Source organism: Hippopotamus amphibius, chromosome 13, assembly GCF_030028045.1.
Source record: "Hippopotamus amphibius kiboko isolate mHipAmp2 chromosome 13, mHipAmp2.hap2, whole genome shotgun sequence".
Lineage (NCBI taxonomy): Eukaryota > Metazoa > Chordata > Mammalia > Artiodactyla > Hippopotamidae > Hippopotamus > Hippopotamus amphibius.
The window spans coordinates 17,199,309-17,343,487 of record NC_080198.1 but is presented as its reverse complement, the minus strand read 5'-3'; the positions used below and the strand labels follow the sequence as shown (position 1 = coordinate 17,343,487).

Below are 144,179 nucleotides of genomic sequence, written 5' to 3'. Positions count from 1 at the left end.
TCCTAATTATTTTGCTGCATACTCAGCTGTGTGCCCGTGAACCCTTGACTCTGAGCCTTCCTGTTCTCATCTGTAATATAGGGATAATTGCACCCCCCTTAGAGAGATAGGGTGAGGATTACACGAGATGAGGCACTTAAAGCACTTGACCCAGGACTCCATCCCTCCTGGTGTCATCGACATTGTTCTCAGTGGGAGTCATGTAGCTTATTTTTATCTATGTATATATGTTTTTTGAACAACAAAGAATATATGCTCATCAAAATGAATTCCAACAAGGTAGATGTTATAAATTAGAAAGGTAGACGTGCTTGCTGCCCTTCTTTTCCTACACAAGAAACTATCAGTCAACACTTTTAAGTGATTCTTCCGTATTTTTTTCATATACAGCTGTGTGTTTATGTATCCGTGTGATTGAGTATGTATGTGTATATTTGTGTAAGTATAGATACATACTTGTGTAACACATGCACATGCATGTATTCTTTTATTACATTTTGATAAATATATATAATAAACTTATAAGAACATATTTCTTTTACAAAATTCAGATTATTCTCTATGTATCATTCTGGAACTTGCTTTTCCTCACTTAAAACCATATCATCAGGGACTTCCTAGGTAGCACAGTGGTTAAGAATCAGCCTGCCAATGCAGGGGTCGCGGGTTCAATCCCTGCCCCAGGCAGATCCCACATGCTATGGAGCAACTAAGCCTGTGCACCACAACTATTGAGCCCATGTGCCACAACTACTGAAGCCCACGCACCTAGAGCCCGTGCTCCGCAACAAGAGAGGCCACCACAATGAGGAGCCCACGCACCACAATGAAGAGTAGCTCCTGCTCGCTGCAACTATAGAAAGCCCGTGTGCAGCAACAAAGGCCCAACACAGCCAATAAAATAAATAAATAAATAAATTTATAAAAAACAAAACAAAAACACCATGTCATCAGCAAGATTTCAGGTCAGGACTCATATATAATAGAAAAATGTGTATAATAAATATACTTACTTATTACATATATTTATCAAAACATATTTATTTTACAAAATCCAGATTACTTTCTATGTACTATTCTGGAACTTGCTTTTCCTCACTTAAAGCCATATCATCAGCATCATTCCAGGTCAGGACTCATACATTCTGGCCCCATCCCTTTATGCTGACTGTGTAGTCTTTTATTGTGTGGCTGGGTCATCCTTTATTTGACTCTTCTGTACTGAGGAACAAGTAATGCTTTCCTCCCAGTACAGGAGAAGAGCTTTGGAAATGCCTTTTCTCCCCGGGTTTGGTACGTGTGTGACTGCAGACTGAGCTTTGTTTTCCTGGAGAGGTTTCTCTTGCAGTGAGTTCTTGAGCTCTGGCAGAGAGAGAAGCTCTTTTGTTTTGTATCTACTGACGTGTGTCACCAGGGCTGCATCCTGCCACTGGGGTAGCCACACTGATGAGAACGGCCAAAGCAGCATGTTGGGCAGAGAAAGACTAATAACAGAAAGCTAGATACTGTGTTATGTTTTCGCAAGAAAAAAATCACCAGGACATCCTCACCAAGAGAAGCCAGAGAAGAAACAGTCTTGGGTCTTTGAAATTGATTGGATGCCTTGAGGAAGGTCTGAGGCAGTGGGAGGGGCAAGGAAAAACATTGAAACACACATAGGTAGCTTCTCTGAAGCTGTGGCATAAGGGGAATTATAATTAATGATAATAATAATAGTAATAATTTAAAAAATTAAAGTAACCTTTATCAAGGGCTTATGACTGGTGATTTACTCCTCTTTAATCCTCACACCAATCCTTTGAAGAAGGTAATAACCATGTCTGTTTTACTAACTGAGATCATTGGGGCTTAGAGAGTCTTATTGATTAGCTCATCAGGTGTCATTTCAAGATTCCTGACCCAGACCTCCATGAACTTAACCACTACACCACACGACCTCCCAAACTAGTAGATGGAAGATTTGAATTCAAAATTCAGCTCCAGGCTTCACTTGCTGTGTGATGTTGGGCACATCTTGCGGGCTTTTGGGGCTTCAGTTTACCCCTCTGCAACTTGGGACCAGCAGAAGTGATCAAAGAGATGCGTATGTCTAATGTTGATAGGCTAGGTCAGGCTGCAGTGACAGCTTCCAGAACGCTCAAAGACTTTCCACACGCCTGCTGCACGTCCCATGCAGGCAGCAGGGTCCCTGTCCACACGGCCCTCTCAGCCTGGAGCCACCGTTGACAGAGACCATTTATGCACGTAGCTGCAGCTGCTAGAACATTTGGCCTCTGTAGTTCTTGAGATGCCACTACAGGAAAGATTGGGACTGTCACTCTATCACTGTGCCTTCCACTCTCTCAGCTTGACAGTGACATTTCTGTTCCTGTTTAACTGTCAAGAAGCAGCTGGTCACAAGATCCACCCAATTCCAAGGGGCCTGAGAAGTATCCTACCTGCAGGAAAGGAGATAAAGTTGCTATCGGCCAACACTAGTCAGGTCACGTGCAATATCTATCGAACAAGTATTTATTGAGTACCTACTGCATACTAGAAGTTGGGGCATGAGGATGGAGCAGAACAGAATACAGACTTGGACTTAAAAAAGACAAGAGAAGGAAGATGTGTATGTGTAACTATAGACGTGTAACAGATTGTGTTTTCCAAAGGGCTCCTGGTGGTTCCACCTCCTGCTATTCACACCTTTGTATATTTCCCTCCTGCACTGTCCCAGGGCTGGCCTGTGTGACCAGTGGCATAGGGAAGAAGTGATGCTATGTCACTCCTGAGATTAGGTTTAAAAAGGCACTGCACCTTCCATCTTGGTTACACTCTCTTTCTCTCTTGGAAGCTGGCTTTTATTGTCAGAGCAGCCCTTGCAGAGGCTCACCTGTTAAGGAACAAAGGCCTCTTACGGACACTCATGCGCGTGAGCTTGGAGACGGGTTCTCCAACCCCATCCAGCCCTCAGATGACTCACTCTCATGAGAGGTCCTGAGCCGGAGCAACCCAGCTCACAGATTCCTGATCCTAAGAAACTGTATGCGGTAATGAATGTTTGTGATTTTAGGCTACTAAGTTTTGGGGTCATTTGTTATAAGGCAAGAGCTAATACAGTTACGTCTACATACATAATATGTATGTGTATATAAAGTAGAGTATGTTAAATGTTCTGCTGGGTGACATCTGAGGCTAGGGGATAGAAAGGATACAGCTCTTGCCTGGCTCTCTCTTGGGATGTGTGGCCGTGGAACCTGGCCACCATGCAGTGAGGAAGTCCAGACTCGCCCATACGGAGAAGCCCACACAGAGAGGAGCTGAGGTCCCCAGCCGGTAACTAACCTCCACCACCAGTCGTGTGAGAACGAGCCTTCAGAGGATTCCAGCCCCCAGCCTCCAAGGCTTTTTTTAGCTGAGGCCCCAGACATCGTGGAGCAGAGTCAAGCCATCCCCTCTGTGCCTTGTCTGAACTCCCGATCCTTGGAATCTATGAGCATAATAAATGGTGGTTTTATACTACTGAGTTTGGGGGTAATTGGTTATAAGCCATAGTACCTGGGACATTATAAATTAGGAGCTAGAAGAATGGGGAAATGACTGTAGATACTTGTGAATTTGTGCCGTGTTATGTGTTGCCCTGATGTGTTTATCCCTCTGATGGCTCCTTTCCTCGGGTCTTTGTTAGACCAGTGAAGCTCCATTGGCAAAGGAAGTTACAATAGGGTGTTCACATCACAGCAGGGCATATGGTGTCATCCCGTTCTTTCCCATGCTGGGATTATGGTGCCAGTTTAGATGTAAAACACTGGCTCTTCTGTAAGTCACAGAACTTCTCTCAGTCCCGATTTCTTCATCTGTATCGAGCAAAAATCTGTAATAGATACACAAAAGAGACAAACGATGCTTGCTCTGCTTGTTGGAGAGTGTATTGAGAGGCTGAATCAGATCATCTGTTTATTCTCTCATTCCACGAAGATTCCTCGGAACATCTGCCTTGGGCACTGTGTTCTCCCTGAAGCAGTAGAACAGCAGCAGTTGGTTTCTGCTCAGCCACATGGGATGCTGGTATGGAGGGGCAGGTTGTACCGTCCGTCTCAAGGTTGTCAGTTTCAACACTGAGGCATTGTGGGAACATCCAGAGTGTCTTGTGATAACTTCCGGGGAAGCTCAGGGCCACATACCTCAGGGTCAGAACAAAATAAAAAATAAAGAAAATGCTAATTGCCATCCTGATCCCTCTGGAAACTGCATTGTGGGCGAGTTCTCTTATACTTAAGGATATATATATATATATATATATACATCTCTTTTTTTTTGGCTGCGTTGGGTCTTCATTGTTGCATAGGGCCTTTCTGTAGTTGTGGCGAGCTGCACATGAGCTCAGTTGCTCTGCAGCATCTGGGATCTTCCTGGACCAGGGATCAAACCTGTGTCCCCTGCATTGGCAGGCAGATTCTTAACCACTGCACCACCAGGGAAGTCCCCAGAATTTTTTTTAAAGCAGCTTAAGTACACTGTCTGGTGGCATTTACCATCTACACTGTTGATATTTAATATTTGAAAGTTTCATTTATTTTTGTCATCTTCCAATATAGAAGCTGAAAATGTCAGCTGGTTGATTTCTTAGCCTCTCCAGGCAGTTCAGGATCAAATATATGATTTAAGTTTGGTTAACCTGTGCTCCTGCCCCAGACTCAGAATCAAGAAACAGCGGGACACAGAAGTGGGGATGGCCCCCAATCCGTTCTGGTAATAGGTGGGGCCCATGGGGCACTGACATTGCATGTGTGTGTGTGTGTGTGTGTGTGTGTGTGTGTGTAGCTCTGACATAGGAAGAGGTGTCAGCTGGAACATTATACAACTGGAAATAAGCCATCACAGGGATAAACTGAAAGTTCCACTGGCTGGAGTCAGTATACTGTTCATATATAGACATAGGAACAAATATAAATGGACTGAATATTCCACTTAGACATGGATTGGCAAAGGCAGATAAACCCTTCTAGAAGATAGGATGCTAAAGATCAAAGAGTCAAGGAAATCAGTAGACCACAGGGCCTTCCGATTCTCCTCCCAGGGGTGATTTTGGACTGTTGTGCAGGGGCACAGTTTTCCTGGGTACTTGTGCCCCGTGTCTGTTCTGATTGGTTGGTACTGTTGCACTGAATGTTCATACCCAGTGTCAGTTCTGATGTGTCTGTGCACTTGTAACTGGGCGTTTGTGCCTGATGTGCGTTTCACTTGGTCGTTGCCCCCCTTAAACCAGTGGTCAAATACTTTGACTATCACTCCCACTCTTCTCATGCTGAGATTTCTCGCCCAAATATCCATCTCAAAATTGCAAATTTAAACTGTTCCCAGTGGTGTTTTTCTCCAAAACTTTTATGCGACTATATAAGCAATTGTGTACATTGTAAGAAAATAAAAAGGTTATAAAATCAGAAGTGAAAAAAATCAACCATCATGTTAACGCTGAGGAGAACAATTTGGTGGATTTATTTACATATCTTTTCTTCTCATCAACATCAGAAATGGAATCATATTCTATATTCTCTTTATCACTGATACTTATATTACTGAATTTCTTCTAAAAGGGGTTGACCAGCTTTTTCTGTTAAAGACCAGGTAGTAAGTATTTTAGGCTTTGCAGGCTGTATGGTCTCACAGCTACTCACCTCTACTCCTTCTTGTAAAAGCAGCCATAGATATACGTAAACAAATGGGTGTGGCTGTGTTCCAACAAAACTCGTGTTTATGGACCCTGAAATTCAAGTTTCACGTGATTTTCACATGTCACAAAGTGTTATTCTTGTTTTTCTTTTATTAAACTCCTTTAAAATGCTTCATCCATTCTTGGCTTGCGTGCTGTTTGTAGCAGGCTGGGTTTGGCCCTTCCCCTGCCATGTGCTGCTGACCTTTTTCTGTGACATCGTCACAAGTTGCTGCACAGTATTCTGTTGTGTAAACCCTACTCCTGAGTTTATTTCACCCCTTTCTTATTTACCTTGTTTCCTGTTTTTCACTGTTACAAGCAACACTACAGTAAACAACCTCCTGCTAAGTTTGTATGTACTTTTGGAATTTTTCCTTAGGGTAAATTCTTAGAAGTGGAGTTACTGTGGCACTGGGAAGGCATTAACTAAAAAAAAAATTAAGATACACAGATACATATGCCAAGAAGCACAAGAGAGGATGCTTAAGATCACATCATTAGGGAATTGCAAATTAAAACAATGAGATATAGCTACATGCCATTAGAATTGCTAAAATCCACAACACTGACAACGCTACATGCCGAGGGGGATGTGCAGCAAGAGGAACGCTCACTCATTGCTGGAGGGGATGTAAAATGGTACAGACACTTTGGAAGATGGTTTGGCAGTTTCTTCGAAAGTTAAATGTAGGCTGACCATACAGTCTGGCAGTCGCACTTCTTGGTATTTACCCAAATGAACTGAAAAATTGTCCACACAGAAACCTGCCCGTGAGTGTTTCGAGCACCTTTATTTATAATCACCCAAAACTGGAGGTATCCAAGGTGTTCCTCAATACGTAAATAGATAAGCAATTTGTGATGTTTCTATACAATGGAATATTGGTCAGTGATAAAAAATAAATAAGTTATGAAGCTACAAAAAGACATGGAAGAACTTTAAATGCATACTGCTAAGGAGAAAAGCCAGTCTGAAAAGACTATATGCTGTATGATTCCAACCATATGACATTCTGGAAAAGGCAAAACTGAGAGACAGTCAAAAGGTCTGTGGTTGCAGTGGTTCAGAGATGAAAAGGAGGGAGAGAAGAGGGATGAATAGATGTGACAGAGGGGCTTTTTAGGGCAGCGAAACTTCTGTATGATACTGTAATGGTAGATAGAGAACATCATGCATTTATCAAGATCCATAGAATTATACGACACAAAGAATGAACCCCTAATGTAAACTATGGGCTTTACTTAATAATGTATTGACATAGGTTCATCCGTTGTAGCAAACGTGCCACATTAACGCACGATGTTAATGTCGGGGAAACTGTGGAGGGGAGGGAAGGGGAGAGGTTACGTGGGAATCTCTGTACTTTCCTGCTCAATTTTTCTGTAAACATAAAACCTCTCTGAAAAGTAAAGCCTTTTAATTAAAATAATTTTCTTATAAAATTTATATATTCAGAGAAAGTTACTTATACTCTCCATAAAAGTGTAAAGAATACAGAAATATAAACAGAAAATGAAACCACCACCACCACTTCCACAGGTACCCACTTTTAACAATTCAGTGCATATCCGTTCAGATTTTTCTCTATGTGTAAAATATATGCATATGTTTTTCCCCGTAAGATAGAACCATATTATAAATTTCTTTTTGCACTTTGCTTTTTCTAAAATCTAACTGTATATCATAACCATTTTGTCGTGACAGCACACATAGATCTACTTTATTTTACCTCTATATCAGTCCAATATGTAGTTCTGTCATAATGTATTTTCCCAATTCCTTATTATTGAGTATTTAATTTGTTCCCAACATTTTGTTTTTGTTTTTTTTTACAAACTATGCTTTGGTGAAAATCCTTGTACCTCTTTCTTGCACCTTGTATGTCTTGCACCTTGTATGTCTTGTACCTTGTATGTCTTGTACCTTGTATGCTTTGGTGAAAGTCCTTGTACCTCTGTTACCACTTTATAAATTGCCCTCTTGGAAGTTTGTTTAAATTTACCCTTGCAGTGTTGAGGTGCCAGTTTCCCAACATCCTTGTCAACTCCAGATGTTATTTTTTAAAATCTTAGCAATAGTCTTTTATTCACTGAGCATTGATTGTAGTGATAAAATTAGACTTTCTTTGTATGCTACCTGAATAATTTCCATCTGGCCACCCAGAAGCTTTAGGTGGTTTTCCTATTTCTGGGGTCTAATCACCCTCCCTTTACCTTCCGTGTTTTTCAGCTACGACAGTGGCCTGACTCATATACAGAGAAGTTTGAGCACAGGATCTACCCCATCACGTTTTCGGTTGGAAACCCTCAGGAATGGAAGAAATTGTTCAAACCCTGTGCTGCCCAGAGACTCTTTCTCCCGGTAGGAACACCTGCTTTTAATAAGATGCTTCTTGGGAGAGAATCGCTCTAGGAAACATCATGGAATTAACAAGGGTGTGTTTAGAGACATTTTAATTACAGTGGAAAATATGTTCCTCTTGGATGCTGTAGTTGATGCTCTTAGCCTTCAGGGTGTAGAGAGAGGGTCCCTGTGGTTGAGAAACTATCTTTCCCAAAGAGTGAGGAACTGAGAGTATCCCAACCATGTCTTGGCTCATGGGTCTTTGTGACTATGGGTCCACCATTTACTAGCTGTGCGGACCTCACTAAATCTCTTCACTTCTCTAAGCCTCACTTTCCTCCATAAGCTTGGCATATAGTTGGTGCTCAATAACTGTTATTTTACATTATTATTATTTCTCCTGTAGCAATAACTACTTCTAGATGTAGCTATGCTAGGGGATAATTCACAGACGGTCCAGAGTTCCTGTTTACCTTTTCCATTTTGAATTTTCAAATTGAATGTTTTTGTTTCCTTTTTACAAATCCTAAATAGAAAAATCACTGAAGATATACCCAAACTGAGAATACTACTGAACAAATATGGCAGCTTTGAATTGTGAATTGCACCCTTGACGTGTGTGAAGGTCACGCCTTCAGTAAACATTTATTGAATGCCCATTGGGTGCGATGTCCTGACCTAGGGGCGGAGATATGGCAGTGAAAAAGACAGCTGTGGTATTTTTTTCTTTGATTTTTATTGGAGTATAGCTGATTTACAATGTTGTGCTACTTTCTGCTGTACAGCAAATTGAGTCAGTTATGCATATACATATAACCACTCTTTTTTAGATTCTTTTCCCATGTAAGTCATTACAGAGTACTAAGTAGAGTTCCCTGTGCTGTACAGTAGGTCCTCATTAGTTATCTATTGGTCTTGCCCCCTTGGAGTTTGAGTCTAGCAAGGCATTGAACAGGTAATCAGAAATTTGACCCATGCTGAGGCGGAGAACAGAGTCTCATGGATGTATGTGACATGGGGTTCCACTCTGGTCTGTGGGATGTCTAGAAGATTCTCTTGAGGAATGGCTTTTATGCTGAGACATCAGAGAAGGAGTAGTAGGGGGTCATTGAGTAACTAGGGCCTGGTAGGTAATGAGAGAGAAAAGGGTTCCAGGCAAATGGGTCCTACTACAAAAGTGGACAGGAGCATGTTTGCCAAGATAGAAGGTCCCAGGAACCAGAAAATAGAGTGCAGTGGGATAGAAGAGGTTGGCAGGGGCTGGAGCTTGCAGGCTCTGTAAGCCATGTTGGAGGGTCTGGTCTCTGCGTTAAGGGCAGTGAGACACCATTGAGCAATTCTTAGCACAGAAGTGCGTTGGTCTCACCTGGGTATGAAAGAGGACTCACGGGTTCATTGCAGTGTGGGCAGTGGAATTGCTGAGGCCAATTGATACTGACTTCAGCTATGGCGATTGCCTTAGAGATGGATGCAGACAGTGCCTGAGAAATAGAATTACCAGTCCCTGTGACTGTGAGAAGCGGAGGGGCATGGAGGTGGTGAAGATTCCACCCAGGTTTCTGACCTGAACAACTGTGAAGGTCGAGCTGTTTGAAATTGCCAATATTCAGCTATTTATGCCCTACACAAAAAGGCAATTTCATATAGTTCAGCCTGCAAAATGGATGGCAATGCTATTTAGAGATGGAAAAGGCTAAAGCAAGCCCATTATTTGTAAGGGAGAAAATGAGTTTAATTTGGGTCATAGTTTGATTCGAGGTGCCTGGGGAACACCCACCCACACAGGGAGGCCTTACCATCTGTTGGTCTAAAACCCCCCAACGGCAGATGGCATTCTTAACGTTTCCTACAGGCAACCTGTGAGAAAAACAAGGCCTGGCTGTACTGTTGGTGCTGATTTGCTGCACAAGCCCACTCACGACTGACTACATGACCTATTTTGCACATGCCGCAGCCTTTTATACAGGTTGTGAGATGGGTTTCATTGCTTAAAAATGGGAGTAAGCGCCACTGAATTAACTCAAGTTACTAGGTTTAAAAAAAAATTGGGAGTAAGCACAAAGTAACCCAAATCAGAACTAAAATCTCTAGGTTGGTGAAACGAAAACTAACTGCCATGTGAGCAGGCGAGAGAAAAATCTCAGGCTTCTGCTTTTTATCTCTGTTTTAGGCGGAAAGGTGTTAGAAATCTCAGGTTATTGTTGGAAAACTGTCTCCCCAACCTATCCAAAAAAATAGTAGGAACCCAGCAGAACACCTTTGAATTTTCCCTGACCTTGAATTGTGACTTTATTGGCACTACTAAAAGAACAAACCCACCACGTGATGGTTTTCATTCATCTCCAGCTCAACAAGTCTATTCCATTTTGAATGACAAATGGGTGCTCGCATTCCTTATCTGCTTTTGGTAATGGAAACTAGCCCTCCTTAAAAATAATAGAGATTGCAGTTGACAGGACATTTACCTTCCCTGAGTTGTATATCATAACAGCAGATTATAAGCATGGAGTTTCTGGACATCAGTGAGATATATTGATCCTCAGGGTAATTTGAAATAAAGTCTAGGGGATGTTTTCCTTGAAATTCATCTCTAAAAGACCAAATCAGATGTGCTGCTGAGGCAGTGCGGAGGAGAGGGAGATTCTAAAATGCAAACATTCTAGCCCTGGTCAGTTAACTGACTGAGAATCACAGTCTTCCCTCTTTTCTGAGGGTGTGTCATCTACCCCAAAGCTGTAGATGAAACCCTTTCTCAGGTAAGACTGTCATTAATCAGAGCACAAGCCTTTGCAACTCAAGCCTTAGATTCTCAAGTACAATTAGTGGAATTCAGATCCCACCAATTCAAGATTTATGAAGTCCTAAATCAGTGATAGTTTACTTTTCTATTTCTGTGGATAGTGGATCTAAGGACCATTATTAGTGCAAAGTAAACAGCAGATGACTTGATTAAGCTCCGTAGGCTGCATACTGCTTTCAGGTAACTCAGAAGTTCAAAGTATTTAAAACAATATGCCAATTACAAATAAATCAAATCTGTCCATTAAAATTGATCTTGGAGGACTCTTCCCTTTTTCCTTAGTAAAGGCCTAAAGGCTTTACTTCTGTAAGAATAATTGTTTCATGAATGCACATCACCTTTTCCTCATTTAATAGGAATTAGTGAGATTGTGTAATGGAGCTCTACATTTTGTTACACACTGTGCCTGTTTGATTATAAAGACCCATCTTCTCAATATAATATGCTCCTCTGGAGATCCTAGAGATATTTAAAATATGACAAGAGATCACTGGATTACAGAATCTGCAGAGACTTTATTGGCAAGTGGCACTGAATATGGTAATGTGAGGTAGGTTAAGGTGCTCTCCAGGCCTTATCCAGAGAAAGGCTTTTTTAACCAAGTTTTGTCAGTTCTAAGATTATAATGTGTGATGTCTTGCTCATAAAACTTGCCATAAGTATCCACATTCAAGGAAGGAGTTAGGCAAGAATATTATCAAGAGTGATTGGATAAAATTGCTTACAGTCTTGACCTATAATATATGTCCTGAGAATTTTCTAACTCTGTATTTCCAGCAAGCTTGTTCCATTCTTTAATATTTCAAAGTAGTACCATGCCAAATAAACACAAATCTTAATTACCTAAATTTTCTATATCATACCAAAGGCAATAACATAAATCTTCCCTTTTTCCACTTGTGATTTGTTAAAGAGGTCTTTATCTGGTTCCAGTACTAGGAAAATTTTATGCTTACCAGAAATGTTCTAATGAGCTTGCCATAAACTGATGGAAAAGAGAGGTCTACTTGACTTATTAAAACTTTTTATAATTAAGGTCAGACTTCTGTATTACTGTTAATATATCTCAGAATTAGCAATTAACATTGAGACTTCCTTGGAAACAACCCTTTGGATAGCAGCAAATATTGACCGGCAAACAGGAATATATTAAAAATCCTTATTAAGAGGAACATCAATTAGAATCACCATAAATGATGTCTGTATATTTCATCAGGCATTAAGAGGCCACAAACTATTGGGATGAGATTGACTGCCTAAAAGATCACATGAAAATAACCCTAGGACTTCCCTGCTGGCAGTGGTTAAGAATCCGCCTGCCAATGCAGGGGACATGGGTTAGATCCCTGCTCCAGGAAGATCCCACATGCTGCGGAGCAACTAAGCCCATGCGCCACAACTACTGAGACTGTGTGCCACAACTACTGAAGCCCACGAGCCTAGATCCCACGCTCTGCAACAAGGGAAGCCACTGCACTGAGAAGCCCATGCACCACAACGAAGAGTAGCCCCTGCTCGCCGCAACTAGTGGAAGCCCGCGCGCAGCAACAAAGATCCAATGCAGCCAATAAATAAATACATTCATAAAAAAAAAACACCCTAGATACCAGTTTTGTTGAACAAGCTTTCCACGGTACTTATCATTTACTCATACGTTATTAAAAGTTTGACATTCAGGATATTAGTTACAACTCTTGGTTACATGTGAGAGGAACTCAATTTCCACTAGCTAAGCAAAGAAGGCAATTTATTCACTTATCTGACTGTGGAGTCCAGATCAGAGGGCTAATCTCAAGCACAGCTATATCCAAAGGTTCCTATAATGTCCCCAGGGCTCTGTCTGTCTCTCTCCCAGCCCCTTGCAGGGCTCACTCTGTGAGAATGATGATTGCTTGAAGCAGCCTGAGAGCCAAATTCTAGAAGCTTAGCTACTGCAGCAGAGAAAGAGCCTGGCAGTGTGGGGACATCTGAAATGAGGACATCTGAAATGGTGGCATGAGAGCTCTGGAAATTGCTTCCCAGTGAAATAAGCATAACCGTGACCATTATTTTTAAAACAACTATCTAGAGTCTTTGGAAATTGTCCTAAGAGCCTAAATAATAATAAGCACATGAAAAAACAGATTTCTTACTCAAGAAAATCTACTAAAACTTAATAAGAAAGAGTGAGAATCTGTGACACTTAAACCATGATCCACTCCCTCTCTCTCCCTTTCTAGCTCAGCGTGGTAGAAACCCAACTCTAGACAATTCAGTCAAGAACTCAGGGATCCTCCCAGCTCCCAGTTGAGGGACATGGTATTTCCTTGAAAGGGGCAGGTCATCAGCATTTCTCACCTCTACCAGCTGTGTCTTACAGAGCTTAAGTTCCAGGCAAGTATGGTCGAGGGTTCAGAGACTACATTCATTAGGAGAAAGCTTCACGAGAGCCACAAGCTAAATGATAGGCCACTTAGTTTACAAGGGAGAACCAGGGAAAGAGACAAATAAAAAGTGCCCTCCTGGTGTCAGAACAAAGTTCAAAGACCAGCCTCAAAAGCTATCCCTGCAAATGGGCCGGAATTGAATGGATCATACTGCAGGACCAACTTGTGCTCAGGCCAGTGTCAAAAACAGTACGGCAATCAGCTGGCAATTAGTGAAGGCTAATAGCTGGGTGTAATACCAACAGCGGTGTACAGCTTAAGAGAATGATTAGAGGAATAGTCGATCAAAGAGAGCCCTGATAAAACCACTGTCGTCCTGGGTGACTGTGGGCAGGTAGAAGGCTGCACCCACTGAGGAAAAACATCATAGGTTTCACATAGTGGGTGACATGGACTTCAGTGAAATAGTCAAGATACTAAACAAATAAACAAGCAAACAATATCGACAAGCCCTCCACGTTGGGGTGGGGTGTGAGGTGGGTGGGGGAGAATTATCCAGAGTTGCTAAAATATCCTAAAATATATTATTGTGCTAAAATATATTAACATGCTAAAAATATTATTTAAATTTTTTTTTCAACAAAAAATGAGGCAGGCAAATAAACAGGAAAGTGTGACTCATTCACAGGGGAAAATGCAGGCAACAGAAACTGCCTGGTGAGAGGACCCAGCTGTCAGATTTAGTAGAAAAAGACTTCAAAATAGCCATTATAAATATATTCAAGCAACCAAAGGAACCTGTGCTTAAAGAAGTAAAATAAGGTATGATGACAATGTTTCATAAAATTGAGACTATCAATAAAGAAATTTAAATTATTTCTTTTAAAAAGAACCACATGGAAGTCCTAGAGTTGAAAGGTAAAATAACTGAAGTGAAAAAAATCATTAGGGACCTCCCTGGTGGCACAGTGGTTAAGAATCCACCTGCCAGTGCAGGGGACATGGGTTCAAGCTCTGGTCTGGGAAGATCCCACATGCCTCGGAGCAACTAAACCCATGCACCGCAACTACTGAGCCTGCACTCTAGAGCCCTGGAGCTACAATTACTGAGCCTGGGCGCCACAGCTACTGAAGCCGTGTGCCTAGATAGAGCCTGTGCTCCACAACCAGAGAAGCCACCGCACTGAGATGCCCACACACTGCAGCGAAGAGCAGCCCCCACTCACCGCAACTAGAGAAAGCCCGTGCTCACATAGCAGTGAAGACCCAACACAGCCAAAAATAAATCATTAAGATATGAACTTAAAGTAGAAAGAATCAGTAAACTTGAAGGATATCAATAAAGATTATACAATCTAAAGAACAGGGGAAAGTAACAAATAAAATCGAACGGAGACTCAGAGATGTGAGACGCCATCGGACACACCAGGACATGTATGATGGGAGTACCACAAGGAGAGAACAGAGGGAAAGGCACAGAAAAAAAAATTTCAAAGATATAATGGTTGAAAACTTGCAAATTTGATGAAAAACAATCTACACAATCAGAAATCAGCTAACTCCAAGTAAGATAAACTCAAAGAGATCCACACACAGATAAATCATAGTAAAAATCCTGAAAGACAAAGACAAAATCTTATAAGCAGCAAGAAGAAAATAACTTGTCACATGTAAGGGAACTCCGGTAAGATTATTTGCTGACTTCTCATTAGAAACTGTGGATGTCATAAGGCCATGAGATACCATTATTTGAAATACCAAAAGGTGGGGGGAACTGTCAACCAAAAATCTTATATCTAGCAAAATAATTTTTTAAATGAATGTGAAATAAAGTCACTCCCAGATTAAAAAAAAAATCTGAGATAATTCATTTACAGCAGAACCACAAGAATAAAGGAAGTTCTTCAGGCTGAAAGCAAGTGACTCCAGACAGTGATTCTAAAATCACACTAAAAAAAAAAACCAAAAAAACACCAATAAAGGCATTAATGCAAAAGACAGTATAAATGAGTATTTCTTACCCTTTATTCTCTTGATTGATTTTAAAAACAATTGTATAAAACATTATGCATATAATAATTATATGTTGGATCTGTACCATAGAAATGTAATATATTTAATAATAATAGCACAAGGGAGGTTGTAATGGAGAAAAATTGTATGGAATAAGAAAATGACACCAGATAGTAACTTGAATCCACAGGAACAAATGCAGAAAATTTAAAATGGCATATGAGAAAGTTAATATAACAAACTCCATAAATATATCCTTGCTCTTCTTCCTCTCTCTAAGACACATAAAATTGTAAGAGGTAGCAATTACACTGTTGGGTTTGTAACAGTATCGATGTAATATGTACAACAATGGTGTCATAAAATGAAGAGGGAATAGAATTACATATGACTAACATTTGTATATCTCACTGGAATGAAGTTAGTATAAATCTGAAGTGTATTCTGATAAGATATATATGTTAATCTCTAGAGCAACCACCAAGGAAATATCTCAAAAAAATATGGTGAAAAAATGTATTAGAATGCTACATTAGAAAATAGTGCAAAAGAAAGCAGTAAGAGAAGACTAGAGGAATAAAAAAGACATGAGACATATTGAAAACAAAAAGTAAAATAGCAGACATAAATTCAACCATATCTATAATAACATTAAATAAGAATGGGTAAAAATCCAATCAAAAGATAGAAATTGACAGAGATAAATGATAAAGAATGCAACCCAACTATGTGCTGTCTACAAGAGACACAACTTAGGTTCGAAATACAAATAGGTTGGAAAAAGATATGTCAATCAAACAGCAACCACAAGAAAGCTGGAGTGGCTATACTAGTATCAGATAAAATAGAAGGTAAAAAGCAACATTACTAGAGAAGAACAGGGACATTTTATACTGATAAATGTGTTAGTCCACAAAGAAGATGTAACAGTTGTAAACATTTATGCACCCAACAAAGGAGCCCCCAAAATACTTGAAGCAAAAACTGACAGACTTAGAGAGAGAAATAGGTAATCCACCAATAATAGTAGGAGATTTCAATGCCCCACGTTCAATAATGGATGAAGCAGTAGGCGGGACATCAACAAGGAAATTAGAAGACTTGAACAACACAATAAACCAGCTGGACCAACAGACACGTGTAGAACACTCCACCCAACACCAGCGGAACACACATCCTTCTAAGTATACATGGAGCATTCTGCAGGGTAGACTATATGTGAGGCCATGTAAAAGCCTCAGTAAACTTAAAGGGATTGAAGCCGTAGAAAATATGTTCTCCAAGCACAATGGAATAACATTAGGAGTCAATAACAGAAAGAAATTTGGGAAGAGCACAAATATGTGAAAATTAAACAAAACACCCCTCAAAAACCAAATGGTCAAAGAAAAAATTACAAGGAAAATTAGAAAATACTTTAAGATGAATGAAAATGAAGGCACAACATACCAAAACTTATGAGAGGCAGCTAAGGCAGTACTTAGATTGAAATTTATAGTTGTAAACTGCTACATGACCAGTGAAGACAGATTTCAAATTAATAACTTAACCTTCTATGTTAAGACACTTTAAAAAGAAGAAGAAACTAAATCCAAGCAATCAGAAGGAAGGAAATAATAAAAGTTAGAGTAAAAATTAATAAAATAGAGAGTAGAAAAACAATAGCAATAACAACAAAACTGGAAGTTGATTCTTTGAAAAGATCAACAAAATTGACAAACCTATAGCTAGACTGAGCAAGAGAAAAAGAAGACTCTTTAAAAAAAAATTCAGTAAGTTTACAAGATAGAAGATCAAGAAAAACAATTGTATTTCTAAACACTTACAATGAACAATCCAAAAATAAAATAGAGAAAACAATTCCATGTACAATAACATACAAATAATAAAATACTTAAAAATAAATTTAACAAAACAAATACAAAACATGTTCTCGTAAAATTACAAGAGATGTTGAAAGAAATTAAAGAAGAGCTCAGTAAATAGAAAGACATCTCACATTCATGGGTTGGAAGACTTAATATTGTTAAGATGGCAACAGTCCCCAAAATGATCTACACCTTCAGTGCAATCCCTATCACAATCCCAGCTGACTTTTTTGCAGAAATTGACAAGCTAATCCTAAAATTTATATGGAAATTCAAGTGCCTATAAAATCAATATGCCTCTAGCCAAGTTACAAATAAAAGAAATGACACAAATTACTAATATCAGAAATAAAGAGGCACTACTGCAGATTCTTTCTAATGGACATTAAAAGTACAATTAGAAAAATACTATGAACAACTCTTAGGACCACAAATTTGATAACCTAAATGAGATGGACTAATTTCTTGAAAGATGCAATCTGTCAAAACTCACCCAAGAAGAAACAGATGTTCTTAATAGTCCTATATCTTTCAAAGAAATTGGAACAATAATTAATAACCTTCCAAACAGAAAGCACCAGGCCCAAATGGGTTTGCTGGTGAATTCTACCAAACATTTAAGAAAGGTGTTGTACCAGTTTGTAGAAACAGAACTTTAAATAGATCAATGGAACAGGATAGAGAGTCCAGAAATAGACCCCCATAAATGTTGGGGGTCTATTGATCTTTGACAAAGGTGCAAAGGCAATACAATGGAGCAAAGATAGTTTCTTCAACAAATGGTGCTGTAACAATTGGGCATCCACATATAAAATAACGAATATAGACACACATCTTATGCACTTTACAAAAATTAACTCAAAATGGATCATGGACTGAAATGTAAAGTGCAAAGCTATAAAACTCTTACATGATAGCATAGGAGAAAACTTAAGTGACCTTGGGTATGGTGATGTCTTTTTATATACAACAACAAGGACAAAATCCATGAAAGGAATAATTGATAAGCTGGACCTCATTATAATTAAAAACTTCTGCTCTGTGAAACACAATAGCAAGAGAATGAGAAGACAAGCTACAGACTGGACAAAATATTTGCAAAAGACACATCTGATAAAGGACTGTTATCTAAAACACACAAAGAACTCTTAAAACTCAGCAATAAGAATACAAATAGCCTGATTTTAAAATGGGCAAAATACCTCAACAAATGCCTCATCAAAGAAGATCTACAGGTGGCACAGAAGCATATGAAAAGGTGCTCCATATCATATGTCATAGGGAGATACAAATTAAATACAAATTAAAACAACAGTGAGATACCTTACATACTTATCAGAATGTGCAAAATCTGGAATACTGACAACACCAGATACCATCAAGGATGTGGACCAGCAGGCATTGTGATATATTGCTGATGAGAATGCAAAAGGGTACATCCTCTTTGGAAGACAGTTTGGCAGTTTCTTACAAAACAGAATATATGCTTACCATATAACCCAGCAGTAGTGCTCATTGGTATTTACCCAAAGGAGCTGAAAACTTATGTCTACCTGCACTTGGATCTTCATAGCAGCTTTATTTACAACTGTAGAAACTTGGAAGCAACCAAGCTATCCCTCATCAGGTGAATGGATAAATAAACTGTAATGCATCCAGACAATGGAATATTATTCCATTCCAACATTATTCTCACAGCTAAAATGAAATGAGCTGTAAAACCATAAAAAGTCATGTAGGAACCTTAAATGCATGATACTAGGTGGAAGAAGCCAATTTGGAAAGGCTACATACTATATGATTCCAACTATATGACATTCTGGAAAAGACAAACCTATGAAGACAGTAAAAAGTGTTTGCCTGGGGTTTGCAGAGGGAGAATGGTTGAATATGTGGTGCTCAGAGGATTTTTAAGGCAGTGATAATATTCTGTATGATGTTATAAAGATGGATATATTTCATTATACATTTGTCCAAACACATACAATGTATAACACCAAGAGTGAACCCTAAAGTAAACTATGGACTTTTGGTGATTATGATGCTTCAGTGTTGGTTCATCCTTAGTGACAAATGTACCACTCTGGTGAGTGACATCGATAATAGGGGAGACTGTGCTTGTGTGGAGGCAGGGGGTGTATGTGAAATCTCTGTACCATCCTCTCAATTTTGTTGTGAACCTACAACTACTGAAAAATTATATAAAGTTGTTAAAAAAAAATTTCAAGACACCCAGGATATCCAAAACAATCTTGAAAAAGAACAAAGTTGGAAGACTCTCACTTCCTGATTTCAAAATATACAACGAAAGTACAGTAACTAAGCCAGTGTAGTACTGGCATAAGGATAGAGATATAGATCAGTGGAAGAGATTTGAGAGTCCAGAAATAAACCCTCATATTCACAGTCCATTTATTTTAGATGAAGTTTCCAAGACAATTCAATTGGGGAAAGAGTAATCTTTTCAACAGATGGTGTTGGAAGAACTGGATGTCCACATGCGAAACAATGAAGTTATATGCTGTACCTTATACTATATGTAAAATTTAATTCAAATGGATCAAAGACCTAATATAAGAGCTGAAAATATAGAAGTCTTAGAAGAACATATAGGAGTAAGTCTTCACGACCTTGGATTAGACAGTAGTTTCTTAGATGTGATACCAAAAGCACAAGCAACAAAAGAAAAACTAGGAAACTTGGACTACATCAAAACTGAAAACTTTTGTGCTTCAAACAACACCAACAAGAAAGCAAAAAGATATCTACAGACTGGGAGAAAATATTCTCATATATATCTGATAAAGTACTTTTTTCTAAAATATACAAAGAACTCTTACAACTCAGTAATCAGACAAATGACCTAACTAAAAATGGGCAAAGGATCTGAATAGACAAGTCTCCAAAGAAGATTAAAAAATGAGCAACATACATGTGAAAAGATGCTCTATATCATTAGTCATCAGGGAAATGCAATGAAAACCACATTGAGAGGCCACTTCACACCACTAGGATGGCTTTAAACAAAAAGACATAGTAACAAGTGTTAGCAAGGATGTGGAAAAGTGAGAACCCTCATGCACTACTGGTAGGAACGTAAACCGGTGTGGCTGCTTTGGAAGACAGTCTGCCATTGCCGCAAAAGGTTAAACATAGAGTTACCATATGACCCAGCAACTCTACTCCTAGATAATGGAGAGAAATGAAAACAAGTGTACACAAATATTCATAGCAACATGGTTCATAAGAGCCCAAAGATGGAAGCAACCCAAACATCCATCGATTGTTGCCTGGATAAATAAAATGGAGTATATTTATACCATGAAATAATATTTGGCTGTAAATAGGAATGAAATACTGATACATGCTACAACATTGGGTGCGCTTTGAAAACGTTATGCACAGTGAAAGGAGCCTTTCAAAAAAGAACACATATTCCATGATCCTGTTTATATGAAATCTCCTAAATAGGCAAATCTATTTATAGAGATAGAAAGTAGATTAGTATTTGCCTAAGGCTAACCAGGTTAGAGAAAATGGGGAGTGACTGCTAATGGGTACAGAATTTCTTTCTGAAGTGCTGAAGATGCCCTAAATTTAGATTCTGATGATGGTTACACAATTGTGAATATACTAAAAACCACTGAATTGTTTACTATGAATGGGTGAAATGTATGGTATGTAAATTAAATTTCAATAAAGCTATTAAGAAAGGATAGGACTTCCCTGGTGGTGCAGTGGTTAAGAATCTGCCTGCCAATGCAGGGGACACGGGTTTGAGCCCTGGTCCAGGAAGATCCCACATGCCACGGAGCAACTAAGCCCGTGCACCACAAGTACTGAGCCTGTGCTCTAGAGCCCGCCAGCCACAACTGCTGAGCCCACGTGCCACAGCTCCTGAAGCCTGCGTGTCTAGAGCCCATGCTCCGCAACAAGAGAAGCTACTGCAATGAGAAGCCCACGTACCGCAACAAAGAGTAGCCCCTGCTCGCCGCAACTAGAGAAAGCCTGCACGCAGCGTGGAAGACCCATCGCAGCCAAGAAATAAATTAAAAATTAATTAATTAATTTTTTAAAAAAAGAGAGAAGATAAAAGCATGGTCCCTAATAACTATATCATAGAAATTCTGGTGTATAATGTGATTGGCCCAGCATGATTCGTGTTCTTGTCCCTGAGCAATTGCGATGCCCAGGAGAACAGGATACTCTGATCAGCCCAACTAAAGTCACATTCTCTGCCCTGGACGACAGGGACCAACTGCCTCTGAAGCACGTGGATTCGGTTTTTCCATAGGAGAGATATAGATATAACTTTTTTATATCCATAGATATAACTTTTATATATAAAGAGAGAAGTAACTTTTCTTTGCTTCAATTTATTTATCTTTTAAATGGGAATAAGAATATTACCAACTCAGAGTGTGGTGAACATTTAAATTAGTTAATACATGTAACACCCTTAGGAACTATGCACAGTACATAATAAGTGTTAGCTGGTAGTAGTAGCAGTAGCAGTAGCAGTAGCAGTAGCAGTAGCAGTAGCAGTAGCAGTAGCAGTAGCAGTAGTACTACTGTTGTTATGAGTACTAATAAGTAGCAGGAAATTACTGAAATCATTAATTATTTTCCCCAAAGGACCTTTATCTTGGTTAACAGAAGCAAAATTTCTTTCAGTCTAGTTGGCCAAGCCACAACCAACACAACAGTTATAACATGCCATGGGACTTCTCTGATGGTGCCAATGCAGGGGACACGGGTTTGAGCCCTGGTCTGGGAAGATCCCACATGCTGTGGAGCAACTAAGCCGTGCGCCACAACTACTGAGCCTGTGCTCTGCAGCCCGAAAGTCACAGCTACTGAGCCCACGAGCCGCAACTACTGAAGCCTGCGTTTCTAGAGCCTGTGCTCCGCCACAAGAGAAGCCACCACAATGAGCAGCCCGTGCACCGCAACAAAGAGTAGCCCCTACTCGGTGCAACTAGAGAAAGCCCGCACACGGCAACAAAGACCCAATGCAGCCAAAAACAAACAAACAAACAAAGAAATAAATAGAAATTTTAAAAAATAAATAAATTTTAAAAAATCAAAAAGAGAGGAGACACAGGTTTGTTTAAAAAAATAATAGCATGCCTCAGCGGGGAACGCTTCTGTTATGATACCCAGACTCATTGTAGTCTTTTTGACCCTAACATAATTACCATCTTAGTAGTTCTGGAATTACCATGTTTGTTCGGAAGCATAGCACAAGAATCATGACTAATATTTGTTGATTACCTACTGTTACATAATTCTTTGATTGCAAGCTATCATAATTGACTTAGGCTGAGTTATTCAGAAGAGGACTAGATTGAAGGGAGACTAGGGACTCTCAGAACGGAAGAGAAGTTTAGTGCACTAGGCTTGCGTCTGATTAGAGATGGTAAGCAAAACATGTGCATTTATATTCCTTCTTTCCCAAAACTATGTTAAATAGATAATTAATTTTTTAAGGAGCATAAACCTTCTATCCTAGGATAAAAAGTACAGAGGAGGAGGCAATTAAAGCGTGAAATAGGTTCAGGAACAGGGAGGGTGACTTCCACTGAATAAATGTGTAAAGGAAACAGAGGGGGGAAGAGAAAAGAACTAAATCTGACAAAAAAAAAAGTGTGAAATAGATTTTGAGTGGTGGTAACCAGCATAGTCTGCTTGAGACATGTATATCATTAACCAGCAGTGGAGAAAGCCCAGGAGCAAACAACTAACGTGACACAGTCCCAAAAGGCCAGTGAACTGGTGTGACCAGCTGGAATTGGCAGTGGAAATGATCCTAAAATGGGAGGTTTCGTTGCAAGTCTCTTCGAGAAACACTTAGACCCCCGGATTGCCAGTTTTATATCATGTAACTGGGATGCAACCTCTCTCCTTCCCTGGGCAAAAGATTGGAGGTTTCATTTCTAGAGAAGATAAAATGGATTATTCCTGGACCATAGGAATCCAGGCACAGTTGCGGGCATCATGTTGAAACATGAGGTTCAATCTAAAACTTAACTATGAACGTTGAGACCGCAGACCTTTCCTCCCATATAGTTCTCAGAACCTTGCCAGGACAATTATGTCTTCCAAACAGGGATTTGGAAGAAATGTCTTTGGGGATTTAAGGACACCGACATCAGGAGTTTCCCCATTAAGGTGGCCCAGGTAGAGCTTCCTACACTGACATATGCAGCTGATGAGTTCCCTCCACATACTACCACACTGCTCTTAAATCTTACTGGAAATCCAGAAATCCCTAAACATTTGAAGAAACCCTCTGATAGGAAAGACAGAGGTCAAGACAAACAAAAAGAAAACATCAACTTGGAGAAGGTCATCTATGAAAGATGAATAAAACTTCTAAAAAATTACCATCAGTATTCTCAGAGAAATAAAAGAAGGTATTCCATGAAGAAGCAGAGGATTGTATTTAAAAAATGAATTAGAGGATTTTAAAAACCTCATAAATTCAAAATGTAGTAGCAGAAATGAGCAAATCAATAGAAGAATAGGGGGAAAAGGTTGAGGAAATCTTTCAGAAAGTGGAATAAAAAACAATAAAAACATATGATATGGAAGATAGCAATACAGTGATTAGAAAATTAGGGGATAGATCACACATCTAAAGAAGAGGAGCCCTGGAAAGAGAACATAGAACACAGAGGGTAGGAAATCAACAGTGAAATTAATTCAAGAGAATTTCGGGACCTCCCTGGTGGTTCAGTAAGGTAGAACGCTGTGCTCCCAGTGCAGAAGGTCTGGGTTCAATCCCTGGTCGGGGAACTAGATCCCGCACGCATGTCACAACTAAGAAGTCTGCATGCCACAACTAAGAGCCTGCGTGCTGCAACTAAAAGATGCCACATGCCACAGCAAAGATCTCTGAGTGCCGCAACTAAGACCCAGTGCAGCCTAAATAAATAAATAAGAAAATTTCCCATACCAAGAAGGCAGAAGTTCCCATATTGAGGGAATTTACCAAAAGACTGCCCCAGTAACTGAAAAAAGACATATCACCTCAGGCAGATTGGCTTGAACTTTCAGGAGTTCCAGTCCAGATGGCAACATTAGGAGCCTCCTTACGTCACCTCCTCCCGTGGACACACTGAATATACAGCTACACATGGAGCAGAAATCCAGAAATTCAGCTGAACGACTCCTACATATCAGCCGATGAGGAAATATACCACCCACTTGGAAGTGGGTCTTGGCACACCCTCAACAACTAGGAGCCACTAAGAACAAAGAAGGCGGTTTGGGTAATCACAGAGGTTTGAGAGACAATGTACAGATTGGGCCAGGCTCATCAAAAAGGTTCATCTCTGGACTTCCCTAGTGGCTCAGTGGTTACGAGTCTGCCTGCCAGTGCAGGGAGCACGCGTTTGATGCCTGGTCCGGGAGGATCCTACGTGCCGCGGAGCAACTAAGCCTGTGTGCCACAACGACTGAGCCTGCGCTCTAGAGCCCGTGAGCCACAACTAGTGAGCCTGCCTGCTGTAACTACTGAAGCCCACACTCCTAGAGCCCGTGCTCCACAACAAGAGAAACCACCGCAATGAGAAGCCTGCGCACTGCAACGAAGAGTAGCCCCCACTCCCCACAACTAGAGAAAGCCACACGCAGCAACAAAGACCCAATGCTGCCAAAAATAAATAAAAATAAATTAATTAATTAATTGAAAAAAAAGGTTCATTTCTTCCCACTGTGTCAAGAGTGGGAAAGGTGCTGTTTAATGCACAGAAACCGGCACGGAGAGTCAAAGAAAATGAAGAAATAGAGGAATATGTTCCAAACAAAAGAACGAGATAAAGCTCCAGAAACAGACCTTAATGACATGGAGATAAGTGATTTACCTGAAAATGAGTTTAAAGTAATGGTCATAAAGACTCTCGCCAAGGTCGGGAGAACAATGCATGAACAAAATGAGAATTTCAACAAAAAGATAAAAAATACAAGGAAGTACCAAATAGAAATCACAGAGCTGAATAATACAATCACTGAACTGAAAAATTCAGTGGAGGGGTTCAGCAGCAGACTAGATCAGGTGGAACAAAGAACTGGAACTTTCAGAACAATAGGGAGTTGGGTTTTTTTAAGAATTTTATTGAGATATAATTGACATACAATAAACTGTATATATTTAAAGTGTACGATTTGATATTTTGTTCCTTATTAGTAATGTATATATGGCAATCCCAATCTCCCAATCCATCCCCCCCCAAACCACCCCCGCCCTGCTTTCCCCCCTTGGTGTCCATATGTTTATCGCTACATCTGTGTCTCTATTTCTGCCTTGCAAACCGGTTGATCTGCACCATTTTTCTATATTGCGCATATATGTGTTAATATACGATATTTGTTTTTCTTTTTCTGACTTACTTCACTCTGTCTGACAGTCTCTAGGTCCTAGTAGGTGTCAGTAAGGCTGGTGGGGGTGAGGGGAGTTCCCATCCAAAGGATCAGGAGTCAGAAGGGCTTCAGACTTCTCAGCAGCAGTGGTGGAAGTGCTAAAATATTGGAGCGATGCCTTTAAAATTGAGAGGCGATGTTATTTCCAATCTAGATTCCTTACAAGCCAAACTACGAATCATGCATGTGGGTAGAATCAAGACATTTTCAGATGTGCAGTTTCAAAATATTTACCCCCATGTGTCTTCTCTCTGAATAGTGTGCTCCACCAAAATGAAGGAGTACATTCAGAAAGATACAGATGTGGGGTCCAGGAAGGAGAGAATCCCACGCGAAGGAGACATGACAGGAGTCTCAGGGAAAGGGAGATGACAGGAGTCTCAGGGAAAGGGAGATGACAGCTGCACAGCATCCTGGTAGGAGCGAATCAGGAAGCTGCAGAAGAAATTTTGGGTAAAGCTTAGAAAACTAAGCAAACTCACAACAGAAAAAAAAAAAAAAAAGAGTTATGAATTCCAAGTAACACAGAGTTGAACAGAAAGGGAAAGTAGCATGGTTCACTCCATGGCTTATTTGGAAGTAGTGTGTTAAATAATCATTATAAGATAATATTGTGTGGGACTTCCCTGGCGGTCCAGTGGTTAAGATTCCAAACCCCCTAATGCAGGGGACATGGGTTCGATCCCTGGTCGGGGAACTAAGATCCCATATGCTGCGGGGCATGGCCGAAAAAAGAGAAAAAAGGAGGATCAGATAACATTGTGTATGGATCTAAGTGATATTTTGATACTGCTGTTTTGGGAGATGAGGTGTGTGTGTGAGAAATGTGATGGGGTTGAGAGTTTGTGTGAAAAGAAACTAAATTCTTCCAGGGTAAGAAGTCAGTAGATGAGAGATATGTGACATAATGAGAAATGTATATTTGGTCTCTGCCCCTGGTTCGTGACACAGAGTTCCTAAAACCCTTGTAATTTCTTGAGTAATGGGTGTGGTGGGCGCATCTTACATAGAGCTCCTAAGTCCCTTGGGATTTCCTAGGTAATAGGCATGTCTTCTGTTCTAATGAAGTGACTCTTGGTGGGCTTCTGGATGGGGGCTGGTCACTAGAAAGACCAAGCCACGATTAGAAGCTTGGTGTGTTCAGCCCTACTCCCCATCCTCTAGCAAGGGAGAGGGAGAATGGAGATTGAGTTAATAATCGGTCATGCCTATGTGATGAAACCTCCATACAGATCTGTAAATGGTGAGGTTCAGAGAGGTTTTGGATTGGTGAACACATCCATGTGCTGGGAGGGTGGTGCAGACTTCACGGAGACAGAAGCTCCTGGGATCAGGACCCTTCTGGCCCTCACCCTCCGTGGTCAGTGTCATAATTGAATTGTAGGACACCCAGTTGCTGTCCGGAGCGTTGGGGAATTGGTTGGCGTGGGGAAAAGCCCCCCACACGTTTGGTGCCAGAAGTGCTATGAGTTCAAAGAATTAAGTTTTCTTTTAGTGTGTTATTTAGAGATGTGGAGGTACGTACCCAAAGAATCAGTTTAAAGAATTGGAATTGGTTGTTTGCAGTGAGAGAGGGAGATGTTGAGGACATTTTTTAATGTATTTGTTCATATGTCTGTTTGTCTGTCTATCTGTATTAAATTATTTACCAAGCCCTTGTTACCTGTTTGACCCTTGTGTTTCTCAAATAGTAGAAAATTACCCAGGAGTAACTCTTGAAGTCAATTTAGTGGATAGTGATCTGCTGTTTAAAAAATTAAATAAGTAGAGTAGACTCGAATAAGGGACATGCATTACTGTAGTAAGAACAGATAATGTTTTTGAAAATGTTCCCATTTTCTGTATCTCTGTGTGCAGTACTAGTATCATGATGTAAATGCATTTCTTACTGTGGGGTGCAGTTGAAAACAGTTTGAGAAACGAGGCTTTAAGACAGGTCTTCAGGACGCGGCGCTGAAAGGAGAGGACTCAGTGGTTGGTGGTCAAAGACCCGGCAGTGATTATCACACTAACACAGGCTGGGATTCTCAGGTTTATGCTTTCGTCAGCTCTTCACCACTCTTTGAGGGATGCAGTGATTGATACCATTTTTTTTCTAACAGGGAAACTGAAGTTGAGGGAAGTTAAATCATTTTCCTGGGATAAATCTTAGAGCCTGGGTTGGAACCCAAGTTTCTCATATGGCTTTCTGCACTACTTCTTGCTGTTTCTAAATGCCAGAGTTTTCTCCTATATTTGTAGATGAGATTCCCAAAATGTTCCAGAATACCTCCTTTGGAAGATTCTCCTGAACCTTCCATCCTTCATCTGTTAAATGGGTATAAAAATAGAACATATGTCTTTGTTCAGACTCACTTCTTCAGTGAGGCTATTGTTTTTAAAATTGTACCCTTCCTTCACTTTATTTTTTCCTCTATGCTACTATCTTCTAAGTTAGAATCCTACATAATTTACTTGTTTTATTTTTTGGTTTCTTTCTCTAGAGTGTAAGCCCTATCGGGAAAAATCTTTGATCTCCAACACGTAGAGCAGTGCACTGCACATGTTAACAGAAGGCACTCAGTAAAACTATTTGGATGGTTGGATGAGAAGTAAGGAAAGAAGAAAGGAAGGAAGGAAGGGGGGAAGGAGGGAGAGAGGGGAGAGAGAGGGAGGGAGGGAGGGAGGAAAGAAAGAAGAGAGGGAGGGTGGGATGGAGGGAAGAAGGATGGAAGGGAGGGGAGGGAGAGAGGGAAGAAGGGAGGAAGAAAGGGAGGGAGGAAGGGAGGGAGGGGAGAGAGGGAGGGAGGGTGGATGACTGGATGCGTGAATGAATGTACATATAACAAGGGCTTTACCAAGTTCATCAAAGTGTCGTAGAGAGGATTTGAAGATTTAACGCTTACGACGTGCCTGGACTTGAACCCAGTATATATTCAGTAAATGTTAGTTGGATTTGATTCTCAAATACAAGGAAAAGGAAAGCATTCTTTGAAAACCAGTCCAAATGATCCTGTTTCTAGCAAATCCCTAGCAGAAGAGCACATCCTCTCAGGAGGCACCATCTGACTAAGAAACTGGACTCTGCTTTAAATGGCAGTTGCCATGGCTAACAGGATGCCTACAGCCAGCAAGAGAAGATAGTGTGTGCTTGCTGGCTGGGATTGCAACACCTGATAAGAGGAGGAAGCAAGCCAAAGGGATGGAAGCAGATGGGAGATCTGAGAGAGCCATTATCTCAGAGCATGCCAGAGAAACCAGACACCTTCAGTAACGCAAGGCCTGTGGAAAACGTCCCGCATGCAGTTAGAGCAGTTGGCCCCACAGCTGAGATGATGAAATCCAAGACCAAACACAAGCTTGACAAGCCAGAATTTTAGGAGAGCTGTCCTGAACAAAGCCATCATTGATTTGCCCAACTCAGAGGCAGTCTGAATCTTGTTTGCATGAAGATCAAAGATTAAACTGATCAGAAGAGTCTACTTCATTTTTGGTGGGAACATATGTGAATGTAGCCAGGACATGGGTACAGTCTGCTCTTTGTTAAAACTTCACAAAAATGAATATGTAAGTTATATGTCATTCCACAAGAGGGCACAATAGAAGCAAAAATAAAAATTGATACACTTTAATTTTTCTCCTGGCCCACTGCATTTTAAGCTAACAATTCAGTGACCCTTAAAATCTCAAAACAGTGTAAGTGGTGGGTCATTATTTAATCAAGAGTGGATATTTATTTTTGTACAAGTTCCCAATGGAACAGGGAAAAAAGCACTATATAGGAGTGATACATTCCAAGTATTCATAATTCTCTCCCCTATCTTAAACTATTTTAACATTATAACGAATATATAGCATCAAACAGAAAGTTCTTTGTTCTCTGCATATTCAAAACAAAAGGGAAATATCTCAAAGTAGATAATTAGAAAGTATATATAGAGTGAATACATTGGTATTTTTAGAAATCCAAAAGTATGTGTTGGTGGGAATGTAAATTGGTGCAGCCACTATGAAAAGCAGTATGAAGATTCCTTAAGAAACTAAAAATAGAGTTACCATATGATCCAGCAATCACAGTCCTGGGCATATATCTGGAGAAAACTCAAATATAATTCAAAAAGATACAGGCACTCCATGTTAATATCAGTACTATTTACAATAGCCAAGATGTGGAAGCTACCTAAACGTCCATCGACAGATGAATGGAAAAAGATGTTGCACATATACACAGTGGAGTATTACTCAGCCATCAAAATGAAATAATGCCGTTTGCATCAATGTGGATGGACCTAGAGATTATCGTACTAAGTGAACTAAGACAGAGAAAGATAAATATTATATATCACATGTGGAATCTAAAAAATGATACAAATTAAGTTATTTACAAAACAGAAATATACCCACAGACATAGAAAACAAGCTTATGGTTACCAAAGGGAAAAGGGACGGGGAAGAATAAATTAGGAGTTTGGGATTAGCAGATACAAACTACCATACATAAAATAGATAGGGGCTTCCCTGGTGGCACAGTGGTTAAGAATCTGCCTGCTAATGCAAGGCACACAGGTTTCATCCCTGGTCTAAGAAGATCCCACATGCCACTGGGCAACTAAGCCCCTGTGCCACTACTACTGAGCCTGTGCTCTAGAGCCCGCAAGTCACAACTTTTGAGCCCACATGCCACAACTACTGAAGCCCGTGCGCCTAGAGCCTGTGCTCTGCAAGAAGAGAAGCCACCGCAACGAGAAGCCCACACATCACAACAAAGAGTAGCCGCTGCTCACTGGAACTAGGGAAAGCTCACATGCAGCAACGAAGACCCAATGCAGTCAATAAATAAATAAATATATATATATATATATATATATAAAAAATAAATAAAAATAACATAAAATAGATACTCTGTAGCACAGGGAACTATATTCAATATCTTGTAATAAACTATAATGGAAAAGAATCTGAAAAAGAAAAAAAAAGTATATATGTATGAATCACTGTGCTGGATACCAGAAAGTAACACAACATTGTAAATCAACTGTACTTGTTTTAAAAAATCCAAAAGTATGTGCATTTGTGTGTGTGTGTGTATATACACACACATTCATACACACAAACATTCATTCAACAGTCCTTATTGAGCCCCAACTGTGTGACTGGCCCTAGAAATATGACTGTGAACAAGTTATCCAGATTTCCTGCTTTCATGAAGCTCACATCCTAGTCAGCTAAAAATGACAAGAACAATTAAATTATAAGTTACTTTCAGGTGGTAATAAGAATACTGGGGGAAAAAAAGAATAAAAAAAAAAAAGAATACTGGGGAAAAATGAAAGTGTTTAGAGAGTGATGGGGAGTGGGGCTCTCTGAGGAGGTAGTAGTTGAGTTGAAATCTGAATTTCTGGCCTTGCAATGGGTTGTATATATAGATAAATGTGAGGAAGGTGTCTGGAGTGATATTCACTGAACTGTTATGGTTAGTTAATTCTAAAAAGAGGAGAGAAGGTTGCAGGGGTATGGAGTGATGGCGTGGTGGGGATAGGCAGAAAAAGAACAATTTGAATTTCTTATTCTGTGGATTGCTGAATTGTCCATACTTTTATAACACACAAGCATGGATTTGTGTATTGTGTAATTTAGACAATCTTTTTAATGGCAAACCAGTAAGAAAGAAAAAAGTAAGGGCATCAAGGCTTTTCATAATGTATGGAAACTTTTTATTCACATTTGCAAGGATATAGAGAGACGCCAGAGTTACAGAGAGTTACAGAAGGTACCGGCCTCTTTCAGACCAGGTGTGCTGGTTCTGGGTGTATTTACATTAATACAGACAGTAAATATGGCAATAATAATAGAGAAAATGATGATTGTACTGATCCATGTACTTGTCTCTCTGCCACCCTGAGTCCCTTCCCTCCTGCATGCCATTCCTGGGTTTTTTGGTTTTTGAATGATATTCTCGTGTAGATTCTCAGCCCAGAGCCTTCCCAGAGTCCCTGCTGCCTTGGAGGATCAAGTTGCAAACCCTCATCCTGGTGTTCAGGGCCCTTGGCATTCTGACCGAGTTCACCTGTTAACTTTTCCGCATTATTCCAAGTCATGAATTCCCATTCCAGCCCGGCTGGTCTGCCATTGTCTTTCCGAGGTGCTGTGTGTATTACCTCCCTTCATACTGTTGCTAGAGGACCACGCCTCTCCACTCTCCCACCTCCAGCCTCACTTATTAAAATCATGCCCAGCAATTCAAAACTCAATACCCTAATAATCTCAGCTCAAAATTGTCTGTTTCTTTAACAAATTGTTTCTCAAAGGTACATACAGGCTCGTGAGATCAAGTACTAATGTGAATTCATGGTTTTTTAAATAGATAGATACATAGATAGAGATATACGTGTATACCTTGGGTAGCATATGTACATATATTTCTTAGAGATCCACTAAGAGAGGCTAGAAGCAGTGACACCCCAGTAGCAATGAGAACACCTTGAACCCAAGTCTTGATTTCTTTATTCCATCCTCCAATAAAAGGAACCAGGGCTCCTTGGAGGACTTGTTGATTCTAGAATGGAGAGCAGGGAAAGTGCAAGGCGAGCCTGGAGTGTCTTGTGGTGCTAGAAAGTAAGGATGTGGGGAAAAAAAGGAAGGGCGTGCATATTGAAAGGGCACAGGAGCCAATCTGAAAGAGCTCCAAATGGCCAAAGTGGAAACAGCTTGAGCAACAAAATAAATAGTTACTTACTTAAAAAAAAATCAAATTATAGTCCCCAGATAAAATAATTTTCATAAGTCCATACTAGTATAAATAAATAACTGAACAAGTAAATGGATGGGGAGAAATGACAACTCTTTATTACAGAAGAATTCAATTAATACATGTAGAAAGAAATGAGGGAAGTAGAAAATCACCATTAGGACACTACAGTACTAATTACTGCAGGTGAGATCTGCCAGTGACTACTAACAGTAGGGGGTGTAAGCTTAACCAGAAACAGGATATTTTCATGGTTTCAGAGTGTCTCCTTTACAATATTTAGTAGTGACCAAGGAGAAATAGTGAGTTTACACTGGAAAATATTGATAGACAGCACCTTAGCCAAGTGATCAAGGGTCACATTGATATTTAATATCACGTGCACCCAGAGACGAGCACTCATGGAGGAAGGACGCTTGACCTCTGCAGTATTTTTCCTGGCAGTGCCTAACCTCAGTCTAATCAGGAGAAGACGCCCAAATTGGGAGACATTGTACAACATAGCTGACCAGTACTCTTCAAAGGTGTGAAGCTCGTGAATGGACAGAGAAAGACTGAGAAATTGTCACAGATTGGAGGAGAGGAAGGGCTCATGACAGCTCAATGCACTGTGAGATCCCAATTGGATTTTGGAACAGAAAGAGGACATTAGTGGAAAAACTGGTAAAGTCAGAATAATTCTGTAGTTAATAGTATTGTACCAAGGTTAATTTCTTAGTTTTAATAAATGTTGGGTGGTTATGTGAGATATTAACACAGGAGGGGCTCAGTGAAGAGTGCATGGGAGCCCTCTGGACTTTGGGCAACTCTTCCGTAAGTCTGCAATGATCTCAAAATAAAAAATTTAAAAACACACACATGCATACATACAGGCACATCCCAGGGACCCATGTCAGACCTAATAACTCAGAATCTGGAGGTAGGACCTAGGAATCTGTATTTTATTTTTTAATACTTTAATGTTTATTGGAGTATAGTTGCTTTGCAGTGTTCTGTTAGTTTGTGCTGTACAGCAAAGTGAATCAGCTATATGTATACATACATCCCCTCTTTTTTGGATTTCCTTCCCATTTAGGTCACCATGGAGCATTGAGTAGAGTTCCCTGTGCCATATAGTAGGTTCTCATTAGTTATCTATTTTATACATAGTAGTGTATATATGTCAGTCTCAATCTCCCAATTCATCCCACCCCCTCTTGGTATCCATATGTTTGTTCTCTACGTCTGTGTCTCTATTTCTACTTGCACATAAGTTCATCTGTATCATTTTTCTAGATTAGGAATCTACATTTTAAACAAACTTCTTAGGTGATTCTCATGTACACTGAGGTTTGAGAACAATTGCTCTAACACTAGTCACATCCATCATTTCCAGTGTGAACATGTACAGTTACTGCTTTGTGTCCGATGAAAAGCAACATGGTAGAGCCAAAGGAGCATGAGCTTTGGTGTTGGAGAGCCCTGGTTTCATCCAGGTGCCACCATTTACTAGTGCTAACCTTAGGTAAGCTATTGAAGCTCCTCTATTAAATGAGAGTAATAACCACCCTGGAGCGGGCGCTGAGGCACTGGCAACAATGTAGTATGTATAGGAAATGGCTGGAATGATGCTGAGCACATAACACATGCTAAAAACAAAGGGGCTTATTATTCCTTTATGTTTGTAAGTTACTTTGTTGACAACAATATCTGCTGATTGACTATTTACTATAGCTGTGTGACCTTGGGAAAGGAACTTAACCTCTCTGTGTCTCAGTTTCCTCATCTATAACATGGGGGTCATAATAGTACTGCCTCATTAGGTTGTCTTGAGGATTAGTTTACCATGGCTTTGCATCTTTCAGAGTTCCACCTCTGTTTACTGGAGGATCTCTCATAGGTTGCCCAGCCATCAGCGGACATGTTTGTCATTAGCTGGCTTTCTCCCTTTCCTCAGTAATTATTTTCTCTGTAATAGCCTCAAGATAGGTCCAGTGGGTGTTTGTCGAAAAGGAATGTGACAGAATGGTGGAGGATAAGGGAATTTATTTTGATCAAATTGCAAGTATGTATTGAAATGTAGAATTTCCTTTTTGTTCTGATTTTGATTTGGAGACTTGGGAATTTTGGTCCCAGAGGAGAAAGTCCAAATAGCTCAAGAAATTCTCTTCCATACAATTTATCTTTTTGTAGAATGAGAAGGGGCAGGGGGCCCCAGACATTTCCCCCAGAATCTGCTGCCTTAGGAGAGAGGTCTCTGTTAGAGACAGAAGGAGGCAGGTGGCAGAGGGGACATTGCCCAGGCTCCTTCCCTGGCAAAGGTAGGCTCTCGGTCGGCTTAGATGGACATCTCACCTGGAGAGGTATGTGCTCCGGGAACGAGTTACTCTTCAAAACAGGAAAAGGAAAAAAAAAAGGACAGGAACCTGATGGAATTGTGAAAATTAACGATTATCTTAGAATAACTCCAGCGAAAGAATGATATTCAGCGTGGTGGGTGTTATGTCGGTTTTCTCTTCAGGCACTGGGATCTTCTTTTCTTCAACTATTCACAGACCTTCTCATTTCTCAGGACCTGTCCTTTCTTCTGCAGTCAGCCTTGAAACATACTTAAAGTTACAGTGGTTCTGAGACAGCTCAGCGGTGGAATTCCTTACTTTGTGTAAATATTTATTGATGCCTAATATAGCTACTGGGCAATTGCACTAGGCACACAAACTTTAGAAGTTAACCAGACCCAGAAGTCCCTGCCCTCGTGGAGCTTCTATTCTAATTGGGGGAGGAAAGCAATGGACGATAAAATAACTTAACAAGAGGCCGCTGGTTGCAGAGAGAGGTACGTAGAGTGGTGAGATGGAGAGACGGCAGGGAGAGAGGAAGGAGGCTCTTGGGTAAGCCTTTCTGAGGAGGTCACACCTGCGCTCAGATCTACAGGATGAGTTAGAGCTGGGTGTTCAAGAATGGTAAGTGGAAAGCTCTGCCTCACATCTGGGAAGCTGTAGGTAGCACTTCACTCACAGGCCTGGGCATACGCTTATCCTAAATCACAGAAGCTCCCTAGAGCTTCATCTCCAGACCCAAGGAAAGGGGGAGAAACGTGAAGTTACTGCTAATTGATTTACATCGAGATACGATGTAAGGACATCATGAATTTTCACCCTAATCATAGTTTTGATACTTTAGGCAATTATCTAAAGTGAGAGTTCAGAAACCTTGAGACCAACTAAAGCATCAGGGCTGCACGTGTATTTCATAATTGATACTGTTTTTCAGCAAATTTGGACACTTTATCTTGTTTACCTTGGGTGCACTGAATTTAGGGAATCAAGTGAGAGAACATTCCAAAAGGTGATGCCTTTGTTAAATGACATAGCTTCTACTTTATGTTTTCTTTCTGAAAGGGGGGTACTTATGTGTTATTTCCATCTAAGCAAAGACTTAAGAGCGTCTCCAACACAGGAAACCCTGGCTGTAGGCAGGAAGAGAAATAGGTGTTTGTTAGCCTCTTATTAAGTCCATTTTGCTCCCCACCCGCTGTTGACTTTGACAGTAACTGAGCTGTAATGAAAAATTGAAGGACTTGAAGCCAGAAAAACCTTAGGTTGTGCTAGGAGGTGAAAGATCACCCCTGATAAGAACTCGGTGCCCCCTAGGGACAGTGCCCATCCTGCAGAGCCTCTTAGGGACCATGGTTCACGTGTAACAAAAGTACAATGAAAAGTCTTGAAGAGGTTTAAAAATGAAAGTTAAAAAAAAAAAAAGTAAGAAAAAACACCCTGTAATGTAAATTTTTTTAAAAAGCCCTCCAGATCTTTCATAATAATATAAGGCTTAGTCCATCAGGAAGATGTATCCACCCTAAATGGATAGACCATGGTAACAGAGCTTCCAAATCTACAAAGCAAAACCACACTTAGAGAAACAGAGAAATAGACGAATCCACAGTCAGAGTGAGAGACTTCAGCACTCCTCTTCTGGTGATTGTCTGTTAGTGTGAAAATTAATGATGGCTCCCAAATCATATCTGGGTTTTTTGTCTTTCTGTTTGTTTGTTTGTTTTTGGCTGTGCCGCGCAGCTTGTGGGATCTCAGTTCTCCTACCAGGGATTGAACCTGGGCCACGGCAGTGAAAGCCCGGAATCCTAATCACTAGACCACCAGGGACCTCCCCCAAATCATATCGGTTGGGGTAAATGAATTTTCAGTAACTTCCTATTTCTCCCCTCTTCCTTTGTGTCTGAAGATAAAACTCCATAGAGCTCCTGTGGTTATAATAAACAAACAGAAAACTAGTTAGGACCTAGAAATCCTTGACAACACTATCAACCGAGTGACCTAAGCGACAGCTATAGAATGTGTAGAATGCGCCACCCAACAACTGCAGGATGAACACTTAACATTCACCAAGATAGACCACATACTGAGCCAGAAAACAAGCCTCAGTGCATTTGAGAGGATGGACATCAGGCGTGTGCTCCCTGACGACAAGGAAATTAGATTAGAAATGTGTAATAAAAGGATATCTGGAAGATCCCAAATATTGGGAAATTAAGCAGCCACCCTTGTAAAGAACCCACGGGGCAAGGAAGAAATGACCTGGAGATTAAAACTCCCTCTGGCCGCTCTGTGAGGAATGGATTGGAGGGGGAAGTGTGTACACAGAGAGGCCAGTGAGTGGACCCTTCCAGAATTCTAAGGGAGCTGTAATGGTGCCTTGAACTCAGGGTAAGGCAGTGGAAAGGGAGAGAAATGGGCAGATTCAGTTGTGTTTTGAAGGAAGAGCATATGGGACTTGCTGAGGATTGGATGTGGCTGGTGGGGATCGGAGAGGAAGCATCAGACCTCAAGGTTTCCGGTTCACATCATTTCACATCTCCCCATTGCTCTTAGGATCACGTCCAAATTTTGCCAGCATAGCCCCTACCTAATCTCTCCCCACCCCTGGCTCCTGGCTCTCCCGCTGTAAGCTCCAACCCTACCAGCCAACTTGCCATCCTCCCCTGTGCATTGCTCTCTCCTGGTCACTGGGCCTTTGCACATGCTGTTCCGCTTCTCTTCAGCACTCTTTGCCCTGCTCTGCACTTACTTATCTTTCGGCTTAGATGTCTCATCTTCTGGGAAGCCTTCCTGTTTTCACTCTAGACTGGTTCATGGGCCCTGCAATGTGCTTCTGCGCTACCCCTACCATTAGCCACGTCTTACTTTGCTTTGGCTCTTGTCTCTCTCCCCCACTAAAGCTCCTGGAGAACAGAGCACATGCCTCATTTTTTTTACTACCACTACTGCAGCCAGTTACTGGGCTATGAGTCAAGGAATTAGCTCTCCTGAGAGTGAAACAATAAGAATGTCACATAGCATTTATTGAGTCCTTACTGTTTCACATGCATTATCTTATTTAATCATTCCGGCAGCATTTTTTTAATTATTTTTTTTATTGGCTGTGTTGGGTCTTCCTTGCTGTGCCCAGGCTTCCTCTAGTTGTGGCGAGCAGGGGTTACTGTTCTCTTCATTGCGGTGAGCGGGCTTCTCATTGCAGTGGCTTCTCTTGTTGGGGAGCACGGGCTCTAGGTACGTGGGCTTCAGTAGTTGTGACACTCAGTCTCAGTATTGTGGCTCGCAGGCTCTAGAGCACAGGCTCAGTAGTTGTGGTGCACGGGCTTAGTTGCTCCTTGGCATGTGGGATCTTCCCAGACCAGGGCTGGAACCCGTGTCGCCTGCACTGGCAGGCGGATTCTTAACCACTCCGCCACCAGGGAAGTGCTGGTGACCAGTTTTGAAATGAGTGACCAATCCCACCTGCAAGATGAGGAAACGAAGGCATAGAAGTCTTAAAGCAGCTTGCCCAAAACCACAGTTAGTCATCCCAAAAAAAAAAAATAAATTAATTAAAAAAAAAAAAAAAACACCACAGTTAGTCATGGAAACAGAATCCAAACACAGGTAGTTAGATTTCAGACCCAGAACTTTGAGCCACAGAGTTGTGCTGTCCAAGTCAGAACAAGGTTGGAGCAAAATGAACCCGAAGGAGAGCCGGTGGCCCCTGATAATCTTGCCGGCTGTGGCTGGCTTTTGGTCCTTACTTAGCACGGAGGCCAGCAGGGCTCCCGGGAGGCAGCTGCCCAGGTTGGGGTGGTGAGTGGAGACAGAGCAGCATTGTATACAAATAGCTATTGTCTGTGCCTCTTTCTGCCCTTTTCTAAGTGCACAGAGGCCTCATTTCTTGTGCCGGCTAATTTCCATAAGGGAATTAGAATGGCTAATTTTATGTCCTTTCGGTAAATATTCCTCTGCCCATTATAACGTGTTCACGATGATCCTTTTCAAATTAATACCACCAATAATTGCTGCAGAATTAGCCTCCAGAGATGCAGTGTTATAGGAAGAGTGGGGTTTTTTCATGGTCTTTTGTTTTTTCCAGATAAAAGAGTAAAAGGGCCTTGTAATACATGGTAATATGTGGATTATGATGTTAGAGAGGTTCAAAAACTTCAATTTTTCTCTGCTTGACTTGGTCTATATAGAACACGTTTTGTGGTCGACACATGCTTTGAAGTGCGGTGGGCGTTGATGCAAATGGCAGCAAGTTACATTGGACACTTTCAAAGGAAAAGCGCAGAGACTTCTCATAGCAACGACATAGCTATCTACTGAGTACTTAGTACGTACCAGCCACTGTACTGCGTTCCTTGTGTGTTTTATTTCACTGGATGATTGGGACAGCAGTGGTGATGGAGGTCTTGCTTTCCACTTTTCGCAGATGGGGAACTGGGGCCTGGAAAGACTGAGGAACTCATCCAGAGTCACAGGGTTCACTATGCCAGGATTTGAACTCAGGAATGCCAGACTCAAAATTCCTCAGGACTGTCCCTATCCTGTCTCTGAGATGTACCATTTGTGCTACTTTTGTATGTCTATTTTGAAATGTGATCTACATACCAGTAAAAACCCATCAAAACACTCTATACTTAGTTTAGCAAGCTCACACCTGTGTAACCACTATTGTGGTCAAGAACTAGACAAACAGCCGTCACCCCAGAAATCCACCATCAGTGCATCCCCTCCCAGGACCCCCCACAGGCTTCTTTATGTTTCAAGGAGGGCAGATGCAGAGGAGCAGGGAGGGAGCGAGGCTTCAGCCGCTGCAAACTGCAATACATGTGAGCCAGGGCCAGGCGGGTTACTCGGGAATGACACACATCAGGGGCAAGCTCAGATAAAGACGATTCCATCATACCTGTTGCTCAGGTTAAAATCCATGGAGTTGCCCTTGACTTTCTCCACTCCCACATTCCACATCCAATCTCTTGGAGAAATCCTGTTGGCTCCATTTCAACCATGTCTCACTCCCTGGGTTGTTACCACCTGGGCCACACCACCATCACATCTCATTTGAATTATTAAAATAGCATCCTAACTGGTCTCCCTGCTTCCCCTGTGCGCCCCGATTTTCTTTTCTCCACGCAGCATCCAAAGTGACCCTTTAATCTAAGTCGGACCATGCCACTCCTCTGTTAAAAGCCCTTCCGTGGCTTCTGTCTTACTCACAGTAAAAGAACAAGTCCTTTCAAGGGCAAACAAAGGCCTCAGTGAAGTGATGGGCCGCTCGCTGCTCCTCACCCCCAGCTCTTCTTCCGTTGCTCACTGTGGTCCAGCCACCCCGACCCCCTGCCCCTCTGAGAGGGGTCCAGCCATGGCCCCGCTGTTTAATCTCGCCCTCCTCCTTCTCAGTGAGGCCTTCCCAAAGACCCTGGTTAAAATAGCAAGCCCCTTCCTACCTGGGACCCCCGCCCATTTCCCTGCTTGATTTTTAACCTGCCTCTATACTGCATAATCAACATATTTATCTTCCTTATTATCGGACTCCCACATGAGGACAGAGATTGTCTGTCTTGGTCCCTGCTGGTCACACCTGGCACCTGGTAGACCTTCGATGATTGTTTATTGCATGAACGCACTGAGAGCATGGCAGGGGAGAGCTGTGGCCAAGCACCAGCAGATTTTTCCTAAACAGGAAGTAGGCTGCTCTTGCTTGAGCGGTAGATTTTTCAAAAGAGGACAGCAATGTGGATATTTTTGTGAAATCTCTACTTTTAAAAAAATGTGGCAACTAATTCAAAAGTTTTAAAGGACTGTGTATTTTAAAAATCCACCCATGGGCTGAATTGGACGCACAGGTTCGACTTTGCAATCTCTAGTTTAGGTTGAATTGGATTTGCCACCTTAACAAAAGACTCACAAGCTTACCAGAAGCAGTAGCTATAAATGTGTTGATGTTTTTCTTCCTTATCTTTCAATTGCCGTCCAGAAAGTGTGTCTCAGAATGAAACCTCATCAGAGGAGCGATTAGGTGTGGTTCTGGAGAAGGACTGTGCAGGGGGCCTCCCACCCCTGAGGGTTCTGATCTGGGAGCTTCGTGGTTGCCTCTGGTGGAACCAGCACGGTTACTTACATGTCCCTCAGTGCTTGTTGGTTGCCTTCCAGACACGCATCACCTCCTGCAAGATTCCAGGCCAGCCCGCAGGGCAAGACTGGCAGGAAATTCGGAACTAAAATGAGTTGTTAGACCAGGCCCCTGGGAGGTATGCCTCCTTGTATGCCAGGTCCCTAAAGTCTGAGCATTTGCTGTGCTTGTGGAGATGAGGGGAAAGAGGCACCCTTTTACCTTGCTGGTAGGAGCCTAAATGTATCCACGTCTACGAAGGTTGTTTGGGAATATCTATCAAATCACAAATGTGTGTATTCTTTGACTAAGAAATTCATATTAAAATGAATTTATCCTGCAGATACACTGTATATTTGAAATGAATTAAGATGAGGATTTTTTCATTGTGACCTTGTTTCTGATAACAAAAGCTTGAGAAGAACCTAAATGTTCTACAGTAGGTGACTAGATAAGTTATAGTAGATCCACACAATGGAATGCTGTACAGACATAAAAAATAAATAAAATCTCTATGTACTGATATGGAAAGCCTTCCTACATTTGTTGTTTTGGTTAATAAAAAAGCAAGCAGGCTGCTGACATCATTTGTGCTGTGCTACCGTTTGTCGTGTGAAAGAGAGAATGTGTATGACTATTTTTTTCCTTATGTGCGCAAAATACCTCTGGCACAATGCAGAGCAGTCCAATAACATGGGTACCCCTAAGGAGGGGACTTGGGGAAAGAAGCACAGGGAAGAATAACTTGTCAATAAATTTACTTTAGTATGTTTTAATTTTTGAATCATGTAAATGTTTACTAAGTTAAAAAGAAAAAGAAATGCCATATTACATGCTTAAAATTTTCTCTAAAAATATACCCAACTGTAGTGTTGCTTATGATAGTAAAAAACAAAACAAAACAAAACAAAATAAAAACCAAAACAACAACAACACAAACAAAAAAAGTGGGAGCAATCTAAATATCAAATAATAGGATACTGGTTAAATAAAATTTTTACCCAATATAAAATTGTTCTGATTTTATAAATTTCTGATATGGGCTTCCCTGGTGGTGTGGTGGTTAAGAATCTGCCTGCCAATGCAGGGGACACAGGTTTGAGCCCTGGTCCAGGAAGATCCCACCTGCCGTGGAGCAACTAAGCCTGTGCACCACAACTACTGAAGCTTGCGTGCCTAGAGCCCGTGCTCTGCAACAAGAGAAGCCACTGCAATGAGAAGCCTGCGCACGGAAACAAAGAGCAGCCCCTGCTCGCCACAACTAGAGAAAGCCTGCGTGCAGCAACGAGGACCAAACACAGGCAAAAATTAAAAAAATAAATAAATAAATAAATAGATTTATTTAAAAAAAATTCTGATACAATTTTTTTTTGTGCCTTTTTCTCTCCTGAGTAAAAATACTGCCTGTAGTTTCATGATGGAATGCCTCCATCCTTCATAGTTTTTTAGTTTTCCTTTTCTAAATCTGTCTTCAGGTCTTTTTGTTTTCTTTTTTGTTTTGATGAAAGATGGTAACACTTTTATTGAAGAAAGTGATGATAACTTCAACAACAGTATTGATTTAAGACCAAGAAAAAAATTAATCAAGTCAGTGAGCTTGAATTTGGGGACTCGATGTCTGCATAACCCTTAATTGATTAAAACATTACTATTATATGATTTTATTCAGGCCTTATTAGATGATCAGCCACAAAGAGAAATCTGCTCTCTTTCACATGGGTTGAAATAGCTTTTTCATCCTCCCTGAATCTGTAATTCTAAGTTAGCTTTTTAGTGAAACAGTATGGAGTCTCTCATTTCCTTAAACACATTCTAGAAAGTGACTTTACTGTGTTGCAACCTTATTAGCCCCAAATCCAGCAATTGTTAGCATTATTTGACACCCTAATTTGGACAGAACACTTTTCTGTGCGTTACTTTTCCTTTCCAGTAAAATAAGATTGGCAGAATGCTGAGTTCTGTGGATGGGTCTTGAGGATGCAAAACATCAAAATGGTATTTACATGTGACAAGTAACTTGTATCATGATTGTACAATTTACTAATACTTTCGTAGAGAGTTTGCCCTTCTTCCACAGTACTCTGGAGTTGTGATTTGAAAAAAACAAACAAAAAAAACCACTTAGCAGACTAGTGCTAATCCATGGCAAAGTTTTTTACCTCTCCATGGTTAAATAAGATAAAATAAGTATAATGCAGTAGATGTTTTGTTTGTGTATTTAATTTAAATTCCTCCTAATTCTGGAATTAGGATCTTTAAACTGTTAAGATGAATGTCAAGATAATCTTTTATGACATGGTAGATGATCACTGTTTTCTGATTTCATTTTATTGATTTGTAAATTCTATTCCTCTAGTAGATGAGGAAGGAAAGATAAATCCTGCAGCTAATCATGTACATTTTGAAATTATTCAAGACTGAAATCGCCATGACGCCTGTATCGTATAGTACCCTTGTTCATCAGTTTTAAATATTAGGATCTCAATGGAGTGTTGTCTTAGCTTGCCATAACAAAATACCATAACTGGATGGCTTAAAACACAGAAATTAATTTTCTTATAGTTCTGGAGGCTAGAAGTCTGCTGGCATGGTTGGGTTCTGGTGAGGACCCTCTCCCTGGCATGCAGACTGCTGCCTTCTCACCATGTTCTCCTGTGGCAGAAAGAGAGAGAGAATATGAGAGCAAGCCGTCTGGTGTCTCTTTTAATAAGGACATGAATCCCATCTCGCGGGTTCCACCCTCAGGAACTCCTCTAACCCTAATTACTTCCCAAAGACCCCATCTCCAAATACCATCACACCGGGGAGTTAGGGCTTCAACATGTGCATTTTGGAAAGACACATTCAGTCCATAACAAGAATTGTTATGGTTTTAGGATGATGGTCCTTCTTTGGTTAAGCTACCTCTCAGTTGGGGAAACAATGGCAAAACAAGGCAAATGACTCTATTACTAGCTATGGCTTTAAAGTCTCAAACCCCAGGACAAAATTCTGGTAAGCTAAGCATTTAGCATAGAACTTATTTACTTAAGGTGGCTGGCTTGAATGATCTACAACAGAGGTTGACAAGCCACAGCCTTTGAGTCAAGAATGGCTTTTATGTTTCAAATGGTTGAAAAAAAAATCAAAAGAAGAAGGCTTTGTGACGTCTGAAGATTATATGAAATGCAAATTTTAGTGTCCCTAAATAGTTTTATCAGCATGCAGCAGCCGTGTTCATTTGTTTATATGTTGTCCATGGCTGATTTATGCTAACGGCACAGTTGAGTCGTTGCAACAGAGCCTAAAATATTTACTCTCTGGCCTTTTAGAGAAAAACGTTTGCCAATCCCTGCAGACAAAGCTGTCCAGTGACTTGCTTTGCCTATTCCCAAGCCTAAATCTTAGCTGAAAATACTATTTGAAAAAGATGTGGGGACTTCCCTGGTGGCACAGTGGTTAAGAATCCACCTGCCGATGCAGGGGACAGAGTTTCGATCCCTCATCCTGGAAGATCCCACATGCACCGAGGAGCAACTAAGCCCGTGCGCCACAACTACTGAAACTGTGCTCTAGAGCCCCAGAGCCACAACTATTGGGCCCACGTGCCACAACTACTGAAGCCCGCACACCCAGAGCCTGTGGTTCGCAACAAAAGACCACCGCAGTGAGAAGCCTGAGCACAGCAATGAAGAGTAGCCCCCACTCGCCACAACAAGAAAGCCCACGTGCAGCAACGAAGACCCAACACAGCCAATAAATAAATAAATAAATTTATTTAAAAAAGAAAGGATAGCCATATCCACCAACACTAGAAGAAATGGATCCAGTATTTACCCTAAAGCTTGGCATGAGCTGGTCTAGAGATTGTCCACTTCAGGTGGTCTAATGCCCGCCATAGCTTTTCCAAGAAAAAACAGATGGCCTTATTGAAGGATGCAAGGAGAAGAAAGACACAATCGTTTGCTAATGTTTTCATTCCTTGGACTTTGGTTCAACCCTTACCAAATACAGTCAAGGGTTCTGGGATTGGACCAGTCTGGATCAAGATGGATCTTCCTTTGAGTCTCTACCCTTTGGTATACACTTATCCCTGAAGTCCAAGGAAGAAGGGAGGAGTGGGAGCTGAGAGTGGTACCCTTTCTAGAATTAACATTCACCAACAAAACCATTGGCAGTGTTGACTTCTCAGGCCGCTTCCTTTGTTTCTGACTTCTTGTTTTCTTCCTCCTTGCCCAACACACACAAAGGTGATTTTAAAGGATGTGGACTCCCTTCTCTACGTGGACACTGATGTTCTCTTTCTGAGACCCGTCGATGACATCTGGAAGCTTCTGAGGCAGTTTAATGCCACACAGCTTGCAGCCATGGCCCCCGAGCATGAAATCCCCAAGATCGGCTGGTACAGCCGCTTCGCTCGGCACCCTTTCTATGGCTCCGCGGGAGTTAACTCAGGAGTCATGCTGATGAACTTAACTCGGATAAGAAGCGCCCAGTTCAAGGTAAGGAAGTGTATTATGTTTCCTTGTTTAAACATCAGGATTTTGTCTTCTCAACAGTGACGTTTCAGGAGTGTCATTGTGTTGATTTTGGAAGTAGCTGGCTTGCGGGTGAGAATGGAAGAAGCCAGGGAAGAGAATAGTATTTGGAGAGTTATGGAATATTTGTTGGCCTAGGAAAATTCCAGGTGACTACGGGACTTAAACTCTTCAGCAGAGTTACTATTTGGGAATATTGTGTTGCAGTTCTGAATTCCATGTTTAAACCCTATGTGTATCCCAGGCTTCAAAAAACCCTGGAAAACTTCTTGGAATTACCCTAGGGATATAGTTACATAAATGTACAGAAATAAATGTACAGGGCTATTCATGGTCTTCTCCTTTATCCTAGTAAAGAACTGGAAAAACCTAACTGAACATCAGTAGAGAACAAGTCAAAGAAATTATCCTCCTGTTAAAAAGAATTAGATCAAATCTATAAGTGAGTTAAGTAAGAGCGCTAAAAAATATTAAGTGAAAAAATTAAAATGCAGCAAAGCATGATACCATAGAGTGCGATCCCTTTTATGCCTTAGAAACTGCCAGAAGAATACCCGAGACATTGGTCATTAATTGTGGATACGTCTAGGGAAAGTGCGAATGGGAGTTACAGGAGGCAGGAGGAAAACATTTTTGCTTTTTACATCGTTGTGTGATGTTTGAATATTTGGTCTGAATATGTTGCTTTTGTCTTAAAACTAAATAGTTTTTTAAAATTTTTATTGGCGTATAGTTGATTTATAATTCTGTGTTAGTTTCAGGTATACAGCAGAGTGCATCTGTTATGCATATATATACATCCACTTTTTTAGATTCTCTTCCCATATAGGTCGTTACAGAGTATTGAGCATAGTTCCCTGCTATACAGTAGGTCCTTGTTGGTTATCTGTCATATATCCTAGTGTGTGTATGTTCATCCCAAGATCCTGATTTATTCCTCCCCTCCAGGGGTCGTGGTTTTCTGAGTAGAAGCCAAAGGCCCAACTACTAGTTCCTGGTGCATCTACCATCCATGTGTACACCTGTGATCTCCAGCCCTAGTTTTGCTTTGTCTTGTGCCTTAAGGCCAGCAGGACCCCTCCTCTGTTGATTTTATTTTCAGTCTGGGAGCCGGGGGGTGAAGGGGAGAACCCATCCCTGTACATTGATTCTCGGCAGTCGAGATGTATTTGTCATGCCTTAGCCGCTCTGATGGTTTTCTCTTTTCCAGAACAGCATGATTCCAACAGGCTTGGCTTGGGAGGACATGCTGTACCCTCTGTACCAGAAGTACAAAGATGCCATCACGTGGGGAGACCAGGACTTATTAAATATTATTTTTTATTTCAACCCAGGTAGGTCCTCTTTCGAGAATGCGGTTCGCGGAGGAGTCCTTCCGCCTCACGCCACAGAGCGCATTCCAGTCTGGGCTGCTTTGGCGAAGGCTGAATTGTGCCCGTGTCCCCTGCAAAGGGTGCCTTTTCATTCGCCCCCGGAGTCTCACGTGGGCGGTCCCTTCGCTGCCGACACAAAAGGCCAGAGGTTGAAATCTCCGACGCTGGGCTCCATTTTTCAAGAATGTCTTTTAGGTTTTGCCACGCCTTTCTTGTAAGAAGCACAGGCAAAATCAATGGGCGGCACAGAACTAAGTGAAAACATTATAATCTAGGCACGAGGCCCTCCGTAGCCTCAACAATTGCTGGATTAAAGGGGATTGATTCTTGGGATCCTTACAAGGAAGTGACTTATTCAGGGTTTAAAGGGTCTAGAAGAAGGACTCAGATTCCCACACCCCTCTTCCTTTTCACCTGGGGCTAAAGAAATTCTTATTATATTGTTAAGTCCGTGACTTGGTGGAGTTAGGGAAGGAAGGGAGAATGTCAATTTCTGGCCTGAGTTTTTATATTGACACCTAAAGCTAAATGTTTTCCTTCTTTTCTTTCATCTTTGCTACAACCTTAGTTAATGCTATTAAAACAAATACCATGTTTTCTCTTTAAGAAACATCTCCAGGGAAAAAAAGCACTCCTCACCCCAACCTACTCAGGCCTCTCCTTTGTCTTAAAAAATCCTGAAATAGAGACTCCTGTTTGTGTAAATAAAGATTTCTGTCTGTGTATGTACCTTTGTTTTTTTAACAAAATTCTGAAATAAAACCTAATCTTATATGCCTTTGGATCAAAAGGAGCAAATGCTGGAAAAGAAAAAAAGCAGGTTGAAATGGAATGGAGTTCATTTCTGGGAAAGAGTCCCAGTAGTAATTCATTAGATGAAGAGGACGTGTTGGCTGTTTTAATCCGTTTCACTCTGATAGCAACAGGATTTTAAAGTCTGCCCCTCCTCCTTTTGCTTCTTAAGCAAATTTCATCTTCTTTTATAGGTGCAGTTATATTGGCTACAAACAAAAGACCCCTGGAGTTAGTCTAAGCCCAAAGGATACTTCTTTTCATAAGTAAACTGGTGTCCTGTAGAAACCGAAGTTACGCAGGCCAGCAGGCTGGGGCCCAGTACCTGAAGCAGGAAAGGGAAAAGGATGAGGAACCCAGGTTGGACTTTCCTGCTCCCACTGAGGCTGTATATTCTTCCCTTTGAAGATTCTCATGCTGTGCTCAAAGCAAAAGACCAAGGTTTCATACTCCAGGTCCAGCCGCACAGAAAGACTAACTTCATCCCAGTTCCAGATTCCCCGGGGGAGAGCTCCAATGTTGGCAGCGTGGGTCCACGAGACCAGGAGCATGGAGCTAAAGAGTCATGGCTGGCGTTGATTACTTACTGAGTGTCAGGTGCTGTTCTGAGCATTTTCTTATTTAATCTGCACAGCAGCCCTGAGAATAGAATCCCCATTTTACAGACAGAGGTACCAAGGGAAAGAGTTAAACAATTTGCAGCGTAGCTAATGAGTGCCAGAGCAGGGGCACAAACCCAGGCTACTCCAACTCCAGCCCCATGTATTTGGCGGGAGGGGAAGATCTCGTAGATGGGGGGCGGGGCAGTGCAGATTCTAGAGAGCTGCTCAGGTTTCCCCAAATGTGTCTTTCTCTCTCCTGCATTATTTCTGTCCTTTAAATATTGCATTTTTCCCTCTGTATTGTGTGCCTTAAACTCTCTTCCATAAACCTATCTGTCCATATTCCCAAACTGAGAAATTCAAAACATTTGCACGGTTGCCTCCCGAGAAATCCTCTTAGCCTATTGCAGATTATTTGGGGACACGATCAGTGAGTAAATGATACTTAAAGACGGTCGCGGGCAGCTCTGCCGTTAGACGCGAGCCCCTTGTCTTTAGTTAGGACTGAAAACCAGCTGAGTTCAATGGCATCACATTGCCCATCTTAGATCCGCTGAGTACAGGGATGTTATAAAATAATGATGAAGTTGTTTTGACTCCTTAGTCTGAGCAGTAGCAAATAAATAACCGAGTTTCCTAACTTTAGATCAGTGACTATTAGGTAAATCCTTGGTTGTTCTGTGTATGGCCTGCCTTTGATCTTTCATACTTTATCCAGGTACTTTATCAAACATGAGCTCTTTGACCTGAAATCCAGTGATATCCATCACATTGAAAGGTTTTTCTTTGTTTATATTGATGGGAACACTGTCTATAAACCAAAACAAACTATATTTGAAATGTGTCACCTTTATCCCTGGAAAGGAAAGAGAGAGAAAATTGGCCATGACTCAGGAAATAAACATGCTTATTGTTATGATTCTTTGGGTGAAGCAACACACACAAAACCTGAGCGCATATCTAGAATGTTTTTGTTATTATAGCCTCCTGAATAGTAGCCAATCACATCACTTTTAAAATGTGTTTAAAAGTCATTAGCTTAAAATTGTTGTAAAACTCTTGCTATAATTAGATAGTAAATGCCTGTGGGTGTGTAATTGCCGTGCTGGGTACCAGACTGACTCATGAGGAGACAGCTGAAGCCCATGGGGGGCACGCAGGTAACTCATCCCACAGGACATTTCCTGGCAGCTGAGCCAAGGCAGCTTCTTCAAGGGATGGAAGACTGAACTCACATCTTTACAGGTGGAGTTGAATCAAGAGCAGACTTCTGTAGAAAGGGTACGTTTGTCAAGAAGCCTATGTAGGAAGATATGCTCGCCTTCATGCACTTAGGTTGCAGGGAACAAAACTCCACTCAGACCAGCTCCGTAAGCGTCCAGGTGCCCATCCCATGAACACACGGGTCGGGTCATGCCAGGCCTCATGAGAACCATCTGTGGGCAGCTGCTCAGGATCAGAGCTGATTTCTGCACCCCTCAGAGGCCTCGTGGTGTCTGTCATGTTGCTTCTCTCCCTGCCAGTCTGATTCCTTTCCATCTTTCCAGCCATAATCTCTGCCTGTGCATAGCCCACCCCCAGGCCAAGACAACCTTACAGGCCCATACCAATGATGATGGGATTTCTATGTTTGTTAATTCAGATTCTTGAAGGGCGGGGAGAGAGAGAGAGAGAAGGAGAGAGAGATTGGCCTGGCCCAGCCTATGAACTGATTCCCAGCCCAGCTATGAACCAGTTGTCTTTGGATGGGGAGACCACCCTTGATCCGGTCATTAGGGGCCAAAGGAGCAAGATCATGTGGCATTCTCCTCTCTCAAACGTGACCACCTAGGTCTGTCCCATCCTCAAAAGCAATTTCTAGAAAAGTGGGCATGGGCAGGGAAGGAAATGAAACCAGGCAAGGGTAGATGACAGGGCAGGACATCCAGCCAGAGTAGAAGCACTAGGGTTCTGTCCATGGAGAGAAGACCTGAAATGCACATGGAATGTACATAGATCATCCAAGAGTTGAATGTGATGCTAGGGAGGTGGGAGGGTTTACTGGGGCCACAAAGAGCAGGACACACAGTCACACGGAACAAGCCTCTTCAGAGGCCCCGTCAAGCCGTGTTCTCTTCCGGCCTGGGTCACAGAAGCTCTGCACCTGGTGTGCAGCCATACTATATACTCACCCCACCAAAAACCACACTATACACTCACCCCACCAAAAGCCACACTATACACTCACCCCACCAAAAGCATCCAGCAACTGGCAGTTGTGAGCGTGTTTGGGGATAGACAGGCCCAAATATTTGGTTTTGGGACTGTCCTGGAAAACTGGTAACAAATGTTTGGGAATCTAGGAAGTTCATGAGCTCTGATATGAAGCTCAGGAATGAAGATTGTAGGGTCCTCATGAGAAGGGGTCGCGTCTACTCTGTCTCATTGAGTGATTGCAGTGTGAGGCTTAGTGCCTTAACTGCAGTTGATTTTCAGAGGTGTTGGCTGGTTGGAGGAATTGGATGAAGAGACTGAAGTAAAAGAGGGAAGGAAGGGAAGGAGAAAAAGCACGGCCAGGAAAGTGAAAGGAAGAGAGAGAGAGAAAGGAGAGGGAGAAAGCAGAGAAAGGGGAAATATACAGAGGGTAGAGGAAGGTATGCGCTTTCATTCTCCCGTTCATTCAGCGGATATCTTTTGAGCACCTACTAGGTGCCAGCCACAGGGCTAGGCAGTGGGGATAAGGCAGCAAACAGAGGAGACAGAGTTCCTACTTTCACGAACCCTACCTTTTATTGGAAGAGGTTGACCCCAAAGAGTAGCAACGAGTCATTCAAAGTCACAAACTGTGATCAGTGCTAGGAAGGAAACAGATGCGGGGTGGAGAGAGCCACTGTCAAGGCTGGGGAGAGAGAGGGTTCCTTCTTTAGACTGTGTGATCAGAGACATCATCTTGGAGGAACGCAGTGCCCTTTGCTGGAACAAGGTGCGTTCTGGAAGAAGGAGGAAGAAGAGGCTGGGAAAGCTCAGTTCCAGAATGAGAAAAAAAACAAAACAGAACAAAATGCTGTGAGTAGTGCCGACAGTCTCCATTCTGTTGATATAGTGTAGTAAGTAAGTAGCAAGCCTATCTCACCGGGAAGTCATCATCTTAGAGACCCCAAGAGCAGGAAGTGGTCAGAAATGCAAGGAGCGATCAATTTACACAGTACTTTGCAAGTAGTTAGGAGGCTCTGGAAATAAACATACACTCCTGAAAGGGATCACTAAGGGATTTCAGTCGCATAAATAATCAATTAATGAGCAGCTTTATCTACGTAAAAGGGAGAGGAAAAATAACAAAGACCCAGGGTTTGAAGAGAGGTTGGCTTGAAAAAATATTTTTTTAATAAATCACAGTGGTTTGAGGCTTTGGGGATTTGGAATTTCAAAACCATTCACTGTATTATTTCCTCAGCAGTGGAAAAAAATAACCTGCCCATTTCACCGTGCTGTCATTTTTAAACATTGGATTTTGACAGCCATGATCATCGTGCTTAAACTAGATTTGTTTCAGAATAGTTATTGGTCCTGTGCCAAATAACCGTCATTAATCTGCACTCCGTGTTCATCAGCTGCTCTACAGAGGTTTTCCATCTTCAGTCCAGCCCAGGATGCAGGTGTAGCCCCTCTCCTCCTCCTTCCCCCATGAACCACATGGAGATTTCACAGTGTAACCCACGCCAAATGTATTTGTGAATAAAAAGGCACATCTACTGGGCTTCCCTGGTGGTGCAGTGGTTAAGAATCTGCCTGCTAATGCAGGGCACATGGGTTCGATCCCTGGGCCCGGAAGATCTCACATGCCGCACAGCAACTAGCACGCCCGTGCACCACAACTACTGAGCCTGTGCTCTAGAGCCCTCGAGCCACAACTGTTGAGCCCGCATGCCACAACTGTTGAAGCCCACGCACCTAGAGCCCGTGCTCTGTAGCAAAAGAAGCCACCGCAATGAGAAGTCTGTGCACCACAATGAAGAGTAGCCCGCATGCAGCAACGAAGACCCAATGCAGCCAATAAATAAATAAATAATTTTTTTTTAAAAGGCACATCTGTTATTTTTACCTGTGCACTCTTGAGTGCCCTTCTTTTAGTATCAGCACCCAGTTTTGTCAGGGGAATTACTCTTCCCCTATGTCAGGCAGTCTTAGAACCCTGCCTGCACCTGACTCGCACTAAACCAGTCAGACCATCTCCTGGGAACCTGAGTCTGGGAATCCAGGAGCATAAGTAGGAAAGGCTGGTTTGTCCTGACAGCAATACTGAGAAGTTGACATTAATTAGTCCCCACACCCAGATCCCAGGAACTGCCTCACTTCCTGCCCCAGTTCAGCTTTCATCTGATTTTATGAGCTACCTCTCTTTCCAAAGAGAAAAAAGATTTTTTCACCTCACGTGCTAGAATCAAAGTTGGTTACTTGCAACCTAACATAGATTTATATTTCTTGAATATTTTAGGTCAAAGTAGCCTATTTATATGATAGCCTTCCTACCATTATCTTACTGCTTTGAAGAAATCAAGTTTGTCCCCCCCAAAATTAAATACCTTACCTTTTCAAAGTCACACTCTGATTTCCTAACTCTTCACCACGATCAGGCCATTTTCTCCTCCTCAAATGCTCTTTCAGTCTTCTATTTCTGTCAGAATCCTATCCTTACTATATAAGCCTAAGTTTAAATAAAGCTTTACCAAAATGCCTTCCTTTCTATGAAGTCTGATAAAACATCTTCATTTCTGTACTGTCTCCCTTACATGAGTATAAATTCCCCAAGGGCAGGAGCAATGCCTCATCACCCAGTGACACCAACGCCTTGCATTTTGGTGAACAAATACTTGTTATAATTCTACTCTCAATGTATTTTGCATTTCTTCCTCTGGAAAATTCAGGAGGGAAGGTCAACATGTGAACTGAATTCTGTCTGGGACCAACTTTCACATGCAGTAGTCAGTAGCTGGGGTTCTTAGCTGGTCTTGAGGAAATCTACAGACCCCTGAGCTCGTAAGCAAGTATTCTTCACATATTTTCCCAAAGACAGGGTCTAAAGCTTTCATTAGGCTCTCAGAGAGATCGGTGAGTCATAAAAGCTTAAGCAAGCCTGGCCATCTGCATATCTAGAGGAAATTGCCATAAAACCTTTACCGCCAATGTGCTACGTGTCAGGAATGATGCTAGGCTCATTCCATTTAAGTTCTCTTGTTTTACCCTTCTAGCAGCCTCATGCAGTAGTTCTTGTTGTGGCAATGACAATGATAAGAGTGATGATGACAGCTTACATTTTTGGTGTTCCCCTCATTTAATACTTCCCCAAATCCTATTGGACATGAGCTTTTTAAAAACAGAATTGTCAAAATAGCAGGGCAATCCTATGTCCATCTTGCGAATGAGGAAAGTGCAACACAAGGTGGCTAAGTCACTGGACCTAGGTTGCACTGTTTTTGAGTGACAGAGCTGGGATTCTGACCCAGACTGTCTGCTGCCCTTGTTTGCCTTCTTGTCCAAGATGCTATCTTGCCCTCCTCTTTGGGGTGAAACCTCCAGCATCGCTAATGCATGCGCCTTCAATCCCTGACCTCAGAATATCAACAGACATGGTGAAATTTGTGCTGTGAGTCACACTCTCACACACATACTCTGAAATCCTGTGTGATGTGCAGTTTATGGGAACGGTGGTTTCATCTCCGGCACTGACTGTGCACACCTGTCTTTCTCTTGCCACCACCAGAGTGTCTCTACGTGTTCCCCTGCCAGTGGAACTACCGTCCTGATCACTGCATGTACGGAAGCAACTGCAGAGAGGCCGAGCGGGAGGGCGTGTCTGTCCTGCACGGGAACCGAGGCGTCTACCATGACGAGAAGCAGCCGACTTTCAAAGCTCTCTATGAAGCGATCCGGGATGTAAGTGTGATCCTGCCCCTGTTCGGCAGACCCGTGCTTATCAGCGTGAAGCAGTGCAGGTGCTTTGGTCACCCGTCCCTTTGAAGGCCAAGTAATTCCCAGAAGCATTGAGTTCTACCAGTTTTCCCCAACCTCAGTCACGCTATGTCACACCATCCACTTGCCACCTGATACTATACTTTATCCACTCTTGACTTAATATTTCCAAGTAAGTCACTCATTTTTTTCTCTGAAATAAATTCTCTGAAGGCGGAAATGTCCTATCAGAAAGAGATACCCTGTGCCATTTGCCGTAATAGAGGGTCATAGGTTAGGGTATAGATAATACAACAAAAATAAAATGCTATTATTCAGCTTAAGCTAAGCGTGCTGCCTGGTTGCCAGCTCCACCCTGTTGAGCAAGCAGGAGTTGAGGCAGTCAGGACGAGGAGCCAAACCGGAGGAACAATCAAGTCTTTATTTGTGGACCGCTGCAGTGCAAACAAGAGGCCAAAAGAGCCGCCAGCTCCCAGTGGTCCATTTTTATGCACCAAAGGGTGCTGGATAAGGATGAAGTGGCTGCAGCACAGAGGCAGGAACATCTCCTGAACAAAAGGCTTTGGCATCTTTAAGGACCCATGAACCCTGGGGAAGAGGAAGAGGAAGGAAGAAGGGAGGAAGGGGAAGGTACACCCCCCACCACCTATCTCCCAAAGGAGGCCTCCACATGGAGGTGCTTGGGGCAGGGATGCAGATGTGCGTGTATGCACATCCTGGCTTACATGCACAGAGAAAACTGCAGCTCAGTGCCGTGCACCCGGTCTGGCTTGGGGAGGGCAGCTTCCCCGGAGGCCTGCCAGGCAGCCTTGTGATTGCCTCTGGTTGAAGATCACACTTACTATCCTGGCCTGGAGCTGAGCCCCCCTCTTACTACCTTGAAGAGGTTGATTAGCAGGTGTTAAGGAGCAGTTAAAGACCTAGGTGAACTATTTTCTTGTATTAACTGAGAAGGTTGAAAGGACCTTGTTTTGTGGTTCACCGCCGAATACCATGTCAAGTACTGCCTGCTGGTACCTGCATCCCGCACTTTGGGAAACACTGCTTTCCACATTGCCTTTCGCCTTGAAGTTGCTGGAGGAAAACCAGCAACAGCTACTTTCAGAGATTTCCCTTTGGGAACGGTCATTCCAAAACAGAGTGTAGGGGTCAGCCAGCTTGGCCAAATATTGGGCCAAATCTGGCCTGTTTTTGTAAGGTATGTGGGGTAAGAATGGTTTCTTAAAGTGGTTGAGAAAAAAATGAACAGAAGAATATTTCGTGACATGAGAAAGTTTTATGGAATTCAGATTTCTTCATTCATAAATACAGTCTTTTCGGGCCACAGCGACAGTCATTCACGTGTGTATTGTCTGTGGCCACTTTTATGCTGCAAAGGCAGAAATGAGTAGCTGTGATAGACTGCACAGCCCACAGAGTCGGAAATATTTACTCTCCAGCCCTTTACAGAAAAAATTTGCCAACCCCTGACATAGAGTATATAGATTTTATTAGAGAGTTTTTATTTGAGGATCTGGGAACCGTCATGATTCATGAACAGGCCTTGGCAAGAGCGCGGTGGGGGTGAATCCTGCAACATAGTAATGAATTTTTGCACATATGAAAATATGCATTTTGCTAAGGATAATCCCAGAGTATTCCAATTATGGAATTCCCAGATTTGTCTTCTGTACAGGGAAAGAGTTCCGTGTGCCTGTAAGCTAACACCTCTTTTTTTCCCCTGAGTTTCCTGCTGTTGATTCTCAAAGGCCAGGTGATTTAATTACATAGAAAATTTGTTCTGTACTTAGTGATATCACATTTCAGTATTCAGACACTGACTCCAGGGGCAAACCCATGAAGCAGTGCAAATGGAAGTTAAATAAGAATGCAGCAGACGTGGACATCAGAGCCCTGCCTCGCGTTGTTCTGTGATCTGTCGGCCCCGGCCTGGGATTGAGCAGCTACGGTTCTAGCATTATGATCTGTCTTGTTTGTTTTCTGGGTGGATCAGAAAGAGGGCCAGATAACTCTTTCATAAATGATCCTGCCTAATACACTCACTGATTTTCCTCAGTTGGGCCTAAAAAGGACAATTTTCGTTCACGCATTTCCATCAGGACTATCACTGACCCCATCCTAAAACTCAAGTAAATGTAGACAGACTCCATCATAAAAGACGCATTTCTCCACTCAGCACTGTGCACCACAGTGCAGTGGGGTCAGGGTTTGGCTTTGGGCATCGACAGACCTGGGTTCAGGTCCCAATTTTGTCGCTTTCTGGTGATTAGTCATTAACTCTGTGTTCTTACCTTGCTGGGCCTCGGTTTCTTCATCTGTGAAATGGAGATAATGATATTATCTACAAATTCAACAAAATGATGGTTTTTACGCTGTTAGCACAGCACCCGATGTAGTTGTGCTCAAGAATTAGTAGAAGTTGTTTGGATGATAACAGTTTCACACTTTTTTCGTTTCCTACCTTGTCCACATTTTCTTTCTTGCTCTCTCTCTTCCTTTCCGTAAACATTTTTCCTCTCTCTCTCTTTCACTGTTTGTCACTTTCTTCCTTCACCTCTCTCTGAAAATATTCCTACTCTCCCTCCCTCTTCCTTCTCTTCCCTCCCCTTCTCTCTCTCTCTCTTTCTTACACACACACCCTAACCCTGTGTGTATGTTTGTGGGAAGGGAAAGTGTGATCTCCCTGCATCACGACCCAAGGAAAATCATGTACCAGGCAGACATTCTGCCAGTAATTCTTTCCACAGTCATCGCCGAAGAGCCTGTTTTATGCAGGAACAATTCTAGGAACTCAGAAGTCAGCAAGACTGACAAAGCCTGGTCCTCATGAAGCATATATTCTGGGTGGAGGAAGCCGGACAGTCCTCACATAAACCAAGAAATAAATAAAAGTCCTACCAGCCAGTGAAAGGGTAAAAGGTGACCAGAGAAGGGTGATGGGCGTCCGGGATGAAGAGGAGGGTTCACGAGCTCGGGTCCTCAGGGAGGCCTCTGCCCGCCTGAGCCCTGATCCCTGGAGGCAGCCCTGGGGCAGTCTGGGGGGAATCCTGCCAAGTAGAAGAAAAGGGGAGCGAGGAGGCAATGATTGTGGAGAGTTCCAGGTCACGTTGAGCCTGTGGGAGCAAGAGAGAGGTTGGAATCTTATTCTAATTGCAGTGGGAAGCCCCTCCAGGAAAATGATATGCTCTGATGTATGCTTTAAAAATGTCTCCTTGGTAACTTTGGGGTGGGGGAAGCAGTGTAGAAGGGAAAATGCAAAGGCTATTTATGAGCCTTATTGCAGACTTCCAGGTGAGAGATGGGGCCGGCATGCATTTGCATGGTGTTGGGAAGATGGGAGGAAGTGGTTGGATTCGGGATATGTTGCAGACAGAGTTTACGGTACTTGCTGTTGGACTAGATGAAGGATGTGGGGGAAAGAGAGGAATGAAGGATGACTCCACAGTTGACCTATTCTGTTCCCGTCACTGGGGACACCATGATGAAAGGGAGTTTATCAATGGTCTAAAATGTGCTGTGAAAGAAAAAGTGTTCCCAACATGGTCTCGGACAGAACGCTTTTTTTGCATTACGTAACGTATAATCTTCTTCTGGGAAGAAATTCACATTTCTGATAAACATGCTTAAGCAATATTTCTGATGAACTTTAAAGGATTAAGATGTGTCCTAAGAAACTAGACACCTACCCACTCTGCTGTCAGGCAATAGTATACTGACTTCATCATTCTTATTTTCCTTTTTTTTTCTCTAGTCTTTTTGTTTAAAAAATCCTTGCCAACAATGAATCTTTGACTTGACCTACTAGAGGCCTTTTCCCTTTCGACAAGATTGTAATGAAATTTTGACTCATGCTTATAAGTAGGGGGTCTGAAAGATTTATTTTGGAAAATATGGACACATTCCATAGGAAAACAAGATCATTTCTTTTTAAAGTCCAATATTAAGTGGAAAAAAGACCAGCAACCAATATTCGGCACCTGAGTTACTAAAATAAAGTTCACTGATGATACATTTAACTAGAAGTTGTTAGACTTTGGGCTTCAGGAGATTACCATAGTTCCTTCATTAAGATTGCTACAAAGGCAAAAAAAAAATATGAAAAATTCAGTGTTTTATTGTGGATTTCAAGTATCTAATTGTCTTTTTTTTTTAATTTTACTGAAGTGCGGTTGATTTACAATGTTTTGTTAATTTCTTCTGCACAGCAAGGTGACTCAGTTATACATATATACGTATTCTTTTTCTTGTTCTTTTTTCATATGGTTTGTCATAGGATATCAGCATATAGTTCCCTGTGCTATGCAGTAGGACCTTGTTGTTTATACTTGAGTCTTGCTTCTACTCAGCAAGAACATGCTATATATAGAATATCCTGTCCTGGGAGATATACTTCACCCTTAGATTTTAAGGGCTTTTAGAACTCAAATAAATCATGGTTGGTTTGTTTGTTTTTAAAGAAGTAAAGAAACTGAGGCCCCGAAAGGGTGATTGCCTGGGATTGCACAGAACTGTATCAGGATTTGAACGTTGGTCCTTGGAGGTCCTTCCCGCTGTATCTAAGAACATACCAATCTGTGGTTGTGTGCTTACAGTAATTCCCTGTGTCATTTCTCAGTAAGTTATTTACACTTTAAATGGCATTTCAGTAAAATAAACTTTTTTTTCTTCTCTCTTTTTTTTTTCTACTCATCTTTCAGTTTCCCTTTCAAGACAATCTCTTTCAATCCATGTATTACCCTCTTCAGCTGAAGTTTTTGGAGACTGTGCACACTTTATGTGGACGAATCCCACAAGTTTTTCTGAAGCAAATTGAGAAAACAATGAAAAGGGCTTATGAGAAACATGTCATCATCCGTGTTGGCCCCAACCAGATGCACTGAGTATTTCACAAGTCAATTAGGCATCTCATGAACAAGGAAATATTCATCTACAAGCTGCCTGGATCTCTTTTACGTGAATATTTCATGGTGCTCTATGACAAATGCGTTTAAAAAGCCTTGTTAAATGTTGCTAAATTAGCTGCCCCTACAAGGAAATATGCTTTTGTTTCTTTTTTTCTAAAATGCTATTTATCTCTTTTTTTTTTTAAATGATATTATTGCTCACTTAACACTGTTGAAGCAGGTTGAGCTAGCTGTGAACAGGAACTGTCGTGAGCCTTCCAGTTCCCGAGTGTCTGAGACAATGTTAGTGGCATCTGATGTGACATATTTTATCCAGTTTTCTTGAGATTTTCTGTGCAATTGGTCCCCTCCACCCCTTGTAATAAAAGTAATACATGCTCGTAAAACAAACAAATTTTTAAAACTTATGGAGAATATGTAGGTGTACGGACCAAAATCAAGATGAGATTAGCCATAATCCTATCAACCAGGGGAAAAGATTTTTATTTTAGTGTAGTCCCTTCTCGCCTTTTTTCCCTACTTCTATATTTATTTTCTGGGTGTCTTTCCCATCGTGTTAACACGTATCTAAAACAGGTAGTCTAAGTAAAAGTTGGACCTATGCTGAGATTTTTAGGTAAGAGACTAAAAATTTAGACAAAATGATTATGTTTACAGTGCTTTATATCTGGGACAGAGAAGCGACCACCTGAGGCGAGGTTAAGGGAGTATAAGCCCTGCACACATCCTAATCTTGTCAGAGACCTACCCTTGAACCACTGTTATAAAACCCCTTGTCAGATCCTCTGGGGTTGGGACACATAGTTTTTTGAGGCAGGAACCTGCTGTGTTCCGCTTTGCCTGGCAAAGCAATACAGCTATCCTTTTCTACTTAAAAAAAAAAAAAAACTTGGGGAAGCATTCAGATTGTAGCTAACTGGGCAGTGATAAAGAATGAAGCATATCTGGAGGTATTTTTTAAGAAAAATTGTTTAGATTTTTCCAAATCACAGAACATATCTATGCAGCCACAGCTTCTGAAAGGAAATTAAGTAGTTGTGTTAAACCTAAGTAGTCTGTTTAGCAGAGATGTGATTTTGTGTTTAACCACAGACAAAAGCATTTTATCTCTTACTTTAGTAGGTGTGGCCTTCTCTCTTTAAGCTCTTGGGCAATAGGTGGAAATTAAAGGCCAACTTGGAATGCAGTGTGTACAAATAAATAGTTCAGTGGATTCCATTGGCAAGAAAATTCATCTTCCTTAACAGCCTTAGAAAGATCTCTTGATTTTTTTTTTTTTTCTTCTCTAGGGTTATCAGGCAGTTAGCCAAGGAACCAGGCAGGTCTTATCACCTAGCTACAGGTAGAGGAAGTTCTATATTCTTTCACCAAAGGGATGTAACTTAATCCCTAGTTGTTCAGTAGCTGCCATTAGCATAAGGGCATTTTGCATAATGCTTTATTTATCTCAAAAAAAATAATCACGTGTGCATAAATGATCTCCTTGATGTTTGCAACAGCCTAGTGAACTTAGTAGAGGCCTGTATCAGCTCCACTGAGCAAATAAGGAAATTGTAATACAAAGAAACAAACAAAAATTGTATATAAAGAACCAATATAATTACTGTTCTATAAGACAGACAGTTGTGTATAAGATGCATCCTGTTTAACAGAGAAATTTTGGGAAACAAAAACATTAAATATTTTTCGTCATATATAGACGGCGATCTGAAAGTATAAAATGAAAATTTTTGTTTTGGCAATGCAAATATGGTATCCTATATATTGGAATCCAGTAGGATATCGTAGGTTCTATAGCAGCAGAAAAAGTCTTACCCTGAAAATAATATATGAAAATCTCAGCACTACCAAAGAATATATAAGTATCAGTCAGTATTAGTATGCAGCACCATTATGGCAGTAACAAATTTAAATCTAAAATGGTTGAGTAATAACCCATACTTTCCTTTTGATAAGTTGGGTGGCCTGTGGTTTGCTATTTTTGTTAAGGGAAATTACCATTATAATGTGAAACTCTTATCTTTGCTGTTGTATTTTATGTTTCCTCATTTTACCACTAAAGGTGACATCATTTGTTATTTGATTTCTAAAGCAGGCGGGCGGGGGGTGGATTATTGGATTGTCTTTTGGACGGGGGGGGGGGGGGGGGGGGGGGGGGGGGGGGGGATGCATCCTGTATCCCACAGATAGGGTTTTGGTGAAAGAGCCAGGAAGTGAAGATAATTCCCTGACTTCCGCTGCAATTTTCTTTCTACTTGTTCATCACAGCCAGTAAACCCCACAGATGTCACTCAGATTTGCTGGTGGCTCACAGACCTGAAGAAGTTCCTTTCCTCCTTTGGCAAGTCCCACAAAAAATCTGCTTGTAAAGACTTGGCTTACAGCAATGCCTTTTACTTTATGAGAGCCCAGCTCACTCACAACTCTCAATTACTGGTTCTAGTCTGAAGATGCACAGTAGGAATTCCAGTCAAGGTCAGTGATAAAACTATGGAACATTCTAGAATGATGCACACAGCAATGCCTTTTCCTTTATGAGAGCCTGGCTCACCCACAACTCTCAATTACTGGTTCTACTCTGAAGATGCACAATAGGAGTTCCAGCCAAGGCCAGTGATAAAACTCAAGAATATTCTAGAATGATGTGTTGTGAGACCGTGAAACCTTAGGATTTGGTGTGGTTTTCTGTCTTGGAATTCCTTTGCTGTATTCTGAAATGTTAGGTGAGTTTGGCGGAGAATTTAGAAAAACTCTGACCTTCTAATCCCCACGGCCTGAAAGTGTAATTATTTTCTATAGTTAAGATGTCACCATGAGGCAGTATTTTCTCTGCCATAGATAATTTCTAGAAAACTACTACATTAGCGCCTTTGAAATATGGTAAGCACAAATTTTGATTCAATGGACTCCTGAAATGTGCCGTCTGTGTTCTGAAGTTTGCCAAAGGTTATGTTGTCCCATCACATCAAATCTGTGGGGTGAGCATGAGACTGGTTCTCTTCTGTCCTCCTGTCTTGTCCTGTCCTTTCCTTTTTTACCTTTACAATTCTGACTACGGAGTTCCATTGGAGAGTGAAAGAACACTTTCTAATAGCAAAATGTAATAATTTTTATGCATGGATATTGAGACTTTCAATAGCAGGGTCATTAGAAATGCTGACCACATTTTTCTTTCTGAGTTTTTCTTTTCCCAATATAAATCTCTGCAATTGTGACTTACATTAGAAATTCCAATATTTGAAAAATTAAGTGGCTGGAAAATCTAAGTTTTCTTTCAACTTCCAAAACAACAATTTAGTATTTAGGGTATACGGCTCTAAGCTTAACTATTTATTTGAAATGTCTATTCCATATTCAGTGTTTCTATTGCCAATTGTTGTGTCTGTTACTGAATTTATTGTTGAAGTGGATATTTATGCGGACTGGTAGAGGTTTGTGAGTATTGATTTCATTGCAGTTATATGGTGTTTATAAAACAAGCAAACTGTACAAAATCTTATTCATAGTCACAGGATAGTGATGCAGTAATGAAGTCGTCACTCCAACCCACCCTGAAGATGGCACAGCTCACATACAAATTTAGGGTTATGTATAAACATTGCCTGATACAAAAAAGATAAATCGCATGTGTTGGACAAACCAGAATGAACGTGATTTTATGACTGAATTCAGAAATCTGTTTAATGCCATGAGAGTACACATCATTACATCCTCATTTATTAGTATGGTAAGCAAGCTTTTTTATGTCTTTCTGTTTCTCTCCTACTTTTTCATCTTCCTCTTTTTCATTTTTGCCTTTCCCTTCCTGTCTTTGATGTTAGCTTCTCAGTGGTACCCAGATGCTTGGCCTTAGTAGCAGAGCCACAGAACTTGAGGATCCCTGTGTAGGCAGGACTAAGTTCTAATCCTAAGATCAAATTTTTTATGAGAATTTTCCCAAAATCAAAAAACATTACACAATATGTATACAGACACACACACACCCCCCTCACATGCCTTTTAAAGAAAGACCCAGCAGTTGTTGTGCTCTGTGAATTGAAGAATCGTAGATAGTGACACCTTAGGTGAAATCATTTCACAATTGCCCTGCTGGCATGTAAAGCTGATGAGATTTCTCTGGCAAACAGAGAAATTTTCACAGGTCAAAACTGGAAATGTTTTCTTGAGTCTTCAAGATAAAGCGCTTGTGTTTGTATCACCACATGCATGAACATGTAACAATCAGATGCGATTTCTGCTTCATCAGTTTTACATGTTTGTGTTGTCACTGAAAAAATGCAACCATTGTTTATAGCTCCCAAGGAGAATCTGAATGCGTTTTTTATGTTGGAAAACTTATTTTTTAGTGATTTTTCTTTGGGACAAAATAAGCATAAAAAAGAACACTCCAAAGAAAAGGAATTATTACAGCAAATTAAAAGGAACATAAGTATTATGATTTAATTACTATCTTGTCTTTTTAAACACCATCTCCTCTTTTACTTTTTTTTAATTAAAAGCGTTTTAAAAAAAGTGTTGTCTTTGGTGTTATTTTGGAATGTGTTTCTTTTCTTTCATAAGATTTCAAGTTTAAGATTTGGTAATATTGGGACTTCCCTGGTGGCGCAGTGGTTAAGAATCCGCCTGCCAATGCAGGGGACATGTGTTCGAGCCCTGGCCCAGGAAGATCCCACATGCCGAGGAGCAACTAAGCCCTTGTACCACAACTACTGAGTCCACGTGCTGCAACTACTGAAGCCCATGCACCTAGAGCCTGCACTTTGCAACAAGAGGAGCCACCGCAATAAGCCCTCACACCGCAAGGAAGAGTAGCCCCTACTCGCAGCAAAGAAGGAAAGCCCATGCACAGCAACGAAGACCCAATGCAGCCAAAAATAAATAAATTAATTAATTAAAAAAGAATTTTATAAAAGATTTGATAATATTAAATAGTAACATGTAAGTCCTTCCAGCTATTAAAGAAATATTTGGTTTAGCAAGTAGTTTAGCCTTTTTTTTTTAAATCATTAAAAATCTTCTTTGTTTGTAAAATACCACACTATAAGTTATGTTATTTGGTTTTTGTTTTTTTAATAAATTTATTTATTTATCTATTTATTTATTTATTTATTTGTTGTGTTGGGTCTTCGTTGCTGCACACGGGCTTTCTTCTTTGCAGTGCTCGGGCTTCTCGTTGCCGTGGCTTCTCTTGTTGTGGAGCATGGGCTCTAGGTGCGTGGGCTTCAGTAGTTGTGGCACGTGGGTTCTGTAGTTGTGGCTCATGGATCTAAAGCGCAGGCTCAATAGTTGTGCACGGGCTTAGTTGCTCTGCGGCATGTGGGATCTTCCTGGAGCAGGGATTGAACCCATGTTCCCTGCATTGGCAGATGGATTCTTAACCACTGCGCCACCTAGGAAGCCCTGTTATTTGGTTTTAAAGGTGTTTGGTGTTTGAGATATAATGAAGAAAATTTGGAAAATGTAAAATTAGTTCTCATGTTCTTAGATTTTATTTAGCAAAAATTGAACCTGACTTGTTAGCTAGTAACATAATAAAAAATAATGTACCAGGAATTTTGAGTCTATATATGGTTTTTTCCCCCAACCCTTAGACTCTTAAAAATCAGCACAAGGTATTCAGTTCATCTACTGAGTTTCTTCCTTATATTATAAAACATTTTAAAATACTAAGGTATTTGGATATGGTTTTCTGGAATAACAGGGAACCCACATCAAATTATTACGTGAGATATGAGAGTCAGGAACTATATTTAGACAACATTCAGTTTAAATCCTAGTTCCGCCATTCTCTGACTGTGTGTGACCCAGGCAACCTTTCTGACCATCTTTGCGAGTCAGACTTCCCACTTCCTCGAACAGGGCCGAGGATTCCTCCTGGATTGTTGTGAGGAATAAACACGAAAACATGCAATTTCAAGATCCTAAAAATTCCTTGCTTGTGGCCCCCTTACCTCCAGTAAATAAATGGCTGATGGATTTTTTAAAGAGTATCAGATTGAAAAAATGGCATTTTTATTGATGAGTCTGCCATGGTGTCAGATGTTTACTCACCAGAGGGTCCACGTGCTGAAGTTCTGCCTGCCTTGTCTTTTTAGAGGAACAGAGGTGGAAAAGTTTGAAAATCTCTGGCTTCAGTAGTTTTAACATTCCCAAAGCTATCCTGTTTATCTTTGCCCTTTAGCTCTTACGTAGCCCACAAGTAGCCCTCCTGTCCTTGGTCTTGATCTCATAATGTTCCCCTTCTTCTCCACATTCATTGTTCCCTATGTCAGTCAATGTCAGCAACATCCCCCCCCTCCCCGCCGCTGCCTTATCCTAAAAACCTGCTTGTTACTCTAGTTTCCTCCCTCTCTATGATTTCACATCACCCTCATCACTAAATCATCACACACCCTTGAAACACCCCACTCCGGGTACCAATTTCTGTCCATCTCTTCAAATTGCAAGTGACAGCACAAACAACCCAAACTAGTACAAAAAGAAGAAAGGGGGGGAGGGTATTGCTTCTACCTCCAGAATATTCACTGAGTCAGCTTACTCTTTTCTCACTGTTGTCTGCACTCAAACCAGTAGTCATGGATTCCTATCCTCTCTGACCTGGATTGTTCTTCTAATGCATTTCTTATTGCTTTCATTGAGTCTGTTTCCCTCCAAACCATAACCTACCCTCACCCTGTGTAAAGCTCCTCAATGTGTTTCCATTTGCTCCTAGATTAACATCCAAGCTTCTTTCCAAAGTTCTCAGAAAGTCCCTGTGTATCTATCTCCTGTGTATCTCCCTGGCTTCATTTGAGTTCTTTCTCACTCCACTAATCTTCACTTAATGCTGGTTTGTTTTTCTTAGGACACCAGGCTCTTTTCCATCAAGGGGCTTTGCACATGGCTGGAATCATTTACCCTAGAAATTCACCTGGCAAATTCTACTATCCTTCAGGTATCAATTTAAATATCCTTTCCTTGTGGAAGCCTCCTTGGATCCCCCATATAAAGGCAGTTCTCCCTCTTACATTCCCTCATAGAATCCTGGACTTCTTCTTTGCAGTTTGTATTATCACAGCAACAATACTTATTTGGGTGAAACTCTTGAGTTAATTGACTGCCTTCCTCACTGGATACAAAGTTCTTTGAGGGTATGGTCCTTGCTGATCTTGTTCCCTGCTCTGTGTGCATCACCTAACTCAATGGCTAATACATTTCTAGTGCTCCAAAATTATTTATTGAAAATAAGTACAGTGATTCTGTTGCTCCATGAACTGGGACCAGTTCCTACATGAACTGTAACCAGTTCCTATCAGTGAAGCTTCATAACAGACTATATTTATTTTGAGTGTTGTTTTCAAAAACTCTTTCTCCTACAAATGTTCAGGGTGCTGGGTTATAAAAACTCATTCTCTAAAGTCTTGTTCACTGATAGTATATTGATTTATTTAATTTCTTGGAAATTTGTATACTTGCCCATAAAATCACATGGTCAGGTGAGATGGTGTTTAAGTTCCTTTCTATGTCAATGCTCTATGTTTCCATAATTTCTCTTTTATGTCTTTGTTGTGGACATTTGTGGGATTTTGGGTGCCTGGAAATAACCCCGCTCCTGGTGCCAATTTCTGTAGTGTTAAAAACTTTTTAAATTGCAAATACGACTCAAACTTATACAGGGGGAGAGAGGGAGAGAGAATGTATTGGCCCATGTAAGTGAAAAATCTAGAAATAGCTCTGAATTCAAAGGCTTAAACGATGCCAAGGGAAATGTGTCACTCTAACAATGCTTTTTTCATTAATATTTTATTGAAAACCACACATCCTTCTAGGATTCCGGCCATAAAATTTTCATGTTATTTCAATAGAATCATTCCATCTTTGGAAAAATACATTGTCTTTGTGTCCAGCTGGAAAATGGTGTTGTCAGCTTGGGTCAAAACATCGAGAAAATTGTTCTCTTCGTATATATTTTTAAATAACTATATCTTTTCCCCCTCATTGAGCTCTACCATTAACCAAATAAAACCTTCATACCAGAAATGATTCTGCAATCTAATATGAATGAATGATTTGGGGGGTTTATTGTTGGGAGGATGAATTCTCATAAACTGCTGTACAAGAGTGCTCTACCACCATTCCTCACTTCCACAGTCCCCATAGACTCGTGTAGATGATAGGCAAAACATGAGTATAAGTGTATCTTCTTAGGCTATGGCTATACAGAGACTCCTGGGAATAGCTGTTCTTGTCTCTGTACTGAGCATTTAGGTCTTATCAAAAAAATAGCACCTCCTTTTTTAGGACTGCTACTTTGGGTCTAGTGACAAAGTGAGTCTAAATGTCACATTAGGAGGTTGAGTTCTCTTGCATCTAAATTATTGTTATGAGAAATGATTGCAAAAAAAAGAGAGAGAGAAAGCAAAGGTAATTCCCTGGCAGTCCAGTGGTTAGGACTGCACATTTTCACTCCAAAGGGCAAGGGTTCAATCCCTGGTTGGGTAACTAAGATCCCGCAGGTCGAGAAATGTGGCAAAAAAAAAAAAAAAAAAAAAAAAAAATTGAAATGCTTGCAAGCATGCAAAGTTGAAGGAGAAATAAAAGGGCAGATACCAGCCTTGGTATATTAAATGTTTAACACTTGATAGCTATTTATCATGGTTCCCCTGACATTCTGCTGTTGTTTGCATGTGCATGGTGGTTTAGGAGAAAGTCAACATAAAATTAAGAGATTGTGTTCAGTTGAGATGAAATTTAGATAAGGTCCAGAACTAATTAGGAAAATAGTTGGTGTATTACATGTTGAAATGTAAGCTTCTTAAGGGTGCTATTTAAACCCCACAGTATATGGCATCCGTGTAATGGATGACCAGCACAGTATGCCCTACCTTATTTCCTTAACACACCACATTTCTGTGCATGCCAGCTTAAAATCTAGTTTCCAGCCCCTGTGACTCTTTGCCTGAAGACGCTCCTTTTCCACTGCAGCCTGCTCTGCTTGCCTATGGGCAGGCTGGAAGTGTTGGAAAATTGACACATCTGAAAGTAGCTCTCAACCGTTGACTGATGGGAATTGGTGGATAAATACCCCAGTTCCCTCTCCTGACATCTCTTAGTTGTCTGTTCTGGAGTTTCATCCCAGAATTTACAATGGGGGCAAGCTCAAACTGCCCACACTCGTAACTTTCTTGGTAATATATTCTTTACTGGCTTCCTTCCCTTCTCTGTCTCACTTTCCCACTCTTCTACCAGCTTTTTCTTGGATTTGGGCCCCAAATAAACCACTTGTACTGATATCTTTGTTTCATCATTCTCAACTGATAATTTTTTTTACATGAGTAAAAAATTGAATTTCAATAATACTTATGACCTTATTTTACTTATTATGAGAATTCGTCTTCTCCCTTGTTTCTTCTCCTGCTTCCCCTCCCCCCTCAGATCCCCAAATGCTTTGAGTTCTTTTATCCCTTATTTTCCTTTTTAAGCTATGCATTTTAAATGCATTGTATTTTAGACTAGGATTTTTAAAAATATTTATTTATTATTTATTTTGGCTGCACTGGGTCTTAGTTGTGGCACACGGGATCTTCGTTGTGGCCTGCAGGCTTCTTAGTTGTGGCATGCACATGGGATCTAGTTCCCCGACCAAGGATCAAACCCAGGCCCCCTGCTTTGGGAAAGCAGAGTCTTACCTATTAGGCCACCAGGGAAGTCCCCTAGGATTTTTATTTTGTTTTTGCATTTATGACTTGTGTTTAATATTTTTGTACAACTTCGTTAAGGTGTAACTGAAATTCAATAAACTACTTGTATTTAAAAGGTACACCTTGATTGATTATAACTTATGTATGCTTGCTTGAAACCACCTTCACAATCAAGATAACGGATATTTCCATCACTCCTGATACTCTTTTCATACCCCTTTCAATCCATCCCTTCCTCCACACCTGTTCCCAGCTAAGTGTTGATCTACTTTCTATTACTATACATGAGTTTGCATGTTCTAGGATTTTGCATAAATGGAATCAAACATTATGTACTCTTTTTTGCTTGGCTTTTTCACTCAGCATAATTGAGATTTCTCCATATTGTTGCATGTATCCTTTTTTTCATTCCTTTTTAAAAAATAAATAAATATGTATTTATTGGCTGGGTTGGGTCTTTGTTGCTGCGTGCGGGGTGGGCTTTCTGTAGTTGTGGAGATCGGGGGCTACTCTTCATTGTGGTGTGCGGGCTTCTCATTGCGGTGTGCGGGCTTCTCATTGTGGTGGCTTCTTTTGTTGCAGAGCATGGGCTCTAGGCATGCGCGTGGGCTTGAGTACTTGTGGCACGTGGGCTCAGTAGTTGTGGCTTGTGGGCTCTAGAGCGCAGGCTCAATAGTTGGGGTGCACGGGCTTAGTTGCTCTGTGGCATGTGGAATCTTCCCAGACCAGGGCTCGAACCTGTGTGCCTTGCATTGGCAGGTGGATCTTAATCACTGTGCCTCCAGGCAAGTCCCTTATAATTCATTCCTTTTTATTTCATCCTCCTATTGATGGATTTGCTTGTCTCCAGTTTTCGACTATTACAAATAAAGCTGTTATGGACATTCATGAACAAGTCTTTGGATATGTATTTCCATTTGTGTTGGCAAAATTTAGGACTGGAATGTCTGAACTCTATGGTAAATGTATGTTTAACTTTTCAAGAAACTGCTGAACTGTTTTCCAAGTTGGTGGTACCACTTACATTTGCACTAGCAGTTCCTGTTTCTCTATGTGCTTGCCAAGATTGTACAGACAATCTTTTTCATTTTAGCCAGTCTGGTGAATATGAAGTAGTATCACATTGTGGTTTTTTTTTTTTTTTAATTTATTTATTTATTTTATTTTTTTTTGGGGGGGTGTACACCAGGTTCAATCATCTGTTTTTATACACATATCCCCGTATTCCCTCCCTTCCTTGACTCCCCCCCCCCCACATTGTGGTTTTAAGTTGCATTTTCCTAGTGACAAATAATGTTTAGCATCCTTTCATGTGTTTAGTTAACATTCATGTTGTCATTGGTAAAAAGTCTGTTCAAACCATTTGCCCATTTTTTAAAAATTGGGTTTTTCATGTCTTATTCTTAAACTCTGGGAGTCTTTATGTATTCTGGATACAAATCCTTTGATAGAATGTTGCAAATATTTTTTGTTAGCCTGTGTCATGTCTTTTCATTTTCTCAATTTATCTTTCTAAGAGCAAAAGATTTTATGTTGGTAAAATACAATTTCTTAACTTTTTCTATTTTATGCTTTGTGTTTTAAGAAATGTTTGCCTGTCCCAAGTTGCAAAGATTTTCTCCTGTGTCTTTGCCAGAAATTTCATAGTTTTGGATTTTATGCTGTTATAGACTGAATGTTTGTGTCCTCCCAAAATTCATATATTGAAATCCTAAACCTCAATATACTAGGGGGTGTGGTCTCTGGGAGGTAGTTAGGTTGTGAGGGTAGATTAATGCCCTTATAAGAAGATACATGAGGGACTTCCCTGGCGATGCTGTGGTTAAGAATCCGCCTGCCAATGCAGGGGACACGGACTTGATCCCTGATCTGGGAAGATCCCACATTCTGCAGAGCAACTAAGCCTGTGCACCACAACTATTGAAACCTGCGCTCTAGAGCTCGTGAGCCACAACTACTGAGTCTACATGCTGCAACTACTGAAGCCCGCACACCTAGAGCCTGTGCTCCACAACAAGAGAAACCACCACGAGAAGCCCGCACACCTCAACGAAGAGTAACCCCTGCTTCCTGCAGCTAGAGAAAGCCTGTGTGCAGCAACAAAGACCCAACACAGCCAGTAAATAAATAAATAAAAATAAATTAGTTTAAAAAAAAAGAAGAAACACAAGAGACATTGTTTCTCTCTCAGCCATGTGAGGATACAGAATCTATTTTGAATTACTTTTTATGTATGGCAAGAGATAAGGGTTGACCTTCATTGATTTGCATACAGGCATCTAGTTGATTCAACAGTCAATCCAACTGACTTGTTTAGCTGAATGTTAATGTTTGGATCAATATTGGATAAGGACAGTCAAAAGCAGTAAGCCCTTGTATTCATTGATTCATTCAATAAATATTGACTATCTATTAAGTCCCCTAGTAGGCTTTGGAGACTCATGATGAATAGAATCCAACCCCAACCTTCAAACAGATTACACTTTAAATGAGGAGATAAATATAAAAAAATAATTACAATGTGGTATGAGAAAAGTGTACTAAAGCTGTGTATTTCATACCACAATCACTTTAAAAGGCACAGCCAGCTTTTTAAAAAAAATTGAATATCAGGATGCATATTAAGGTAAGTATTATTTTATTAAATCTTATGCTTTATTGATTTTATGTAATCATATTTTATGTACCAGGTTGGCCAAAAAGTTTGTTCGGAAAACATCTTATGGAAAAACCTGAATGAACGACTTTGGCCAACCCAATAATATGTCAGTGTGTGTTTACTGGGTTGCAATATAAAATGAATTTTTTCTACTGGTTTTGGTCAAAAAAGTTTTCATGCTCCTATGTTAGAGATACGTACAAAGTGTCAGGCAGTCCAATGAAAGGAGCAACAAATGTCTAGCAGAGAGACGGGGAACACTCAACACAGAAGGGATTACATTTGAGCAGGGTCTTCAGGGAATGCTTGTGGGAAGGGCATTATAAGGAGAAGGAACAGCATGTGTGAAGGCCGGAAAGTGTGCACAGTCATGACAAGTTCTAGCAGTGATGAGAAGTTCTCTGTGCCAAGAGCAAAGAATACTACGGGATGGCCTTGGGCAGAGAGTGGGTGGAACAAGATGAGGCCAGAGAGATAGGCTAGGGAGGTATTAGGAAAATCATTTATGGCAGACTAGTAAGATTAGCTTTAGTCCCTGGGCTTGTGTTTCTAAAAGTGTGGTCCCTGGGATCACCTTTATTAGAGTCACCCTGGACAGTAGTTCTTAAAACATGGTTCCTGGACCAGTAGCATCAACATTACCTGGGAACTTTTGTTAGAAACGAAGATTCTGGGGCCCCACCCCAGGCCTACTGAATCAAAAACTTCAGAAGTCAGGTCAGGTAATCTGTGTTTTCATAAGCCCTCCAGGTAGTTCTGAGGCAGACTGATTTGAGAACCACTGACCTGGGAGCTTGGTGAAATGGAAATTTCTAGCTCCTACCTCCTTCCTACTAAGTCAGGATCTCTGGGGTAAGGACCTAGAATATCCATTTTTATCAAGCTCCCCAAGTAATACTAACTCACTCCAAATTATGAGTATGACAGTCTAAGTGGTGTGTCATCAGTTGTGGACTTTAGAATGCTAGAGGAAGTGACAGGAACTGGAAATCCCTGAAAGAAAAGAAGGCACTGGGGGCTTCTAGAAAGGAAGACTGGACAAGAAGCTATGGTGACTTTCACAAAGACACATTGGATCATGCCATTTCCTTGCTTAAAACATTCTGCTTTCTGTCACCCTAAAGATGAGAACCAAACTCGTTAACATGGCTTAGAAGGAATCGGTTTCAAGCTTCTGGTTCCCTTATCCTTGCTCTGCTCTCCCTCACTCACCATCCTCCAAGCTTCCTCCAGTTTCCCTAAACATATCTTTCCCTCTCCTGTCTGAAAGCCTCTGCATCTCTAATTACCCCCAACATGGCTCATTTTCTTTTTTTTTCTTTTTAACTCTTTTATTTTATTTATTTATTTTCTTTTGCTGCATGGCATGTGGGATCTTAGTTATCTGACCAGGGATCGAACCTGTGCCCCCTGCAGTGGAAGCATGGAGTCTTAACCACTGGACCAACAGGGAAGTCCCCTAATTTTCAAGTCTCAACCCAAACATCACCTTTTCAGAGAGATCTTCCCTGATCACCTCACCCAAAGTGGCTTTCCCATATGGTTTTCATACCATATTATTCTGTATATTTCCTTCTTAGAACTTACTACAATCTATAAGTCCTGGGTCTTTATGTAGTTGTCTACTTCCTGTACATTTCTCTGTCCCACTAGACTGTAAGGTCCAGGAGGGCAAGGATCCTGTGTGCCTTGCTCACCACTGTCTCCGCAGACCAGTTCCTGGCATGAGATACACACTCCCAGAATTTCCTGGGCTCAGCTTTATGTTCTAAGTCTGTGACTTTGCTGATTGAGGCTGACCCCTTCCCCACCTTCCTACTTCACACTTTGGGTGAGGATACTAACAAAATCCACATGCAATTAGGCCATTGCGGAAGTGACATACCTTGGATAACCCAGGAGATAGATCTCATCAATGTGATTTGGGGCTGTCTGGAAGGTCCTTAGGGTCTGAGATGGCATAAAAGATGAAACTACACTCTTGGCAACAAAAAGAAAGAAAAAGGAAAAATGTTCCAACTAACGGATCTATCTTGGAAATGAAAATCAAAACAACACAGAGGTATTATCTTTTTTTTTTTAACTCAGATTGACAAAAATTACTGAGCCCACAAGTGTGTGTACAGTCATATCCTTTCAGAAGCTGAGGGACTTCCTAGGTGGCGCAGTGGTTAAGAATCTGCCTGCCAATGCAGGGGATACAGGTTCGATCCCTGGCCTGGGAAGATCCCACATGCCGAGGAGCAACTAAGCCCATGTGCCACAACTATTGAGCCTGCGTTCTAGAGCCCGTGAGCGACAACTATTGAGCCTGTGTGCTGTAACTACTGAAGCCCGTGTGCCTAGAGCCCATGCTCTGCAACAAGAGAAGCCATTGCAATGAGGAGCATGGGCACCACAATGAAGAGTAGCCCCTGCTCTCCACAACTAGATAAATAAAGCCCATGCACAGCAACAAAGACCCAATGCAGCCAATAAATAAATAAATAAATAAATGAAAAGAAGTTGACAGCACAGTTTGAGGAAATCCATTGGAAGTGTCGATTGAAAATGTGCCTATCCAACAATTACTCTCCTGAAGAAATGGTCACGAGAAGGCTTGTTGTAGTAGCTGCAGCAGCACAGGTAATAATAGTATAAAAATGTAATAAAAGATTTGCTATGCCCTAGCCTAGGATCTCTTTTAATCCTCAGTGTTTTATGAGGTGAATACTGTCTATTTTATGAAGGAGGATACTGAGATTTGAATTACACAACATCTTGTTTTTAACAGAGAAAAACTGGAGTAGCTGTATGTGTGATTCATAGAAGACTGGTTAAATAATATTCCATGTATACTTCGAAGTACTAAGCAAAATAAGATTTTAATTAGTATCTCTAAAATAAAACAGAAAGATCTCAAGACACATTGTTAAGTTAAAAAACCAAAAATCACATTGCAGAAGAACATGTTACCTTTTGAGAGACATTTAAGCCAAGAAGAACTACAATATATGTTTATGCAACAAATCTTTATTTCTTGAGGCCCTGTGGTGTACAGACACTGCACCAGGCTTCAAGGCACTTGGGTAAAAACAGTGAACAAAAGAGTTTTCTGTCCTGGGGTGTTTATGTTCTAGTGATGCAGAGACGTGCAATAAACATAATTTAAAAAGGAAATGACATAACACGTCAGGAGATGAAAAGGGCTAGGAGCAAAAGCAATAGAGCAGGGTAGGTGCGGGGAGAGGAGGTGCTCGGGGATACAGGGGAAGGTGGAGGATGCCAGGTCACTTAGTGTGGTCTGAGCGGGCCTCATAGAGAAGGTGGTACTTGAGGGGATAAGAAGGTTACGTGGGTATCCCAGGGAAGAGGGATCCAGGCAGAAGGAGGACCTGGGGCACCATCCTAAGTGGGGAGTGTACTCACAGGTTAAGGGTACATCCTGGAGGCCAGTGAGGCCAGAGAGCTTGAAGAAGGGCTGGGGAGAGGGGCGGTGGTAGGAGATGAGGTTGGGGGAGGGGAGTGCACATTGTGCCTGTAGAGCCCATGGCAGGGACTGTGGCTTTTACTCTGCGTGCAATGAGGAGTAACTGCAGGAATTGGAGCGTGATCGGATCTTCTTATTAAAAACCCTGGCTGTTGGGTTGAAAATAAATTGTAGGAAGGCAAGGACAGGAGGGAGAAGAACAGTTGGAGCTTGCTGTAATACTACATGTGAGACATGTAAACACCAAATAAATAATCTGGAAAGACTCACAGCAAACTCATAACGCTCCCTCTAGCTGTGGTGGGTATTGGGTGGGGGAGAGCATCTTAAGAGATTTTTGCTTGCCCTGTAGTCTTTGAATTGCGTTATGAAGCATTATTTATCAGTTATTTGAAAAGTTAAAGATTACTAGTATTATTATAAACCCTGATAGTATTTACCCTTCCTTCTGGAATAATGCAGTCTCAAACCAGTTAAGCGTAGCCAAGAAAAGTAAGAACCTGAAAGGCAGAGGGGGAAGGTAGGCTGGTGCAGGGTGTCCGAGCCCAGGAGAGGTGAGGAGGGCAACTGTTACAGGCACTGGTGACAGGTCAGCTGCGTACCTGGGAGATGAGTAGAATAAATGAATAGATTGAGGAGAATGGCAGTCAGGTTCAATGTTGGAGAGTTATGTGTCTGGAAAGGGAGAAAACCAGAATGAATCCTCCAGTGCTGGATTGGATTTGGAAGTGTGAACTTGTAGTTTTCTATATATATATATATATATATATATATTTGTATAGATAGATATAGAAATAAATATACATGTGGATGTATCTGCCAAGAGGGCCTGGGAGCAATGACATCCCAACGGCCATGAACACCCTAGCAGCCTCATCTAGATTCCTAAATAGCTTTTTCCACTAAAAGGAATTGGGACTTCTTGGAGACATGGCTAATTCCAGGGCTGGCGAGGGAAGATGCAAGATGAGCTGGGAATACCTTTTTGTACCAGAAAATGAAAAAGTGCTCCAAGAATGGCGGGGACTTGTCAGAAGGATGCAGAAGTCAGCTTGAAGAAGATCCCACTGGCCAAGTCGAGGCCAGTTTAGGTATCAAATAGTGATAGGAATGAATCATAACCTATTGAATAAAATAGGAATCAGTGAGTCTAAATTATTATGAATAAAAAATGAATACATGAGAGAAGATGACACTTCCCTTATGGTAGGATGCCAACTAATAAATGTAAAAGGAAAGATGGGATTAGAAAACCACCATTTGGCAACCATCATAGTAATAATTAATTCAGTCAAGAAACATCAATGGAGGTGAGAACTCAAGGGTGAAAATTTGATGAGAAATGGGATATTTACAAAGTTTCAAAGGACCATCTCACAAAAGACTTTTAATTACTATAATGGGTTGAATGGTAGCCCTCAAAATGATATGTCTGCATCCTAATCTCTGGAGCCTGTGATTGTTATCTTCCTGGGAAAAAGAGTGTGTGTAGATGTAATTTATGTTAAGAATCTTGAGCTGAGGAGATCAGTCTGGATTATCCAGATGGGCTCTTAATCCAATAACTAGTGTCCTTTTAAGAGAAAGGTCAAGGGAGAAGTCATAGACAGAAGAGGCAACGTGGCCACAGGGGCAGAGATGGGAGTGATGCGTGCAGCCACACGTCAGGGAATGCAGACAGTCAGCAGGAGCTGAGAGAGGTAAAGAACAGACTCTTCCCTAGAGCCTCCAAGGGAGCGTGGGCCTCCTTACAGCCCGATCTCAGACTCCTGGCCTCCAGAAGTGAGAGTCCTGGATCCTACGGTGTACCCTCCCTCCTCATGGATTCCCATTTCCATTCACACAGTTTGAAGTGCACCCTCATGATTGCAGTTGAACTTCCTGAAGGCATCCACCCAGGCAGTACAGTACTTCCTACTCTAGGCCAGCCTCCTCCCCTACCACTGCTCCTCAACCCAGCGTGGCCACCAGCAGCCACCACGCCATCGTGGCACCACAGAAAACAACCCTGGCTCTTTCGGAGCAGACCCTTTGTTGTCCTTACTTCCAACACACACACAAACAAACAAACAGCTTTTGAAAGTCTCTGGAAAAAAGTTAACCTTGATGAGATGTGAAGCTGTTTTCTTATTTGTTTAGAAAACTGGATTCACCCTAATTGATCCACTTTCCTACCTCAGCTTCAGCCTGGCACCCATCGCGATATACAGATAAGGACTCAGAAGCATGAAGAAGAGACCAGAGAATCAAAGAATCTCTGGGTCTTTCTGCTGGTATTTTAACCCAGCCTATTCTGTGCCCTTCAGCCCTTGTAGATGGTGTGTGGGATTTTTAGCCTTTTCCTCAATCCCCTCTTCCTGTCTCTCCCGCAGGCTGATCCCAGAGGAATGGCCCAACTCCAGTCATTTTCCCTGGGGTTATAAGAAGATCCTTGCACATAGTCTCTGACACAGTCCAAGCTGTTTTCTCTTTCCTGTTTTTCTTCTGTCTCCATCTTCTATCTCCTCCTCGGTGTCGTCAGGCTTTTTCCCTCTTGTGAACCCACAGAGGAATAGGCCAGTCTTCTGCTCACGCTTGTTTAAGGTCCATCTCCTCCATTACACCCTGAGTTTGGGGCAGAAACTCCACGCTAGTCTTCTCCGCAGCTCCTGGGAGGCCCTCGAGGACTGTTTGCCTGGTTAATGCCATTCCCTCTGCCTAGAAGCCTCTTCTCTTCCAGTGCAAATCTTTTCCAGTCTTTAAGTGAGGCCCTTCCAGAAAGTAACTTCTGTTCCTGCCTGGAAGAGATGTCACAGGCCTCTGTGACCACCTGATTTGCATACTTGCCTTCTGCTTTGCAACAGACTCTATACTTACGTCTTATCTCTCCCGGTCGTTTCTTGAGGTCAAGAAAGAGTCTGAGGCTCTGAAATCAGTCTAGGTTTGAAGCACAGGTCAGTCACTTGCCTGTGCAGTTGTGTGACCTTGGACAAGTTAGTTCACTTCTTTATATCAGTTTTCTCTTCTCTGAAGTGGGGATAATAATTTCACTTATAGGATTTTTGCAAGGATTAAATATTTTTACAAAGTGCTTAGAAGAATGCTAGACACATAGAGGATGCTTAATAAATGTTAGCTGTTACTATTAATAGTCTCCTTTGTTGCGTTAGTTATCTAGTGCTGTGTAATAAATTATCTCAGAATTTGGAAGCTGAGAACAATTGTAAACATTTGTCATCTTTTCTAGTTTCTATGGATCAGGACTTGCTTGAGGCACAGCGTAGGTGGATGGTTCTGCCTTGGGATCCCTTATAAGGTTGTGGTCCAGATGCCAGCTGGGGCTGCAGTCATCCGAAGGATTTCCTGGGGCTGGAGGAGCCACGTTAAAGGCATCAGTTCTCCATTTGGGCATTTCCACAAGGCTGCTCTGATGCTCTCGTGACCTGGCAGCTGGCTTTCTCTAGAGAGAGCAGTCTAAGCGCCCAGAGCAGAAGCCTCAGCACCTTTTATAACCGAGCCTCAGAAGTCAAGTACCATGCCTTCCACCAGGCTTATTGTTCACAGGAACCTGCTCCGATTCACCTGGGAGGAGAATACACTGGGGCACGAAGCCCAGGAGGCAAGGATCTTCATGGAGGCTGGACATCACATTTTATTCTATCTTGCTCTGAGGGAGTTAGTACCAATAGGAGGCTCTAGCAATCGCAGACATTGGGATGCAGGCTGGCTGGAGAAGAATTCCAAAGAAGAAGGAAGAAATGAACCAAAGAAGATATATCTTCAGCCTCATCTCTTGTGTCTTCCGCCCTTGCACTCTCAGCTCAAGCCAGACTGAAGCCACTTGGCTCTTGTTTCTCATTTCAAGGCCCGTGCGCCTATAGTTTTTCTCTTTGCAAGTGTCTCCTCTCCATTTTACTTGGCTATCTTCCTCTCAGCATTCAGCTCTCAGCTTAAACACTTCTGCTTCCTCTAGAGACACTTTCCCTGATTCCCTTAGGCTGTTGCTGCTGTGTGTACTTTGTCTCCTTTCATGGACCTTATCCAGTTTTTGGAAGTCGAGGCCTCTCCAAGTGAGGGGAACAGCTGATGAAGAGGGACAGAGCAAGGTGGAAGAAATTAGTATGGTACGTTCTCTAATGGAAAGTTCCAGAAGAATATTTGGCGATCATGGAATTTTCTCTCTGCGCTCTACAATGCAAAAGTCGCTAGCCACGTGGGGCTGTTGAGCCTTTGAAATGTGGCTAGTGTGACTGAGGAACTGAATTTCACTGACACATTCAGGAACTGAATTTTAAATTTTATTTAATTTTAATTAATTTCAGTTTAAATACCCACACATGGCTAGTGGCAACTGTATTGTCCCACACAGGTCTTCTGCGAAGACACCGGCTTAAAGAGGGTACAGGGTGGCTGAGAGAGTGGAGGCTAAGCTTTGCTATGTAGAGGACAGGCCCCTTCAGACTGGGAGGGACCACAATAAACTAAATCCTGTGCATTGGAAGTGCTGGCCAACAGGGATGACACCACCCTAATACATCTCCCACAAGGCTACTTATTACTGAGCAGGATGCTTAGAACAACGAAAAGGTCTAAAGATCCTAGGGACTGGTTCTCTGATGGCAAAGTCAAGAAAAGTATAGATATATAGATATATAGATTTTTTTTTTTTTTTTGCAGGGGGATTTTTGCGTGCATCTGCCACCTAGGGTCAGGGTCAGGGTCAGAGTCACTAACTTTTAAAATAGTGATGGCTGTGTCCAGATTTGCACCTTCTAACATAAGTCAAGAAATAGCTTTCTGTCCTCCCTTCCTCCCTCTCTCCTTTCCCTCCTTTCATGGCTTTGTGTTAGGCTTTGAGAATAGCAGGTAGAACAATTCAGTATCTTTTTCTCGAAAAGCTCACAGACAAGAGAGGATAATAAAAATGTCCACACACTAGCTGGCTGCCAGATGTTCTGGGTTCTGCTGCTGTTTTGTCAGACTAGCTCTCCACGCCTCAGCTATCCCATTTGTAAAGTGTCAGGGCAGGAGAGGACTTCTGAGGTTTCCGCCCTCTCGAACTTCCTGGGCGCTTATGTAATGTAATCAAAATCATAATGATAATAATAACAGCAGCCACGTTAACTGAGTGCTTAAGTTCCAGGCACCGTGTGTGCACTCAATGCTTCATTGCCGCCATTTCACTCAAGTCTCAGGGCTGTTTTGCAAACTCCCATTTTGTGGATGAGAAAACTGAGGCTAATGGAGTGTAAGTAACTAGAGGACACAGGGAGTAAATAGTTGAGTTGGGCTTTAAGTCCAGCTGGTTCCATGGCTTACGCTTTTCATCCCTTTGCTGCATGCACTGCTTCTTTTCAAGGGTGGGTCATCGACGAGCTTTGGGTTCAGGCAGGGAGGTATTTTTGTTAGGACGATTAGTAACACTGAGTGTTTAGCGTCCTCTCACCGCTGTGTGTACACACTCTCACTTCATTTCGCAGCCACCGTATAGGGCGGTCCATACGAGTGCCCTCACTGTACATAAGGGGAAAGTGAGGCTCAGAGAGGCTCAGCAAATCGTTCAAGGTCACACAGCCAGCACAGGACGGGGATTCACTTCCAGGGTGTCTGGGCGCAGCCCCGCTTCCTAGACCACTCGGTCTCCAACTCGGCGCGGGCTGCTCGGGCCCACCCCAGGGGAGAGGCGGGGCGGCCGCCCCCGCCGGGTCCGCGGACAGGCCCGGCCCGCACGCCTCCGCCGCGCACGCGCGCTCGGGCTCCGGCTCCGGGCGCGCCGCGGGCGCGAGGACGGCGGCGGGGAGCGTGCGCGCGGTGACGTGCCGGGCGCCATGTTGGAGGGCTGGTGGTAGCGGCTCGGGGAGGTGCTCGCTCTGTCGGTCTCGCTCTCTCGCTCGCTTCCCCCGGCTCCCTTCGGTGCCCCCCCCGGTCGCCTGCGTGCCGGAGTGTGTGCGAGGGAGGGGGAGGGCGTCGGGGGGGTGGGGGGAGGCCTTCCGGTCCCCGGGAGACCCACGGAAGGAGGCGGAGGCTGCGAGGGACTCCGGGAAGCCATGGACGTCGAGAGGCTGCAGGAGGCGCTGAAAGGTGGGGGTAGCTGCCCCCTCTCCCTTCCTCCTCGCCCTCCGCGGCCCTCTCTCCTCTCCCTTCTTGGCGAGTGGCTCCGCGGGGCCGGGCCCGACCGGGGCGGGGGAGGGGGCGCGCGCTTCCCCGGCTCCCATCCCCCTCCGCCTCCCCGGGGGCGGGGAGCCCCGTGGGCAGCTCCCTCCCGCCCGGCTCTGGGCTTTGTGTCGGCCGCCGGCGTCTGGGCTGGGGGAGGGGAGCCGGGAAGCTCTGGCGGGGGGGCCCCGGCCCCTCTCCCACTCCCCGGGGACGGGTCGTGGGCCCGCAGCCCCCTCCCGGGCAGGCTTCGTTCTCCTTCAGGCCCCCGCGCGCCCGGGCACGGGGGAGGGGGCGGAGAGAAAAAGGGAAAGGTTTCGGGGAGGGGGGAGCGGCAGAGCAACTTTCAAGTGTCTCGGGAAGCCTGGTGCGGGGCTTCTGAGGTCGTCTCCCCGCGCGCCCTAATTCTAAAGGTGGTCGCCTGCCCGGCTCCGAATTGCTCGCCTTCCGAGCAACAGGCTTGAGAACAGTGGTTCTCAAACTTAGAATAGCGTGATTTCAGCGTGTTGAGAATTAGGCTTTGATTCCCAGGATCCTTGGGGGACGGCTACAGGGAGGGAGCTCGTGCTTCCTAACAACGCGGGTTTATGAACTTCAGGTAAACAGTGTGTGGGGATCGGGATCTGGGGTTTGTGTTTTAACCGGTCTCTCAGATGAGTCTGGTCCAGGCGTGCCCCCGGACCACACTTTGAGAAGCACTGCATTAAGGATGGTTTGTGGAGAAGTTGAGTGCCCCCTCTAGGAGGGGTCTCCTCACCTGTGAAGAGTGACATTTGAAGTTGGAGAGTCAGAGGTGGATATTTGGTCGAGAGGCTTTATGAAATTTAAAAAAAAATTTAGTTACTGCTTAATATGAGGAAAGACTGGGAGGCAAGTTTGTTTTTAGAGGGCATTGGAAATGGTTGGTGGACTTTGAGAAATACTAATAACTTTTCTTTCTTCCCTTATCTAGATTTTGAGAAGAGAGGGAAAAAGGAAGTTTGTCCGGTCCTGGATCAGTTTCTTTGTCATGTAGCCAAGACTGGAGAAACAATGTGAGTTGAAAACATGTAATCGTTGTTGTAGACCTATGTATCCTTCAGAAGTGCTTAGGACGGGGACAAGAGTGTATTTCAGGAGCATTGAATAATCCATTTGTCTAAACTGTACAAGCCCCAGTAATTTAAAGCATTTACTAGATGTGTATGTTTTATTTACTTCATACGTGCTCTGTAATGAATTTTAAAAATTTGTTAAAATTTTCTTTATGCTTTTGCACATTTTGCCTGTTTGGTTATGGCTGTTTTTGGCCATAACATCAGGCTTATTTCCAGAATTTTGTGGCTTTGGTTCTGTTTCAGATTCTTTTATTGCTGCTATTTTCTCATATTGTCCTGTATCCAACCTTTTGTCATATTCATATATGTGGGTGCTCGAAGTGTCACTTCTATTTATTCTCTTGAGCACTCAGGGTGATTATCTGACAAATTCCAGATGCTGCAGTCTTGACTGTCCTGTAAACTTTCTAGGATAGCTAACTTGTTAACATATGCTCAGCATTTTATTAGGCTTGTTTCCAAATGTTGTGAATCTGAAACTTATACTATGAAGTTAGTACTGTTTTCAAAGGAACATTTCAGTTCTTTGTTGTGTGTGTACTTTGTTTGGCAGGAGTGGTTTTTCACACTCAGTGTAAGTTTATTTGTAGAGAGCAGCGAAGATTTGGTGACTTACTTGTAGTCTTGTCTTTGTGTAGAGGGTAGGGAGCAGGAAGGGGAGAGGTTTTTTTGGTGTAGAGTTAAAAAGTGGGCTTTCTTTTGGCTCCTCTACTTCATACCTAGTTTTAAAATTCTTTTTGAGGCTTAATAAAAGAGTGTAAGTTTCAGCAAATGATACATACTTTCTTTGGCTTTATTAGCAAATGTTCGTTTCTCACAAGATTTGCTTATGGTTGCAATGTAGTCTTCTAATAACTAGCCTGATTTTAGAAAGGAAAAAAAAAAACCTTTAATGGTCATGCAGAGAAGCTGAAACTCCTTGGTGTTTATTAAAATTACCAGTCACCTTAGGAATGTGATTGATGTGTTCAATCTTAAATTTCTATTTAGTGCTTTTAAAAAAAAGGAACCCTTCAAGAAAAAGCCTTTGCCTCTGAATTATAGTCTTTTAGAACATCTTGATTTTAAAAAATTGATGCAGAATAATTTGTATTTATGTTGATTGCTGGTTGGTCCAAACCTATAGCTCTCTTCGATATCAAGAGGAAGAGCATTTTACTTCAGAGTTTTGACAAACAAAATTATTTGGAGTTAAATACTTAAAACCTCTTACCAAGTCTGTATAAACTACTTTCCCTTTTTGATAACATACATTGGCTGTGAATTGAAAGCTTCTACAAGAAGGCTTTCTAATATCCTGTTTGACTGGATCACCAAGTGGCTACAGAAATTTAGCTTGATTTTTCTGGACAATTATTTGTCCTGATAGAGGGCTTGCATCAGTTGTCCCATCCCTGTCTGTTGTCCATCCCCCCACCCCTCAAATCTTTAGGTCTTCGTACACGTACTAAGAGTATTTTGTATTAAAATGAATTGTGGTGTTAGAGTCTTTATGGAGTTTGGAAAATATTTTTTAATTTATGATTCAAACACCTAGTGTTTTTACATTTAGCTTTAATTAGTCTTTTTTTTTTATTGAACAGCACGGTCATGCCTTAACTTTTGGTGCTGTAATTTGCAGTTTCTGTCATCATTTATGGCTAAACTGAGCTTTGTCTAACTTCTAAGATTGTAAATATGAGAATGAAAATCTAAAAGCAGGTCAGATCTTTTTGTTATTTTAGAATGGATGGGTTTCATAAGATTTACTGGATTTTTTTCCTCATTTCTGTTTTTAGAAGATAGCTTTACTCAATAATGCTTTTTTTTTTTAAAGCTTCATTTATTGAAAACAGTAAGCTTTGTTTATTGAAAATATATAGTTTGGTAAATTTTGACATCTACACTCATGAAACTCATGGAACTATCATCACACTCCAGATGGGGAATATATCCATTACTCCCAGAGGTTTCCTCGTGCCCTTTGTAATCTCCCCTCCCTGTGTGTGCTCTCCTCCCCTCAGGCAGCTAAAGATCCGCTTTTTGTCACTGTAGATTAGTTAGAATGTTGGAATTTTATATAAATGGAATCACATAGTATATTGTCTGCCTTTTTTTATTCAACATAATTTGAGATTGATTTATGTTGCTCAGAAATCAGCAATTCATTCCTTTTTATTTCTGAGTGGTATTCATTACATGACTATCCTACAGTGATTGGTTCATTCACCTGTTGATGGACATTTGGGCTATTTACAGCTTTTTCTTTATTAAAAAAAAGGCTGCTATGAACATTTGTGTATGTCTTTGTGTGCATTCTTTTTTCTTGGATAAAAATCCCATCCAGGAGTGAAATGATTGGATCATATGGTATGTGTATGTTTAACTTAAGAAACTGTCAAACTCTTTTCTTGAGTGATTGTACCAGTTTGCTTTTCCACCAGTTTTATGGGAGTTGAGATCAGTTTCCCCACATCCTTTCCAGCACTTAGTATGGTCAGTCTTTCTCACTTTAGGTATTCTAATAGGTGTCGATTGTATAGTGGTTTTAATTTGTATTTGCCTAATGGCAAATGATGTTGAGCATCTTTTCATGTGTTTATTTGGTGTTTGTATCTCTTCTTTAGTAAATTGATTCTTCACATCTCTGCCCGTTTTAGAATGGGGTTGTTTGATTTCTTATTGGATTTTGAGAGTTTGCTGTGTATTATGGATACCATAAATAGATAAAATAGATAAATTCTTTAATATGGTTTGCAAATACTTGCTACCACTGTGTGGCTTGTCTTTTTGTTCTCTTAACAGTGTCTTTCAAAGGGAAATTTTAAATTTAATTCTATTTTGATTTTTTAAAATTTCCTCTTGAACAACTCTTACTGCATTGTCTGTTGTGGTCATTTGTTCTTGTGTGCTTTCTAGTTTAGTCTTTATTTCATGAAGTAATTTTTTCTTTTCTAATTCTGTACTGTATTCTATTGCTTCATTTTCTGAGTTTCTCCAATTCTGACTTGTATCATTTTTCTCAATGTCTTTAGCTCATTTTGTAATAGTATACATTTTTGATCTATTTTTGAACAAGTATTTCTAGCTTCTCTTCACTGTCTTGAGGGATGTGATTCTGCTCTTTAGTCTCTTATTTTCTTGGAACAATTTTGTATTAGATTTGACCTTGATATTTTTCTGTTTTGCATTTTTATGTGAAATTAGTTTTCCTGAACTTTGAGGAGGAGGCATGGTTCAGAGTAGCTGTTCTAATTTCACAGTGCTTGCTCATTGTTTTTGCGAAGTATTAGAACATGGCGCTTGCTTTCTGAAACTTCTAGGCTCTTTTCTCCTACTTTTATTTGGACCTTGTCTTTCCTTCATCTCTGTCGTCTCTTTCTCTTGTCTGAGGGGTCTCCTCTGGATGGGAGCCCTGATGGGTCACTTTCAAGAGCTCATGGGAGCAAGACTTTGTCTCTTTGAAGCTCTCACTGGAGATCTTTTCTATTCACTTATTACTGGAGTGGGTAAAACCTATCTCAGTTTCAGCTGCTGTTCTCAGAGATTGACCTGCCATGATTTCTTGTGAACACCTGTTGGCTGTTTTGTGGTTCTATTTGTAGGCCCTTCAAGTGCACTAAGACTTCTGTTTTCTCTTGTACAGATTCTGATAATGTACAAGTCATATGACAGTAAGTTTTTCCTCATTAACTTTTATTTTTTGGCGTTTGTGAGATAACTGTCAGGTAGTTTTGTCGTTTTTTTTTTTTTTTTTGCTTATTGGTTTTGGGCTTTGCTCTCTAGTTATATCTGACATAAGGGGTTTTGGGGAGATAAAAAGCTAGTATCTCTGCCATGCTCTCAGAGTCACACTGATTAGGAGAACTTTTAAGTCAGTCCCTGTGAAGTTTGTTTCCTAACTCCTATCTGTAAAATGGGAATGATAATAGTACCTCATAGCATGAGTGTGTAATACACGGAAGACTTAGAACACTGCTTGGTAAACAGAGTAAATGCTCAATAAATAGTAGTTGTTATTGTGTTGATAATGCTTATATTGAGTCTGCTTTTTTTTCCCCCTCCCTGCAGTTTCAAACTCTTTGTGCTCAGCAATTTTGACATACCACTAAGAAAATAAGTTACTTAAAAGTAGTAGTAATCAACAACTGAGATCTGCGTTATTATAAATAAAATCTCATTAAGTCTATGAGACTTAGATCCTTAGCTTTCTTTAGGGAGGGAATTTTATTTTGTCTACCACAGTATTGAACATTATTTCTAAAATCTCAGTTTCACATATTCCCTTTGGGGTTTTTTTGCCATATCCCTTGTAGCATCTGTATAGTCATTTACTTAATGCTCTTTTTTAGGTCAGCATACTTTTTTTCTTCAGATTTTTTTAAGATGGAAAGATAAAGGTTAAGCCCTCATTTTACCCCTTCCCAGAAGTATAATCAATATGTTAATTTCTTCCCCTTAATCTTGTGAGAAATAAGTTCTGAAACCAGTGCTTTGTTGCATTAGTTACATCCATGTAAATCATTTAAAAATCTGTACATACTAAAATATTAATTAATATGAATCATCGTGCACCTAAATTCCTATCATGTACCATTATCACAGTGGTACACAGAGGAAGCACAATAGATTTTCAGTAAGTATTAGTTAAATGGATGCCCTTTTGCATTTAAATATTTTAGTAACTGCAGTGATAGGAACATGAAGAAAATTATAGTTGTTTTCATTTGTTTCTTCACATCAAACCTGTAAACCTGATGTGTCATGTATGCTGCACAAAATCTACTGCATGATGCACTGGAAGCTAGACATGCCAACTTTGTTTTCTGACTGGAATTAACTTCCAATCTTCAATCCTTTTGGTGTGCAAGTGAGTTTGTATTTTCCACCCTCAATCCAGATTTCTACTAGTAGTTGGCTAGTCCCCTAATTTCATGAGAATTAGCATGTGGTAATGTCATTCTTGGAAGGAGCATGGCTTGATTCTGAATTTAGCTTGGCAACTTCTCTGTGTGAATTAGGGCAAATCATTTGTGAGCTTGTTTCTTCACTTACGAAACGGGGTTTATAACATGTCGTTGCCTCAGCTATTGTGAGGACTTGAATAAATGAAAATGTAGCTATAGATACTAAAGTTTTGGGAGAGAATAAAAGAATTGTCTGTGTGTTGGGCCTAAATAGAGTCCATTTGGCTTGTGAAACAAGTCTGAGGTACTTAATTTTGTGGAAAGAGCTCTGGTTTGAGAGTTAGGAGAGTACAAGACAGTCCTGGGTTTGAATTCCCAGCTCTACCACTTAGTTACTCTGTCACCAAGGCTGACTTCTCTGTGCCTTAATTTCCTTGTTGTGAAATATGCATAATAAAGTCAATCTATCTCAAGGGATGTTGTGGGGATTCACTGAGTTTATACTTTATAAGTTCTTAACAGAGTGAGTAGTACATGGTGACAAACCCTTCCTCTGGCAGCTACTATTTTAGTCTCCAATAAGTCACTTAAATTACTATGGGCCACAGTTTCCTTAGATACTAAATAAGCAGCTTATAAAAGATGATTTCCAAGTTTCCTTCCATTTCAGAAGCGTATAGGAATTCGTGTTGTGGCAGTAGTTACCTGGGGTGGTATTGCAGTAACAGTGATTAAGGGTGGGACACAGTCATAGTGGTTGTTGTTAAATGTCTGCTGATGGTGAAGATGTTGACTGTTGGGAGAATGTTGCATAGGTTAGTGGTTTGGAGACAGTAAAAAAAAAAAAAGAGAATCACTTGACTGTATTTGGTTGAGTGAGACCAGTCAGTGTTACCACTAACTCATGAGAGCCACAGAGGTTCCCAGAATGTCTATCTTAGTGTTACCTACATGTGTGTCTTTTATCTACATCCAAAGTTCCTCTTTGTGCCTGCCAGTGAATGTGAGTTCATAAGGCTTATGGACTGTTACTGGAAGCCTGTCACAACTTCATGTTGCTTCAAAACATCTTATTAGTAAGAAGAAAAGGAATTTATGGTCCAGAATTTACAGTGGGTTCCCTCTGTTTTGTGCACTGTAGGTTTTACCTTTCTGATATGGGAGTTTATTATTGGGGTGGATGGGTGAATGAGTGAGTGAGTGTGTGTGTGTCTGTCTGTCTGTCTGTCTGTCTGTCTAAATCAGTTTTCAGTATCAATAGCAAAAAATAAATAAATAAATCACTTACTAAAACAGAGTATAGACTGAAGAGGAGAACGTCAGCTGTTACTTCATTTAATACATATGCCTGTGAGAGCATTGTACTTTAAGATACCTCATAAATGTGAGAAATGTACTTTCGATCTTCATTTTTGCTAGGCCTTCAGATGTGTTCAGTTGCTCATCTTTGTTCTCTCTGGTTTCACCTACAGCGATCTATTTCGTATATCAGGCTGCCTGGGTTTGGCACTTCTTGTAACCACCCTCCAAACTCCATTCCTATCAAAATAGATTGAATATTATTGAGAACATAACACCATTGACTATAAAGTGTGTAAGAGCTAATTTAAGTCTCAATTAGTAAAAATATAAAATAATAGTAGTAGTGACTCATTACTTTAAAAAAATGTGCCATGTATGTGGTAGTTCAAGTAGGGCTTTTTTTTGTTACCACTTACTAGTTTGACTTTGTGGGAGGGGAATAGCTTTATTGAGAGGATCTGGATCTCCTGTAGAGTGAGGACACACTTGGAGCTGTGTATGTCAGCGTATCTCTCTTGTCTCTGTACTTATAATCTGCTTGACTCTAGGTTAGCAGGCTGTCCTGGTTAAAATTGTACTTTCATTATAACCTGTTTGAATGACCTTGATGGAACAAGTTAGTCACCTAAGACCTCTTTTCCTCTGTTCTCCAGCTGAAAATATGAATAACAAAACTTAGGTCACAGAGTTTTTGTGAAATATCAGGCATTTAACAAATCTTAGATTCCTTATTTTGTTTATATACTGTGATATAAAAAATAAAAATTAATAGTAAAAATAACATTTATTTAATACCAGTTTTTATACCTAAAGGTTTTTGCAGCTTACTGAAATGAAATCCTAAGAATGAAAACATACTGACCAATAAGAGTGATCTCTCTACAGGTTGAAGAGTTCCCTAATCTCATCATGCTTTCTTATACTTGTAACTGAGCTAGATGTTCTTTTTGCTTGCCAAAACTTTGCTTCAGCTATTATATTTTCCTTCTTTCCTATAGCCAGGTCTGACTTAGACTCTCTCAGCTGTGTGTACCTGTTCTTGTGGTGTGTACCTGTTCTTGTGCTGTCTCCCTGTGATTTGTCTGGAATCCCTGCAGGGGGTGGGGCCACTTGAGTATTTTAACCCTTAAGTCTTTTTCTCCTAATGTTATTTTTTGTTTTATGTGGTCCTACCTAGTTAGAGTCTTTGACTGATTCTAAAATGGTGAATCAGAAATCTTTAAGGGACTAGGATTTTCACATAAGAACTTCTGTTTTGGGTTATCGTTTTTTTTCTTCCTAAAAGGCAAACTTTTAATGAATGTTTATTTTGTGCCAGACACTATCAGATGTTTTGTATGCCTACCCTAATTTAATCTTCACTACTACTTTCTGAAGTAGGTGTCTCCTTAAAAAGAAGGATACTGAGGCTTGTAGAACTTAAATAATTTTAAGATTGTGCAGCTGGCGAGTGACAGAACTGGGATTTAAACTCAGGCATTCTGAGTTCAGATTCTCCCATAACCTCTACTTTATACCACTTGTCACTTGTTCAATTGTCTTCTCACATCTTTCTCTTTACTGTAGCAATCTGAGGATCTTTACTAAACTTAGAATTTGAAGCTACGAATTTGGTAGGAATCTATTATCACTGTTATTTTTGTAATTTCTGAGACTTTCATGCTGCTTACCTAAGCTAGACCCCACATACCTGTCCAGCCCTCCTTTTCTTCTGCTACAGTGTAATGTGACCTAGGCACTGACACCACAGATAGTTTCCGGGCGGCAGGGAGAGGATTGTGGTGACGAGTATGGTGAGGTTGGGTGTGGTGGTTTGTGATTTAAGAAAAACTATGTTAGGGAATATTTATTGAAAGGGTCAGTAAGGTAGGTGACTTGATATATCCCAGCATTTGTGATTTTGACCATTTTCTGATGACCTCAAATGCTGAAAACTTTCAGTAATTGTAATTTTGCAGAGGTATAAATTTGAAGCATATAGGTGATGAAACTATGTATTTTAGCTGGAATGTGTAAGCTTCTTTAATATATGCATCTTGGATTTGTTATTCTCAATCGCCCAAAAATCTTACCTTCGCAATATTGGGAGGTAGGTGATAATATTTACAGGTGATGAAATGAGAAAATACATACTATAGAAGGATTTGAAATTTGAGAGATGTAAGAGGTCTTAGAAATGTATTTCTAATTTTTGCACTGTTGTGTATTGCTGAGAAGGAGAGTGATGTAGCTTTTTGTTAACAAAATATTTCTATTCAGAATTTTTTGTAATAAAGTGAATTTAATATTTCTGGAGATGGTTTTATTCTGGTCTTGTTTTAGGGATATTGTTCATGAGGACTCCAGGGTAACTTTTGAGATTGTGGGTATTTTTGTCTCAGAGTGGTTCTTTAGCTGAAGACTAATCCACCTTTTCTAGGGCCTTTTGCACACTGGAATATTTCTGCAAGGAGTAATCTTGAATGGGGGTAGAATGGCCTGCTTTTCTTTTCTCCAGTGAAGACCATTGGTGAACTCTGGGTTTTCCTGTTAACAGACCATTGTAAGACAATTTGTCTTTCTCTTGCTCCTATATAGATGTTAATACCTCTCTAATCTTGTCCGAACTGTTCATATTAGAGGGTTCATGGGGATAATATCTTGTTACCTTGTCATCTGCTTTTCTGGTAAATGTTTTCTGTGGCATTTCGTTTTGCCGTCTTAATTGCTCTAGCACGTGGCAGAAGTGAATGCCATAGCTAGAATTTGGCCACTTTAAAAAATTCCAAAATATTAATTTAGTATATGAACAGGTGGTAAATATTAGATACTTGTAGAACTTTCAGTGTTTCGAAAAGTATCTTAAATATGGAGAATATCATATATATGCTTTTCAAATTTACATCTTCATACTGGTTAACAAGAAGTTTGGTGAGAATAATTGCATTTTGAGTTTAATGGGTCACATAAATAATCATTACTGTGCCCATAATATGAAAAAACTCATGTACAGAGACTATGGAAATTAATACTCCTTTAGATAAGCCTGTTTAGTTTTAAAAGCTTTTTTATTATAAAAATGCTCACAGGAAAAAAGAAAAATCAAACTATACAGTTAACCTATTTTGTGTATATTCTTAACGGAATTTTTCTATGCATATGTGTATATATATGTTAATTCTTTAAAAATTGTATTAAACTTCTGCGATTTGCTTTTCGTTACTTGCCATATTTGTATATCTCTTATCGAAATGCATCATTGGTTTTTTTGGGTTGCCTAGTATTCCATTGTTTTGGCTGTATTGTGATTTATTTAACCTGTCCTCTTTGATAGTCTTAAAGGTTGTTTACAGTTAAACCAATTCAAACAATGCTTAAGTGAGCATATTTACACTGACACAGATGCAAGAATGGGATTTATGGGTTGGAGTGTATATGCATTATTATCTTGACAGATAATGTCAACTGGCCTTCAAAAAATTTTTTTTCAACATGTGTCTATACAGTGTATCCAAGTTACCTGTCCAATATCAGTACTGAACATTAGTAAGCTTTTAAATCTGAAAATCTGATACTTGAAAAATGGTATCTCATTTTAATTGGCTTTCTTCTATTTTGTGCCAGCATCTTTCCATTTGTTTATTGCTATTTGCAGTTTTCTGTCTCCCTCACTAGCTAAGCTATGGTTTATTCCGTTTTTTTCAGGGTTTTTTTTTTTTTCTTTTCAGCTTTTTTGTTAGCTTTTTATTGATAAAATAATGGAGTAGCCTGATAAAGTTATTTCTAAATAAGTTATACTTTTGTTGTGTTACGAATAATTTGAGTTTAGGACAGTCTCAAGCAGCAAGTTGTTTAAAAAGGATGGTCTAGACTATATAGCAAAGGATAGGCTAGCCTTTGTTATAATGGCTGGGTTGCACTGTTATTTCCAGCATGTATCTATCTTTTTACTCACATTCCAAAGACAAATAGTTATATTTATCAGTAAAAGAAACTTCAAATACAAAGTATGCGCAGAGCCTTTAATTTTTATGACTGTTTTTGAAATTTTGTCCTGGTAAATCCAGCCCCCCCCACCCCTTTTCTGCAATGTTGTCCTGGTCTATTTATTTGTAAATAGGCCAAAACAACCAGTTAGCTTGAGAGAAGAAAATAAAACTGAATTCTACCCTTAGGTTGACCGAATACTAAGAGTCTGCTGAGATCTCAAAAATGTTATAAAGTTCTAGTCAAGCAGAAGAAATGAAAATACTACCTCCAAAAATGAACATATCTTAAGATTGTTTCCTACTAAAAATTAGTTGTGAATACATAGCTTTATTTAAATGTACGTAAAATACTTATGGTGTCTGTTTAAATAAAAGTATTTGAAGATGTGTGAAATTTTTGAGATGTGGGATTTTTCTTCAAATTTGCATTTAATTCTGTGATGTTTATTTCATTTTCCTTTTCAACACTTCGTAACAATGGTTCTAAACTGGGGTGACAACGTCTGGAGACATTTTTGGTTGTTACACGTGGGGGATGCCAAGAATGTGTAGCCAAGAATGCTATACTGCACAGGCAAACACCCCACAACAGAGGGTTATCAGACTCAAAACGTCAGTAGTGCTGAGGTTGAAAGATTCTGCCTCATAGGAAAAAGCATACGTTAAGCTTTAAAAAGTGTCTGTTTTGTTCTGTGACCTGTGAAATAAAAACAGTGATTTGTATGATAAGATCATCAACGTCTTTAACCAAGGCTTCTGCTTTTCCCTTTCAGGAGTCTATTTGAGAAACTTAGAAAAGTCTAATTTTGAGAAATAAATACTACTTATTGAAGATTTCATAGTTTAATTAAAGTATTCTCTCTCTTGATTTTCAGTTAAGATGAAAGTCCAAAATATTTTGCCCTTTATCTAATCAGGTATTGTCTAGAACTCTTTCTCCTTATTTGTCATACTCACAGCAACTGTTGACATTAGGTGTGTGGGGGGGTTTTTCCACACCAAGCAATTCTGTGATACTGCCTGAGTCTCCTACAATTCAATTGTGACATTTTCTACTTGGTGTTAACATCAGATCTCACATGTTAAGGGCTTAGTCTCACAGTCCTGCCCCCACCCCCTTGAGACACTAATCACAAGTCTAGGTTGTTATACCTGTGTTTCTGACCAGTAGGCGAAAGATCAGAGGTTATCTATGACCCCTTTCTCGGGTTCTGTTAATCTGCTAGAATGTCTCACAGAACTCAGGAAGACAGTTTACTATCTCGATTACAGGTGTATTAATATTACGCAGGATATTAAAGGTTATGAATGAATAGCCAGATGAAGAGATACACAGAGTGAGGTCCTGAACAGTCCTGAGCATAGACGCCTGTGGAGTTTGGGGTGCACCACCCTCCGAGCATGTGGATAGGTTCTTGTTTACCATCCCCAAAGTTCTCTGAACTCCATAGTTTATAGATGTTTATGGAGGCTTCGTCAGGTGGCCATGATCGATGATTTATTGCACGTTTAGCCCCTCTCCAGAGAATGACAGTGGGAGGTGGGGCTGAAAGTTCCAAGCTTCTAGTCATGACTCAGTCTTTCTGGCGACCAGCCCCCATCTAGGAGCCTACCAGCAGTTAGAGTCACCCCATTAAAGTAAAAGACATTTCTGTCACCCAGGAACTTCCAAGGCATTTAGTAGCTCTGTCAGGAACTGGAGCCAGAGGCTAAATATTAGAACAAAAGATTCTCCTGGAACCTTTATTTTCAAGGGTTTTACAAGCTCTGTTAGGATCTGGGAGCAGAGACCAGTATGCATATTTCTTAATACTTCACAGATGTATCCATTAGCTAGCTTTATTGGACCATTCTTATATGCATAGGGGAGAGATAACCTTTAATTCCTCACTTCGTTGATGGATTGCTAGCTTTGTGTCTTAATTAACTGCTCTGCATGTACCTAATCTATAATTACTGATAAGCTCTGCTGACTGGTAGCTTTGCAGCTATGTGTGTTCACAGACCAAGTCACAGGCCAGTACACAACTGGTCAATATACCAGTGGGACATTAGTGGCAGCAATGTTGACCACTTCTCCCACCTCCAAAAGAGTTGGCTGGGCTGCCGTAGCTACCCCCTGCGTACTCTCTTTGAAAGGGAAGGATCGATAAATTGAGCCTGGAATAGGTGAGAGACAGATTGCCTGTTTCTGTCATTTTTCAGATTTAACTGCATGTTAAAGTGAGGACTTTCTTCATTATACATGCATTTTACAACCTGACAAGGTCATAGAACTGTACAAAAACTTCAAATTATAGAATCACATTAATGGAATGAAGTTTTCTAAATGTGCTAATTTTTTAAGTTACTGAATTTGGTGTTGGTGTGAGGCATGTTGTTGAGAAATGTGGCCAAGTATTTAAAATGTATTTTTTTTTAAACTTTAAAAGTGTAAGATGGGGTTACCTTATTTAAAACAATTTGAACAACACACTATTTCATAAAAGAAATAAAAGTCACTCCCATTTTTATGCCCCCAAATGTGCTTAGTATTTATATGCTCTCAGTAAAATAAAAAAGGAAGGAGAATTTAGTAAGTAGCTTTAAAAAAGAGTCATCAGAAGAAACTATACTTGAGCAGACCTTTGTGTTCTGAGGAATTAAATTCAGATTTTTCAGGCATACTTGAAAAAGAAATACCAATAGCCCTTGACAAATATAATTGGATCAACTTTGCTTTTTAGTTTTCAGTTTGAATGTTTTTATTTCTGAGTTACAAAGTTTCACTATTTGTGGTTTAATTTTTCTATATTTGTAATTTCACTGAGTTTAAGCAATTAATGATACTTTTCATACTCTTAAAAGGTGAAAAGCTCACAATGAAAAAAACTAGATATGATTGGCTAAAATGTACAACCTTTAGTCTTTAAAATTTATAAATACATACATTTATAAATTCAGATCTAATTTCTAATGTAGGATATGGCTGATGTAGGAGCATTTATATATTTTAGAGGCCTAGGATATTTATATTGGAAAAAGATAAAATTCACCAGACTATAGTCAGTGTTGAAGTTCTGATAAAGAAGAAAATAGCCATAAAATGATGTGTTATAAAGAGATTATCAGGATGTATAACTACATGCCAGATCTTTGGCATTCTGGAATTACATCTGAAGAAATTTAAAACCCATATTCTCCAAATGCCCTGTGTATTCTGCTAGACTGAATGTTCAGATGGCTCATTTGGGAAGACTCACTCAGACTTAATTTACTAGTGTCACAACATTTTTTTTTTTTTTTTAGTGTCACAGCATTTTAAATAATAAAATATAGGAAACTTTTAAGCTGTAATTTGAAAATCCAGAAGAGGCTTTTTTTTTTTTCACAGCTCAGATTTCTGCTTAACGCTAGAGCATTAAAGATTTAATTCCAAAGGAATCTTTAGCTTTTTGGAAGCACCATATTTACAACTTTTTTGCTTGCACGCATCACCAACTGATTTTGGTTCATGTAAGCCTAAAAGAAAACAAGAAGAGAAAGAAAGATTTATTGGAAAAATATTGAGGTACCATTTAGAATCAAAGGTTGAGCTATATCACCAAGCCAGTGTGAGGGTGGGGTACTTCAGGGCATCAGCAGTAGAAGATGCTGGACAATTTTTTTTTTAGGTTCCTGTCAAAGGGGTGACTTAGTTCCAGTAAATTCCTGTTCCTCCCTATTTCACATTTCTGGGGTAGAACATCCAGTTGACCTACCACAGGATTAATTCACTTTTTAGAAGGGGAGCAGGTGGTGTGGTCAGGGAAACAGCTGGCTGTTGGAGGCCCGTCCTTGTATTATATCTTTTTCTAGGAAAGTGGGGAACCAACTCATTGGTATATGCTGTAACCAGCATAAATACATATACTGTACCCCCAATTCATCACACAGGTAAAGTGTATTAAAATGATCTCACTGTTGTGAGATTATAACTGACTTACATGTCAGCAGGAAATTACCTTGACCTTTAAAGATCTAGGTGCAGTGGGCACTAACCCCTGTTCTATTACTGAGAAATTCCGTATTCTTCCCAACCTCTCTGGATTGCTGAAATGCTTAATTATGACTTAAAGCTGTAGCTTTTGCTAAGTTAGTATCCAAGTGTTTTCATGACAAAGACAGTTCCCTCCCCAAAGAGAACTTCCGTTACATAATTCTTAGCTTCCTAAGATTCCTAACCTGATCTTGTAAGGAAAAAAAGACAGAAGTAGTGGTCATGGTCAGGGGCAGAATATGATCATTGTTTTAAGGGAGTTATAAATGAAATGTTTCGGGAGCAGTAGAGTCAAAGGTTGATTGCTGGCAAAGAGAATTAAGAAGAGCTTCATGGTATAAGAGACATGCTTAGTCCAGCTAGAAGGAACAGTGAACAAAGGAATGGTCAGGAAAAATGCAGGGCTAGGAAGGTAGATTTGAAATAGATCAGAGAGTGTCTTGCTGTTACATAGAATTTTGCCTTTAGAAAGACTTTACAAGTTATTGACGATTTTGGGGCAAGGGAGAGATAGAACTTTGCCTTGGGGAGCTTAAGTCTAATTCAGGGGAGTTAGAGCAGTCACTCAGGAGGCTATCACAGGAGTTTAAGCTAGAGGAAATGAGAACTTGAAATAGGGTAGTGCTAGTATGAATGGACATGAGGATTCACAGACCACATCAAGATACGGTTCTTTAGCCATTGTCTATTCATCATTCCCATCTTGCTTGAGTTTCTAAATAGTTTCCTAACTGGAGTTTTACTTGCCCTTTCTAGTCTGTCTAATCTATGCTATTAGCAGTGGTTGTGGTATGGTGTAAGTATGTTCTTCCCATAATTAAAATATTCACCTTCCTCTTGCTCAGGTTAAAGTTTAAGATAATTATAATGACATTTAAAATGTATATGATCACGTCTCTACTTGTTGTCCCCCAGTTTGCTTCGTTTTTCTGCTGTCCTGAACTACTTACAATTCTCTGGTGGATCAGGCTCCCTCATCTTGGTGCCTGTGCCCATAGTGCTTCCTCCCACTGGAACAAAGACCTTTCTTTTTCTTTGTGCTCATCTTTTAAGGCATATACTAGTGGTCTGGAAAACTTCCCTTGACCCCAGGTTAGATGTGTCTTACTCCACTACAGTGCTTCATGATTGCTTCTATCATTGTATGTATATTTTATTATTATTTTTTGTTTGTTTAGATTGTGAATTCTCTGAATACAAGTAGACTTCTTAAAATCTTTTCCCACCGCATTGTAGCTTAGGGATGCGTATTTGCATTTTTTGCCTTTTTTTTTTCTTTTATACTTTTCCTGTAGCTAGATGTATTGACTTAGTAAAGAGTATGGATTCTGAAGCCAGAGTGTCTGGATTGACATTTTGGCTCTGATACTTACATGGGCAGGTTGTTTAACCACTTCATTTCTTAGTTGCTTTACTGATAATAAAATGGGTGAAATAATACTACCTAACTCATGGGGTTGTTGTGAGGGATTGAGTTATTAAGTACAAAGTGCTTAGGACAGTGTTTGACATTAGTGGTTATGTGTTTGCTGCTCTTACTGTTATGCATTGCAGTTCAAATATGAATCTATGCTCCTGTTGCTAAAACAGTTGCGTATATAATACTTCCCACATCTGCTTGGAAAGTGGTGTATTTCTTCCTGATTTCTTTTTTTCCACTGTAGGTGAATTATGAATATTATTTCAGAGTAGGCCTCAGGATATTTACCAAATAATTATTGAGTATTTATTTTTTGCCATACATAGTATTAGTACTTGTGATATGTACTGGTGAGCAGATAAATATAATAAATACATTATGTATCATGTTACTAGAGTGTAAGAGCAATGGAAGAATAAGAAAAATGGTAAGGGAAATGAGAGTTTAAGGGTGGAGAGGCAGTTGTAATTTTAAATAAGATGGTCAGAGTAAGCCTCATTTTGAAGGTAATATTTGTGCAAGACAGGAAGTTGGCCATGCATATACTTAGTGGAAGAGTATTCCAGGCTGGGAACTTGCAGTGCAAAAGCCCTTAAGGAGTGTGTCTCACCTTTTCTGTAGACTAACAAAGGAGACCAAGTCTACTGTGGCTGGAGTAGACTGACCAAGGAGAGGAAATCAAAGACATTAAAGGGGATTGGGGTCAAATCATGAAGGCAGTGTGGACCATGTTAAGGACATTTTAGCTTTTACTCTGAGTGAAATCAGGAGCAAGTGTGGAGTTTTGAGTTGAGAAGTGACATTGTCAGACTTAAAGTGTTAAGAGAGTTGTATGAATGGCTGTGCTGAAAATAGGCTTTAGGTAAAGCCAGCTTAAAAGCAGGGGTTATTGAAGATAATATTTTTGAAGAAATGGGTTAAGTGGTAGCAGGACATGGTGAGAATTAGTCACACTTTAAATACATTTTGAATATACAACTGGCAGGATTTCCTGAAGATAGGGTGTGGTGTGTGAGAGAAAGAATGAAGTCAAGAGTAACCCCGATTTGCCTTAGCAGCTAGAAGGGTGAAATTTCTTCACACCTGAAGTGGGAAGGACTATGGGAGGGGCAGTTTGTGGGAAAGATCAGGAGGAGCTCAGTTTTGGACATGCTGAATGCTATTTTGATGTGGAGCAGGTGGTTGAATGGGTGAATGTGTGGAGATCAGGAGATTTCATTGGCAGATAGGTAGTGTTTAAAATCTCCAGACTGGACACGATCACCAAGTGTAGACAGAGAAGTGATTGGCTGAGCTTTGGATCCCTCCACCGTGGAGCACTTTGTGAAACCAGGAAAGGACAGTACATAGGAAAGATCAGCAAATTAAAAGAAAATATCAGAAAGTAATTAAGGAAGAATGATCAACTGTGTGAAATACTCTTTATTGGCCAGTTAAGATGAGGTATGAGAAATGATCATTTGATTTAGCGATATGAAGGTAATTGATGACCTTGTTAAGAGCAGATTAGTTTTAGTGGTGGGGCTGAAAGCTTGCTTGGAGTGGGTTTGAGGGATCATAGGAGGGAGACAACTCTTTCAAGTTTTCCTTCAAAGGAAAGCAAATGCATGATGGGGGAGCTAGGAGTATAAGTGGAGGGAAGAAAAAATTTTTGAGGTGGGAGAAATATAGATGTATTCGTATGGTAGTGGGAATGTTCCATTAGAGATTAAAAAGTTGATAGGGTTGATAGGAGAAAGGGGAGTATTACACAAGTGATGCTCTTGAGTAGGTGCACAGATGGAAAATCTGGCATGTATCAGTAAATGCATGAGAGCACGGATAGTTCCTAATAACAGGTGGGAATTCAGAATGTGCATGAGCCTACTAGCAGAGGGACACATGTGGTGGGACTCTGGAAATTCAAGGGCATTAGGTGTGAGAGTGAGGGAGAAGAGAGAAGATAGGAAATAATTACCTAAAAGAGTCTGGGAGTGAAAAACCTAGGAAAGTGAAATATTAATCTGGTAGCATTAATAGTGTGCTTGAAGCAAGTCAGCATGGTGATGCGTTTTTCTTTAATTTTGTGTCTGTGCCCATGTGTGCTGCTGTATAGGCACAGATTTGGTGGGGCTTGCATTTTAACCAGTAAAGTTGATTTTGTGAGTACAGTGCAACCAGAGAGGGGCTAGAGAATCAACTGTATGCAAGAGAATGGCTAATGATTAATGATTAATTATAATTTAATGCTGATAATGAAGGTAGTGAGGGGGACAGTAAAAAGGTGTAGGATCCGTGGATTGGAGGGTCTTGATAGAATCAAAGAATTTTTGCAGTAAGTGCAATATATTTAAATATCTTCTACTTCATCCAGAACTATTAAAAATATGGCTAGCTAAGGTTTGACAAAGCTGGGTGATGTGTAGTTGTTTTTTACTGTTCTTTATTCTTACGTTAGCTAAAATATTACATTTATTTTTTAAAAGGAAATAATTTTGTGAGTGGGTTAAGAAAGAATATTGGGTAAATTGTCTCCTTTCTCTAATAGAAGGGAATAAAGAGGCTCTAGAAGTGCTCATAGGCCCGAGAGATTGCCTCAAGTTATTATATATCCGTTATGTGAGAGTACGTAAGGGAAGTGCAACCATCTTATTATTATTATTTAATTTGTTTAATTTATTGGTTGCATTGGGTCTAAGTCGCTGCGCGCGGGCTTTCTGTAGTGGAGAGTGGGGCCTACTCTTTGTTGCAGGACGTGGGCTTCTCATTGTGATGGTTTCTCTTGTTGCAGAGCATGGGCTTTAGGCATGCAGGCTTCAGCAGTTGTGGCTCGTGGGCTTTAGAGCGCAGGCTCAGTAGTTGTGGTGCACAGGCTTAGTTACCCGTGGCATGTGGGATCTTCCCGGACCAGGGCTTGAACCCACGTCCTCTGCATTAGCAGGTGGATTCTTAACCAGGGAAGCCCAAGCCATCATCTTATGATCTAACATATCTTTCTCACTGTCCCAATCCTTTCTTACACCTGGAGAGCCATCTAGAAAACTCTCAGCATATTTCTATAGTATTACTCAGATGTTCTCCACATCCTGAGTTTCTTGAGGACAAACAGCCATTGAAGTACTTACTAGATGTTAGCCACTTTGCTAAGCAGTCAGCTTATGCTTAATGCAATCCCAGCAGTTCTGTGAGGTAGATACTGTTATCTCCATTTTAGAGATGAGAAACAAAGGGAGGCTAGAGTTATTTCTGTTAGGTCATGCAAATGAAAAAGTGGCTGAACTAAAATTTGAACCCAACCATGCTTTCAGACTGTAGCACTGATGCTTTTTAAGTGTGTGTGTATGTGTGAATGTTTTAACTGTGTTGTTTTACTTTTATTGAAGTTTTACATCACAGTATTTAGTGAGTTTATTAATACAACAAAGGGAACAATAAAGTCTTTTATGTGCTTTGCTTTATTTCCTATTCCCTAGAGACAACCACTTTAAAATTGTTTTTTGGGGGGAGAGGCGTGTTAACCTTACCTATTTCTAAGTTACAGTCCTAGAATATTACTTTTCTTCTTTAAATTTTTAAAATTAATTATTGATTTCATAATAATAACAGTATTTAGTTTCTTTTACCTACTCTCCCTCACTCCATGCATACATACTTCTTACTTCCATTGTCCAATTTCTTCAGTATAGTTATATTGAAAATTTGGTCAGCTCAACGTTTGTTACATACATTGTAGTGAATGCTGTTTTTTTTTCATTTAATTTTCTTCATACTTATGGCTAATTCCACTCCAAATTTTAGTTTAGATCTCATTGCAAAATATGAGCTATGTTAGATCTCCTACCAATTTTATATATATATTAAATTAATTTTTATTGGAGTGTAGTTACTTTACAGTATTGTGTTAGTTTCTGCTGTACAGCAAAGTGAATCAGCTATATGTATACATATATCCTTTCGTTTTTGGATTTCCTTCCCATTTAGGTCACCACAGAGCACTAAGCTGAGCTTCCTGTGCTTTATAGCAGGTTCCCACTAGCTATCTGTTTTACACATGGTAGTGTATTTATGTCAAACCTAATCTTCCAATTCATCCCACCCTCTGCTTCCCCTCCTGTGTCCACACGTCTGTTCTCTACCTCTGCATTTCTGTTCTGCCTTGCAAATAGGTTCATCTGTACAATTTTTCTAAATTCCACATATATACATTAATATGTATTTGTTTTTCTCTTTCTGACTTACTTCACTCTGTATGTCAGTCTCTAGGTCCATCCATGTCTCTGCAAATGGCACAATTTTGTCCCTTTTTATGGTCGAGTAACATTCCATTGTATGTCTGTGCCACATATTCTTTATCCATTCCTCTGTTGATGGACATTTAGGTTGCTTCCGTGTCTTGGCTATTGTAAATAGTGCTGCAGTGAACATTGGGGTGCATGTATCTTTTTGAATTATGGTTTTTTTACAGGTATATATGCTCAGGAATTGGATTGCTGGGTCATTATGGTAGTTCTCGTTTTAGTTTTTTAAGGAACCTCCTTGCTGTTCTCCATTGTGGCTTTATCAATTTACATTCCTACCAGTAGTGTAAGAGGATTCCCTTTTCTCCCACACCCTCTCCAGCATTTATTGTTCGTAGATTTTTTGATGATGGCCATTCTGACTGGTGTAAGGCCAATTTTATATTAAGAAAAAGAAACCTCCTGTGGAACCTTCTTAACTGCTCCATTTTGGACTGGTTGCTCTTAGAACTGCCTTATTCCTCCCCTCCTGGAATCTGCCTTTATCATCATCCTGAAATTCACTTTCTTGTCTTGGGGTCTTTAGTTTCCTAGATAGCAGTCATGCTGCTCTTTCTTGGTTTACTTCATTGTTTTTGTTTGTTTGTTTTGATATATTTATTTATTTATTTGGTTGGTTGGTTGTGCCAGGTGTTAGTTGCAGCAGGTGGGCTCCTTAATTGTGGCTCATGGGCTCCTTAATCATGGGCTCCTTAGTTGTGGCTTGCCTGCTCCTTAGTTGCACTGTGTGCTCCTTAGTTGTGGCCGGTGGGCTCCTTAGTTGCACTGTGTGCTCCTTAGTTGTGGCCGGTGGGCTCCTTAGTTGCATCTGGTGGGCTCCTTAGTTGTGGCTTGCCAGCTCCTTAGTTGTGGCATGCATGTGGGATCTAGTTCCCTGACCAGGGGCCCTCTGCATTGCGAGCTCAGAGTCTTAACCATGGCGCCAGCAGGGAAGTCCCTACTTCATTGTTTTGGTGGAGTGAAAGAAAGCATAGTAGCAGATACATCTTTTTTGTACTTTCAATGTCTGAAAATGTTTTTCTGAGGTTTTTTTTGTTTGCTTTTTTCCTACCCATTTACTTAAATGGATAGTTGGGGTACAAAATGTTAGGTTGAAAAGCATTCTTTTTGAATTTTAAAGGCATTTTCCTGTTGCTTTCTTCTTGCAGTGTTGTTAAGTCTGAAGTCCTGTATGTGACCTGTTTTGTTTCTCTGAAATTGTGTAGGATCTTCTTTTTGATTCCAGAATTATGCAATTTTTCTATGATGTCATACTCCTGACCTACCAGTCAACCCTTGTGAGGCTCTTTCAGTTAGAAAAGTAGTATTTTTTAAATATGGCAATTTAAGTTTATATTTTATTGTACTGTGGTGAAACATGCATAAAATTTACTGTTCTAACCATTTTCCCCCAGCTTTATTGATACATAATTGACATATAGTCATTTTTAAGTATACAGTTCAGGATTAGTGATGTTGAGCACTTTTTCCTGTACCTGTTGGCCATCTGAAGAGCTCGTTTGCAAAAGTCTCTGTTCAGGGACTTCCCTGGTGGCGCAGTGGTTAAGAATATGCCTGCCAATGCAGGGGACATGGATTTGAGCCCTGGTCCGGGAAGGTCCCACATGCTGCGGAGCAACTAAGCCCATGTGCCACAACTACTGAGCCTGTGTTCTGGAGCCTGCAAGCCACAACTACTGAGCCCGTGTGCCACAGCTACTGAAACCCACACGCCTAGAGCCCGTGCTCCACAACAAGAGAAGCCACTGCAGTGAGAAGCCCACGCACCGCAACGAAGAGTAGCCCCTGCTCGCTACAACTAAAGAAAGCCCGCGTGCAGCAGCGAAGACCCAACACAGCCAAAAATAAATAAATAGATAAAATAAGTAAATAAATTTTAAAATAATCTCTGTTCAGATCCTCTGCCCATTTTAAAATAGGGTTATTTGTGTTTTTTTGCTATTGAGTTGTATGAATTCCTTGTATATCTTGGATATTAATCCTGTCAGCTGTCTGCTTAGCAAATATTTTCTCCCATTCCATAGGTTGCCTTTTAATTTTATTGATGATTTTCTCCAGTGTGCAGAAGCTTTTTAGTTTGATGTGGTCCCATTTCTATATTTTTGCATTTTTTGTCTTTGCTTTTAGAGTCAGATCCAGAAAATCATCTTTAAGAGTTTTCTGGTTTTGGGTCTTATGATCAAGTCTTCCATCCATTTTGAGTTAATTTTTGCGTAGGTGTAAGGTAGTTTCGTTCTTCTGCATGTGGCTCTCCAGTTTTCCCAACACCATTAACTGAAGAGACTATCCTTTCCCCATTGTATATTCTTTGCTCCTTTTCCAAAAATTAATTGACTGTATTTGTACATGCAGGGGTTTATTTCTGGACCCTCTGTTCTGTTTCATTGATGTATTTGTTTTAATGCCACTACCGTACTGTTGTGATTACTACAGCTTTGTTATATAGTTGAAATCAGAATGTGTGAGGCCTCCATCTTTATTCTTGTTTCTCATGGTTGCTTTGGCTATCCAGAGACATTTGTAATTCCATACAAATTTGTTTGTTTGTTTGTTTTTTTCCTGTTTCTCTGAAAGATGCCATTGGCATTTTGGTAGGGATTGCATTGAATCTGTAGATTGCTTTGGCTAGTATTTGGCCATTTTAACAATATTTTTTCATTCCATGAGCATGGAATATCTTTGCATTTATTTGTGTCTTTGGTTTCTTTCATCATTGTCTCTTTTTTTTTTTACTTATTTTTTTATTGGCTGTGTTGCGTCTTCATTGCCGCACACAGGCTTTGTCTAGTTGTGGTGAGCAGGGGCTATCTTCATTTTGGTGTGTGGGCTCCTCATTGCGGTGGCTTCTCGTGGAGCAGGGCCTAGGAGTGTGGACTTCAGTAGTTGTGTCACATGGGCTCACTAGGTGTGGCTCACGGGCTCTAGAGTGCAGGCTCAGTAGTTGTGGTGCATGGGCTTAGTTGCTCCATGGCATGTGGTATCTGCCTGGGGCAGGGGCAGGGCTTGAACCTGTGTCCCCTGCATTGGCAGGTGGATTCTCAACCACTGCGCTGCCTAGGAAGTCCCATCATTGTCTTAAAATTTGCAGTATACCTATCTTTTACCTCCTTCGTTAAATTCATTCCTAAGTATGTTACTCTTTTTGATGCTGTTGTAAATGGGATCGTTTTCTTATTTTCTCTTTCCAATAGTGAAGTATTAGTGTGTAGAAACATGCTTGACTTTCGTATCTTGATTTTGTATCCAATTTTACTGAATTCATTTATTTTTGGTTGTGTCTTTGGAGTTTTCTATATATAATATAATGTTACCTGCAAATAGAGATAGTTTTACTCTTCCTTTCTGACTTGGTTGCCTTTTATTTCTTTTTCTTGCCTGATTGCTCTGGATAGGACTATGTTGAGTAAAACTGGTGGGAGTGCACATTCTTGTCTTGTTCTTGATCTTTGAGGAAGAGCTTTCAGCTTTTCACCACTGATTGTGATATTAGCTGTGGGCTTGTCAGTTACATGTTTTAAAAACATTTCCATTAAGAAAAAATTTCCAGTTAATCTGTTTCATCATATGTAGATGGAGATTCTCAGGAACTGTTATCCATCTCAGTTGTGTGTTTGTTTTTCACATGTTCAGACAGTTTTTGGACCAGAGTACAAGTTGTTCTCTCAGTAGATACTATGCTTTTAATGATTGTTATTTTTTCTTTGTTTTGAGAGTATGTAGATATAGAAAAATGCTTTTTAAGTAATTATATATTTATTAGTAATTGTAAGATAGCAAACTCTGGGTCATACGTCAAAACACGAATAAAAATAATCTGTAAATGGAATAGCACAAATTCCACACTATAAAAAGTCAGTATTGCAAACACTGTAAAGATGCTTTGAGCTTCACCTTCAAACTCTGAAAGGATTCTCCAAGGTGAAACCTGTGTACTAAAGTGTACAGTAATCTACCACCACTGCTGTGTCAACTAATTTTATATTTCAGTAACAAATTATAAAGCTACTTATGTATGTTCATTTCAGTCTCCTTAAAAAACTGAGTATTTATTGCTTCCTTTGCTTTGCACCCCATGAGCTGTTCTCGGGGTCCAGGTGGAAGTGCTTTTTGCTGTTGTTTTGTTGGTTTTTTCCTTCACTTTTCTCACTGAACAAAAGACTATACCCGGGAAAAAAATATTCTAGATCATATGCCCAAGGCACATTTTCCTGTACGACTAGAAGTGATCCATGAGATAGATTTTAATGCTAATGAGTGTTTATTTTTTGAATGAATCATGTGTATTTTAGAATTTCTTCTCTGTCTGTTGAAATATATATGTATGCATATTCATGCTGTTTTGTTCTTCAAATTTTTTGAGAGTTTGGTATTGCACCTGTGATTTTCCCAGCTTTACTGTTTTTCAGGAACCAGTGTAATTGTCAACAAAAGGGATTGTGTATTGCAATGCTTTTCAACTGGAGGCAAGCCCCCCGCCCCCCCCACCTTTAAGTCCTATAATTTTACACTTCCTTTTCCCGTACTCTGTTCATGCTTTTAAGGTTTACCTTAAGGTCCCCCTTTGTCCTGAAGCCTTTTCTTGATGGCTCTGAACCTACATTTCATGTCTCCTTTTTCTTGGTTCTATTATACCATGACTAAAATCTTTGCATGTGATAACTTATGCTATTTGTTTATTGTCTATATATCTTGTTTTTCACACTAATTTTGCTAAGGATCAGTGTCTTACATTGTTTCTGGGCTTTTTAACTGCTATTGACCCTGAAGTTACATTGTGAGTTGGTAGAATGAGAAAAGGGCCTAAGGCCTACCTAGGCTCTGGCAAATGTGGTGAAAGAATGGACTCATTTCTTTTGATGGCCGTTTGGCATTGGTATCAAATGGATTATGGAGGAAGTGCTAGCATCAGTGGTGAATGAGGTGAGAAGAGTGACTCTAGTAGCAGGGAGGAGTGTAGATCGACCACAGCCATTAAACTAGTCCTATTTAAAAAACCTAGTACCCTCTGAATTCTAAATTAGCTGTCTTCAGCCTGAGTCATACTGTTAGGAGATCTATCTTTGGTTCATTTTTGTTTGGTTCAACTGTCTATGTGGAAGGGAACGGTCCATGTTGATACATTAATAAATTTGAGAAAGATTTTCAAAAAAGGGTTAAAGGTTAGCTAAGAATTAAGCATAAATCAAGCTAACCAGAACACACGATATCTTGAACTTTCTGTTTTAATTGGTAGGGAGAGATGGGTGAGCAGAGGAAAGTAACTTGAATCTTTAGACATGTTAGAATCCTTATAAGAATATACAAGTTGCCAAAGAAGAAACCCAAGTTTACACTGAGGTATTATCTGAACGTTGATGTTAACCTGTTGAAGCTTTCTTTTCCATCTGATTGGATCCTTAGTGTGTATAGTTAACATTAGATATTTAGCACTCTTAATTTGAAAACTTAACTTTTATTGGCAGATACTTTCCCTTCAGAATTTGTGTCATAATTTTATTGCTTTGGAACAGGTACCATTCCATCTTCAGATATGAATTTCTAAACAAGGAAATGTATGGGATTTCAAAGATAATTTCAAAATAGGAACAATTAGATAAGTATTTTAGTGTCACTTCAACATTTATGTGAAAACAATTTTTATTTTTGCAGCAGTTGGTACAAAATGAGAATGCAAGAGTTGTGTTTATAGTTGTGTTACATAGTAATTTTACTTTTTCCGTAATTCCATGAGAGTAAGAAAAAGACAATTTTAAAGGCGTGGAGTAGGCAGTGTTTTTTAACTGGGGATAGTTTTTGTCTCCCAGGAAACATTTGGTAATGTTTATAGACATTTATCATTGTCAAAATTTGGGGGACAGTTGAAGGTTGGGCGCTACTGACTTCTAGTGGATAGAGGTCAGGGATGCTGCTCACCAATCTAGAATTCACAGGACATCCCCCTTTGACAAAGAATTATCAAGCTCACAATGTCACTGGTGCCAAAATTGAGGATACCATAGGATGAGGGATTGCACAGGACTTATACAAACCAAAAAGAAATGTCTTGTGGCCAGTAAATATAGGTAAAAACACTCAGTTTCACTAGCAATGAATGAAAGGCAAATTAAAGTGTTTTTCTACTATTAAATGTGAGTTTTGAAAGCATGTAATACTGGAATGAAATAGGTGTTTCTATATTGATAGCACTATAAAGTGGTATAGCATTTCCGAGGGGCTTTTGAAAATACATTTCATAACTTTTGACTCGGTAATTCCACTTACAGGTGTCTATCCTAAGGTAATAAACAGATGCCTGCAAAGTTTATCATCAGGATATTAAACACAGTTATTTTTATTGTAATGAGCTGGAAGCAAACCGAAATTCTGTTTTTAAAATGGAAGTTATTAAATAATAATGGTACCACCCTGTGTGATATATACTAAAAATCTTACTTTCAGAGACTACTTGTCCCATGACAATACCCACAGTTAATGAGGTGGGGAAGCAAAGGGTTATTAATGTAGGGTGCCCAATATAAATAAATAAGTAAATATTAGTGAAAAGTCCACTAAAATGTACTTTAGTAATGATTACTGGGCACATTATGGACAATTTTCATTTTGTTTCTATGTTTTGTAATTTTTTCCACAGACTATCTTATATAATCAGAAAAGGGGGTAATCGGACATCTTTAAATTTTTTAACTCTAGTAAAATTTGGTAGTAGCACCGTCCTTTCTCAGACTGTTTACTGAAAAATCTGTCCTTTCCCATATACTAAGTTTCCATTTATGTATGGGTCTGTTTCTTGGCTGCCTGTTGCACTGACATATTTTAATGTTTGCTCAATTAATTGATAAAATATAATCTATATTATAAGGGTATAATTATGCAAAAGGAATGTTCTCTTGATTGGGGCCCCATTGGTAGAGGTTTTCTGAGCTAGTAATTTGTATTTTAAAGTTAGTTCTTGAAAGTGTTGTCAAGATTTTGTGTAAGCAGTAGTATTCTTATTTTTGCCCATCTTTCACTCACGTAATTCAATATTCAGATTAAATTTCCTTGTCTTTGTTTGCTTCAATCAGATAGTTCCAACTGAATTCTGACACTTTAGGTCTCCTGATTCAAAGCCTGTAACCTTGTGTCAATGATCAGCCCCATTAAATTTCTTTTTGTTTTCGTTCGTTCATTTTTTCCATATTCTCTGTTTACAAAAGGTACAGTATCTGCTGTCCCCTGGAGATAGTGAGGGCTGTCTTGTGTTCTTTCTGCGTTAGCTTCCCACACAGATTTTGTGTGAAAAGCATTCAGGTTAAGTAGGGCGCAATCTTAATAGAATTTGGAACTGTAAGAGGCAACAAGTTAAGATGTGGCTACTGGCCACTAAAATGTTCTAGAACTAGCTGGGAAATAAGAGATGGATTTTCTGCCCTTGAGCCTCTGAAAAATACCTTTAACTGGAGAATTGTGAGGGAAACATATTTGTTTTTAGTACTTGTGAGCTCCTATGGAGGAAAAAGGTCGGTGTGGTATTTGGAAGGAGGATATATTTATTAGTGATATGAGTTGTTTTGCCTTTCTAGAAGAGAAACTGCATTAAGGGAAAAATGGAAGGAAAAGAGAAAAAAAGGAAGTGAAGGGAGGTGAAGTTACTTAAAAAAGTTAATGGGTAATGAATTTCAGTAAATTCTTGAGGTAATTTTAGGAAAGTAGATTTAAATTCTGAGTATTTTATTTTCAGAGGAAATTTTTATGTGGTGGAGTTGATTCTAAATTTGAAAACGTTTATGTTTTGTGAGCATCTGTTTAGATTTTATTTTCATTTGAAAAATAAAGGTTTTTTGTTTTTCTTTTCTAGTTTCTTGTCCTATAAGTACATTTCTAAGAAAATTATTTTTGTTGCCAAATTTTTAGTTGATTTATTCATGGCGTGTTTTTATGCTCAAATTACATAATTTTCAGGAAAGCATTTTCTGCTTTTGTTTTTATCAGATTTATAATTGTGTTGCATCAAAAAGTGTTATCTTTCGAGAGAGTAGCACAGACATATATATACTACCAAGTGTAAAATAGTCAGTGGGAAGTTGTTGTATAACAAAGGGAGTCCAACTCGAGGATGGAAGATGCCTTAGAGGACTGGGGCGGGGAGGGTGGGGGGGACTCGAGGTGGGGGGAGTCAAGGGAGGGAGGGAATACGGGGATATGTGTATAAAAACAGATGATTGAACCTGGTGTACCCCCAAAAAAATAAAAAAAAATAAAAATAAAAAAGTGTTATCTTTCACATTTTATAGAAGCAGTTTTTCAATTATATATGGCACAGTAATTTGAGTTAGATCTATTGGATCTGATTTAGAGTAACTCTGCTTGATACATTTGAAACTTCAAATATAAATTGTACATAATTCATTTCATGGGACTTAATTGCTGTCTGACCTGGAGGTAGTGACCTAGAGTTGTCGAAGCTCCCCATAGTTTGCTTCACCTGGTCCCCATCACTTGTCTCACTGTTCCCATTAATGTATTGTTGTCGTTTGGATGTCATGGGTGGATTTTCAAGCAGTTAATGGAAAGATTGGTTTAAAAAAACCCTGTGTATTTGGAAATTCTAATTCATGAAAGTTTATGACTTAATGGTTGATTATTAAAACTACAGAAAGAATTCTTAATTTAAGAAATGAAATTTCCTATTTCAGTAACCTCCCCTGGTGTGTTTAAGTATTAGTTAAATGCCTGTAGGGAGTCTAGTGCAACTTAAAGATAAATTTTAGTAACTATTGACAATTGTGTACTACTCAGAAATTAATATTAGGTATGTCAGAAATCATAATGTGCTGCCTCTGATCGTTAAACCTCAAGTTCCCCTTCCCAAGAAAGACTAGGCAAAGGAGGGAAAACATAATCATGCAAATAGCTTTAAGTGATCGCCCTCACCAGATTTACAAAATAATAGTCATAAAATTTACCTACCATATAAGTCACTCGTTTAACAGAGTTAGTTGTCAGGTCACACGTGAACTCTGTTTAACTTTTTGAGGAACTGCTAAGCCAAACTATTTTCCAAAATGGCTGCACCAGGCGTCCCCAACCCCCAGGCTGTGGACAGGTCTTGTGTTCAAGATTAATCATTGTTTTAGTATGTGTCAGAATTTTCTTCCTCTTTAAGGCTATATCCCATTGTACATATATATGTGTATATACATATATATATATATGTGTATATACACACACTATGTTTTGTTTCTCTCTTCATCTGCTGATGGACATTTGGGTAATTTCTGCCCATTGTGTATAAGTGAGTTTCATATGATTTTCTGTTTTCACCTCTTTTGGGTGTCCCGAAATGGAATTGCTGGATGGTTCTTTGAGTGTTTTGAGGAACCACCGCACTACTTTCCACAGTGACCCAACCGTTTTACATTTCCCACAAGCAATGCCACATGGGTTTCAGTTTCTCTACATACTTGCCAGGCAGTAGTTGTTATTTTTTGTGTGGGGTAGTGTTTTGTTTTGGTTTGGTTTTTTTGGGTAACAATTTATCTAATGGATGTGGAGTTCTGTCTTATTGTGATTTTGATATTCATTTCCCTGATGATTAGTGATGTTGAGCATCTTTCCATTTGCCTGTTGGCCATTTGTATATCCTTAAAGAAATGACTATTCATGTACTTCGCCCATTTTAAAATAAAGTTGTTTTCTTTTTGCTGTTGAGTTGTGGGAGTTCTTTATATGTCCTAGATATTAACACTGTATCAGATAGATGATTTGCAAGTAGTTTCTCCCATTCTCTGGGTTGCCTTTTCACTCTCTGCTGATTGTGTCCTTTGATAGCAAGTTTTTGATTCTGATGCAGTTCAGTTTGTTTCTTTTGTTGCCTGTACACTTTTGGGGGAGGGTGGGGGGGGGTCACAGTAACTTCTATATGAACAGTGGTAGGTTTTGAAATGTCTTAGGAATGTATTAGGGCCCTTTCAAGCTCACAATGAAGAATAAACATTTTCTATTTAAATTTTTTATTTTGAAGTTGAAAGTTTATCAATGGCCATGAATATTTCAGTTGGTTTTCTTGAAGTGATAGACTCAGTCATTTTTGAGAAAATGTCTACCAATTTCTTTTGATCTGAATAAGCATTATTTGTATGACAGTCCTTTCAAGTAAAAATGGCTATGTAAAATAGCTCATTCAACTGGCAGCAGTATTTCACTTTTCGTTACTTGAGACGGTCCATTGTATTTTGCTATGCAACAGAAGTCCTTTATGTATATATACTTCTCAGCTTGTTACACGGGGTATTAAAAAGCTGTGTGTGTATTCAAAGGTTGAAATTTAATTAAGTTAGTAAATTTGTTTTAAACTTTCCAGTGAAGCAGGTTTTCGTTTTGTTTTGTTTGTAAGCTGTGCGTTTGGAGGTAACGAGCGCTGCTGGAATAGTTTGGTAGTGCTGTCTTGGTTTGTGCTCGTGTCTTCCATTTTACCCGCTGCTGCTTCTGCACGTTCTGTCATTTCAAAGGCAGCTCGGTGAAAAAGTCAGCTCTATTCTTATGAAAATAACTTTAACCTCTTGGGCCACACTTTGAGAACTGCTGCCTTAGTTTGTAGGGTTGCTGGATGGGATGGAAGAGTGATTGCAGACTAGTAGTCTTAATCTTTCTTAAGTCGTCTCCTGTGTAAGAGGATGAATGCTGCCACTAACGGTTATAGTGTTTGGAGGAATGGTTGGCATTCCTGACTCTTGCATCTCCTAGAATTTAGGCTATTCAGGCAGGTATCATCACAAAGTTTCCTTATTATATTAGTGGTAAAATGTGAGGGGACAGGGATAAAAAGATGTTCTTTAAGTTCATGAACAGATGTGAAGAGTACTCAACGATATTAGGTGTTTTTTACTTTGCAAGGTACATCTTGGATAGAACCCATGTTATATACCTTTTAAATGACAAAATAGTAAAAATTTTGGTTGAAAGCAAAAGACAAAGGAGAAATTGATTTTGCTACGTAACAGATACAAGACAAGAAACATCTACTAGTCTATATAAGCATTATACCTTGGATGTTAAAAACTTAGGGTGTGAAGTCATTCTGATTTATCCACTTAAAATTATAAAAGTAAGGTTAGGCCAGCTTTTAATTATTTTAAACAGGGGCAGTAACACCTCCCCAGTTAGGTTTCTTATGAGGGATAGAGTCAAAACAAAATAATGTTTTTAAAATGGGACTTAGACAATAAGCTTTTAGCCAGAAGTAGTTAATTTTAAAGATTTTAATCTCATTTAGGTTTTGTTTGGGTCGGGAGGTTGGGAGAATGGGATGGAATCAAGTTGGATCAGGTGTGGTGCAGGATACTGAATAAAGACATTCTGACAACTCCTTTTTCACATCTTAATTTTGTTAGCATTAGTGTCATGGTAAATTCTGCATTTGGGCTTTTTGTTCAAGAATTGTGATGCTACATGGTATTATATTTTTTTAATTTTTTGCTTATAGGATTCAGTGGTCCCAATTTAAAGGCTATTTTATTTTCAAACTGGAGAAAGTGATGGATGATTTCAGAACTTCAGCTCCTGAACCAAGAGGTCCTCCCAACCCTAATGTCGAATATATTCCTTTTGATGAAATGAAGGAAAGGATACTGAAAATTGTCACTGGATTTAATGGGTATGCATTTAATTCTACTTTAAAGGTTTAATTTTTAGCAGAACATTATAGATTTTTCTCTACGTTTTGATGTGTCTGATAACTGATTAGCCATTAGAATAAGTTCTATGTCTCACTATATATGTATATAGTAGTTATTGATTTCTAGCTTACAAGCATTGGAAATATTGACAGCTTAAAAAAAAACTTGAACTACCTTTATGTGGTTCAGTGGCATGTAGACTTTAAATGTGTATGACAGCAGAAACATCAAACATTTTAAAGTTTTTTCTTTCCATTTTATATTTGATATTATAAATCTTTATTCTTTGTCTAGAACCTATCACTGAGATAAGTAACATTTCTTTTAAAATGAAAAATAGCAATTTATGAAAGGATTCTACTTAGTGACTTTTTATTTAAAAACATTTTTTGAGTCCCTCTTTTCCCTCCAGTAAGTAACTATTTTAGCTCTTTGTAGAACATTGCACTGAAAACTTGCTCTCCACTATAATGAAGCTGACCTTTAAATTGTGTGTCATACTCTGTTATTTTAAATACTTTCTTTGTATTTTTGGGTTCCCTTTATTGAAGGGAAGAAGTATTTTTGAAGTTGAATTGTTCAGTATTTAAATTGGCATTAACAGTTTGAAGTGTGGGGTGACAATACCTAATTTAATGAATTGTATGTTAACCATGGTATGTTAACCATGAATTCATATTTAGGGGCAGTTTTTATTTGATGGGCTTTCATTTGTGAGTATTTTTAGGTAGCATAAACGGTCTGATTTTTTTTTCCTTTAGGTACTTAATCACATGGGATTTGCAACAAGAAGTATAATTCACTTAACCCTTTATTATATGTCATGTTCCCTGCTTAACAGTTTGGCTTAAAATATCAAATTCTTAAGCTTTGGGTTTAGGTATGTTGCCAAAATACTTTTCTTTTGGGAGAAATTAAAGCTTTCTTATTGAGCTGCCCTTGGGGATTTGGGATTGGAGGGAGACTTATTTTCACTGTGTACCCTGTTGTACTGTTGAAACTTATTTAGCTGTATGCATAGATTTACTTACCAATACTCATTTTTTTTAAAGCGCATACCAAGATGAAGCCACATGCTATGTATTACAAGTATGTTACCTAAGATTTACTATTGAACTGAATGGGGTTAAGAATACTTCTTGGGGGTTTTTTATAAGTAGTGCAGAGGTGGATAGATAGTACTTAGACAGTATGGTAACTCATCTTTTATTTGTGAATGTGAAGCTACTTGTAATTTTGAATTAGTAATATCATTTTCACTTCTTTAAAATTAAATTGGACAAAATACAGATATGTAGGTATTAATCTAAATATTTGTAATTTCTTAATGTTAAATAGGTAATTGACCTACCTCTGAAAATGATTTGAACAGTCATTAAATGCCTAAGCATATATAATCATTGCTTTTAAAATATTTTTCATCTTTGAACCATAAATATTTTGAATTTATATTTTTTTTACTTTGATTTTTCAGAATGGTGGTTTATGAATTATTTTTCTTAATCAGGAAGAATCCAGGTCTTAGTCAATGAGACATTAATATTTTTCGTTTTAAATTTAGCCATTTTTGTATGTATCATAATATATTAATACATGGTACATTGAAACATGTCTGTGATATTTTTCAGTTTTACTTTTGTGTTTGAATATGCATAGCTTAGTTGTTGCTTTTAAGAAATTTTCTGCTAAGAGTGGTGGGTAGAAGTAGCATTTTGTTCTTTTTCAGGTAGTTTGAGAGTTTGTCCTTGCCAGTGTACCTCTCCTGCTGTTTGTAATAGATCATCTTTTAAATTATAAAAGTGACATGTGTATTCATAGTTTTAGTTTTAAAAAGATCTCCAGTTGCCCTAGGAATATAGAAGGAAAAGAAAGTAGGATCATGTTATATGCTAGTTGTATTTTACTTTCAGAAGAGCTTTGAAATCTTTGTATAGTACATTTACAGCTGTGTCTTCTGTTTATTTTAAATGGTTGCGTTATTTTTTGTTACATGAATAGCTTATATAGTTTATTTTCTCTCTTCCCATGTGTAGTGGGCATTTCCTTTTTTGACTGTAACAGGTGGTGCTTGTAGTGAGCCTCCTTATACATACCTTTTTGGGTTGATGAATATCATATGTTGAATGTAGGTATAGATTTATTGTTGCTTTTTTTTAATTTGTAGAAAAGGAGTTGCTAGGTCATAGTGTGTGCACAGTTGAAATTTTTATTAATATTACCAAATTGACCTCACAGAATGTTTTCGTTTATGCTTCTGTGTTTATATAAATTAGTTTATTTCTTCAGTATTTTTGTGGGTATGTATGTGAATTTGTGTCACTTTGATTGCAAGTGAAATTGAATACTCATGCCCATAATAACGCTTATGAACTGTGGTTTCGTATCTTTTTTTGTTGTTGTTATTCTTATCTTTTGGTGATTGTCTTATTGGTAAGTTCATTTTGTTGTTTTTGTTTTTAATTAGTGAAAGGTCTGTATTAAATGCTTCAAAATATTTTGGCATGGGGACTTCCCTGGCAGTCCAGTGATTAAGACTCTGTGCTCCCACTGCAGAGGTCACAGGTTCAATCCCTGTTTGGGGAACTAAGATCCCTCCTGCCACGCGGTGTGGCGCATATATATATATATATATATATACACACACACACATGAAAAGATTATCCAGTTTTTAAATTAGTATTATCAGTATATAAATTTTCACTCTTTAAAGCGGAAATTGTCCATTCACTTGTTTGCTTGATTTCCTGAACTGTAAGATTCTGGACACCAGAGGAGACTCTCTTTTCCATACAAGGCCTAGAACAGTGAATGCCTGAACATAGTAGGTTTTCAAACCAACAGATATTGAATGAGTGAGTAAAAGGAATAAAAGCATGTTTCTGTATCTATATTTTGTTTAATGGTTCATGGTAGATAGAATTACATAGTTGAATGCTTAAAGTTCTTTTTAAAAAAATTTTAGTTATATTTTCTTGTCCTTTTAAAATTACTTTTGAACTTTAAAATTTTATAGGAGAAGATGGATTATAGCTACTCTCCAGAACTGAAGTTACAGTTTCTTAGGTGAGAAACACCAAAAACTAAAAATTAATGAAATTAGAAACTTTAATGAATGGTCAGTTAAAAGACATTTGTTGCCTTTTTATGCCCTCTCCATGGGATTATAATGAACAAGAGCTTACTCAAAGCTTATGGGCTTACTCAAACTGGGGCCATTTATGGAAGTCCTCTTCCTATTATAGATACCATGCATATAATTTAGAACCTGCTCATAGCTAGTAGTTCATTCCTGTAATGGTTCACAGAGAGAGATTTCCAGAAGTAGAGAGAATATAACTTACATTCCTAGAAGTTTTTTAAACATCATTTTATAGCCTCCTAATTATTGAAATGGAAGAAAATGAATGTAAATTAATTACTTAAGTCTTCGTCCATCTTTGACAGACTGTTAGACCTAAGACCTCTCTAAATAAGTTTCACTTACTGTGGGTAGTTGACTAAAACGGCATGGCTGTGTATTTACTAGGCAAAGTACACAACCATTTGATACCTAAAATCTTCATTACATCATCTCTAAGATTTCTGTTGCAACTGAGGAGTGCATGCATATCTTTGGCCTGATAGTCTGACCATAGAATTTCTTCTCTAAAGTTATTTCAGTGTACATAATTAACTAGATTTTGCTTAATCCTAAAAACTTTCACATGATTGTTTTATATGCATGTGTGCACAAACACAGGTATCTTTTATAAGTTTCTACACCTGAGATTTTGTCTTTTCATACTTTTTTTTTTAAAGGTTCATAAACAAGGTTTGTAATACTTTTAAATCAGAATTGTAGATATAAAACATTTACTCCTTTTTTGAATGGGTTCCAGCCTTTTGCTACTTTGTTCTTTTACTCCTTTTACCTATTTTATTGCTTGCTGGCATTTCTGCTCCTCTGCTGGGAAAAAGAGTTGTTGCATTTTTTTTTTTGTTAATTATTTGTGTCAGTATTTGTGAAGCATATTGAATCTTTTAGCTGATTGATTTCTTTTTTATCTACTCCCTTTCTTAACATATAACTAGTTAAGAATCAGTATTATTTAGTAACCTTCCCTCCTTACTCTCCTTCCCGCCTTGCCTTGTTGTGATGTTCTCTCTAATAAAATTTTCTAATTGAAAGAGAGGAAATCGCAGAAACCTAATTAATTTTTCTTAACATTTTTATTTGATGCAAGTAAAATAATTCAGGCACTGTAGAAGATTATTAACTTGATTTAGTGTTGATAATTGCTATAAATTTGTTTTGGGGTGGGGAATGGTATAGATACTAGTTTATGGTTATTTACCGTTATTTTAAGAGGCTAATTTTTCATTTTCCTAATTTTTTATACTTGCCATTTTACAGTGCTGTTTTCAATAAATCTCAATTACTAACATTTGATTTTAGGTGTAAAATATATACATATAAATATTTATGAAGTGTATATTTATATAGATGTTAAATAAAGCCTCCAGAAAGAGCATATTGCTTTAAGTAAGATAGTATCACAAGAGTCCAGTGGTGATTTCTGACTTCCGTAGGACTTCAGGGTAAGCAAAACTTAACCCATTTAACCTTTGATATCTAAGAGATGTTTAATTTCCACTTCGATAGTTCAGGTCAGATCTAAATAATTCTCTTAACTAAGACAAAGTATAAATGTGGTCATTAATAGAAAATAAAGACATGGTAAAAATCACATATTTATGCATAATACTAAAGTGATTGGCTGGTTTAGCATATTTTTGTTAGGATGTCTGATTTTATGATTATCTCTAGCCTTTTACTTTAATGGGCTCTGTGTTTTATACTCATTTATCTTTTTATGAGGAACATTGCTTATATAACGGAGGTAAGATACAGGTTATCTGACTTTTTAAAAATCTTAGACTGTGAATGAAATGTGCATTCTTTTTTTCTGGATGCCTTCTTTGCAACTGAATACCTTGGCACGTATGCGGAATATTGCCACATCTTGATGATCAAACCTTTAAACAGATTAGGATAAATTAAAAACAATGTAAATTTTAGTCAGTTAGAGTCTTTCTCAGGTTAAAATACAAGATAGGAAATTCTACCTTTAGGGCTTAGTGTTAGTGTTTAAAATTTCTAATTTATGCTTAGATGTCTTTCTCTGATGTTCAGCAGCTTTCTCTGATGTTCAGCAGCTTTCTTGGTAATTAAATTCCCATAGCTTTTAGGTATATAAGACTTGATTTTTTTTTTTTTTTTTGAAGTGAGTAGATGGGGACAGATTGCAGTGAAATTCAGATGTATAAGTAATGTAAAATGTGTGATCCTATTTCATGAGGGTTAGTTACTTTCTTTGGAATTAAAAAGAATATTTTTAAAAACATTTGATGCCTTGTTTCACTGTAGTTGATCTTTGGAGGGTTTGTGCCTTCTTACAATCTACATTAAATGTCTGATGGGATCAGGATGAGGATAGGAACTAAGATTTATTGAGCAATTTAAAATATTTCAGGCCCTTTTCAGGCCCTAAGTGATTTATATGCGTGATGTCGTATTCAGTGCTTATGATAATCATACAAAAAGTACACTTTCAGAATCCCTATTAAGTTTTTTTTTTTAACGAATTGTTTCTTTTTTTTCAATGTTTATTTCTTTATTGGCTGCGTTGGGTCCTCATTGCTGCATGTAGGTTTTCTCTAGTTGTGGAGAGTGGGGGCTACTCTTCGTTGCAGTGCGAAGGCTTCTCGGTGTGTTGGCTTCTCTTGTTGCGGAGCACAGGCTGTAGGCCGCAGGCTTCAGTAGTCGTGGCGCATGGGCTTAGTTGCTCCGAGGAATGTGGGGTCTTCCCAGCCCAGGGATTGAACCCGTGTCCCCTGCATTGGCAGGTGGATTCTTAACCACTGTGCCACCAGGGAAGTTCCCTACTAAGTTTTATTGGATACTGTAGATATACTTTTTTTCGGTTTGCTTAATAAAATGCAAACTAGTTATATTCTTAAAAATTTTTTTTCTTTCAGTTCTTTATATAATCTTAGTTTTCATCTTACGGTTTGGGCAAATAAGGTAGTATATTAGTAATACATTGCAGAATAAACTGACTGCATTTTATTTTATATAACCCCAAATATTTTTCTACTAAATGATTTTACAGTGCACCTTTGCTAATGAACATCCTTCCCTATTCTCCCAATTTCGAGTTTCTGGTTCATTTTTTTCTTTGAGAGTTAGTAGCATGCATTTTTGCTCTTTTTTTCTTAGCACGTGCCTTGATTTAGCTAGTGATATTTATTGGGATAAATGTTAATATTTTCAGGAGTTAGAACTATCTTGTATGCTTATGTGTAACAGAAAGCAGAACTTTCATGTAGTTTTACCAGGCGTTCATTTTGGATTTATCAATATCTGGTTTATTCTTATACCTCCTTTTAAAGATGCACCTCAAATTAAGTGTTCCCGTGTTTATGCTCAATTCCCCGGCATAGTTTATTCTTTCTCCATAGCACTGTATACACAATTTCCGTAGTATTTATTTTTGTAAATTTTTTTTATTTTAATTGTTTGTTACATGTCTGTTAGGTCTGCTATTGAGTAAATATTTCTAGCTTTATAGTAGGCTCTCATGTTTACTTAAAAGGCTAAAAACTGCAAACTTTATGAAGAGACCTACAATGCAGTTGTCAAAATTATAATATTGTTTCCAGTAGATACTTTGATTTATAAGAAGTGTTTGTATTTTAAGCCTGTTCACTTGAGGAAGAGTTGTATAACATTTTAGTGCCATCTATTGGACACTTGGTAAAATGACTTTAAAAGCTTCTGAAAATGTCTAAGAATTGTAAACTCATTTTGTCATAGGCTGACATCGTTATGCAAACATAATACATTTTTCCTCATAAAGCATTATTAATACTCACCCACACATGCAGTGTTAATAATTGACTACCATTTTACCTACCTTCCTAGAGAAAAGTAGCCAAAACGTTAAGTGTAAAAGCGTTGTTAAGTAGAAATTTGGAAGATACTCATCTTTTAAAGTTAATTTTAATTTAAGAGAACATATTAGTATTGGTGTGTGAAAGAAATTTAGGTGAAGGAATAGACATAACTAGACAATATCTGTTTAAGTATTTGTTCTTAACACCATTCATAACATTGGGTGCTATTTTGCTTATTTTTGAAAAATATAAAAACTCTGTTTTAATTACAGTATCACTCTGAGATCATTAATGAGGGAACAGCATTGGGAAGTGTGTGTGTGTTTAGGATTTGGAAAGTGGTGAACTTGGGCTGAGGTGCAGGTGTACCACTAATACTCTGGAATCCATGATGGTACTGCATTTCAGATATATATGTATATAAATAAATTGTATATCGAGTGTCATGTTTGTGAAGAGGTCCTGCCCTTAAGAAGCTTTCAGTCAAATATGAGAAAATACACAATTTGGAAAAACAGAGACACTTAGTTTTGATGGTGTACTTTACTCTCAATTTTGAAAAGTAAGAAAAAATATTACTCTTTTCTCAGAGACCCGAAGAGCTTTCCCATAGCAGTCATGATGAATATTGGAAGTTGTTCTGTATTTCTATCTGCTTCTGAATATTTGTGATATCAGATACGCATTTCACCTTTTAGTTAGTGCTCAGTCTTTTGGCAGAATGATAGTTTTCTGACTTTTAGGCGTTGATGCTACTTGAGAGAAGGTTGATTTTTGGTCTCTCAAATAACTAAAATGTTTGTTTTCATGTGAATAATATTTATTTTATACCTTTTCAAAATTTGTCATAGGTCTTATATTGAATTTTTAAAAGAACATAAGAATAGTGTTGATACTAAGAATACGAGAACTAAACATCATTTGTCCAACTAGAAAATAATAGTTTATGATTTTATATATGTGTGGTGTAATGGAAGGGAGAACATAGAATTTGAAGTTAGACTGGGTTTGAGACCTGCGCTGTTAATCCTAGCTGCCTTGCATTGTGAGGGAGAGAGAATTTTGTGTCCAACTGCCTGTAAACAGAAAGCTTGTGAATAATAACTCTTAATTTGAGGCTTTGTAATTGTCTTTATAACGAGAATAAATAGATGTGTGTGGCAGATAACTGAAGTCTGATGTTTACGTTTACACTTTTTAACTACATTTGTCATATCTCTGCTCAGGTGTTTGCTGTTTATATTGTAATTCTCAGGAATGCTAATAGTGTGTGAGAGAAAAACTACTGTTTATAAAATGATTTTAGGTCCAATTTATGTCTCAGTTTTGTATTTTCTATAATCAAGTGAAAATTTGATTGTGGTTGAAGTATTTGGTAAAGTTAACAGTAAGGTACCTACCAAAATATAGAGTGTATTTGTATGTATTTTAAGTTTGAGGAAACATGTAGGTTGTACATAAAATTTTAGTTACGGAGCAGTACTATATTTATAATACTTTTTCATTGGAATCACTTGTTTTATTCTATCTGATAACAAATCATTTGTAGTTTTGTTTGAACATTGTAAAAAAAAAAACTGTAAAAGAATACTTGAGAAAGTTTCTGTATTTAAATAAACTCACACTTGATTATTATTTGTTGCCTCTCTTGAAAACTTAAAATTGAATTATCAGAATTAAGAATGTTGAAATTTTTTCTGTTTTGAAGCTTTCTGTTAATTTTGGACGTACTTTTTTTTAATTGCTTTTTAAGGCGAGGGAGGGAACATTGTTTTCTTTTTAATAAGAGAACAGGTGTGTTTATTGTCTTGCCTATTTTTAAGTGACTCATCCGTTCATTTGTAGCATTTTCTTTTGTAGCTTAACACAGGGGTGACTAGATAAAGCTTGAAATAGCAAGAGTAATAATGTTCCTAATTTTGTTAATAATTAATGACCTCAAACTATAAAATTATATTCTTTTGCAGTATACCTTTTACTATTCAGCGACTATGTGAATTGCTAACAGATCCAAGGAGAAACTATACAGGAACAGACAAATTTCTCAGAGGAGTAGAAAAGGTATTTATTTTCTTATTGAAATTACATTAAACTGTAGCATAATAGATTTCAGAAAAGAACTCTTGAGTAGGCTCTGTTTCAGGCACCTTTTCTTGAAATAGGTTTTTCAGCCTACGTGAAGTTTTTCCCAAATTGTTTTTCAAATTGTGTTCTAAATTTCAGAGAAAGATTTATCAGGACAGAGGCAGAGGAATGCTTGAGATCAGTTAAGCTTGGGAAGAGCAGTTTATTATTGTCTTGTGGAAATTCTTAGTATACCTCAACATATTAACAGCTCTGAGAAGTTCTATAATTGATGTTTTAGTATTAGAGGATTTTGTAAACTTGTTTATCCAGAGAATTCATTTCTTTAGTTCTTCAGAGGTACACAACTTAGAAAATCGCTGATACAAAGCATTTATATTAGATATGGAAAAAGATATATGTCATATTTAAGAATGAGAGAAGCATTAGGTTTTTAGTGGGTGAGGGGTTGTTAAAGGGGCAGGGCATTCTGGAGAAAAGGAGACAGTCTGAGAGACAAGGACATCAAAATGTTTGAGGGACTGAAAAGCAAGACACTGACTTGTCTGGAGTGAAGAATGCATGAAGGAGCCCCATGGGAACCAAGACTGTGGACCAGTGGTTGGTTTTGCTAAAACCATTGGTTTTAGTGGTTGATCCTAAAGCATAGTCTTGTGTTCATTTTAAGGTTCCTTGGAGCAGGAATCCAAAATCATTACCTAGTCATTTACAGTAGATCTTAGGGCCTTAGTGGATTAATGTGTTTTGTTGAGCTTCTATACCTTCAATTTAATAAGATTCCTGAAAGGCAAGAAACTGAGATGGTTCTTCAGTACTTGTTTTCAGTTCAGAGACTTTCAACAATTATACTTAGGCAATCTTTGGATAATGAGGCAGTGTCACAGTAGTCATATTTGTGTGACCGTGGACTAGGTACATAACCTAAATCTCAGTTTCCTCATCTGTAAAGTGTGGGTCATAATAAGGCTGTGAGGAGGATTAAATGTAAAGCCTTATTACTTTTGCTCAGCAAACTTTCAATGAATGTTGACTATTAATAAAGTTATTGTTACCAGGAAGATTATATTTTAAAAAGGATTTGAGTCTCTTTCCTTGAGGTGTATCATGCTACACGTCAAGCTTTTGATTGGGTACTGCTTTCCAGGGAGATTCATGATAGTAGGCCTAAATACTTCAGGCTCTAAATATCTTGGTGTGATTTTATCTAAAAGAAGAGAGCATGGTTCTGTTCTGTTATGTATAGACATAATGCCAGGGCTGCACAGTAACTAGAGTAGAATAAAAACAGAGAGAGACTGGCAGAAAACAGTTTAGTAGGATGTTAGATTCTGGTCTTTTGCTATCGTTTTTGTTTGATTAGAGGTTTTTATTTTTAGCCATTTCTTTTATTAGTAAAAGTGTAATAAATAGAAACCCAATACCAGGATGATTTTGAGAAATTAAGAGCAGATAATTAAGCTTTATGTTGTAGTACTTTTCCTCGTATTAATCACCAATTTTTGTTATTGCAGAATGTGATGGTTGTTAGCTGTGTCTATCCTTCTTCAGAGTAAGTATAGAGATTTTTCTTTTTATCATATATTATATCCTAATTATTAAATCATTTCTGATATATTAGTGTTAAAAATAGGTTGCATTTTATTTGTAATTAAGCATGATAACATTTATAAATACTTACGAAACTACCACCAGTCCTCAAAGTAGAATATTACCAATAATACTACCCAAATGTTTTTCCAGTGAAAAGATTTGTATTAAAAAGGTTAATGATTTACTACAATCCTAACATTGTTGGATTTGTATACTGTCTGGACCCTGGGATCCCATCCGAGACAGGGCATTTATTTCTAGGACATAATTCTTAGGTTTCTAATAGCTACGTGATCACAGCGCTCTTCATGATTCAAAGTTATTTCCAGTTGTTAAGATTTATATAGTAAATTAAGGTAGCAGTTTAGGGCACCACTGGTGTTTTATTATGAGTGGATATCCCGGGATTACAGGAGGTTTAGCAGTGTCCATGGCTTTCACTGAATGCCAATAGTGTCCTCCCACTTCCCCTGAAAAATTTTTGTTTTTAGACATTGCTAAATGTCCTCTGGGGATGAGGAGTGAGGGAAGGGGGGTTGTAGGAAGATGTTGCCCCCGCTGAGAAATATTGGTTTAATGGTTAAAATAGCTGATTTCATAGAACAATAGTGGTGAATTTGTTTTAGAGTTCTTGAAGAATATACCTGTATGTTAAATAAGATTCTAAGATAATCCCATAGTTATACTGTTTCTCTTAGAATTCTTTCATTTGGTTCCGTGACAGTGAGATCTTACAAAAGATCTTTTAGACCCATGATTCTCATCAAAATTAAAGAACTAAACTATCCATAAAAGTGTTTTTTACTTTTCTCCTAGGAAGAACAATTCCAATAGTTTAAATCGAATGAATGGTGTTATGTTTCCTGGAAATTCACCAAGTTACACTGAGAGGTGAGATTATTGATTTTTATCATTCAGAGAGCTGCGGTTTCTTAATTTTGGGTAGGAAATTCAGTATGCCTTTTTAAAATTGGGAATTGTATGGTGGGTATAGGATATACCAAACAGAATTAGATAATTTTGTAACCCATGGTTCTTAAAGTCAAAATTACAGAAAATATTTCTGTGATGTGTCCATAAACAAACCTTGGGAAGGATGACTTTTTATAAAAATGGGAGAATGATGTTGATTTATCTTACCGTAGGTCTAACATAAATGGACCTGGAACACCCAGGCCACTTAATCGACCGAAGGTTTCTTTGTCGGTCCCCATGACAACAAATGGCTTGCCTGAGAGCACAGACAGCAAAGAGTCAAACTTAAAGCAAAATGAGGACAAAAATCACAGGTTTGTATGTGATTTATATTTAAAAACAAAAAATGTTTTTTAAAAAATTAAAATTTATTGATGATTTTTCAGCAGTCATTATTGTTTACAATATACTGTTGTTTTAAGCGGTAGAAAAGTTTTTAATGCAGTTTAGAGGAGCTGTGGCTTTTTGCAGCCTTAGCGCGTGCTGACAGTGGGCAGAGAAAAGACCTAAAACTGCTAATTTGGGAAGATTCTATTTATAATAGGGTGGTAAGAAATTGGTCATGATGCACTTCTCTACATTTTGAAAGTTACTCAAAAAGAGAATATATTTGTAAATGAGTTGAAATTTTGTGAATCATTTCTCATTGCAGATCATGAAAGGAAAACTTTTTATTTATATCCCATCCCAAATTTTCTACATCACGTTAAGGGAAAGTAGGCTGAAGGAGTGAGAGGAATGAAAGAGTATGCCCCTGTGGAAAACTTGTAGTTTTATTATAGGAGGACATTTAACTTACTGGACAATTGAACAGATAGGTCATGTAATTTATTGACTAGTTCCTAGCGGGAGATATTTATTAAGCGGTTTAGGTGTCCTCGAAATTATTCTTTTGTGTTTTTCTTTGCCCAGATGTTACAATTTAACTTTGAGACTGAAATAGAGTTAAACATTATTAGATCTTAGAAATGAGAATGTAGAAGATGAAAAAAGTCTTATTAACGACACTTTAAAAAAAATATTTACAGTGACTCTTCGGCGTCTGAATCGGAAGGTTCCTCAGTGAGCCCTATAAAAAATAAGCATCCAGATGAAGACACTGTGGAAGCTGAGGGGCATGAGGTAAAAAGACTCAGGTTTGATAAAGAAAGTGAAGTCAGAGAGACGGCCAGTCAAACATCTTCCAGTGAAATTTCTTCAGTTATGGTAGAAGAAACAGAAGCTCCATCTTCATCTCAGAATAAAGAGAAAGAGAGTAGTTGTACCAGGCAGCACTGTACAGAAGAGGATGAAGAAGAGGATGAAGAGGAAGAAGAAGGTATTTAGAGACCATCTGTAAAAGGGTGGAGTAAGGAGATCCTCAAATTCTTGTACTTCATTTTTTTGCGTGAAAGAATTTAACATAATGGAACTCCTTATAATGCTGATGTTGGGTTTTTCTCCCACCTGTATGTAGTTGCTGCTGAGTTTCAGGGGATATGATTTGAACTGTAGAATATCAGAATTCATGAAACTTAACTGTGGAGGTATTTTGAAAATCAAATTTAACTACAACAACATTTGCTTATTTTTAGAGTCTTTTATGACATCAAGAGAAATGATCCCAGAAAGAAAAAATCAAGAATCTGATGATGCCTTAACTGTGAATGAAGAGACTTCTGAGGAAACTAATCAAATGGAGGAATCTGATCTGACTCAAGTTGAGAGAGGTTTACATTCTGAAGGTAGTGAAAATACAGGCCCTGTAAGTAGTGGTTCCCATTGCCATGAAACAGAAGAATTAGTAGGATCCAATTCCAGTAAAACTGGAGAGATTCTGTCAGAATCATCCATGGAAAATGACGAAGCCACAGAAGTCACAGATGAACCAATGGAACAAGACTAACTATTTAGAAATATTTAGATGCAGTATTTTACATACAGTTCTGGTTTTACACTGTATAAAACTTTTATGTAATAAAGTGGACCTTTAGTTTTACAAGAGAAGCAGGTTGTAAAATAAAGTACTTTATGGGATAAATTCTGAAAGAGTTGTACATGTAAGAACTGTGAATATCAGCTCCTCTGGGTCCTGCTTACCGCTGACTTTTTTTTGGTCTGGTCAAATCAGTGGTTTGTGTATAGATTTTTTTTTTTTTTTTAATTTAGAATTAAAAATTTTAAACTGGAAGATAATTATAATTTTGGAAACTTTTTTGGAGATTATCACATTTAGTTTATACATATGCAGGAAAGCTTTTTGTCTTGTCTCTTTCTGACAGCTCTAGCAGCTTTCATATTTTGGTCGTAGTTTCAACATTTTAACATGTGAATTGTAGGGTTTCATGCTGGTTTCCAGATTTTATTGTTTGACTATGTACAATGGAACTTTAAGTCATATATACATATATATATTATTCTAAGGGGGGAAATGTTATATTTTTCTGTTTCTATAAGAGATGAATACAGTGGATACTTTTTCTATTGGTAATGATTGAGTTCACCTCTTTCAGAAGACCGTTTCTTTCTCTTCTGAGTAATTCAAATAAAATCTGGCCCTTGTGAAACCCTGGAAATCTTAAGTCTGTTGAAATACCAGGTTTAACACATTCCAAGAGATCTGTTCAAACTAAAATTCTTTTGTATACTTCTGAGGTGCCTGAGAAGAAGACTTCATTATTTATGAGAAAATGTGCTTTATATCTTGGAAATTGTGTTCAAACATTAGCTTCCTATTTTGTAGAATGAATGCTTATAAAGCTGACATGAGACCATCTCAGAAGAACCAGGCAGGTTCCTTTACCTTTTGCTTGCTTTTCTGAACATTGTGAATATTACACATTTCTTTCTAAATTATTCTAGAGTATACAGATGTCAATGGTATGAAACACCACTGTACTGGAAGAATTAATATATTACTGTAGTAATGTACCGGAGCTGCGTGACTGAAGCTTTAGAGGTGCATAGAAACCACCGTAATTTGTATGACATTTTGAAGTGAATTAAATATTTTTGAACATGCTTCTTCGACAGCCAGTGTTATATTTTTCAGATCAACACAAAGCACAATGGTTACTCTAAACTCAATATTTTCAAATTCACATATTTAAAGTCATGCAAACTGCAGTTTCCCTGTCTAAATTACTGGCTGCCAAATTTATACCTGTTTCTTCAGCTGTACCTTTTGATATTTAGAATTTTTAAATTTCTGTAAAGTAGATTTTGTAGAATGTAATGTGTTCACTGCCTTTGTGAAGCGGTATATAATTGTATAATTTCTGTGTGTAAACTGAATGCTTGGGCTTTCAATACAGTATTCATATAAAGCAATAAATATTAATGTTATGAAATATTCGAGTACATTTTTATCAAAATATATAAGAATCCCTTTTTTAATTTCAGATACCTGAAGTACACAGATGAACTTATAAAACTGATGCAAACATTTTCTGACACTGTATCATATGCTCTGGGGTGATTTGGGCGGCAACCACAAGTTTTGCATTTTGACTACTTCAATTGCTATTACTAAAAATACCAAAATGAGTTGGCTCCGTTTATGTCTATAGGGTATTATACTACTGACTGACTTGACTGTCAGGTTCACAGCAGCTAGATGATATATTTGTGAATATGTCTCATAGTTGAAATAAAAACTGAGTATTGGTTTACTTACTGTATCTAAGAGGGAAGAAAATCACACATTGTAAATTTTTTAACAAATTTTGCTAAAATGTTAAAATGAAGCAAATTTTAAATGTGACATTCATTTGTAGTGACCTATTCTTTATTTTCTTGAGGGATATTTTGCCAATGAGAACAGATTTTAAACATTTAAGTTTAGAAATTTTAAAATTTTCTTTAGAATATTTATGAAATTATTGTCAATAAACCTATTCTTTAAGATCCTGTGACCTTTTGATATTTTTTATTTTAATTGTGCCATGGACCACTTGTAAAGTGATTTACTTTTGTCGAATATAAGTTGAAGATTTAGCATCATGACTTTGAGGTCTGTGGTTTTATTTGTAAACTTGCAATTGCTATTTTTGCAAGGGCAAATGTATTTCTTTATTAAATAAAGTACAATAATGGTGAATGTACCAAAATGCCATCACTCAACTCTATGAGAGATCTGCATTTTAATCTATAGTTTAATAGTTTTAATATTTATTAGATATTCTTATGTTGATCGTAGATCAAACTTGTTGCTGTTTATACAGATAATTGTAGAATGCTCATGGAATATTTTCTTTAGGATTGGTGGAATAATTCTGTAGTGAAACTGGGAAACCTTGTTCAGTTGGTTTAAGATATTGATATCCATTGGGAAGTAAATTTCCTCCAGTATGCATAGGTGCACTTACACAGACTTTGCTTCACCCAAAATGTCAGTTCTAATAGTAACTGATTCAGATGTGTATTTTTAAAAGGCTAATTTTAGGCACATTTTCTTAACACACATCAGCAAAGTCATATTAAAAGATCTAAATGGAGAATTAAGACCTCAGTGACTAGAAATATTATTTTCTGTTTTTGACCTTGAGCAGATTGTTCACCTGTTAGACTCTCGACTCTGAACCCAACATGTAAAAAGAATTTGAAATGTGGATGAGAGTGAGAATATATGTGTAATATGTTTTTAGCACTTTTCCCCTTTAAGAAAGTGAAGACATCATCCTAGTACATTTTTTAAAATATATCCTTTCAGTTTTGAAAATGTTGGTGAACAGAAATGAGTAGTGGAAAATGTCTTATTTTAATTGTTGATTATTAGATAACTTTAATCCACTTAGGGTTTATTGTAACTACACCTTTCAGAAGGATGGAGCACTGGAATTGCCTGTCAGAGCTATAAAAAACCCTCTGGCTTGGAAAGGCATCCCAGAAATCCTGGGTAAGAAGGTGTGGCCTGTTAAAGCATGGAGGTTCAGAGTATTTTGTTTTGCTGATGTAGATAGGCATGTACTTATGCATTTTTGCATTTGTAAAATCAGCAATTTTTCAAATAATGTAATTGTAATATACTAGATTACTTATAAAGGTACTTGGGGCAGAATCTAAAGCTGCGATGTTTGATGATGAGAAATGTAACTTGTAAGGACGAAAATGCAACTTGTAGAACCAAAGGAAATAAAAATTTTGGATAGTGTTTCAAAATGTCTTCTGAACAGGAGTTTCTTAAATACATTGGTTTTGATCAAATGAAGCTCAGTTCTCGAGATTTGTGCTAATCATAAAATGGATGAATGCAAAAACACCTTGTAATTTCATATGGAATTATTATAATTAGGTTTATTGGATTGGCCTAATAAGAATGCTAGTATGTATTGGTTAGAATACAGCTAATATTTCACATTTAAAAAATTAGTACACTTTCTTCAGAATTTTCTTTTATTTCAACTTGGAGCCTAGATTACTTTGCCAAATAAATGTATTATTTTCATAATGCAATAAAATATAAATTAGAAGAATATTTTTATGTGTGGAATTACTTTATTTGCCATAGTAGTTCACACCCCTTCCCTCCAAAGCTCCCTTTTCTTTCATCTTAGGTAGTTCAAGATCTGCAAGCATTTCCTCATCCATAGGGAGAGGAGCTTGATGTATATGGTTTCATCATAGCTCTTTTGGTTAAGTGATAGCAGAGTGTGTCAGCAAGAGATGGTGCGTCTGAGTTGAATAGACGATTGTTCTTCAATGGGCATCTCAACCCCGGTATCTGTGAGACCCAGATTTACTGTGTAAAAATTTATCTCAGCATAGTTTGGGACTAGTTGGCATGCACAGATCTACAATGTTTGTATTAGAATCATTTTAGAAATATCATTTTCAGACAACTACGTGGTTAAAAGTGTAGAGTCACCCTCAGTGGAGACGATGGATTCTGTTTTCAGTTCTGGGTTCTCATTTCTTCATATGTATTACTGCGCAGTAGGTGACAGTAAATAGTGACGTCTGTGGCTCAGAACTCAGAAGATAGGAGTACTGACCAGCATGTGTCTGAGTTTAAATATTGAGTTTCAGTTTCTCATTCATGTTTGATCTGTAACTTCTCCCAACTTTAATATTTACTAAATGGTGCAGCTAGTACATAGTTTTGAGTTACTGACAGGAAGGTGGATTATTCTGGCGGCTAGGAATAAGAAGCACGCTCTCTGGCCACTTGCCCATCTAGAATGAAGCGTACACCACTGTGGTATTTTAACAGTATTAGAGCAACAGACTTTTTTTCCCCAGTGTAAAATTGAGCAGTCGAGTTGGGGGTCTTTGGTTTTATTTGTACACTTTCACAGTTTTTCCTCCCAAAGGCAATGCATTTTTTAAAAACTAAAATAATGACAAAAATGCCAACAATTCCCTGTATCCTAGTCAGAAGACTCCACTGGTTTACTTCTTTTTTTTAAAAGTTGGTTGATTGATTGGCTGTGCTTGGTCTTCGTTGCTATACAGGAGCTTTCTCTAGTTGTGGCGAGCGGGAGACTACTCTTTGTTGCGGTGCTCGGGCTCCTCGTGGTGGCTTCTCGTTGCAGAGCATGGGCTCTAGGTATGTGGGCCTCAGTAGTTGTGGCACATGGGCTCAATAGTTGTGGCCCACGGGCTTAGTTGCTCCTCGGCATGTGGGACCTTCCGTGTCCCCTGCTTTGGCAGGCGGATTCTTAACCACTGCACCACCTAGGAAGGAAGTCCCCGGTTTACTCATTTTTATAATCTTGCAAGCTAGTCCTATGCTTGGCAAGTGGTAACAGTTGAAATTAAGTGGACGTTGTGGGTAGTGGCTACACAAACACTTGATTCCTATGACTACTTTCTGCCTGCTTTAAAACGGTTCCAAGTTCATCCTTGAAGCCTTTCACTGCTGCTAGGTTTGTGGATTTGGGAGCAGTACACGCTCTTCAGGGGCAGATAGACTGAATCACCAGAAAGTGTATGTCCCAATAGCAGACATATGTGACTGTGTGACCAGCTCCTCCTGACCTATAGAGTCACCTCACCATACCCATGCCGGATAGGGGATAGGTGTACCTGTAAGTGGCAAGTTGTGTCATTAAACTGCTTTAATGTGCTATAATGGGACTTGACATCTGGTCAATAATGCTTTGCTTCAAGAAATTTCGGTGGCTGAATAGGTTTGCAAGTCCTTTAATGGTGCCTATGTTTGTTGAGACTTTGAGAGATAAATACCTGGTTAGTATTTGGCTGTCTTCATTTGGACCGTTGTTTTTCTTTCCATTGCTTGCAGTGCTACAGAATGGGAGGTTAAGCTTGTCACCAACAGAATTCCCATATGCACTTGGAAATGCACATAATCTCCCACTTTCAATTTGGGCACCTAAAATTTTTAGGTGGCAACTTGTATGAATTGCTGTGTATTTGGGGGGCTAAAAGAGTAAACTCAGTCCATTCAGTCCTGTTTGGAGAACAATAACTATGCAGGTTTTTAGCAAAAGGCAGCCTGTGAGTTGAAGAGATGCACAGGACAGATGTTAATGCAGTTCTGGCAGTCTGGGAAGGCTTCTCAGATGAGGTGGGGTTCAGTTTGACCTTGAGAGGTGAGCGGGGCAACCAAGGAGGTGGCCTGGTATAAAATGGGCAGAGGACAGAGGCGTGGGTTATGTCACAGCTTCCAGCGTCCCCCCTTGAGGTTCCCTTGGCTGAGTTACAGTTTCCTCATTCATCAAGTGGGGATGGTAATTGTGTCTTCCTGGTAGGATTGTTGGGAGCGTTCAAGGTAATTATGGGTATAAAGCTAGATCTAGTCCAGGACCTATTCCTTTTCAGGAGGAGAGTCAGGGAGGGCAAGATACGGGTTGTCCCTGGGGAATACAGCAGTGTCTCTGGAATCAAAGTGGAGGTTTCAGTCCTGGTCAATACCTGGTAATAACAGCAAGCACCAGCTGAGCACTGACTTCACGTGCAGTGTATCCTTAGCACGTGTCACACGTTGTCTCATTTAACCTTCCCATCAACCCTGTGAGATGCTTCACATTATCTCCACTTTACAGATGGGGTATTTGAGGTAAAGAAAGGCAACTTGCCCTGGGACCCTTTGAAAGTGGACAGTGAGAATTCCAAAGCCCAATGATTTTAACCCATATAGCTTAGGTGCTGTCTAGTCTTAGGAGATCTGTAGACTTAGGGTGAGGGCAGCAGAGAGGAAACCATTCCGGGTACCTGAAGGTTCTCAGGGATACTCAGACTTGCCCACGTTCAGGTACATCAAAAAGCTTCGTCAATCACAAACCCAAAGCTCTTGGTTTCGCACTGCATGAACTTCAACTTCTAGCTTCACATTTTTTCTATCAGCCATGTTTTTCCAGCTAGACACTTTGGGTACATCATCTGTTTTTTTTTAATTTATTTAAAAAATTAGATAATGCACACCTGGCAAAAATTAAAATAGAACAAAATAGTGCATGCCAGCCTGTATCTGTCCTACTACCCTTGCTTCCAAATCCCTCAGTTACATCCTCCCCCGAACCCCGAGGGACATGTCCTTACCAGCCAGGCTTCGTGCTTGAGAGCAAAGATCCTGCGGCAGATTCCCTGGGTTTCAGTCCCAGCTCTGCCACTTTGCTGGCTGTGTGACCTCTGCAGATGTAAGATGAGGATGAAGTCTGAACCTCACAAGACTGTTAGGAGGATTGACTTAGAAAAGAGTCTGGCATGTAGTAAGCACTGCTTGTGTATGAGTTCAAAAAACAGCATTTTAAAGAAATTGACTATCTTTCCAAAGGTACCCTAATTCCGTTGCAAGCACCGGGATGGTCCCTCCCTCTCCCCCGACTTCCCTTTCCATAGTGAGAGTATTACACACACTGAGATACCCTTGGCCTTTTTTTCTTCCCTATTTAATATATTTGTGTGATACTTCTTCGACATTAGGACCTGGAAAGTGACCCCAGTCATTTTAACAGCTGCGTAGTATTTCAGTGGTAGACTGTAATTTATTTAACCGGGCCCCCTTTAAAGGGACCGCCTGATGTTTTGACTTGTGGCCATTGTTTGCTCAGTGTGAGCCTTTTGATGCTGGGACATTTACAATCAGCCCCTCCACCTCCCTCTCCAGAAAACAACAACAACTACTAAACAAGCCATTGGATTTTAATCCTTAAACAGTTATTATTATGTGTGAAACAGACATCCTTGTCCCTGGGGAAGTGGTGGAGGGAAGGATGGGGGGTTATCTGTCAGGCAAACCACATACTATATTCCAAGCCATCTCAATTGTAAGAGACACCACTACTCCACGTAAATTAAGAAAATATGCCACCCATGGAAGCATGAGACAGGCTTGGTGATACTCCTGCCCGGAGCTTGCGCCGGTCACAAGAGCCTTACCCTTCTGGCGAATTTTGCAGTTTGCCCTGCGGGTAGCTTGTGATGGTCCTGGGAGGACCGGTTCCGTGTGTCCGCCTGGTTAAGACGTGGCCCAGCCTGCTCCCCCTTTCGTGAAGGACTTTGCATTTGGTTGACTAATGGCTGGCCTCTCCCGTGTCCTTCTTCTCATTCAGAAGTTGGAACCGCAGGTCTCAGCCTGGCTTCTAATAATAGAATATTAGTCATGCTTTGGAACAGAAACAGACAGATGTGTTAGTTTGGCCCAATAATGTACATCTCCATTTACAACAGCTCATAAAAGTTTGTAACCAGACTTGATACCACTAGGATTTGTTCCATGGTCATGAGGATGAACAAATCTGAAAAAAAAATTGTTTTTTTCTATATTGTGCCTCCCAAAACCACAGGCTCTTAGTGTTGCGGCTTACAAGTCTCCCGGCCGATGAGAAGGGCAGCCCTTCCTTACACCATTTCCCAGATGGGTGCCGACCCGTGTTGAAGTTTTCGTGGGTTTTGAAGAAATGCAGAAACTAAGAGCCATGTGGGGAATTTCTCACTTAACTAGATGGATGCAATGCATAGAGTAGATCGATATTCTGAGATTGTCTTTGCTCCTTTTGAAGTGTGAAAATTTCTTTTTTATGAAATGATGGAGGTAGCAGGGGAGAATTGGTGCTGTGTTAGTGTCTTTAGTTGGTAAAATAAAACAATGAAAACCCTCCGGCCCTGTGGCAGACTATTGACAAATACCCTCAAAGGCACGATCATCCACTTTCCCTTTGCCTGCCTTTACTGTAGAGGCTGCAAAGGTGACTACTGGCCCTCAGCTCCGAGGCGCAGTCCGGTCATTCAGCTCTGGCCAGTGACCTGAAGGCAGAAGTCCCCAGGGAGTGCTTCATTGCTAGGAGAAAGGGCTTTGTTCTTTGCCTCTGTATCCTTTGCCCTTTGCCTCTTGCCCTTTCTCTTCCCTCCCCTGAGCTCCTCTTCCTACAATGTAACTCAGACCCAAATCTTGAAGGGAACAGTCTTCTCCTTTAAGGAGACCAGCGTGAGGGTGAAAACCAACACATGAGGCTTGGCGGAGCAGAAATCGGAAATGTCCTAGTTAATAAAGCCCCAAAGTTTTGGAGCCACATCTTGGTGTGTCACGCCGCTGATTGGCCAAGCAGTGTCTCACAAGCCTTGGTTACAAACGTGTGATCGCTAGACACCTGTAATGACATTTTGCTGATGTGATCTTCCAGTGAATTCTTGAGGTACCTGTTGTTGAAACTCTCATTGTTTTTATGGAGAGAGACTCCTTTACAGCAGGGCATGGGCTTTGTGAGTCCTCCTCTTTCCTGCTCCTCTCCTCCACTCCCCAAAAATGGAACTAAGCAGGCTTTGGATGTACTGTGAAACCCGTGTCGTTCAAATGCTATCTAAAGTATTTTGAAGATGCTCTTATTTCAGCCATGGACTGGATGTTGATGTAAACAAGATCTAAGAGTAGGTCCTTAAATATCTCTCTCTCTGTTGTGGCAGGAAGGTCTGAAGCAAATAGCACTTTTCAAGGGGTGATAATTTTCATGAATGTATTTGAATTTAAAACTCCTGAAATCTTTCCTGGCATCTCTTGCGGAATTTCCAAAGGGGACCTAATTTATAATCCTAGCAACATAGAGACATTTCCTTTATGGACACCCAGAGGGGGCTTTTTTCCAGTCACTTCACCTGTCCAGCCTGAGCATGTGAGATAAATGATAATTTAGCATAACCCTTGCAAAACATCCATTATGCATCGGGTTTGCTTTTCCTGACCTCCTAACCTGGAAGTAGCTACTCTTATTAGTGTAGAAATTTTTTAGAAAGTTGGCTTAGAGAGGCTAATTAATCTCTTTAATCACACTCAGTCAAATATCAAAACAAGTTCTCTGATGTTAGTTTTCCCTTTGGCCTCAACCTTATGTCAGGGCAACTGATAACATCTTGCATGTTTAAAACCTTTTCCTATCCCCGGCTCCTTCCCCTTCTTTCAAATCCATCAAACCATCCCGTTTACAGTATTACTGAAGGTCAAAAGTTCCCTCTGAGGGTGTTACTATCTAAGAAATTGATGAAGTAGGAATGGCCCTCTTTGTGACAAGAATGCCTAAGTCCCCTTTATCCCTTTCAACTACTCCATCAGTCTTGTCTGGAGGTTCTATTACAGAGGAAAATCTCCCGAAGGCTGTAATTTCTAGGAGTTTCAGATTTCTTTGATTTATGCTTATAGCTGTTGATGTATACACTGTCACTCAACCCTGATAAAAGAACTTAGAAAGAAGCATATTTGAGTAAATATGGTACTTTTGTTAAATTCCTATTAACTAGATGAAGTTCTGCAGTTTGTTATTTGTTATTGTTGTTATTATTATTAATGTTGTTTTCCAAGCCTGCTCCCCAAAGGGTGTATTACCACCGAGAGATGCAGTTCTTGGAATGAAGAAATATTAAGGGTCCTGGTGCTTTTTGCACCGTTCCCGCCACTTCTAAAATTTCCATCCATTTTACATGGAGCAAAGCACGGCCTCACAGTGCCCTCTTGTGGTCATGTATTTAGTTGCAAGATGGTGATGGAGTTTTTCTTCAAAATTAAAGAAAACAAGAGAAGGAAAAAAAAAAAGAGTCGTGCATATGTTTTTAGTCAGCAATAAGTTTTAAGATGTGACAGTCCTGTCAAAACAAAACAATTCAACAAACTTCAAAGTAACCACAACAGAAGATATGCAGACACATATGGAGGCCTGGCGACAGAGCCTTGCCGTTAAATGTGCCAAAACCGTTTTGAAGGACAAAACATAAGACCTGAACAGGGTCGGGTGTGTGAGAATTAGGAGAGGGACCCAAAAGAACACTCGCTGGGAAACACGTGCAGAACATCAGCCAAAAGGCAGAATAGAACACCCCTTTCCAATTTTCTGGTGCTAGAAGCCAAGCTTGCTGCCCATTTCCTAAGAATACAGGTTCTTTGCTTCTTTTATTTATTCATCTGTCCCTGGGCGAACAAGACAATGTCCCTGTCTTCACGGAGCTTACATTCGTGGGGAGAGGGGAAACGAAAGAAACACATAAGGGAGCAAATAAACAAGATAATTTCAGAAAGCGCAAAGTCCTTTGGAGAAAATAAACCTGCATGATGAGATGGAGATAGAAACTGAGATTGATGAAAAGAAATGGCAGAGAGAGAGGGAGAGAAAAGGCCTATGAAGGACTTCCCTGGCGGTCCAGTGGTTAGCACTTTGCGCTTCCACTGCAGGGGGCACAGATTTCATCCCTGGTTGGGGAACTAAGATCCCGCAAGCTGTGTGGCAAATAAATAGATAAGCAAACAAACAAATAAATAAATGTTTTAATGAAAAAAGGGGTGGAATTCTGGGTATGTTTTGAAGGTGGGACCTGACAAGTTTTGTGGACAGATTGGCCATGAATGGTGAGAAAGATGAGCCAGGGTGATGCCAAGATTCTCGACTTGAGCAGCTGCTATCCACTGAGATGGCGAGGGTCCAGAAGGGGCCACCTTGGGATTCCGGTCCTGAAGATGCTGTTTGCCTGGAGCTGTTGAGCAGCGCATGGGATACAGGGATTAGCTGGGCTGCTCCGCACCCTCTGGCTCACCTGTGTGACAAAACCAAACCTTCTCGGAGCTCAATCCTTCTTGTCCAAGGAGAGACTTGAGAAGGCCTGGCCTCCAGGGCAGGTCGAGGTGACGGACAACACCCCCTTAAAGAGCATCGTGGAAAACATGACATGGGTTTAGACCCGAGGCCCTTCAGGGGACTGAGCTTTGAGCCTGAAGAGCTTGGAGCCAGAGGCCACTGAGAAGGAGGGGCTGAGGGAGGTCCCTGAGGTCACTGGGCAGTGCGGGGGGTGGGGGTGGGGGGGATGTGGGAGAGGGGGAAAGGGTGACCCAGGGGGAGGCCCGGCCCCACCTCCGCCATTTCAGAACTAGGCTCCTGTCGTCTGCTCTGCCTTCTCCGAAGGGCCACACACCTGCTGGGGGGCTTGCTGTGTGGCTGACACAGACAGCTCTCTGCAGACCCTCCCCAAGGACACACAGGAGGAAAGAGCACGTCCTCCTGGGAGCCATGTTCACTGGCACCTGGCAGGTTCTACTTGTTTCCAGAAGAGGCTTAACATTTCAGTCTGCTGTACTGAGCTGGATTTTTAATTTCATTGAATTGGATTAATTAAGGATCTACTGTGCGCCCGTTGCTGTGCGTGGTCCTGAGGGAAGGGGAGGTGCAAAGCTAGAGCGCTGCCCCCAGGGAGCCCATGTTCTCAAGAGGAAGAGCGTTGGGCTTCCCTGGTGGAGCAGTGGTTGAGAATCCACCTGCCAATGCAGGGCACACGGGTTCGATCCCCGCTCCGGGAAGATCCCACATGCCACGGAGCAACTAAGCCTGTGCGCCACAACTATTGAGCCTGCGCTCTAGGGCCCCTGTGCCGCAGCTACTGAAGCCCACGTGCCTAGAGCTCGTGCTCTGCCATAAGAGAAGCCACCGCAACGAGGAGCCTGAGCACAACAACGATGAGTAGCCCCCACTCCTCGCAACTAGAGAAAGCCCGTGTGCAGCAACAAAGACCCAACACAGCCAATAAAGAAATAAATTTATTTTAAAAAAAGATACAAAGCATCAGAGAGGAGGCCACTCTGCCATTCAGCAGCGGTGTGCACTTGGGCAAGTTCCTCACGTCTCCGAGCCTCAGTTTCCCAATCTCTAAGATGGATAGAGAAACAGGACCTGTGGTTGAAAGGATTAAGTGACAAGAGGCATGAAAACAGCAGCTGGCAAGGCACCTGCTGTATAATAAGCCTCAGCACATGTTATTGTCAGTGAATCATCAGTTAAATGCGAATAATAATAGTTTGTGCCTCCCGGGGTTGACCTGATGCTTAAGTGATTTAGTCTCAGTAAAGGGCTGAACCCAGCATCTCACAGGTGGGTTTAGGTATTAGGGATCTGGAGGCAGCAGTGATGTGTTGCCTTAGTTTTGCCTGAGCCGAGCAAAATCAGCTGTCCTCTCCAGGTCACTGTTTTCCAATCTGCGAAATGGGCACAGTCATAATTTTGCCTCTTGGTCCCGTTGTTGAGCATTAAAAGAGGCAATGTGTTTTTACTGGAGTAACCTGGCCTGCCCCAAGCGCTGGTGACCTTTATCATTCCAGCCTCAAAGTGTGTTGTTGCTGTTCGTTTATTTCAAACTACTCAGTCTGAGAAACCAACAATCTCAGAGAACACGTTGATTTTGGGGAGAAAGTTGCTTTAAGGAATTCCTGGGGAGGCTGCTGGGTTGGGGGTCCCACCCTTGAGTTCCTGCCGCTGTAACCCTACCACTAACCTGCTGGGTGATTCCTCCCCCCGTCTTGGGTTCATAGCAGTCTGACGGGGGCTGGTTTAGCCCGGGGTGGGCACCAGAGTCACTTGGAGAGCCCACGCCCCACGCTGGGGGTTCTGAGGCTCCAGTGGGAGCTCCTGGGAACCTGAGTTTTAAATAAGGGTCCAGGGCATTCTGATGCCCACAGCAACCAGAGAAGCACTGGACCGGGGCATCTCCAGGGGCCCTCCCAACTGCCCTCCCCAGCAGTGGGGGCAACTCTTGGCAACAAGCCCCACACGGGCTCCACAAAGCACTGGGTCCTGTGACCTCCCTGCATGTGGCTTGCTCCTGCCACGTGGGGACGGGGAGGCTTCTTGTTTCTGCTCCTCGAGCGGCGGGTGGCGGGAAGAGAAGGAGAAAGGCGGGTGTACTTGGCCTCTCTGGGATCTGAGTCCATCACTTTCACCTGATGAGCAGAAACACGAAGCTCACCCGTGGGGCTGGAGTGGAGGGAACCAGGCAGGGACTGGACAGAGCAAGCTGCCTCAGTCCCACTCAGTACAGTTTGACATTAACAAATGAAAAAACAAAGCAAAAAAGGTTCTCACATATTTGCAAATGTAAAACTATTCCTAAGGAACTTAACTGTGAATGAAGAAATAATGATGAAAATTTCAGTGCTTCGCACATAATTGAAGTGCTTGGCGTGACCCACAGCAAGTCTGTTTAGAAACTGGGTGGGGGTCTGCTTTCGGAGGCTGTCAAAAGGGGCCTCCAGCCAGTCACATACAAGCCGAGTTCTACCCCCTTGAGACCTGGGGAGGCAGGCAAATAGGGTTGCCAGGTAACAGGATGGCCAGTTCAAGTTCAATTTCAGAGACACAGTAACTTTTTTCTTTAATTTATTTTTTAAATTATTTTTTACTTTTTTATTTTCATTTTTTTACTTTTTACTTTTATTTTTTTACTTTTAAATTTTATTTTTTATTTTTAATGTTTAAAATTTTTTAATTTTTAAGTTTTTTTAATTAAAAAATTTTTATAACTGTTTAGTATAAGTATGTCCCATGCACTATTTGGAATATGCTTAAAAAATTTCATTGTGTCTCTGAAATTCAGATTGAACTGGGCATCATGTGCATGTGTGTATGCATGTGTGTGTGTGTGTATACATGTGCAATTTTAACCTGGTCACCCTAGCAGGACACTGCACAGGTGTGAGGGCAAGCCTGAGAGTGGGCCTCAGCCCCGTCTGCGCAAGGCAGCTCCAGGGTCCGTCGAGGGGCTGTTCCTCCCAGGCCTCCCCCTCCTCCTGCTTCCGCGCAGCCTGTGTCACGCGCTCAGGAGGCGCACCTGGGCAGCGGAGGGATCGCGCCTTCCCAGGAGCCTGCGGGCAACGCCCCACGTGCTTCACGCCAGAAGCACCGCCCACCCAGCTCCTGCTCGGACCCCCCGGGCCTGCTCCTCCTCGCTGCTGCTGCCACCCGGTGCCGACCCCGGAGCCCCGGCTGTGGGGACACGTCAGGCCTTGGCTTCATCGTGGTGGAGCAGGGAAGCCTCCAGATCTGGAGCTGGATTCGCCTGGCCTGAAGCCGCGTCTTTTATTTGGAAAACCGGCCAAAGAAGCCACAGCCAGGACTCTTCAAACAAACAAGAACCCATCCAGTGGACCTCAGGTAAGTCGCCTCACTTTTCTGACTTCGGTCTGGTTTCCTTGTCTGTAAATCGGGGATACCTGCACAGTCTCAAGGATTCGTCATGAGGTCAAGTGAGGGGCCCATGCCTGGGGCCCGAGAAATGGCATCTGTTTTGGTCTTATTTAGTGCTGGCTTGGAGGGTCTTAAGGGGCTCTCTGGAGGTAGGTCTTGAAGCTGCACGTATGTTGGACGTCACGTAGCTAGAAAATGTCGTTTTTAAAGAATGGTAATGCGCTGAGACAGTCATGAAGATTCTGAGAGCCCCAAATTTCCTTCTGTCTCTGCCACTGATAGGATTTAAACGTTTCCGAACCTGAGTTTCCTTGTGTAAACTAGCCCAGGAGTTAAATGAGCATGTCCCTAGGCTTTGGGTGCTATCCTGACTCAGAGCAGGAAATTGCTGTGACTGATGTTACCAGAACCGCTGTTGCCATGGCCACCTCTGCTGGGGCGGCTGGGAGCTCTGCAGTGCTTCTGGAGGTGACAGCCAGGTAGATGGGAGGAAGCTGGTAAAGCTCCCTTTGCTCTAAAACCTTCTTTCTGGGTGAGTGCGGGTCCGTAGGAGGGAAGCATTGGGAATCATTTGATCAGAGAAGTCACCTGCAGAGAGTTCCAGAGGGGCTGATGGGCAATTACTTTGGTGGCTACAAAACGAATCGTCTTTTCAGGTCTTTTTCTGTTTAACTACTGCAGCTTCGAAGTTTTCCTTAAACATTTGAACAAGCGCTCTATATAGTAGAGTCACTTACCCTTCTACCGTATTCCATGCAAATCCTACCTTTGTGTGTGTGTGTGTGCGCGTGTGTGCATTTAATATTCTAGTGTTATTTTTCATCCCATGAGGTTTTACATTATGTACAGGCAAATCCAGCAGTTCCCAAATCTGGCTATGCCTGAGACTCAGGGGAATTTGTTTCCAAAAATTGCAGACTCTTGGGCTCTGCCTCAGCTTCAGATGGTAACAGGCCTGGGACTCTGTATTTCAAGAAGCCGAAAGCAGTAGTGTGATTCTGATGGGTAACTGTGCCTGGGAACCCTGGGTCCAATCTCACTTTTCTGTTTGTCATTTCTTCCTTTGCTTAAAAGGGAGTAACTTATCCTAGGATCACAGAGCAGCTGTTCTCAGTGTAGGGCTATGTGGACCCCGGGGTAACGGCATCAGCATCACCTGGGATCTTGTTAGAAATACAAATGCTCGGGTCTCACTGCAGCCCTGCGGCATCAGGAGCTCTGGGCTGGGGCTCAGAGCCGCTGTCACAAGAAGCCCTCCAGGTGGTGCTGGTTCCCTGCAGTTTGGGAACCACTGCAACGGACTGAACGTTTGGTTCTTGAAACCGAGTTGTTTACTTTGCTTGGAGTTTAACGTTTTTTTAATTTTTTAAATTATTTTTATTTGTTTGGCCATGCTGCTCAGCTTGCTGGATCTTCGTTCCCCAACCAGGGATTGAACCCACGCCCTCGGCAGTGAAGGCACAGGGTCCTAATCACTGGACTGCCAGGGAAGTCCCTGGAGTTCAATCTGTGTGCATGTCTCAGCTAGTCGTTTCCCCCACTTGCTAGGAATTTATCTCCAAGTGATTGAATGATTCTTCCATTCCCGAGCTTCGAAAAGCATTTATTGAGCACTCACTGCATGCGGGGCTGGCCTAAGTAGAGGGACTAAAATGCTCAAAATCTAGGGCTAAATGAGACCAATATATGAGTGCTAAACTAGGCCAAAGAAAACCAGCAGCAGCTCCATGGGGGAAATAAAAGCAGGAGAGAGAGGGTGCCTGATGCTGGGGAGACAGGGAAAAGCTTCGGGGGTGGGGGGAGGGGGCTTTGGGATTCACCTGACATGGGAAAAATGTCCATAGAAGGACTGGATTATTTTCTTAACTAGTGATATCCGGAGTAGAAAGAAAATGCTTCCTGGATCTCCCCACCCTCTGCCCCCTTGGAGTCACCATGTCAGTTATGTGTATCCTACTCTTTTTCATGCAAATACATTACAAACATAGATGCCACTTCCAGGGTGTCCTGTACATGACTCCACAGCTTTCCTCCCTCAACAATGTACATGGTCACCCTTCAGGTCCGTGGACAGAGTTTATACTCATTTCTTCTCATAGTGCTGGGTTCTCCACAGTGTGGAATACCTGCTAGATTGATGGCTTTTGGCCTCTTGCCTAGTTTTTGGCAAGGGAGAATTTCGGTAGCTAGGGGTGATGGGGAGTTGGAAGGAATCTCACTCTTGTTCAGAACAGGGTAGGAAAATTGGGCAGTTTTCAACTTTACCAGCAGAAAACACATATCAAGAAAGAAGGGGAAAATAGTGATTTCTGGTTGGGAAATAACTACACAATTAAAAAGTGGTTTGCAGGAGTGAGCTGGATGGGGTTTTTCCAGCGATCTGATTTCTGGCCTCACTGCCACCCCCTTTGCACCACATCCCCAGATTCAAATGATCTGGGCTTCGCCTTTGAGTGGATGGTCCGGTTGCCATCTGTCTCCGGCTTGGCAGGACCGAGCCCCAGCTTTCTGCTCCAAGCCTCCATTTCCCTCCATTCTGCACCCGGGTGGATTTCCAGGGAAATCACCTCCACGTATTTCCATAAATTTGCACCAGTCATCAAAGGGGGTTGCGTAAGAAACATTGGCGGCCCGGGGAGGCTCTGAATGCTTCAGATCTGGTCTTCTTAGCCACAGGAAGCCCTTTCTTGCTCCGCGTAAACAAAGCCGAGCCCCCCCCCCCCCATCTCCCTTTCCCCTCAAGGTTCAAGTTTGCTTTGAAATTCACAGCAAAACATTTGGTTCCAGGTGTGGCCTCATTTTGGCATCAGCCTTCATTTCCATTACCCTAGGAGTCTGTACCCGCTACCCTCTCCTCTCCCACATG

At 40.1% G+C, this 144,179-nt stretch overlaps 2 protein-coding genes across 3 annotated transcripts in view; both read left to right on the top strand.

The window, feature by feature from the left end:
• The window catches only part of GXYLT2 (glucoside xylosyltransferase 2), a 61,121-nt gene extending 267 nt beyond the window's left edge, over window positions 1–60,854 (top strand). Inside the window, exons 2-6 of the mRNA XM_057706886.1 lie at window positions 7,926–8,057; window positions 44,885–45,136; window positions 46,383–46,506; window positions 53,680–53,852; window positions 58,586–60,854. Of these exons, the coding sequence (XP_057562869.1) occupies window positions 7,926–8,057; window positions 44,885–45,136; window positions 46,383–46,506; window positions 53,680–53,852; window positions 58,586–58,768 (864 nt within the window). The 3' untranslated portion in view covers window positions 58,769–60,854. The remainder of the gene's footprint in view (window positions 1–7,925; window positions 8,058–44,884; window positions 45,137–46,382; window positions 46,507–53,679; window positions 53,853–58,585) is intronic.
• Window positions 60,855–80,410: 19,556 nt separating this feature from the next.
• On the top strand, window positions 80,411–128,272 carry PPP4R2 (protein phosphatase 4 regulatory subunit 2). 2 transcript variants are annotated; one of them, XM_057706196.1, is made up of 11 exons: window positions 80,411–80,660; window positions 81,685–81,766; window positions 113,165–113,335; window positions 114,410–114,446; window positions 116,371–116,420; window positions 122,261–122,354; window positions 123,890–123,927; window positions 124,785–124,859; window positions 125,114–125,257; window positions 125,972–126,261; window positions 126,518–128,272. In XM_057706196.1, exons 1-11 carry the CDS (start codon window positions 80,627–80,629, stop codon window positions 126,826–126,828), a joined length of 1,326 nt encoding a protein of 441 aa, XP_057562179.1. In that variant the 5' UTR covers window positions 80,411–80,626; the 3' UTR covers window positions 126,829–128,272. The 2 variants fall into 2 exon arrangements, with proteins under 2 accessions (XP_057562179.1, XP_057562180.1); XM_057706197.1 differs by lacking the exons at window positions 114,410–114,446; window positions 116,371–116,420.
• Window positions 128,273–144,179: the final 15,907 nt, after the last annotated feature.

What these genes read in the sequence shown, in the direction of transcription:
- PPP4R2 (XM_057706196.1), top strand. Translation starts at nt 80,627, where the DNA reads ATGGACGTCGAGAGGCTGCAGGAGGCGCTGAAAG. An exon ending in GCCAAGACTGGAGAAACAAT is followed by an intron (nt 81,767 to 113,164) that starts GTGAGTTGAAAA and finishes TTTTGCTTATAG; the next exon opens with GATTCAGTGGTCCCAATTTA. An exon ending in AATGAGGACAAAAATCACAG is followed by an intron (nt 125,258 to 125,971) that starts GTTTGTATGTGA and finishes AAATATTTACAG; the next exon opens with TGACTCTTCGGCGTCTGAAT.